The 144179-nt window shown below is 38.6% G+C and overlaps 7 protein-coding genes and 1 long non-coding RNA gene across 9 annotated transcripts; 3 read left to right on the forward strand and 5 right to left on the reverse strand.

The window, feature by feature from the left end:
• Positions 1-14341: 14341 nt before the first annotated feature.
• LOC117292499 (extracellular serine/threonine protein kinase FAM20C-like) lies at positions 14342-43338 on the forward strand. Its single transcript, XM_033774565.1, has 10 exons — positions 14342-16045; positions 31828-31952; positions 32440-32518; positions 33331-33423; positions 35516-35628; positions 36152-36332; positions 37147-37259; positions 39829-39910; positions 40674-40733; positions 41490-43338. The coding sequence occupies exons 1-10, from the start codon at positions 15474-15476 to the stop codon at positions 41770-41772; spliced, it is 1701 nt and encodes a 566-aa protein (XP_033630456.1). The 5' UTR covers positions 14342-15473; the 3' UTR covers positions 41773-43338.
• An 8250-nt stretch (positions 43339-51588) lies between these two features.
• On the forward strand, positions 51589-93087 carry LOC117292502 (serine/threonine-protein phosphatase 6 regulatory ankyrin repeat subunit B-like). Of its 2 annotated transcripts, none has more exons than XM_033774567.1 (20): positions 51589-51714; positions 53028-53213; positions 54295-54402; positions 55290-55385; positions 56578-56682; positions 57494-57589; positions 74483-74584; positions 75215-75319; positions 76704-76817; positions 77615-77731; positions 83070-83165; positions 84011-84109; positions 86500-86598; positions 87181-87276; positions 87724-87819; positions 88441-88536; positions 89137-89232; positions 89879-89977; positions 91845-91940; positions 92796-93087. In XM_033774567.1, exons 2-20 carry the CDS (start codon positions 53058-53060, stop codon positions 92952-92954), a joined length of 2031 nt encoding a protein of 676 aa, XP_033630458.1. In that variant the 5' UTR covers positions 51589-51714; positions 53028-53057; the 3' UTR covers positions 92955-93087. The 2 variants fall into 2 exon arrangements, with proteins under 2 accessions (XP_033630458.1, XP_033630459.1); XM_033774568.1 differs by having other exon boundaries at positions 51589-51711; positions 53026-53213.
• Positions 57995-67674, forward strand: LOC117292500. The gene is made up of 8 exons (XM_033774566.1): positions 57995-58102; positions 59460-59557; positions 60296-60443; positions 61144-61327; positions 62273-62443; positions 62764-64798; positions 65893-65979; positions 67073-67674. Exons 5-8 carry the CDS (start codon positions 62333-62335, stop codon positions 67324-67326), a joined length of 2487 nt encoding a protein of 828 aa, XP_033630457.1. The 5' UTR covers positions 57995-58102; positions 59460-59557; positions 60296-60443; positions 61144-61327; positions 62273-62332; the 3' UTR covers positions 67327-67674.
• LOC117292503 lies at positions 80653-82694 on the reverse strand. The gene is made up of 3 exons (XR_004519293.1): positions 82075-82694; positions 81229-81341; positions 80653-80782 (listed from the first exon to the last, which is right to left on the reverse strand). It is a non-coding gene; the product is annotated as an uncharacterized LOC117292503 (long non-coding RNA).
• A 5085-nt stretch (positions 93088-98172) lies between the features above and the next one.
• LOC117292709 (fibrinogen-like protein A) lies at positions 98173-100093 on the reverse strand. Its single transcript, XM_033774852.1, has one exon. The coding sequence runs from the start codon at positions 99762-99764 to the stop codon at positions 98856-98858; it is 909 nt and encodes a 302-aa protein (XP_033630743.1). The 5' UTR covers positions 99765-100093; the 3' UTR covers positions 98173-98855.
• Positions 100094-104493: 4400 nt separating this feature from the next.
• Positions 104494-106294, reverse strand: LOC117292965 (ficolin-2-like). The gene has a single exon (XM_033775145.1). The coding sequence runs from the start codon at positions 105993-105995 to the stop codon at positions 104958-104960; it is 1038 nt and encodes a 345-aa protein (XP_033631036.1). The 5' UTR covers positions 105996-106294; the 3' UTR covers positions 104494-104957.
• Positions 106295-110300: 4006 nt separating this feature from the next.
• LOC117292431 (ficolin-2-like) lies at positions 110301-111387 on the reverse strand. Its single transcript, XM_033774463.1, has one exon. It carries the CDS (start codon positions 111336-111338, stop codon positions 110301-110303), a length of 1038 nt encoding a protein of 345 aa, XP_033630354.1. The 5' UTR covers positions 111339-111387.
• A 7019-nt stretch (positions 111388-118406) lies between these two features.
• LOC117292914 (fibrinogen-like protein A) lies at positions 118407-119861 on the reverse strand. Its single transcript, XM_033775089.1, has one exon. The coding sequence runs from the start codon at positions 119747-119749 to the stop codon at positions 118742-118744; it is 1008 nt and encodes a 335-aa protein (XP_033630980.1). The 5' UTR covers positions 119750-119861; the 3' UTR covers positions 118407-118741.
• Positions 119862-144179: the final 24318 nt, after the last annotated feature.

The following is a 144179-nucleotide window of genomic DNA, read 5'->3' on the forward strand; positions in this document are numbered from 1 at the left end:
TTTTATGCCGTCAACCTCTCCCCATTACTCGTTACCAAGAAAGGTTTTACGCTATAATTATTTTGAGTAATTACCAATAGTGTCCACTGCCTTTAAGATCCGCAAACATCCAAAACTGAAATCGAGAGGGTATCCAACACACAATAATGCTTAATAATTACTTGACACTTCTGGTTTAGTTGTTGTAGTTGGTGTTCTTGCTGCTGTTGTTGTTGAAATTTTGTTGTTGTTCTTGTTGTTGTTGTTTTTGTTGTTGTTGTTCTTGCTGTTGTAGATGCTGGATTATTGAATGAAATATTTTGAGTTACATTCTTACTAGACATGATATTGATGCATTTAACACAAACACATCTCTGACGTACGCCCACTTTATATATACAAACACACTGCTAGTTATTGATAGGGACAGCCTACGTCGAATCATTCCGTTAAGTGCTTTGCTTCTCGTCAAAAACTGTTGCTCGATACGGACACCACGGCGCCTCATTCAATTCAATTCAATTAATCTTTATTATAATCCCCAAAAGAATAACTAAAATGATCGCATACAACAAACATTAAAAACAGTTCTAGGTTATATACAAACACAAGAAACCCACTAAAAAGCGAGTTTTAATGCATCGTTGCAAACAGGAACTTTGTAGACGTGACTCTTGAAACTCCCGGGTCATGAATTGATCCGAACCGGAAAATGGTGGGAACCTTTACCATATCAAAGTAAGGCCTTTTCACACGAAGCAATTTACAGGTAAATAGTTACATTTGCTCAGAAAAATTCATTCACATTTCAGTTTTCTCATTATTTTCTTTTGGTTATTATAGTGAGTTAGAATTTGAAGAATGTCTATTGTGTTGCTGAGGTTCGCACTTGCAGATTGTTTGCCTCGTTGTTGCCTAGAAATTGTCATTTGTGACATTACAATACGCATGGGATAATGTTCCCCAGGCATGAAGTAGATATCCCATAATGTACACCACCGAACTATAAATATAAGTGACCGAGTAAAATTGATTATCCGATAGAGGCAATTTTTAAAATACCTATTCGTTTTTTATAATAATATGTATTCTAATCTAACATGTAATTCATATAAATAAATAAAAAAAATTAAAAAAGGGTGACACAGATATGCCTTTAATCCCTTAGACCATACACACCAATTTATTGTGGATCAAGCTGTCTTTTAATTATTTTAATAAAGCAGCTACAAAAACTCAAAATCGATCATCAACAGAACCATAGCTCTCCAGTGAGACTGGTTAATTTAATAATTTGTTATAAAACGCACTGAACAGTGTGCGATGTCTTCGTGATACATCGGCACCCCAGTCGCATAAACAGCATCCCAACTGTTGCTGAAATTGTCTAGAGTTGCTCGTCCGTGCGTGCGGTAAACGAAGCCTAACGCGCGTGCACTTTCTTCAATCCAGGCAGTTATTCTGCCTCTATTACTTGCGGCTATATCGAGTCAAAAAGCCTTGTTGGTTTTAAAGGGTTGATGCAAACATGGTTTTCAATATCTATTTTTATATGCAGTTTTAAAGACGTGTAGATTTAGATTGGGGTTGGGCTTGGTGGGTGGGGTGGGGTGGGGGATGCGGGCTGCATCAAGGTGGTCAAACATAGGGCTGGTGTTAATCAATGTGTGGACAGATTAATGCTCAAAGTGAATCAATATTGACCCAGATTCTATGCCAGTTTGACCGGAGTCATGTCAACCGAATGTTGACAGTGAAACGGGTCACGTTGACCGTGGGAAATGTGTCACTTAAGCGTGAAATGGGGCTTGTTGACAAGGAAATGATCATGCTGACCCGAAATGGGTCATGTTGACATGAAATGGGACATGGTAAATATGAAAGGGGAACATGTTGATCCGGTTTGGTCATGTTGTCAAGGAAATTGTCGCGTTGGCCTGAAATTGGTCATGTTGACCAAGATGGGTCAAGGTAAACAAGAAATGGATTAAAGGGAGATATGTTGATACCGGAATTGGTTGAGGTTGTAAATCCTGGTTATCCGACTCTTTAGAGCGGTCCAAACTAAAACAAATATGAAGATGAATAATCGTTTTCTACGAAAAGGTTTCACGCACGGTCGTCTCTCTCGTTAATTGCTATAATAGTTACCCTTCACATATTGCAAAAAGATTTACATGGAAGCGATTTGCAGTTTGCATCTGACGTGCTTGATCGATATTATAAGAGAGCTTCCCACAGATTTTCCAGTAAGCCACGTTGTTGTTGTTGCTGCTGCAAAGAGTTAATCTCAAGCCTACACATTTAAATTGCCAATCGTAGACTCGTTAAGACCGATTAGGGCCTATAGCGTCTCTTCATTTAAATACCATATAGCGAGAGACAATCGTCAGTTAATTGCAAGTCCCTTTGACAATTTTCTCTATCGCCAGTCTGCTGAGAGTAATTCTCGCCGATTCTTGTCTGATGTTTATTGCTCGCTCACTCAGAAATATGGAACGTTGTCTCCGGGCTGCTCGCTTCAGTCGATGTGTTCTATCATTTCCAATTTGTCAATTTAGCCGAACCTTAACAAGTTTTTGATGAAATGTTTGTTTCTAAAATGAAAGAGCGAGAGGGGGAAGGAAGGAGTAGAGTCTTGGAACCTTGAAGCGCCAAGAGTCTCCCCTGTGGTGGTGACTGAAGATTGGTCAAGCACGAAAGACGGAGATGGTGTGGTTGAGGTTGGGGGGTGGGGGTAGGGAGGAGGGGTTATGTGGGGGGTAACCGAGCGTGGAAGTCAAGGGAGCATTCAGCAAGCATCCTCAACAACAGTGTTCTCTCTCTCATCAGGAAACAAGCTAAGATGCCAGATGTTTTTTGAAGAGGAAAATAAACAGAAGATCTACAAAACTATGGCCTGTGCCGCCTGTGTTAATGAGTTTGCTGATTACTGATGACGCGACTGTACTCATATAGTTCGGCATCGACTGTTTTGAAGTACCATTGCTGTATTGACACTCACTGATCTTGAATTGCCTGTTAGATTCACAGGGGCTTCAGATTGCTTTACCAATTTCCACATTTTTCTCTTGGCTGAACTGTTCATATATATTTATTATTTCATGCATCCTGTAAAGCTACTCCACTTCGAACGATGACCACAATGTTTTCAAAGATGATTTCTTAAGAATGTTCCCCTGTCTTGGTATTCTTATCGGACCAGTTGTGTTCGAAATATGACTCCTGTGCTACCCAAGTGGTCCTGTAGCATGCACTGCAATTGGTTGCCTCCAAGTTGCCTGTAATAGTTGCCTCGTGTGACAAGGCCTTAACATTACAGAATTGATACGAAAAAAATCGTCTAAGATAACAGATTTACATATTACACAATCTAATGATGATGATAGTAGAAAACGTCCCTTGAAATATTTCTGGAATTTCATATTTGATGAGAAATAAATATTTGGAGTTTATGGCTCAGCTCAGTGAGCGTTTTATTCATTTTTTTTTTAAATCGATGTTATGCATAATGTGTAGTCAGGTATTCACTATTTTCTCGTGACCCAGATGGCCGATTAATCTCAAACTTCTACAGGTTTGTCAGTTTATGTACATGGTGATTACATGAAGTGCTTACACTGCCAGCAACTGTTTTGTTAGCAAAGGGGGGAAGAATGCAGCCAATGCGCCTAAATTCACTCTGCACTAACGGTCAATCATAATCAGAGCTATATATCGACAATCAATTGAAACACGGACCGTCTTTGTCTTAAGACAAGACCCAGCCCCAGAGCCAGGATCCGGGGCTAACCCCATCGACCTGACCTGCCTCATTTTGCGATTAGACACGTAGCACTGTTTGATCAGCTGAGGAATGAAAAACACTAACCATCACGTCCATACACAAACCAACGGAAGCTAGCGTCAAAATCATTGCTCCTCTTCGATACTTTCAATAAAAGGAAAGTTGTGTCGCTCGCTGAGGAATGAAAAACACTAACCATCACGTCCATACACAAACCAACGGAAGCTAGCGTCAAAATCATTGCTCCTCTTCGATACTTTCAATAAAAGGAAAGTTGTGTCGCTCAGTATTTAAAGAGGCTAGAATCTTTTTAAAGTGGACACGTTGGAGTGGAGTGGAGCGAAACGAAGTGTTGTGGAAAATATGTAGACCCGCTGTCTGATATTGTTTGAAGTATAGGGCTGTGGTAAAAAAGTTCGATAAGTCTTATTGGAGATTGGGAAAAAAGTTATGACGTAGTCTGTTTGTGGTTGACTTTGGGTCTTCTCTCATCCCTTCCCACAGTCATGATACATCATAGAGGCAACGAAGGCGATCGCCTCCGTGTCCCATGGCCATTGCCTTGGTGCCCTTGAAGCCCTTCACGAACGAGAAAATGCCTTGGTGCCCTTGCCCTTCCAAAAACGAACCATATACTGGCCTGCCTTTCCACCTGTCTGCTATTTCCCCGTATCCTTACCAGATTTGTGTGAGTGCCTCAGTGGAAGGGAAGGGAAAGTTTTGTTTTCTGATCTGGTTGGCTCCCCCATCCCACCCCCTTCTTGTACATTACCCGAGCTGAACAATATGTAATGAATTACTTACACCTTCGGCATGTGCCCCTATTGTGTGTTTTATTTGTTTATTCCTATTGTTCAATCCAGTTTCTACCGCCTGCACTGGATGCACTCCTCTGCGTTTTATTAAAAAGTATACGAAAAAAGTTGCACTTGATTGACTATCGCTTTTCTGGGGCAGGGTACGTGTAGGGTGTTTATGATCACACATAAGGCTATGTTTGCGGCAAAACAAACTATTATTATTGGGCCTGCCCAAAATCTTATGAGCAAATTTACTTTTCATTCCGTCGTTCAAATCCTAAGCCTCTCTGCAAAGGTTAAGGGACCCTAGTTTTAGCGTGGAAAAAACCCCCACACAAAAACAAAAAAACATTAGCCAACTTCTGTACACAATCATATAGTGTTCGTATAGCCTACGTGCTCAGAGACTAGCCTTATAGTTCTCCCTTGTTCAAGTTTGAGTTATAGAGCCGTTAACCAAATGGTTGTAAATCCATGGTTTCAGGGGGAACTTGGTGAGTATACTGTTATACTCCCAGGAGATGTTCGGGCTCATTAATCCAGTGTCTCTACAAAGGTATAGGCTTGCAAATGGATTCAGTATTTATTTAAGTGCATCACCCAACTGCTTTTTCATGCTTATTTCTTCTTTTTATTTCAATGCGGTCCATCTCGAATGGGTGATGGTGGACTGCTTTCATAAAGTGAACCGGTAAATATGATGTTTTTCACCCGAAAACGTATTAATTTTTGGCCAAGTTTCATGGAACAAAAGGTAGCTAAGCACAGCATTATATGCCCACCAGAACAGGGAAAAATACTAGTGTCATTGCAACTGGTATCATGCTCATAAGCTTATAAAGCCATGTGTTATGCTTAAGGAACTCAATGAAATTGGGCTCTGCTGTCGTGCTCCATGGTGTGTGTAAGATTTTCAATTTGAGCACATATCTTGGCAACCTACATGGCAGATATTTTGTGAATATTTGTAAGGTACACATGGAACAGCAGTCGGGCCCTAATAGGTGTGAAATTGGCGCGTAAATTTTCCCACGTTTAAGGGCAGTGCCAAGGAGCAAGAAAGCCGATGCAGGAAAAAGTCTTTGGAGGTGAGAATTGTGAGGTGAGAGTTGAAAGCCAGGATCGTGTGTCTGCTCCGAGTGCTCCTTCGTATTGTCCCAGCTGAGCAAATCGTCTCGGCCGAGTCGCCAACCTGTTTTTATAGTTCACAAATCTTGCCATGAACTCCAAGAGGGTGATGGTTACGTTACCATGCGGTTTATATACGTAAATCGAATGTTGTGCGTGATTTCAAGGAGGAACGGTCGATTGATTTCATTTTTTTTAATATGGAGTGGAACGAAGGGTGTGACAAGAGTTATGTCAAGGAACGTAATCTTTATTTGAGAAATGATTGATTAAGACAAATCTTGCCATGAAATTGAACCAAAGAGGGCGACGGTTTGCTTATACCACGGTGACACGTAAATAATATGGTGTTGCTGGTGCATGTTGTGAGTGATTTGATTCAATTCAGTTTTTTTTAAATATGGATTGGATTGAAGGGTGGCAGGAGAGTTATGTCATCTTCATTTGAACAATGATTGAACAAGACAAATCTTGCCATGAACTCAAGAGGCCGGTGACGGTTTAGTTCTACCATCCATGGTTATATTATGGGTACAGTACGGACATCGAATGTTGTTGATGGCGAATGTTGTGCGCGGTTTTAAGGAGGAATTGTCTATTGATTTGATATTTGTTAATATGGAGTGCAACTGAGGGTGTCACGAGAGTTATGTAATCTTTAGCTTTGCCCCGCGGTTGTTTTAAAAATTGCGCGTGCTTTGCGTACGCTCGCATGACTTCAGAGGAGAGGACAGTTTAGCGCAACATTATTCTCTCGAAACAGGTGTATTTTTTCCCTGTGGGCGTTACAGTGTAGAGTTCAGTGCTAAATCTAACGCCCTGCGAAATTGAAGCAGGACGTCTGTCGTCGTGCTGTCTGTTAGATCGGATCCGTGTAGTCGTAACTCAGGCTGGACGGGGTAGAAAAAATGCTATTCTTTGGGGTTTGGTTACAGCAACAGTCGAGAAATTAATGTTAATAAAGTGGTCACCATTGGTTCTTGAAGAGATTGAAGCAAATTTGTTCCTATCATCTGGGCAGTTTTCGGAAAAAACACCATTTATACAAACCTGTGAAAGGTTAATCAAGTCACTTTTTGATGTCTCATATTTTGCGCGTTCTAAGTTGCTTACTTCGAGTTCTCCAACGATAAATTACAATAAATCTGATGGGAAGTGGTCTTTGAGCGTCAGTGACTGTATTTCAGATTATTTTTCTGGGCACCGTTGTTTGAAAACAGCGAACAGTGGGGTTCCCCACCATTTTCTCCACAGACCAATTTGTTCTTAAAAACTGGTTAAAACTTAGAATTTTGACTCGCACTTTAGTCAGTTTGGCACATTTTCGGGTCAGTTTTGTTTTAAACATATCATAATGGTTCATACGACCCAGAAAAAAACTCGACCCGACTAAATTCTGATTTGAATAAATCAAACTATGCGATTAAAATAAAATGCCAAAGTGTATTTTTTAAATACACAATAAATTTGCATTTTGTTGTTAAAGTAATTTTCAAGTTAGCTCTGTGTCATGAATGGACTCCAATATTATTTGATTGCTTTTATTGATAAAAAAAAACCATGTGAATATGATCAGTACCCGATAGAGTGTTCGCAAAACCGTAATTAATTATATTTCCCGCGGCTGTTGCTTCATGGGGATACAAGTTTACAATCGACACGTGGTCTGAATTTGTCATACAATCCACGCTCGGTTCTGTGTAACATTTTGAAAGTTGGAGACGAGAGATAGCTCTTTGCTCCTGATTAGTTAGACTTGACTCAAGTCCCATCCCCAGGAAACTACTGTTTTGTGATGCAATCGTGCATTCCAAAACCTGTTGACGGCGAGCGCGCACTGTACTGTATGCTACGGGTTGTTTCATAGTAAGTTGAGGTAATAGCTTAGGGACCTCTCACACGAGAATGAGACTTGAATCAAGTCTACTTATTAGTCGGCTGACACCGCCACGACGTAGCCAGTAGGTTTTTTTTTAAAATTCCTCCCCGATGAATATTTAAATCGGGGATTGGACCCTCTTACGGCTGTTCGCCGATCGACTCTTTCCCTTTAACGGAAGTTGCCGAATGGAAAGGGTTTTAGTGGCGGGTGAAACACCGTGGCTCTTTGCATTATTACAACCTAAGGAGTTGAGTGAGCTAATGCGCGGTGGCTGTAAGAAGCTGGCATAAGAGGTAGTGTTTTACGTGAATTAATTATGATGGAAGTAAAAAGTGAAGATTATATAAAGGTTTATCACTGTCTGGAGTAGGATTATGTTAGGAATACTGGCTTTATTATTTTAAAGGCGTTCGCTTGAAATGTCACAGTAGACTTCAAGTACGGTCGTCGTTCAAGCGTATACACAAGCATTATCTGAACGGTGCATTTGGCGGACATTAAAGACCGTTTAATCACCATAATATTCATAAAGGCAACGGGGGAGTGGAATCAGCATTCAGCCAAAATGTGATTATCTTAAAGCTCACTGATCGCAGATTTTTAACCAGTGTCAAATCCTCCAGAACACTGCCCAAATTTTAAAAAAGAATTTAAAGACCCCAAGAGATTTCACAGGTTTGCACATGACTTAGGCCTACAATACATTTTAAATGGAAAACTTCCCTTGAAATATTGTTTTGCTTGAAATGATATTGTTTGCGAGGAGTAAAACAACAAATAGAATTTGATTCACCTTAAAGCCAAAATCACCATGTTTAAAATCAGACAAAAACATTTATGTTTAAACCATAAAGCAATTCTCTCGTGAATCATTGCCAATTGAGCTTAAAGTTTTATACAGGTTTGTTATTTCGTGATTCAAGTGCGATTACCGGTCTCTGAAAATGACCATACCAATGTTGCTCATGTGCTTTAACAGAGAACTGCTGCACCGTTTACTTGTCTACACCGATGTATCATTTTGAACAGTTTCTTCATTAAGGTTTTTTAATGAGCCTCCCGGGGCCCAAGAAGACTCTTTCCACTTTAAATTAGCCACACGTGTGTGCCCTTTTCCTCGTATTTCCCGCCCATTAAAAATTCACCTTTATCGTATAGCAGCCAATTTGCGCAGTTCTATCCTGCATCCGACCTGGGACTTGATTTCATGATCAGTTCGTGAAGGGAAAAAAAATGCTGAGCGCGGGACAGTTGTTCTCGTTAGAACTGGAACACAAGCCAAAAATACAATAAAATAAACATCAGTTGCTATTGATACCCTGATCATGTTTGCTTAGCAGTAGGGACTATTAGCCGATATATACACAGATAAAGCTTTAAAGGCACTGGGCACCTTTGGTAATTGTTTAAGGCCAGTATTCTCACTTTGTGTATCCCAACATAATTGCATACAGTTACAAATCTGTGAAAGTTTGGGCTAAAATTTGTTCATCAAATTTGCGAGACAATTTGTGTGCTTTCAGAAGCCTAAAAAGGCTTTATACCTGATGTCTTTTATCATATTCAAATATTTCAGTGAGAAGCTACCTCTTTCTCAAAAACTACGTTACTTCAGAGCGAGTCGTTTCTCACAATGTATGACAATAACTATTTTGAGTAATTACCAATAGTGCCTTTAAGAAATGAAACCAATGGTTTTGATAGAGCAACTGTTGATTGTTGAGTCGTTACTCCAGGTAATGATGTACTATTAAAGTTATGAACTTGTGATGTTTATTTATGAACTTGTGATGTTTATAAATAAACGTATAACTGATTGCATCAGTAGTGTTGAGACTCATGTAATTAAACATGACTTAATGTGCTTTGGTTCGTTATATGGAATTCAATTGAATGTGAAATAACCGTGACAGTGTTTAGGCTCACACTGTCCAACTATTCTTGCTTGTTTGACGTAAGAAGCGAAGCCCGGAGGTTCATACTTCATGCAAAGGCGGAGCGAGTTTTTGACGTCATGACTCTACATTCAGAGGGACTGTTTGGCAAGAGAATGAGCACATTTCAAAGTGAGGAAATTGCTCGTACAAGTTTCGTCTATGCATTCACATTCGAATGCGAGGAAATCTATGAAATAGAGATTGTTTTAAAAACATCAGGGCCAAATTTCATGAGTCTGCTTACCGCCGAACTTTGCGCTTACTATCACGATTCCCCGCTTACGTGAAAGCGTCGAACGGTTGAGTACGCACGCGCAGAAGCCAAAATTCGCCGGTAACCCGTGTAATACGCTTGCCGTTAGCACAGAATGTTCTGCTTCCGTAAGCGCCGATTCTGTGCACACGGTAAGCAGCCAGTTCTGGCAAACCGGATGGTGTAAAAACACAAGTTGCAGGTTGGGAACATCAATCACTACGGGGCAATATAGCTGTTGCTGTTGCTGTAAAGCCAGCCAATGCAGGCCTTCAGCAATTAATGTAAACGGGAACATTTTACGGTAATTTACCTGGCGGCATTTGTTGCTAATCACTTTCAGTCGAGTTTGCATGTATTGTGATGTTTAATTTATGTATATGTTTAAATAGAAGATAATTATATGAGAATGAACTGGAACTAAGAATAACAATGACCTTTCTTGAGAATGCATTCGTACAAATTTGAAGGTAGGGTATACTTATGAATTAGCAGAATATTTTCACTTGGTGCATCCCAACAATATGCATTAAATAACAAACCTGTGACCATTTAGGCTTAAAGGCAGTGGACACTATTGGTAATTACTCAAAATAATTATTAGCATAAAACCTTACTTGGTATAGTATAACGAGTAATGGGAAGAGGTTAATACTATAAAACATTTTGAGAAACGGCTCCCTCTGAACTGACGTAGCTTTCGAGAAAGAAGTAATTTTCCACGAATTTGATCTCGAGACCTCAGATTTAGAATTTGAGGTCACGAAATCAAGCATCTGAAAGCACACAACTTCGTGTGACAAGGGTGGTGTTTTTTTTCATTATCATCTCGCAACTTCGATTTTCACAGGTTTGCATATTTGTGTATTATGTTTAGATACAGCAAGTGAGAAGACTGGTCTGTATACAAAGTGTACTGGATAGCCAGTAACAATATATTCTGTGGATAAGCATAACTTAAAATGTCATTGCATCGTATACAACGTGAATGCTCTTGAGTAAACTGGTAGCGATATCTTCTGTGTGAAAGACAATAAGTGAGTATGTAATCATTTCATCTACACTCAGTCAGTCGGTAAGCTAGTCGTGGCAATATCCTCTTCTACACAGCACTATCTTCCTCGCTCAATCACCCCCCCCTTCCTCCTGCCGAGCCCCCGGGGCAGGAACGTCTTCCATCGGCACATAAATACGTACACACACTGCGATGTATACAAATAAATGTTGTACACGCTTTATGCATCATCAATGTTTATGAGACGTGGATGAAACAACGGGGTTAATTCACCCCCCAACACCTGCTCCTAGCGTCAAGCTCCGGTGTTTGGAGGCTACGGTTACCATGGGGATGGATTTGTATAAAGCTGGTATTTTGTTTCTAAGGTTGAAGTATATGACTCGGGGGACTACCTTTCAAAAAGTATCAACAAATGTAACATTTTTGATCGTTAATTTTAAAGAATCTAGGTCTATGCCCTAGATCAGAGTGAACCTCAACTTAATGGTGGCATGTAGGATACAAACTAGAAAGTGTGGCACAGATAGATTATATATTTGTGTTTGACAAAATACGCAAACAAACGTACTGGATTGCGAAGGTTTGATACAGTACCGCTGTGTTGTTGTTTTTTGTGTTTTTCAAAATGTCTAATTTCTTTTTCATTGGTGCCCAAAAGGCGCCCATGTTCGCCCCGCAATATTCAACGATGCAGTGACGAAAATAGGCTGGTGCTCATAAAATAAAATAAAATGTGAATCAGAACCACTGTAGCTGGGTTAGTGTCTATTCTTGTATCTGGGAACCTGACATGGCCAATGTGAGACGCACTCTTGTAGTTGACAATCGTCATGGGAGAATTAAAGAGTATTACAATTATAGTATTGAAAATACACTCGGCCATTCAACCCATCTTAGCTTATGACATCTGCCTGCCTTCCCTATATTCCCTCTGGTGTGATGGTTAAGAGAATTGCATTGCTTATGTTAAAGGTATCGCTTGTACAACAGCCCAATAGCAGGGACGGTTCAACTTACTTTATTTCTTTCTTTTTAGGCGTATAGTTATATTAATAAGAGTTGACATTTATCAATAACAGTGAAGGAAAATCTCTAACACTGAAGCTAGATTTATTCACCTAAGTTTTAAAGGCAAGGTATAGCTTTATTTATTTATTTATTTATTTTAGATTTTTAGACATACACAATAGTTACAAGTTAAACAGGGGCTGTCAAGGTTAAAACAAAAGTATAACAACTGTCATCAAAAGATGTGTATAAAACCAGACCCCTGCCAACGATAAAAATATAATTATACAATAAAAAAAGGAGATTGCACTGAAACATTTAAAAATCAAACACAAGCAAATCCAGATTATTGAAGAAACAAAAAAAAGCACCCACAACAAAACACTGTTTGTTTTGGTGACCATTCGATTGTCTTTATATGTAGATAGATACAATAAAACTAACACGAGGACACTTCATTTTAAAAGGTGGTCACGTTTTGGAGTGTCGTCAAAAAATCCGGAGCGAATAATATGTCATCGCAGGAAGAACAAGTCCTATTACGGGAATACAAGCTGAGAAGCGTTACAATAGGAACCCTATTCTCAGATTTATATTTTGAGGCAAAACAACTGTTTACACAACCACATTACTTCGAAGTTAAATGTATATTTTTAAAATGCTTTGTACACTCGAAACCTGCTGTATAGGCTTCTTACCTATAGTTTTTGTTATTACCATTAATTTTATGAGTGATAACCAAACGTATACCGTCCCTGGCACTGGACACTTTGGGTAATTACTCAAAACAATTATTAGCATAAAACCGTACTTGGTAACGAGTAATGGGGAGAGGTTGATCGTATAAAACATTGTGAGAAACGGCTCCCTTTGAAACAACGTAGTTTTTTAAAAAGAAGTAATTTTCCACGAGTTTGATTTCGAGACTTCAGATTAAGAGCTTGAGGTCTCGAAATCAAGCATCTGAAAGCACACAACTTCGTGTGACACGGGTGTTTCTTTTTAATATTATCTCGCAACTCAAATTTCTTTTGACAATTACCAATAGTGTCCAGTGTCTTAATTTTGAGTGATTACCAAACGTATACCTTCACTTTAAGGATACACTCAATGATCTGAGTTTTTCATTAGGCCTATCTAATAAAACGCAATATCACGGGAGTTCTTTTCTGTTTGCACTTGGCATTATGGGCCTTTTGAGTAAACAATTTGAATGTGCCTATATATAAATACAGTTTCCTTTGTAAAATATTCTCTTATTTAGCGCAAAAACAAATTACCTTGTGCCGCAAGATGCATTCAGGAGTGCAGTTAATTTATACGCTATATCACAGTAGTTCTTTCCTCTGTTTGTGTTCTGGCATTATATACCTTTTAGGTTAACAATTCTCTTATTTAGTACCCAAACAAATTAACAGACACAAGATGCGTTTTCACAAATTCAGAGGTGCATTTAATTCATTTAATCATTTTTTATCTCCATTCCTGATTGAATACATTCATGGATACATGAGTAGACCTCTCTATACGTTTTAATCTGGCAATCGAGTGGGCTACTGCTACACTCAGACGGAGATCTTGCGTGCCATGTCCTGAACTCACAGGGGAGTTTTCTCACCATCCCAACGGAGGACTATAAAGATCATTGACGGTGCACAGAGCACGTCTGTTAGTCTAGCAGCCACACAAACAAATGCTCCAAGAACACGTATAAAGTCAATCCATTATAAGTCCACCCTTCAACAAACGATCCGAAACGAAAGGAGTGGTTGGGTGTTACGTGTTTTATGAGTTTGCATGAGATAAAACATGATAAGTATCGGTAAAATGGAAGGATAGTTTGCATCTGTTTGGTTTGACCGTACCATGGTTTAATTAAATTATCCCAAAGTCTGTCTCCCTTGGTCCTTTTTTATGAGAGATAAAAGCGAAAGGGAAGGCCATACCGTATGTTTGATATAACTCTTATAATCAATGGCAATAACATTTTCTATGAGCCTGCTGTGACTGTCGACAGTACTTTTGAGAAGTATTTATCTTCAAAGTAAGGTGGTTTATGTAAAAAGATATAAATTGTTATGCTCCAATATATGAATCTGACGCTTCTCACGAGTGGTCCTTTAGCATATTATAAGGGTTATAAAGATCTCATTGTGATTTGGAAAAAAATCGTAGTTATGTAGTTTTGGGGATGGGACAAATCTAGAACAGAGTTATTAGACCTTCGGTTAGGTTTAACAACCACTACATATCCCAAGAGAGCTTACCACTATATGATACACACGACACCTTTCGAAACCAAAATTACAACTGAATTATACTAGTGTTTGACGCGCTAAGTAAGTACCCAGGTGAAATAAGCCTATGTTGGCTTGTGGAGCAATCCTTATTATAGTCAACAATCAATCAATGCTGATCGCATCACAACCTTTACGTCCTGAGAGTTTGAGCATAGAGCTATGAGACACCGAGACTGTTGGGGTCTCAGTGAGGGCAGTGTGTATTGCCACTAGCGGGATCGAAGAAGCTTGCACGTGCTGTAGTGCTCAGTTCTAAAATAACCGTCGCTCTGCACACACATAGCACCTTGACAAGCACACACACGTACAAACCCCGAGACATGCCTCTTGCGTCTTTATGAATTCGCTATGAATTATTACTCTACTATTGTAATGAAAGATACATCAGGGGCAGGCAGTAGTTAGTAACGTGTGTGGTGACCGTCTATGACAGCTGGCTTTTGGGTTACCGTTGTTGTTACATGCTTCAGTAATCGAACAGTGTATGGCAATAGCGCGGTGCCTGTGTAGGGGAAACATTGTGGGAATGCATGTACCATCAAGTTCTATTATTACTCCAAAACTGTGTGTACATGCTAGATAGCTGTGTGCGCACAGATCACTGTCGACCGTCACTGACTACTAAAGGAAATATCTGATTTAGAATGGTGCAGTACATTCCGTCCATGAACAACCCCCATTTGGAATATCGCAGCAGCATACGGACTGCACGTACATGAAAACACACTTGAGATCTTCAACTCGACATGGATGGTGTATTGTTATCGTCGATTGTTATCAGGAGAACAATAAGCGCTGCTCCCTCTGCACCTCTTCACGTCAACATTGCCGAGGTGAGCCAGTGATATAATCGACGACCGTGTGTTTGCTTGCTGAAGATAAAACCGCTGTATATGTGTGACGTCGACTAAAGACCACTGCTGCTATTACCATGCAAATCACTGTTGGTTGGTCACCCCCAGTTGTGTACTCATTGATTGGTAGTGGGTCCTGCCTGTGATGATGATATTAATAACACGTTGAATGCTATGGGGCCTGGCAGCAAGAGAGATTGGATATTATACCAGTATCATCCAGAGCAGCGTGGTGATCACTTGATAGAGAAGTTCTTGCCATAAAAACTCCCGTTAACAAATGCCTGCCTTGACACTTGAACGCGAGCTTGGAAACCATGTGCGTTGTCGTTCTGCGTGATACACACACACCCCTTCGCATTAGACTTAGGTGGAACAGCAACCCATGTGCACCCATCCCATGTTCTTCTGTGGAGAAGGAGTTTAAGTCTTCGGTTAGTGTATTATGACATCTGGAACGACAACCTCCAATGACTAAGAATTGGTTGGATTAAATTGTTGATAAGTGACGCGGCCGGTCAGTTAAAATGAAGCTCAAACAGAGGGCCCTTATGGCCATGGTGGGTACTAGCGTAGCTACAGCTGTTTTCATCATGGTCATGATACTAGACCTGAGCCCTGTTTCCATGTACCATCACGGTGCGCAAGCAGAGTCGCCCCAGGGTGGTCCGGTCGGGGCCTATCCCCCGAGGGGAGACGACCATCCTGCCGTACACCTACGGAGACAATTGGGTAAGAGTGCCTCACGCTCCGGGGTTGTCGTCATCAACTCGACCGTGGTGCGACACCCGCACGATCTGGACCCTCTATCAAACCCGGGTAATCCTATCGAGAGACATGAACACATTATACAAAGCAACTCAAGAAGTACCCGTGGACCACCACCCCAACAACCAGACAGCTCAAGACCAAAACGACCCGATGGTTTCCCAGATGAGGGCAATTTCTACAACTCTCACCATAAGTGGTTGAAGACACAACCGTCGAAACTGAAACAAAACACTGGGAAATACGAAAGACTTATGGCCATGCCTTCGTCTACTAAAGTACCATCAGACGCGGATCCACTATTACATATACAAGGGAAAAAATATGTTGGGTAAGCAGAGATATTCATTTGTTATTGAGGGAAACTGATAAGAATGTGTAAAATTGATGTGTCACTAAAACTTTTCTTTGGGCCCACCCACTATTTGGCCATGTGCCTACAACGCTTTGGTCCCCTTCCACGCTCGAGACGGTCTATTTAATATTCATTATTGATCGACAAAGGTGTTTGTATTAAACCACCATAAAATCTCATCTCAGATATTATTCACCCGGTTTTTACGCAAATGTCATCAATTTCTTATATGTTTTCCCCATATACAAGAAACCTTAACAAAACACAAAACACAAAACACTTTCATTTAAATCCATGTTAAAATAAACTGTTCCGTTTTGTTGAAGAATCCAGAACGCAATCTGGATTCTTATCTGTATTAGTATTACAGCTACACAACGCTGACATTTATTTAGAAAAAGCTGTAATACAGATATCAATAGCTTTCTCCACTTTATGAACAGTGAGTGAATGCGTTTCACTCCCCTCGGGGGATTGGAAACGAGGGCTGTAGAAAATCTTGTAATAACGTCTTTATTTCCAAGTGCTCTGTATATTTTAAGTGCTCTACATTTTGAGTTCATGTTGTGTGTAGTACTGTAGCTACCGCTGTGACCTTGTTTTAAACGGCTTGGGATAAGTCGTCTTGACAATGCGACCTTAGTATGTTTACTCATCCGTGTTGTTCTAATTCATCCTTGTTTATTTTGATCGCCGCAATTGAAATAAACACAAAACGTGCACAATATCCCTTACAAAAAAAACCCAAACAAAACCTGTTTCTCGTCGTTTAAACGAGACCAAGTGATTTAATGACAACTTCATAATGTTGGTTCTATTGTGCGTTTATTGAAAGCTAAAAGATGTGCATTGATATTTATTCTTTCAAAGATCAAGGGTGTATTATACTTTTGAAATGGCGAACAATACCTTAATGGTTTCTGGTAGAATGCACTTCAATATCGCGACGTTTCGTGACCCTGTAGTTGTATATAATAATAGCCGATGCTTTTCGAACATCACAGTGTGTGGCCAGCATCCTATTCATATCTTGCGTCGCTGCCAATTTATCATTGCAAGACATTCAGTGTGTATAATTGACTGTGAGTTCCCACCACAACAACCCATGCCAACAACTATCATCCACAAGACCTATCTGGAGGTCAAATCGTTTATTGAAGTTCCGTCTTTCATTATTAGCGAGTTGATGAGACCGCTATTCGCCGTGTGTAACCCCCCTTCTCACCGTGCTGTGTGCCTAGTCATAATTACCCGCTCGTCACAGGCAGACGTCGACGCAGTATTATACTCCTAAATAATGCATGTATGAATTCGTGATCAAGCCACGAGGTTGTGGTGTGAAAATAATAGTAGGTAATAATGTAGAGAGTAAATTCATTGCTTTGGCCACCTCAGAGCACTTTAGCCCTGTGTTGATGCTGGTCACGTACACTACTAAAGGCATAGGCATTTACTTCTAGCCTTCCCCAAGCTAAACACAAATGGAGGTGTACCATAAAAAAATCATGTTGCAACTGGAAACGTTTCTCAAGTGTTGTTGTGACTCGACGGCAACTTTTGACTCGCACAAATTCCCATTGGTTGCTTTTTCAAAATGAAACCATAACTGCCAAACAATGGGAACGGTAATTAAATTTATCATTATTATAGCCTGCAGCAATGTTCACATAGATTGAAGTCACATACGTTTACTTTTAGTCTTCCCCAAGCTAAACAAAAATGGAGGTGTACCTCAAATATCACGGTACTGGTGCAACTGAAACCCGATCAAGCGTTGTTGGCGGCAACTTTTGACTCGCACAAATTCCCATTGATTGCTTTCCATATAGAAACCCATTACTGTCAAACAATGTGAATGATACTGGTAATCAGAGGCCTGCTACTTAACGGAGGCAATGAAGGTGATTGCCTCCCTGCCCTTTGGTCATTGCCTTAGTGCCCTTGAAATGCTCCAGTAGAAATTTACAATTTCCTCATAGTGTGCCCTTTTATACCAAGGAGAAAGTGCATTGGTGCCCGTGCCCTTTCAAAAACGAAGTTTTGGCCTGTAGTTTAGCATACAAACAACACTTGTCTGTGCAAGAGTGAAGCCATTCCCGTCGTCTATATTTCACTATACTAAACACAGCCTGTAGAAAAAAAGGTCACAAATTCCGGTGATGATTCAGTGAAAGCTTATGGTAAACGGTTTGTTATTGGAAGGGATTTTTTGTGCACGTTCACACCACCACTCCCTTGAGGATTTGCACTGGATTAAACTTTATATCCAGCGAGCTTCTCCAGATTATACTTCGATGATTGCGAATGGTTTTGCAATTTACAGAAATAGTAATACATCATAAATAGACCCTTCATAGTTTAAAAAAAGTGCAAAAGCAAACCGAAACCTCACTTCTGTTCAAAAACCGGACACTGAAGTACAACTAATTTTGCTTGCAAAACGATTTGCAACAGTTATGCTTTAAGCAATATATTTTATAGCCCTCTGTTGTTTCAATGGAAAGGAAAATTGTTTTGCAAAGAAAGTGTTTTTCAAAGAAAGTGTAGATCATTAGCTACGACAAGGTCTCCTGTCACTGAAAACTTTTACACATATACCTGTGTCATTAAGCAAGACACAGCAATGATGATCCCTCCTTCGGATGGGACGCAAAGCCGCTGATCCCGTGTGTTGTTTAACGTACGAAACTAACTGAGAAGCTACTGATAGTAACGTTTCTCAGATTGTTTATTCCAACGACGGACTACTCTTCATGCGCGGACATAACCGCTCCAGATATTTGTCGAATTCTGGACTTTCTGACTTTCTGCGTCATCAACGTAAAATACTTAATTGGTTTTGTAATCCTGGCTACTTGTGTACGGTCACAACAATCTAAATCTCAGCAATGCAAATCCTCTTTTGTTTTAGATTAAATATTGCAATTTGGTTTATTTATTTATGGGCAAGGATCGTTGTTTTCTATTCTAAAGAATAAAACTGCATAACGGGTATGGGTGTTGCTGAACACGACTACGTCATTGGTACCTCATTTTGAGTGTAGAGTTCCTCCCTAATTCCATCCCCATCCCCATCCCCATCCCCACCCCCTCCGTCCCAGTCCACTCCCATCCCCTCATATCCCCTCCATATCAATGTACCTTAGAAGCAGCAACCGTACATGAAGATCCCTGTTCTCTGATTTGATATAAAAACAACAACCACCGAAAGACGGATCTAAAACTCCGGGTGTCTGACTTTAGCACCCCAAGGTTATCCAAATGACCTCAACATTTGTTGTAAAACCTTCAACATGAGGTCTGTGCTGTCATCGTTTCCGGTTTGAATTTGCCGTAGTAAGTTAAACTACTTACACGATTGATGCACACTGGATAGCCTTCATGGCTAGTTACACTATGTACTACCTGTTGCGTACATTCAATATTGATGCTTAAAGTGCCGGAGCCATGTTTTTTATTTCGATTCTTGGTGTTTGCATGGAGGTACTTACACTAGGTGTGTGAAAGTCACTCATTATTGTCAGTTTTGTTTTGTACCTCCATTTTCTGACCATTTAACGTGACTTCATTGTTGGTGTACTCAAACACAGTATGTCGTATTTTGTGTAAATTGTGTAGACCTAAACTTAGTCGCGTGCACCTAATATATCTAACATAATTTTTTCTGTACATATTGTTCAGGTGAAAGGTCAACAAACCACACTGATCATTTCTGTTTTATGTCCTTAATTTGACTCATCAAACCACACTCGTCATATCAGTAGGGGATTTATGGCAGTTTTGTAGTTCGCTCGAGATCAAGAGCATAACTTCCGTGGGTGTTTGGTTTATCATGGACGGTCAGACATGTCCCTGCGACTCACTACATGGTATATAAACCAACTCGACCTATACCCTTTAGAATGTTAGCCGGATGTTACTCTCCCAGGACCCGGTCTAGTCGAGTAGAGAGTGTGACTCATGTTGACGTAAACCCGGTCCCCACTTTTCCTTTTGGCAGTTGACATTGGATGATCTAGTTTAGAATAAATGCACAACTTGAGGGAATTTTGTTTTCAATACGACTCAAAGGGGTTGGTTCAATATTTTGTGTAGCTGATGACGTCACAATTTGTTTAATTTAATGTAATTTCATTTATAAATTACACGTAAAAATATTACAATTGCATTGCAAAAATCACTTTCGAAGAAAGAAACCTTTGTGTCTCTGTCGGAAATTATTCGGTTACATCACTCTATCAAAACAGTAACCAAACGATGACGTCATCGGTTCAGGGTTCTTTTGGCCTCAACAAGTTGTCATCTAGTGCTCATTCGATACGCTATATAATACACCACACTTCAAATGCCATAAGATCAAACGAACAAGCTCCTTTAAAAGAATTACCGTATTAAAGACAGTGGACACTATTTGTAATTGTCAAAGACCAGTCTTCTCACTTGCTGTATCTCAACATACATGCATGAAATAACAAACCTGTGAAAATTTGAGCTCAATTGGTCGTCGAAGTTGCGAGATAATAATGAAAGAAAAACACCCTTGTCACACGAAGTTGTGTGCGTTTAGATGGTTGATTTCGAGACCTCAAGTTCTAAACCTGAGAAATTCGTAGAAAATTACTTCTTTCTCGAAAACTACGTCACTTCAGAGGGAGCCGTTTCTCACTATGTTTTATACTATCAACCTCTCCCCATTACTCGTTACCAAGTAAGGTTTTATGGTAATAAATATTTTGAGTAATTACCAATAGTGTCCACTGCCTTTAAGGACGATGTTTCCGGCAAACTATAGAGGATTGTAAGTATAGGCCTACTCATAAAACCCCTTAATATTATTTTGCAATCCCTTTATAAATATGGAATGTGTCTGCCTGTCTCTGCCACCTGGATGACTGGAATGCATGCTCTTACATAAAAAAAATGAAATATACAAGTTTGATGTGCCATCCCTTTTTACCCTCTCGTGCAAGTTTGCAAGCTAGAGGAATTCAAGTGAGGGTCCTTTGGAAATTAATCCAAAAATAAAAACCATCAAATCTTGGTATGAAGCACTGCAGCTGTTGATAATGTGTACTCCATTTTGATAAACTAATCCCGATTCCCGAATATTGTTTAAGTTAAAGGGATTCAAAAACATTTCAATCTGAGAACCGTTCCATGCAGAAAAAAGGTTCTCGAATTGTGTATTCAAATTACGGATTATTCTCAACTGCTCCAGACTTTTAGGTTTATTTCAAATTATGCTACCACCTTAAAACAAAAACCCTTATTATGAGGACAAAATTATCTTGCTCTTTTTAACGAAAAAAACCCAACCCGAAATATCACGTCTTCTTCAGAGCTATCAGTTCTACCGTTACATCAACGTATTTTGAAAGATGTATTCATTTCGCTGGTGCTCGGGTATGTCACTTTCTACCTTGGAGCTATGTGGTTAGCGTCTAATCTTGAACTTCATTGGTAATGCATCACGTTCGGTGAAGCGTTTAGTGGTGACGTCTCTCTATTGTAAATCATTGTACTGCTACTTCCGATGTGACATTTAAAGGCAGTGGACACTATTGGTAGTTACTCAAACTAATTGTTAGCATAAAAACTTACTTGATAACGAGCAATTGAGAGCTGTTGATAGTTATAACCATAGAGTAAGAACAGAGATCTGTCCTTACTCTATGTTATAACACATTGTGAGTTCCTCTGAACAGCTACGTAGTTTTTGAAAGAGGTAATTCCTCACTCAAATAATAAAAGACTTCAGGCCTGAAGCCTTTTTTAATGCATCTGAAAGCACACAAATTGTGTTATCTTTCGTTATTCTCCTGTAGCTGCATTGACCAATTTAATTATTGCAAATGCTGTGATATACACCAAGTGAGCATACTTGACGTTGACAATTACCAAAGGTGTGCAGTGCCTTTAATAGGGAGATGCGCCCGGGTCATCATTAAAAGAGTCATATCATTTCCTTCCTGTGGCTTTAAACAAACACACCAAAGTGAAACACGTAGAAAGAAAACAACGACGAGTAACGGTTCGTGTTTTGTCTTCAGTTAAGTATAAGGTTCATTTGTGGTAATTTCGGTTTCGGAGAATAACGGAACTAATCGTTTAAACGTAAATATATTTCAGAATAATTGCCCTTTTTGTCACAAGGGACACGAAATGCAACCTAACTCGTATCACAACCTTGTGATTATGAACTTGCTAAAAGTACGGTCAATAGCTTAGAAAAGTTCACAATTTAAAACTTGGGACGTGTGGAAATGCACCGAGACATTTCGAAGGTTTGAAATCGATAATTTTTCGAAGCTGCACCATGCCTGTTATAGAAATTGGTAATAACACCCAAGGCTGTGGTGGGAGTTTAGGCAAATGTGGTGTCCCTGCCAATGTGGACTCCACAGTTCAAGTCAGTTGTTGAACTTGACGTAACATTTACATACAATCCAACGTTGAACTCTGATGTATTTTGCACTTCAAGGTCCCTATACGTTTTCTCACTGCGCCTGTATGTGTGAAAAGTGCGCAAGTAGGCGACTGATGAAGGATTTTGTGACATTTGAAAAAAGAAAAAACTCTTTTGAAGAACTTCATCGAAGACAGTACAACGCCGCAACCCCAATAAATGAACTAACAAGTTGAGTAATGTCAAGTTGTTAAGACCCGTCCTATATAAGTTACGATCGGGGGCAATATTTGGAAACCACTTTTTTCTTGGAAACGTAAGGAGTAGGTCTCGGGTGTTATTATGCTCTTAAAATGCTCTTTTACAACCCATTTACGTTTTTAAAATTCCTTTCACACGAGAGAGATTTAGCAAGGGTCCCTTGCGAAATTGTATAGCAAGGTTGTAAAACTTTACAAAATGTACATCGTGTAAATTTATGTTGGATAGCGTTCATGCCATATAGGTCCTTGTAAAAAACTGTCCAACATTGCTAAAAAGTTTACAGGTTTGTTTCTGGCAGTGGCTGCTGAATGCGCCACATCACATTGTAAACCTTTAGAAGGAGCTGCATAAGTGGGTCTCCTAACTCACCTTTTGCTTATCCTGTTTTGATAGGTTTTCCTTTGAATATGAACAAAATGGCATAACCAACAAGAGTGTTCCAACCCATCTCAAAGATAAAACGCGGTGCGATGCGACGTTTCGTGACATCTTCCTTATTCATTTTACATAAAATTGAGTATACATTCAAAGCTTCAAATTATACACGATCGGTCTAATAAAAATACGATACACCCCGAGCGGAGGGGGGCATTGCCACTGGGAACGCCGTCTTTTTAATCAAATTTGCCCGCAGACATCTGCCCGAATCCCCCGCCAAATGTCGATAGATCAATAACAAAATGTGCAAGAAAGAAAAACCGACGAAGGAATCGCTGGTTGGACACGTTCTGCGGAGCCGCGGCTTCTCCCGGGCGAAAACGACCGTTGTGAAAAATCGTAGAAGAGGTTGTCAAAAAAAACTAATGGTCCCATAGCGCCCGTGTGTACGGAAACGCAGCGCTGACAACAATGGTGGAAAGGTGATTTATTTTGTAGCGTGGTCCCCATGAGGTCATTGAAGGGGATATACTGAAGCGGAAAAATTGTTTAATTATGGCCGTGACTATGAGGTATTCATGTAAATGCTACCAATATCATATATTAAGTATTGACATTTCTATAATGAGAAAACCTCCATTAAAAGTAAGAGTACATTTCACAGGTCATATATTATGGTGACATTTGTATTGACACTTTGGTATGCGTGAATCTTGCAGTATGTGTGTCTCAACTGTAGCCAGTTACTCATGCATTGCTTTGCCAAATACAGACACTAACTTTATACGACTCTGCCAGTTTAGATTTTGAAGTTGTGAGAACATTGTCTCTCTGTTAGACGACTGAGTGTGTGAAAAAAATTGAGGTATAATGGTTACTTTAATCACAAATTAATGTAACATCTCTTTTATTATGAAAAAGGAGAGGTGGCCATATTTTGAATTCCAAACTTTCAAAAACTGATCTTAAATGAAGTGGTCACCTTTAGTATAACTTTCAAAGAGAAGTATTCTTACTTGGTCTATCTCAATAACAAACTTGTGAACATTTTGACTCATTAATGGGTCGCCAAAATTACAATAAAACACATGAAGAAAAAAAACCTTTTCGCACAAGTTGTGTGCTTTCAGATGCATTGAATTCGAGCTTAATCAATTTAAATATTTTAGTGAAAATAACATCTTTCTAAAAAAATTAAGTTACTTCAAAAGGAGCCGTTTCTTACAATGTTTTACACTATCAACAGCTCTCCTTACCAAGTCAGTTGTTATGCTAACTCTTATTTTGAGTAATTACCGATAGTGTCCATTGTCTTAACGTTGGCAGTGGACACTATTGGTAAATGTCAAAATCCAGTATCTCAACATGTACATAAAACAACAAACATGTGAAAATTTGAGCTCGATTGGTAGTTGGAGTTGCGAGATACTATGAAAGAAAAAACACCCCTTGTCACACGAAGTTGTGTTCTTCTTTTAGATACTTGATTTCGAGACCTCAAGTTCTAAACTTAAAGGGCCCCGAATTCAAATTCGTGGAAAATTACTTCTTTATCGAAAACTACATCACTTCAGAGAGAGCCGTTTCTCACGAGGTTTTATACTATAAACCTCTCCCTATTACTAGTTACCAATTAAGGTTTTATATAATGCTAATAATTATTTTGAGTAATTACCAATAGTGTCCACTGCCGTTAAATGCGACTTGTGTTACTGTAACCACGGAGGTAAAAAATACAAGGTGTAAGCATAGAACAAAGTGCTTACGTGGTGTAACACGCCATTCGTCTCCACAGAGTAATGTTCAGTATATGCACCTGAGTATTTACACAACGGTAAAAGCATTATTTAGTGGGTCACAATTGACATTTAAGTGTGTTGACCAAACCAATTTGCACAAGTCGTTGAAAGCGGAATTAACTCCATTCCGATGATGCCTTGTGTGGTGCGGTATAGTGTTTAGCAATAGGAAGTGAAAACACGGTGTAGTGTGTTCACCCAACTATACTTAACCTTGCAAACAACGAAACCAAAAATCTTCACTTCTGGTTTCTGAACGGCTTATTGTGGAGAACCTTATCCAAATTTGTTTGTTATTGAGCTATTATAGCTAAACAATTAGATTTATTTTCATTTTATTTTTCGATTCATACATGTAGGCTATCACAGCCATGACGTTCTTCTCACAGACGTAGACCTAGTTTGTCTGTTACTTCCGCGATATATGCTTTCCCTTTGAACCAATCTCGACATTTGTGGTTAAATAGTCTGAAACGTATATTAAAGCCCATGTCGTAGGTTTTTGTTTTAGGTCAGCCCTTGATTTTGTTAAAATGTTTCTGCCCTTTTCAAGGTGCCAGTATCAAGGCTGGGTTTCCTTTAAAGCTAAATTGCCATTTTGAAGAAATGTTTGCTGTCAGCAATATTAACAAAAAAATCAAGCAGTTAACATTTGTTAAGCGCAATCTCAATTCTCACTAATTCATGTACTTTCCCTCAAATGGACATGCGAAATCACACGCACATTCCAATGCACGCATGGAGATTAATGGATTGAATTGGAAGGTCGAACAGGTTGAACAAATGTCGTTCAACGAGTTCATTGTAAAAACGGTACGGGCATAAAATCAATATTGCACTAAAATAAACATAACTTTCATGTCAACGCCACACGTGTATGACGTCACGTCACACTATCCCCTTCGCTATTGTTGTTTCTTAAAGTAGAACAATAGCAAAGGATTGTCATTGTTTTGGGTGAACAACATCTGTTTTGTGTTTCAACATGTGTTCATGCTGACCATTGTTATCAAGCCATACGGTATGTTGAAACTACGCACTTATAAATTATTTAATCAATAATACACCCGTCATAAAATACACAATGAAGCATAAGTGGTTTCCGATAGAGACAATCCTTTCTAAATAGGTTATCTAACAATCCGTCTGCAAAGAATTCCCGAAAATATTTCATTCAGCTTGATTTCTTAATGTTCAAGTAAAATGGTGGCATCTGTTGATCTTTTGTCAAGCATAAAGAGCAAGGTCTGTTCCTCTCTCTATGGTCGGATATAGAAAGTTCTGTACAATAATGTGAAACGTGGCATGACGATGTAATGGAGTGGCGTTTATCGTACTGCCACCATTTTGGTCACGTCTTGCTCTGCAACATTTATCATAAGTTAGCCTTATTGACGGTGGGGTTGTGATCAACGTCACAACTTCTTTCTCACAGCCGGGCCCATTTCCATAGAGCTGCTAAGCACACAACTTGCTTAGCTAAAACAGGATTACCATCCAATTTTCAGTTTGTTGCGTATTGCTTCTTGATCGTATTCAGCAGTTGCTTGCTTATCCTGAAATGATCACGTGGAAATTTGTTTGGTATTCCTGTTTAAATCAAGGAAGACATTCCATGCTAAGCAAATGTTTGTGCTTAGCTGCTCCATGAAATTGGGCCCTGGTCTGTTTATGTTGTTTTTATACAGAGAAACTATCAAGATGTTAGAGCGTGAAACTAGTATTTCTGCTTGTTCTCACCCATTCTCGCTTTTAAAAAGTCACCCCAACAGCTTATTTCTGCATCTCTTTGGAACTCCTTGCCTGGTGCATGTTTCATTCCGTCCGTAATCTATACTGTTTTAAAGACAAGGGTGTCTTTTCTTTCATTATTACCTCGCAATTTCGACGACCAATTGAGTTAAATTTTTCACAGGTTTGTTATGTTGTGCATATGTTGAGATACACCAAGTGAGAAGAATGGACTTTGACAATTACCAAAGGTGTCCAGTGTCTTCAAGGGGAATAGTAATTTCTGCATTCAGCTCCTCTATAAATAGTTGTTTTCATCTTAACTGTTTCCTTCTTGTAAAGCCCCCCCCCTCCCCGGGGAGTGGCTTTTACTTGTTTTTGGTGGAACTGCACACAAAAATCCAGTGTGGAACAAAACAAATGGCAAGATTGGAGTATCGTGCAGGTTAGCTTTGGTTACAATTTTATTGTAATTATACGAGTAATTAAAGTGCAGTTAACCTTTTCCTGACATTTTTTTTAATGAAAGGGCACTTTATCTTTCAGACTCTGATCGGCGTCTTTCTTGCATTGCCCCCAAAGAACACGTCGAAATGTTGGATTGCAAACAGCTGAAAATTATTCCACATTTAAGTTTAAATCTATTGAATTAGTTCACGGTTTATATTCCCTATACGTTTCATCCAATGGCCTGAAATGGAAACCCGATTTTATTTTCTCTGGGAATGGACCTCATTCACATTTTTTCAATGCGTTTATTGAATGTTTTGTTATAAGATTTGGGTGGGAGGGAAAACCGAAATGAATAGCCGTACAGAGTTGTTTCGCCAAACCTCCGGTTATGTGTTCGTTCAAAGGCCGCCTTTGAATCACGGAAGAAGAATGGATTTCGAAAACATCTGTGTCTCTGTCATGGTTTCGTGTGTTTGAAATAAAGTCGTCTCCAACAGTGTGGGGCTTTTACTTGTGGAAATTGAAACTGACTACTACGTGTTTCGATCCGGATCCAGAATAATGCATCAATCTACAAGGGATTGGTTTAGCTGGGTCCTTTCTCTACGGTTTAGCCGCGGCTGTATATACAATATATTGAATTGAGGTTTCTTTTTCTTTGGTTAGCCGTGGCTGTAAATACAATTTAGGTCGACGCGTTTGTTGTATCGATCAGGGAGGGAGGACGACTTGCATATAAGTTTTTTTTTAAACTGCACGTTCTTCTTTCGGTGAAGTTAACGTCACCCGAGATGCAAGTGATCTTCGCTTCCGTTTTATTACCAATTTTTAAGACCATCTTTACGTTGTGCTGCTGAATGTGGTTGGAAAGCTTTTTGCTTGCGTAAGTTTTTCTTCAATATGATACGCCTACTACATATTGTACACCAAACAAAAGTTAGGCAGAACTCAATTGGAGAGTTAGATCTATATACATTTACAGTCAGATACTAAAAATTACCATGCAACTCCATTTCTTCTAAACACTCCTTCTAAATTGCACTGTTAATTCATTTTCAGATCACCCAAACAAACAACTTTTTGGTATAAATGTTGATTTTTGTCCGATCACATTTTTACATGTCACACTTATAGGACAACAGTTAATCGTGTTTTTATTGGTCTTTCTTTGTTCTCGTGAAAACGGTGTACGGTCGGGTGGGGAGGGGCACTAATGCTTGTCATTGCAAGAGTAAAGAAAAGTGTGTGCACGGATTGCAATTTGTTTTGTGGCACTACGAAATTTTCACTGTCGTAGTGCTTTTCAATGGGGAATATTTTGCTCTAAGCAGACAGCAGGCAGTCGTAGCCTAATGCTTCTTTCTTTATTCAGCATAGTTTTGTTTATACGTCCACCCAAGCTGTACTCTGTAACTGTGTACTGGTCAAGGTACCAGACCAGTTGCTGTATTGATCTCTTCAGCACGCCACAACCAATAGTTGGGCTCTGAGATTTTACGCTTCATTACACCACAGCTTATTGCAGACGTAGTTCTATAGTGATGCTCAATGCATCTACACAATGCACGACAGACTTGGCAATTATTGTTACAAAAGATGAATGGTTGATAACAACAACGCATCCATCACAAGGGCAACAGAGTGTTGTCATAGTAACCCAATCTTTACAATATAATCTTTATGATATCGTTGAAGAATAATAAGTGTTGGATTCAACCGGAGCGCAGTTTCCGTTTGGTATTGGATTACTTTAATGTAAAGCTCCCGGTTTCTAGAGAGATGCTGACATCCCACGATCGCTCCAATGCGTAAACTCGTTGTTTTGCTTTTTCTTGTTTCTTTTTAATTCACATTCTTAATGGTATTGTGACTGTTGGTTGATTGTAAGTTGTTTTGACTGTTTATAATTACTTGCTTGTGACAAATTTTTAAAGACATTTTATAATAATAATAATAATAAGACTTGTAATGCGCACATATCCACCCTGCTGGGTGTTCATGGGTTCTCTGTAAAAGTCTCTGTTAAATCAATCTATCGGCTGCCATACATTAATGCTAATGTTGTTGTATGACATAAATCAATCAATATAAAACATATTCCAAAGAACAATGACTATTGACTGATGGACGTTGCACTCTGCAAGGACATTGCAAAATTATGATTAAGCTACTCCATTTACAGAGAACCCAAAGATAACGGTTTGTGGTTCCGCACACAACAAATATTTTTGACAAGTAAACAAGACTTTAGGCCTTTGATAATGTGGTTTATAAATCGTGCATTGTTTCGTCGTCTGAACCACGCTCCTGCGTGACCGTTTCCAACAAAACATATATATACACTGTCTCATTTTCATTGTCTGTTCTTTGAAGGAAACTAACCGATTAGGCCTCCGAGACCTGTGACAAATTGAAGCAATTTGTGAAATTGGTTCATGGGTTCTCTCAACATTGAGCACACTGTACATATACAAAGACTCATTGTCCGTCAACATGGTCGCAAGGCTGTTTTAATCAAACTGCCAACAACATTTCCGAGGAACCTGAATATTATTGGCAGTTTTAATAAAGAAATGTGTCACCTTCTCACGTCATCTTTACTTTCGGTATTTCTTTCACATCTTCAACAAAAACAATTTTTTTTTTTAGCTGTGTGACAATATTTTAAGAGCCAGACGATCTGCTCGTGAGTGCAGTATATGTTGCATCGTTCAGTGATACCATTTTACGCAAGAGACAAGACAAGTCGACCGTTTGACTAGATCGCTTCGAAAAGATTAACCCCGTATTTCCATTATTTGTGGTTAATATATCGACATTTCGGTTCAAGTTTTAGCAGAATGTCACCCCCCCCCCCCATCTCACCCCCCCCCCCCCCTCTATTCTTCAACATTGTAAAAATCACTGCGTGGACGTGAGTAAGTCCACATAGCGTCTCAACTCCATACATTATGTGGAGGTTTTTTGTTCCAAGATCCACACTTCGTATGTAGCGTTAAAACGCACACAAAAAACACCGTTATTTTTGTTAGGGGGGGGGGGTACCTATTAATTACGGGGCACCGTAAGTGCCATCAGGCATTTTGTAAAGATGATTCGTTGATTATTTGCCACGATACTAATATAGCTTGACCTCACTAGGAATATGTGTCGCCAGAGGCTGAAGAAACTGTCTCTTGTGTCCCTATATAAGACTGTGCACCACATTTGGTGAATAAATGTATTTTCTGCTTTTAATAATAACATTCTACGCAGTTTCTCTAAAATAATTAATAAATTTCTACAAATTAAATATCTTTACACACGTAGGCTGAATTGGAAAATCCATGAATACAAATGAGTCATCAAACTGACATAAACAGTTAAGGAACACTGGCAATTTCAATTAAGTTAGATTGATCTCCTGAAAATATATCTAAAATTGCCGTTTGATCGGCGACTGACGGTCGTCCATGATGTTATTGCGGTCACATTCATGCATTAAAGGAACACGTTGCCTTGGATCGGTCGAGTTGGTCTTTGAAAAAGGGTTTGTAACCGTTTGTTATCAAATGCATATGGTTAGAAAGATGTTGTACAAGTAGAATACAATGATCCACACAAACATGCCTCAAAATTGCACCGGATAACACGGTCCGCCAAGGCAACGTGTTCCTTTAAACAAATGTATTTTGTGGGTAATTTATCACAACACCACCATATATTGTATTGGTCATTGTTTTAATAACCCCGAGTATGTATTGTACAAGAGGCTGATTAAAAGCACTGGACACTATTGGTTATTACTAAAAGAAAGTCGTCATAAAAACTTACTTGTTTTTACGAGCAATGCTGACTTCAGACCTGAAGCCTGTTTATTTGGGCATCTGCTGGAGGTACAAATCTTTGCAACAAGGCTGTTTTTCTTTCATTATTCTCTTGCAATTTCGATGACCAACATTGAGTCCAAATGTTCACAGTTTTGTTATTGTATGCATTCGTTGGGATATACCAAGTGAGAATACTAACTTGTCCAGTGCCTTTAATAACATTTTGAATAACACATTTTAACTCAGTTTATGGTCTGCTTCTCCTAACCTCACTCTGGGAGAACTGTACGCCCTTCTCATGATAGCGAAACTTTCCAGGCAATTGAATCGCCGTTATAATCATAAGCTCCTTCAATAACATGAAGACATTCTCAGCGGTTGATGTTTATCACATTATACGCTGAACACTTCAATACAAATCCGATTGAGTGTGTGCGATAAACTGATCGCTTCTGTTGCGACTTGACCAACAGAGGTCGCTCTTCATGAAATGTGGCTCTCGATGGTAAGGATGGTAACTGATCAGCGCGGGGTTATTTAAAAAGTGACTATTACACATAGAGAGGACGCTTCCTATATTTCATTCTAGTTGCTGTTTTAGCCCGGGACACGAATCAAATAAATGAACTGTTTTTTATTTATGAAAAATTTACAGTCTAAGTGGGGGGGGGGGGGCTTATAATCCTAAGGATTTTAGAAAGGGACCAGTACATTTTAAGATTTAAAAATAAATCCCATAAGCATTTCAAATTCAAATCTAAAAGACTTTAATTTTAAATCTAAAAATGGATTGGTCCCTAACTACAATCCTGTTTTAATTACTCCCATTTAGAGAGATAAACCTTGGTTTTGTTTGGGACAATGGTTTATTCATCTCTTTGTTTTATGAATCTTTATTTTACTTTCATTTCTCAACAGAGCGCACGATCTGAAAATTTGGGAGGCATTCCAGCATAAAATCAACAGATACGAAGTTTACTCAAATTTTTCGGAGGTCGATGAACTTTTAGACTACATCGTGACGGAAGCAATATACGGAGTTGGTAAGAATTGGTTTAGGCCCCCTATATGTCAACTTTTTTTAATGGTTTTGACCCAAATGTTTATCGGCACTGGACACTGTTGGTAATTACTCACAATAATCGTTAGCATAAAAACTTTCTTAGATACGAGCAATGGAGAGCTGTTGATAGTATAAAACATTGTGAAGTAAGGCAGTTTTTTGAGAAAGAGGTAAGTTCTCCCTCAAATATTAAAAGACTTCAGACATAAAGCCCTTTTTTAGGAAGATCTGAAATCACACAAATTTCTTGCAACAAGGGCATGTTTTCTTTCATTATTCTCTTGCTACTTCTTTGTCCAAATTTTGAGCCTGGTCATACAATGTTGGTGTTATTGACGCAGATTTGAAATCTTAAATATGTAGTTGTTTTTAAATGCCGTTCATACTGTATCACAACAGTATTAGTTCCCACGTGTATAATTTTTGTAAAACATATTCTTTTTATGTGTTTTTCTTTCGTGTACTAGATGAGAAATCTGGAGGTACCCAAGTGAAACTTATTATTACATATGATGACGGAGGTCATTCACTCTTCAAGCCTTGGAGGTAAGTGTTCCTTAAAGACACTGGACACTATTGGTAAATATCAAAAACCAGTCTTCTCTCTTGGTGTAACATTACGCAAAATAACAAACCTGTGAAAATTTGAACTCAATTGGTCGTCGAAGTTGTGATTAATAATGGAAGAAAAAAACACCCTTGTCACACGAAGTTATGTGCTTTCAGATGCTTGATTTCAGGACCTCAGAATCTAATTCTGAGGTTTCGAAAGCAAATTCAAATATTTTAGTGGAAAATTGCTTCTTCCTTGAAAACTACGTTACTTAAGAGGGAGCCTTTTCTCACAATGTTTTATACTATCAACAGCTCTTCATTGCTTGTTACCAAGTAACTTTTCATGCGAACAATTATTTTGAGTAATGACAAATAGTGTACATAGCCTTAAAGCTCCCCCTTTCTGCCACTGCTATTAGGTCAATATTTGCCGGTAACAAAAGAGTATTGCTGTTTATAATAAGTCATGGCTCTAAATTGCAATACCCTGGATAGTCAAAGTCCTTGATATCCTAGAATGGGATATTCCACATCTGTACAGGGGTATCAGTTTCTTTAGTTGTGTATTAAAAAACACTCACTCATGTACTTTGTACATACAATTTTACAGACATACAGATTTACCCATATCTGGACCCTCTAATAAAGTGGTCCCTTCTACTCAAACTTGTTGGCTCTTTGGGGCACAGTGTCTAGTGCAAACCTTCCAACATTTTGTGTTTTTCCTGGGGTACTCCTTCGCTTACGATAATGAGCACAGCGGCCACAAGAATTTTATTTATTTTTTCTCTTGTTAATGGCAGGGTACCACGAGAATATGAAACATTACCGAATCATTTCTACTTCTCGGATATCGAGCGCCACAACGCTGAAATAGCAGCATTTCACCTTGATAGGTAAGCACACCACAGACTGAGAAGGTATTATAGACCTTATGCACATGACGTCATTTCAGTAGGGCGCCCTCACCTAGAGGTCAAAAGGAGGTTGTACATTGGCCAATCCTGTGCGCCGCGCGTACACATCTGTGCGTTTCGATTCTTTCGTCACCGTTTTTCCACTAAGATGGCCGCTGGATGACGTCAATGCATAAGGTCTATAGAGATATCATTATTATGCAGAGCAAGTATTAGTAGATCAGAGAAACATATCCACCATTTTGTATTATTCCCTGTAGACCAGGGGTTCGTTTTGGCGGTCGTAACCAATACCTGTTTCGGTCGAGTTTGCCATTGGTCAATCACTGGCCATTGACCGAAACAGTTTTTGGTTACGGCCGCCAAAACGCACTCTAGTACTGTATCCAGATTTGCAAAAATGGTTCCATACTATTTGATCTCTGTATCCTCGATTTCTTTTGACCTTTTCAAAAGTACGAAGTCTGTTTCACCTTTAGCCGGCTCCGGCTTAGGCTCCGTCTGCCTGTTGAAATTACAGGCCACGAGAGCACACGTTTTCAAAATACACGACGGACTCTCAGCCTGGGTCATAAGCCGAAACCGTGGTTACGAAAATGCTCATCGGTTCGATCAGGGAACGGTGCTGCAACATTGTATGGTTTCATAATACACCCTTCAGTGCTTCCCCTCCTTGACACAAGTTTAACGCATTTGAATGTATATATTTATGTCATTTTATGTACTATACTCGGGTGAGGTTTGCGGCAGCACCATGTGTATATATTTTGAGCAGTGGTGCTTCTGAGAAAAACCGGTGGTTGAAAACTCAACGTTTCGATCAGTATGTGCTCTGATCGTCATTAGGAACAATCACTACATAAAAGAAATTTACACATGGTGCTACCGCAGACCTCTGCACCATGCAAAGTTTCAAATTCTACATTAAACTATACTTTCCTCCAAAACTAATTGTTAATGTGCCATACCTATGCATTGATGTTTCGTAACAGTAATCTTCCGTTTGACTATTGACATGTACTATTTTGTGTGCGTTATGGAATGTTGATCAATATACAGTGAACTTTGTTTGACTTCTATCAGAGAGTAGATTCGGTTGCATTGATAGGCGACCAACAAACTTTTGTTTCGGTCAGGCATAGAGTTATATGGATGTAATCAATTAAAGTAATTTATATATATATTCTTTTTTGTTTGTTTGAAGTAAACAACCACCTATAAGTGCACCACTAATGGTATGACCTTTTGTAACTTAACTTCCTTCAATCACCCTGTTTATTTTTGTCTCCTTTCTTTGCTGCCAGGCTTAAACTTAACAAAAGAAGTCAATGAAACGATTCTAATATTAGTCGAGACCATTAAGGCGAGGAACAGTCAAACAAATAGCTGAATAGACTTATGGACAAGATAACTGAAGTAATCTGTAGTTTAAAGGGAAGGTATACACGTTTGGTAATTGTCAAAGACCAGTCTTCTCACTTGGTGTATCCAAACATAAGCATAAAGTAACAAGCCTGTGAAAATTTGGGCTCAATTGGTCATCGAAGTTGCGAGATAATGATGAAAGAAAAAACACCCTTGTTGGACGAATTTGTGTGCTTTCAGATAAGAATACAAGACTTCTAGCTAGAAGTCTTTTATTACTATAGTGAGAAATAACCCCTTTCTCAAAAACTACGTTACTTCAGAGGGAGTCGTTTTCCACAATGGTTTATACTATCAACAGCTCTCCAATGCTCGTTACCAAGTCAGTTTTTAAGTTAATATTAATGTTATGAGTCATTACCAAACGTGTACCTTCCCTTTAATAACACAACTCTATAGTTAGCAAACTAGAATGACAAAATGCAAAGTTAAAATTGCAAAATACGATCGGTATACACAATTGTTTATTGTTAGTAAGCCTTTGTGTAAGTAATTCGTCATTAACCCAGGTTTGTTTTTGGAACCCAAACTCACTTTGTTGCTCTAAAGAAAAAATAAACGTCTAATGTGTAAATATTAAACCGCATCAAATTAAACCCATATCGTCTTTGCATGACCTTTGATATTATGTTATGTTTTCCTACAGAGTTTTAGATTTTCGGAGGGCGCCACCTGTTGCTGGCCGCTGGTTCAATTTGACATCAGATATCTACGATTTGGCCGATTCGGGACTCCGTAAAACTTTTTTTCGTTCACCTGGTAGGTCTCAAAGTAACTCGGTATGAAACATTTTCCCCTCAAATGATCACCTTTGATTCATTAATTTTGATCAGTAAAACATCCCCTGACCGTTATGCCATGAAACAGTTTGCACACACAAGCACTTTGCTGATTGGTTGTTGAGATCCTGCTAATTATGAACATCATTGTATCTCTCAACCAATGGGACAACGTAACCGATTGCATAAATAAAGGACGGTCATTTTTATGCACAATGGACAAGTTCATTACTTTTATACTTTAATTTTAGAATTCCAAGAAATCAGAAGAACAATTGGTATCTTTAGAATTCACTGGTACCTTTATATTTCTTGGTAGTTTTCTTTTCAAGTTATTATTATTGGATGTAAAAAAAAACATCAAAAGTGCCATCAGCAGCTTTCGTTTAACAAAAAGGAATCCGGCACGAGTTTCAGTTGTAGTATCACATTATTGTGTAAATACTTTAGAATAATTTGAAAGGTTTCAAACTAATCTAGTTTCTGTCCTGCTTTATTTCCAGCTAATAATATATGTTTCGTGGGTCATTGTTCCTACTATTGCGAAACTGAGACGGCTGTTTGCGGCCAGCCAGATATGATCGAGGGCTCCATAGCTGCCTACCTGCCTTCATTCAAGTCAGCGCCTCGTAAAACGTGGCGGCATCCATGGCGAAGATCATACAGTAAACATAGAACAGCCGTGTAAGTTTAGTTAACAACGAAAACATCCATTAGCCTTTTTGTAGTATGGTGGACACTTTATCATGCTGCCTCCATCTTGGTCATGTTCCTCGTATCGAATTACAATAATGAATGCTAGTAATCATTTTGCAAATAGGAACCATACTATTTTGTTCTTCCAGCCTCGGTTTGGTAACATTGATATAAATGTGAGAATTTCAAGATGGCTGCTCCATGATTAAGGTCTATAGGAATGCACGATGTGTGGTTTGGGTGTATACAGACAGATTCACCCAAACCTTACAGTGTTATTGTTTTGGGTCCACCATATCTCAAAATGGCTTATAGTTAAAATATGCAAAACATCTTTCTGATTGAGGCAGTAAAAGTCTGAAAAACGGTTACAGAGGGGAACGAGTTTGAAGGGGTGAGTCATTTAGTTTGAGACACTTCTTGAGGCATTTCTTCGCTTACTATTTGCTAACCATTGAAAAATAGTTTGCCGACTTTTTATAAGCTTTGGTGCGTCTTTGGTTCATTGAAATATTCATTTTATTAGCATTAATTTAATTAAGCTTAACTTTCAGTTTAAAGTGACTTTTTAACAGGAATGACAAGACTCGTTTTTAAAAACCCTATACTCAAAACACAAGTCCTCCTCACATTCAGTTACGTAACGCCTATATACCTGCCTTGCCATGCGGCTATGCCGTGTACACGAGTCAGCCAGCATGTCATTATGTTCAATCTACCATTATCAATTTAACATACAACATAAAAACATTTGTGCATTCCTTGACTGAATTTCAATTTGATATCGATGTATGGTTTGCAGATGGGAGCAGGATCCGGCGTACTGTGAGCGGGTTGTCATGAATAAACACCCGTACAAAACTGGACGGAGACTACTCGACCTTATGGACATGTGCGTCTTTGACTTTTTAATAGGTACGTTGATTTTAGTGCTGAAAGTGAAATAAAGGATAATCGAAGACAGGCATTGGTTAAATTTAATCCCACTGAGTAAGAAGTACTAGTGCAGATTCTAAAGATGGAAGTTTCTGTCTGGATTAAAGACCACAGAATTCACACCCGAATGCAGCAATTTAAATAATTGAATTCGCAAGAATCTTTTGCAATTCAAAAACAGTTTCAAATTGTTTATACTTAACCACCCAACTTGACGAAATGTTCACAGGGAGGTGTGGTGTGTGTGTATTGAAAACTAAAGAATGCAATGGAATTTACGTTTCCCAAACACAAATTATGTGTCAATCCCTTTAAGGAACATCTGATGTCGTACAGTGAGGCATCATTATCGCTGGCGGTCTGCTTCTAATGGTTGTTTTAAATGGATATGAAAGAAGTGATTGCAAACTAATTGAATAAATATTCAGAACCTTGGAATCGGTTTTATGCTCGATTTAATTTTGGATGGCGCTGTTGAGACTATAAGGTTGAGTTTACCAGAACATCAACTAACAAGTCTAGAAGTAAGAGCAGCTGCTAAACTAACTGACCACTTGCTTTGGCTGATCATTTGTTTCTGTTGAGATGAATTTTGTGTGTGCGAAGCAAACATGATTACATCGTAACGAAATCTGGGCCCCGGTCTGCTGGCTCCTATTATCGTGGGCTGTTGTCTGTGAATTCCCGCCAAATTGTTTTATCCGCAAATGTGACCCTCTCTTATTCTTGGAATCTTATTAAAGATAGACGCTTCGGCGGTTTGTTCTCTTTTTATAGAATGACCTTTTATTTCAGTAAGAGATGAACAAATAAACATGTGGTGATGTCTTTGTTGAATTGCAGTATTAGTTTACTTATGACGTTACTTATGACGTCATCAAAGAGCAATGTTTATACACGGACTGTAATGAAGGACATCGTGAGTGGCTAACTACAGCTTTGTCTTTGTGCATGACGGCCTATCGCCATCTTGGATTATCGTTACAACTACAAAATGCAATAAAACTTACCCGATGCGCGTGATTGGAAATGTTCTAAAGAAGAAACAAATACTTATTGTCAAAGAAATCTAGGAAATGAGTTCAAAATAATAGTTAATGAACTTGAACTGTATGTCAATGATATCAAAATTAATATAAAAATAGCATAAAGAGATATTGAAGATATACATAAATTTGCAATACTGAACTTCATAATGATAAACTGAAATATTATTACCTGTAAAATAGAAGACTTAATCGTGTGGTGAGGTCGTCGTTGAAATATGGAGAATGTAGGTGAAGCGCGCGAAAATTATTTATTTGTCAAAAGGGGGCGCTTCTCTTGATTGAATAGTAATATTGAACACTTTATACAGGTTAAGGAAATGCTACATAATAAATAAAAGATAAATAGTATAAGCTGTTACAAACTTCTTAGTACCAACCAAAAATACCCATTGTATTTATGCGAAAGAAATATTTAGTTCACTTGTTTAGAAAGTATTGCAACTAACGGTGGTGACACATTTTCTATGACGGTCAAGCTGTCACACATTAAGTGTGTATACGCACTTCTGCCTCTAGTCTAGTTCCTGCAGAGGGACGGTTCAATTAATTATTTTGACATGAGATGAAATGAAAAATATCATATACAGCTATATATGTAAGACATTGAATATCATATAGTTATAAGACACAGTGTGGCGTTAATAATGCGTTCATCATAACTATGATTTGAGAATGGAGAATGGGGGGAAATCGATACCGGGCAAGGAAGGCAGGTGGACTCCAGCCTCTTCCTTGTTACCGCAGTGGCGAGAATCAATTGGAAACTGGGGGAGTATTAGGAAATAGTGCGGTGTAGTGGCAGGTAATGCAAAGACAGGTGGGCTCCTCGCTCAAACAGGAAGAAGTGTCGCCGAAATAGATTGGACGAGTTGGTCATTTTATTTGGCCCAAGAACCTCATACCGGACGTTCTAACTGCGACCTTTCATCAAAAAATTCAGTCTTTATTAACTAATACCCTGGATGAAAATGTGGAGGAAAGTATTGTTGGATATTACATTTTTATTTTTTTTTGGTGCCGTGGTAACAATTTGTGCAGGCAGCATGGAGGCAACCAACTGCACTACATGCAAGTCCTATATCTTTAAGAAGATTCTTGAAAACTAGAAACTGGATAATATTTCTTGTAATTCGTGGCGGTTCCCATGTATGGTAAAGTTGCCCGGTGCCTGCCGTCCTAAAGAGTAGATTCATGTTGTTTTCAATTTGAAACACAGCAAACAGCAAAATGTGAACGGTTTCATCTGCGCTCAAGTTTTTTAGTGAAAAATTATTTATGATTTTGTCAGTGACTTGTTCTCGTGTATACCGGGCTTAATTCGACTGCAAAATATGCATATGTGATGTGGATGTATCGTAATGTTATTTCACGGACAGAAGGTTGTATGCACAGTTGTATGTTGGTTCAGTAGTAAAGCTCTGATTGATTGGTGCTATGGAAAGTTGAAGTGTAAACGTAAATCTATTTTAAAATTGTTTTCTTTTCTCTTCCTCTCCCAGGTAACATGGACCGCCATCATTACGAGACATTTGAGGCCTTTGGAAACTTTACATTCCCGATTCATTTAGATCACGGAAGATCGTAAGTACAACGCATAATTTCCCCTATAATTATGTAGATGTTAACATGCCACTCGGTAAACTCTTGCTCCCCATCAGCCCAATTTTATTCTCTGCTCACCATAATTCTGCTCATTATGGTGCCCCTTAAAGCACAGAACCCAATGGGCGATAAGGTGCCCCCTTAACGCACGTAATACAATTGGTCAACTTCGCAACTACATCAACAACAATGACAAAGTCAGCGACAGTGAAAACAGCACCAACATAAACACCATCATGAAACAGTGACAGGGAAGCAATCAAAACCAGCACCAACACCAAAACCGGCACCCCAAACCAACACCAAAACTAACGATTCAACAGCAACAGCACCAACCCTTCCCTGGAATTAATTGTAATGCTAGACTGCTTTGTTTTCTCACACCAGTTTTCTGTTTTGACAGGAGCCAATCGCAATAAGGACATTATAAACGTGACCAAAATTTATGACAAAACAAAAATGTCAGTTGGTAGTTTTTCTCACAAAGTACCATCAAACGGACTGATCACTTTAGTTGTACGGTAATTTTTATTTGAAAAGGAGGAATGAATGAATTTGACCTTTTAAAATACCACTGATGCCTTATACACATTAAACATAACATGAGTTTTCTTCAGATTGTCTTCGTTATCAGTGAAATTGTTATTTTACCTATTATTTAGTTTCATACAACTTTTATTTTAACTGTTACTTATTTTCACTAAATTTTTGTTTCTCTTTTATTCATTTGTCGTTCAACTAGGTTTGGTAAACATCATCATGACGAGTTATCCATTCTCGCACCACTATTCCAATGTTGCCTGTAAGTGTATGCAAACACATCCGTGTCACATAATGCTGGGGATTTGCAATGTTATAGTGCGCCACCAATAGCTTTCCTTTGGAGAGGTCGTTTTTCAAAGACAACACCCAATGTAGAAGACCCGCCATGCGTGCGGAGCTTTTCATCTGCTGGTTTAATAATTTTGAAGCCTCCCATACAAACATCATAGTTACCCACACGAACAGTTGTCACAATAAAAACTTCAATGTGAAGGTGACCTCCAGTTGGCAAATGAGAACTACGTTTGTTCGACTAAAATAGGAAGTTGTGTCCGTTCTCGACCAAGTTCCATGATGTTTGGAAAAAGGAAAAACTTTACAAACAAGGACAAATAAAACCTCTCTTAGATAACGTCTTGTTGTTGCACTGTATTGTAATTCACCCAAATTATCTTGTTTATGTAAACTTACAAACCTATTTGAAATGAATTACGATAATGTAGCCGTTAGTTGAATACCTAAACAGAACAAACTCATGCTTTAAAGGTCTAATGTAACATTATTTAAATTCATGTGAATTTTCACGTTCAAACAAAAGAGATGCAGTTTATGTGACAAACCGAGGACGTCTGGTATTGATTGTTGTGCCCCCCCCCCCCACAAATTAATGGTTAGACTTTGTCGCGCTCATATATTTTACGCATGCTCCCATTTTACTTTGTTAGCAAATCAGCGGCAAAGTCTGAGCTTCTCGTCTTTTTAATACAAATCAATTTGAAACCTTTATGTTTATCAGTTTACGAGAGACGACCTACAACCGGCTGGAGCTGCTGGCCACGGAGAAGTTTAAACTGAGTGACGTCATGCGCGAATCACTCTCACGTGACTTGTTATTTCCGGTGGTGATAGAAGCCCACTTGGAGGCGATGGACAGACGGCTTCAGACAATCCTGGGCCAGGTGGAGAAATGCTTCCAGAGGAAGAACAAATCGAAGGTTCTGAAACCCGAACCTCGGTTGAAGGACTACATAGAACCCGAACAGTTAACAAAAGTCGAAGACTTTGAGGACGAGTACTGACCACTCTAGAAAAAAAACTACACACAAATGTTGCTGCTTTGTGTTAACTCCAAATTATTTAAAGCAAGCAAGTTTTGTTTAATTGACTGAAGTCACAATTGAACAAGGGTATGTGTGCTTTTACTTTTGGCAAAAAAGCTCTTAAGTCTGTTGGAAATGAGGTAAGCTTTTTGCGTTTACATCGACTTCTAGAACGCGTGGCCGTTTTTTTTTTAAAGAAAAAATAAAAGAAGTTTTTGTCTGAGTTTTTGATGTAAGGGATATTTTTTATATGGATACCAAAGAGTTCCAGAGGAAAGTGTGTATCACAAAGGTACAGGAGATCTATTTTTTCTTGTGTGAAGGTCCAAGGTACTCCGCAAATTCCAGAAAATTCAGTCTGAAAGGGAAATTTAAGAAAAATGCTTTGTTTTCCAAAGTTGGTGGATTGAAGAAAAACACAAATCTAATTGAATCTACAAAATAATTGAAATGTTATTCGATTTGTTTTAAATCAGTTAATCTGTCCATCTTCCGTTGAAGAAATATTTCTTTACTGAAACCAGCTGATTTTCTTTTTATTTCTCAGCTGGTTTTTATTTTACTTGCATTAACACAAACGAATCACACAGATGTGTGTGATGGTGATTTTCTGCTTATTGAGTAGAAGTATATAATATTCTGTCTTTGTTTTCTTTAAAAAGTTGCTAATTTTTATGCTGTTAAAAACAATATGTTTTGTTTCTACTGAGTTGTTGATAACAATCAAATTACCATTCATGTAAATTGTTTCAATTTGTGTGTGACAAAAATGCTGTAAGACAGCAGTCAATCACAAATTCGTGGATGAGCGAATAGTAAAACCACTTACAAACTTTACGTTTTATTTGTCTTAAAAATAATTGACAATTTCAAGAAAAGTTGAAAAGATCAACTTTGATGGTGTCATCTACCTATTTTGCCCCAGTTTTGGTAGCTTTTTTCTATTTTTTTTTGTGCGCCAAGGGTCACGTGCCTACGAGTGACTTAGTTTTTATAAACACATCATCTCATAATGATTTAGTGGGGCTTTAATGTTACGTCATTGATGCTCGCTATTGGCACACAAAGATGGAGACATAAGCATCGGCGTGGCCATGTTGCCACTCCTTACAGGACACTGACAAGAAGAAACGCCCTACATAAGTATCGACGCTGTCATGTCGCCACTCCCTGACAGGAAAAAGCATTGGTTACCACAAGAAACGCCCTCTCGTGTGTTTCTTCTCTTTTCTCATTTCCTGTTAGACTTCTTGGCCCCTGTCTTTGACTGCTTATCTCTCTGTATGTGAAATGAATGTAGGTCAAAGTTGCATATACATTCCGGCTGGAGGCTGGTCTCTGGCGTTATTCACGAGCCTCGAAGTGTGACGTCAAAATGTGCAGGCTAGTTTCCTGTGAAATAAGAATTCCCGCATGGTGGCTGGCGTCATTGTATGTCGTTGCAGGCATTCCTTGGAAAATGTTAGACTTTGTGGGTGCGTTCGTTTAGCTTCCCTGGGTCGACCCCGGTCTGCCCCCGGTGCATTTGAATAGCTTTGACGTCATTCCAGGGGCTCACCCGGGTCAGTCCCCATCCAGTGCCCTGCTTGTAGAGTGGGTCACTTTGGGGCTGCCCCCAGGTACATGACGTCACTACGAGAGCGGTGAGTGATCGTTCGTTAAGCTCTTGTCAGGGGCTCACCCGAGTGAGCACCGCGGGGTAGACCCAGGGAAGCTAATCGAACGCAACCTGTATAAGGCATTCATTTTCTTGCTCTTTTTGAGATCTGGAATCTGTGGGTTGTCAAACTAGAACAAGTTCGACTGTGCACCATGGTTAACTATATAAGGTTGACTATTTTGACTCGAACCCAGGCTGGTCAACCATTAGTAATTGACTATACGTGGTCGACCATTAATGGAACCAGCCTCGTGAGCATGGTTTCTTCCGTGGTCCCGATGGTCTGTTCCATGCTAACATGTATGAAGTTTTGAGGGAAACCAGTGACACTATACCGAAACGGCAATGGAGTGATTTCCTGATGGTTGACTTGACTTTTAAACGAGTTGTTCAAGTGAGTGCGTCACTGCGCACATTCGTTGCTGCCCAGTAGTCGACTAAAATGTGCGCACTCGAACTTGCTCTTAGACTTATGCTAGAACTATGGCTGGAACTAAATTCGAAAACAACTCGTTCAAATTTTTAACAACGAAATAAGCGCTAATAACAGGTGCACTGCTTTTATTTCTGTTCTCATTTAAATTATATGAATTTTAGCTTCTCACTTCGCACTTTAAAAAACCCAAATGAGTTTTAAATTTTGTTGGAATGGATGTGTTTTAGAGAAATCTGTTTTAGTTCAGCTGCTTTTATAACACCGTCTATTTGTTTCAGTTAAATAGTAATGCGCAACTCTCTTCTTCGTATTGAAAGCGTGCCTTTTATATTATAATATAAATCTTGTTGGCGGATAAATTTACGTCACAATCTCAAGATTTGTTTTTTTTTGTCTAACCAAGACATGAGGGTCGCTCATGTGTTGAAGTTTCGATTATTTTTTATTATAATTTAATTAATTGATCGGTTAAAACCAATTTTGTTTTGGAGATTTGTTTCGTTTTGTTTTTATTTTCTGGAAATTTGGGTTCCTGTCTGTACCTTTTTATGTGCAATTAGTAGTGCTAATCGATTAGTAACGTTAATCGATTAGTAGTGATAATCGATTAGTAATGTTAATCGATTACTTATGTTAATCGATTAGTAACGACAATCGAGATTTTTGCTTTATCTAATTTCTATTAGCTCTGATTTTCTTTGAAATCATTTATTCGGTATTATACAATTATCGAAAACTCTCTGTATAATGAAAATGATTGCTTTATTTTAAGGTATAATTTTGAGAATATATTGATAATAAATTGTATCAACTTTATATAAAAAGAACATAAATAAAGAGAGTGAGTGTTCCTTGTGATTGTTAATTACTAATGTCCCTCTTTCGGGCGCAATCGTTAATTAAAGCCTTTTATATAACACCCAAGCAGATCCTTGCCATTTGATTGGAGGATTGTCCGTCACGTGATAGCAAATAAAAGTACCATTGCACGCTGAGTCACTCGCCGTGCTTTTTCGTTCCATCCGAAAAGTACCATTGCACGCTGGCACGCTGCCAGCGTGCAATGGTACTTTTCGGATGGAACGAAAAAGCTGAGTAAAAACATCACTGCGTGCGCGTGTCTTTGGTAACGCAGCAGGTGTGTTACTGCAAGAAGGCATAGTAAAATTACTAGCATTCGGCTTCTACAGTTGAAATTGTTTGTTTTGAAAGTTGTTTCTTTCAATCAAAATGACAAAGTTCTACTTGGATGTTATATAAAACAAATAATGAATGTTTTTCATTCGTGCAATGGTGCGAATATGTTCATTCGTTGAAAGCTGGAATGTTCCATTCAACTCGGCTCCGCCTCGTTGAATAGAACATTCCATCTTTCAACTCATGAACATATTCGCACCATTGCACTCATAAACATTCATTATGTGTATAATATGAACCACATTGTCGCTTCACCACACTGTACGAAAATAGCAAGTCGTGATCAGTGCTAAATTTCATTTAAAATAATATCAATCAATAATGAAATTGAGTCTTATGAGTGTGTGACAATCATTTCGAATACCCTTATCAAGTGCTTTCCTAAAAGATTCCCAAAAAGCTCCGTTTTATCACTCGTAAGGTCATAAATTATGTGGGAGCTCCAACTTGATAGCCGCTTTGTTGCAACGTGGAGGTATAACAAAGCAAACTCCCACACATGACGTCAAGGTATTGTCATTTTGACGCATGCCGTCAACGACAGAAGTGTTTCTAGCTTTAAAAAAGAAAATAATTGAGGTTCCTTGAAATTCAGAAGTGTACAAATATCAAAATAACATTTAAAGACACTGGACACTATTTGAAATTGTGAAAGACCAGTCTTCTCACTTGGTTTATCTCAACAAATGCATGAAATAACAAACCTGTCAAAATTTGAGCTTAATTGGTCGTCGAAGTTGCGAGATAATAATGAAAGAAAAAAAAACACCCTTGTCACACGAAGTTGTGTGCTTTGGGATGGTTGATTTCGAGACTTCAAATTCTATATCTGAGGTCTCGAAATCAAATGCGTGGAAAATAACTTCTTTCTCGAAAACTATGTCACTTCCAGAGGGAGCCGTTTCTTACAATGTTTTATACCATCAACCTCTCCCCATTACTCGTCACCAAGTAAGGTTTTATGCTAATAATTATTTTGAGTAATTACCAAAAATGTCCAATGCCTCTAAATGGGTTACAAACACGTACAAACAAGTTTAGTAGCATTCCCGTCAAAAACGAATTCGCTCAAGTACAATACTTGACCTGATTTTTAATTGAAAAAAAATATAATTTGCTGTTGCAAACTGCTAACCAAAATGACAAAATATAGAAATGCAAAAACGATTGATTCAGGTCAATTTATTTATGCAAAACGTGTCGCAATTTCAAGTGAATTCATTAAATGACTGCTTAGTATCTCGTGAAATTTTATTGATAAAATTAATTTAGGTCATTTTGTGTATGTAAGAGTGGCGCAATTTCAAGTCACTTCACACGAAATTTTATTGTCAAAATTAGCTGAGCCAAATGCTTATTTTTAAGGTCAATTTTTGAACGCAAGAATGGCGTTGGATGTTGGAAACGAATCGTTCGTTAGAGTAACATTATCTGGGAATTTACACTGGAACCAACTCACGCAACGTAAACTGGTTTAGACTGACGGAAGTTGCCACAATTTCATACCAGAAAATAAATGAAATGCAATTCGCAATCATCTTCATTTTTGCGGGGTTTTTTTTCAACATAAAAAAAAGATGTCACTATCTTGTGAATCTATCCCATGTTCACCCTTACGACACATGTATCTTTCGAGAGTGAAAGTCAATCTGCGTCATTCTTTTTTAGTGAAACTGGAACGAACTTCACTCTAAATTGAGTCTACCCGTCTTTCACTCTCAAAATAGTTGTCCGCCATATGGTTCTTTGCAAGAGTGGTATGGCGGACAAAACGAGTGGCTTTCGCTATTTTGCATTAAGAGAGGATGGAAATGCCTAAGCTTTAGGTGCAGACAGTTTCCCATCAGTAACCGGACGCAAGTAACCCACTTAGCCATGAGTTGATGTTTTACATGGAGCCAGATTGAAGTCAGCTTATTACCATGAATTTGAGTCAGGTATAGACAATGTTTCGACTATTCGAGGGGTTATGACGTTTGACGTGTAAGTCACATCTTGCATAAGTATGATTCACCGAAAATAATATCTTGTAGGAGCCACCTATATGAAATTAAAGGACATATACATTTAAGGACAGTTTACCTAATGTTAACTGGTATCCAAGAAGAAAACATGAATATTCAGGTTTTATCAATGAAACTGCGAGAGTGACTGCAATATCACGCAGTTCACAAAGTATATATAGCTAATAATCTGAAGAAAAAAATCACAGAATACAGTTGCCAGCAAAAATACCATCTGTGATTGGTTTCATGTTCATTTGTGGTTTATAGCTGAAAATTGGTAAGGCAGTGGACACTGTTGGTAATTACTCAAAATAATTATTAGCATAAAACCTTACTTGGTATAATATAACGAGTACTGGGAAGAGGTTGATACTATAAAACATTTTTAGAAACGGCTCCCTCTGAACTGACGTAGATATCAAGAAAGAAGTAGATTTCCGCAAATTTTATTTCGAGACCTCAAGTTTAGAATTTGAGGTCTCGAAATCAAGCATCTGAAAGCACACAACTTTGTGTGACGAGGGTGTTTTTTCTTTCATAGTTATCTCGCAACTCCAACGACCAATCGAGCTCAAATTTTCACAGTTTTTTGTTATGCATATGTTGAGATGGTCTCTGACAATTACCAATAGTGTCCAGTGTCTTTAAGCAATGATTTCTGCTTAAAACAGCTCTGAATATGGGCACAGTATTAAATGTTATCACCACTGAGAATTTAACCTTTTGGAAGTCCTGGCAAAGAAAAACGACTATGCACTGCATGTGACATGTGAATAAAACAAACCTCCAGTTTGGCCGCCTTTAAATGATTCGTGCATCGTCTTATTCTTGTCGTCTGAGGAAGTTAGTAGAGGGAGCGAGGGTGCATATATTGTGGGACGTTTTTGTTGTTTGTATTGCTCTTTTATTTATGTCGTCTGAGGAAGTTTAGTAGGCACACATGTCTCTTTACATTTTGAGTAAAAAATATGCAAGGTTTATACCCTTGTGCTCAAAGCCTTGCAATTGTTGACCAAAATTCAAATGGTTAGCCTGACATTTTCTACTAAAAAGCGAGCTTTGCAATTTGCTATCACAATATAGGGCAAAATTAATACATATGAACACGTCGTTCTTTTTGTAGGGGGTGGTAGGCCTATGTGTAATTCGTGACGCAAATTTTGGTGAGGAAATGTCAATAATGAAATTAAAATGTCACTTTTTAAATAATATACAAGTCATTTATTCCTACAAATAATAAATAATAAGTTGAGGAATGGATCACAAAAATAGACCCATTGTTCTTTCATCGTTGCGCTAAATTATTTAAACAAATGTTGGGCTAGGTTGGTTTAAAAACCACATTAATTACGTTGTGATGTGGTGTTCATTAATTTATCACTTTTAATATGATTTTCGCCTTCTCGATTCTCGCATTTAGGTTCATTTCGCGAGATCTTGCGGCTGCCAGTTGCGTAACCATGTATGTGGTCTTGGACAAGCACCAGTGATTGGAACCAGCCAAGGCAAGCGACAGGTACCCGATTACCGCTTGGCACCAGATAAACACACAGTAGAGGTATCCGGTACTCGACGGTTTATGCCGTGTGACGCGATATTCAAAATGGCCACCAACCATGCTTGATTTTGTCAACACCGTGGATATTTACGATGTTGCGATGTAAGGTTTAAGTAAGTTTTATCATGTATTTTATTCAAGTTCACTTGCAGAAAGGAAATATGTCTCGTGGAAGACTCGGACGTGTAAACACCTAGCTAGATTGTCATAAAACAGGTAATTTTGTCGCATTTTTATTTCACCTAAATGACATTGCTTAGGCCTATATAAACAACGCGTTACGGCCCGCCACCGAAAGTAGGCGTAAACGTTGATCATTGCACCTTCAGCTGTTATCCCTGTCTCGCAATGGCGACCGTGACGAGACCGATGTTAAAAGAGAGCATTTTGTAACAGCTCAACAAGGTGGGTACGTGCCGTCAAACAGAACAATCGACTTTTCTGTGTTATAGACTAGTTTTCAGATTCCTATTATATTTCTTCTACTTCAGTTCGTCGTGGATAGTAAGTTGACGACGTATCATTGTGTAGGCCAGGCCTACATAGGGCCCCTATTGTTTTTAAAATGTTGTTTTTTACATGATGTAGGCCCTAACACTGAACTGTTATAAAAGCCTGCCAAAATAATGTTGCGCACTAAAGCTAAGCAATCACAACAACCATCTGCCCTCGCATTTACCCATGGATGGTGGAGAGGAGCAATCGTCTTGTTCAAGGACACGTGGCTCGTCGCTGAAAATGAACAGAAACACACGAGCTTGAGTTCGGTTCTCTCTAAACCTTACTCGCTCGACAACACACCCACCTCAATCCTTCCCCCTCAACTGTCCATTGTAACAATTTTACTTGTTATAGTTTGAATGACGGTGTCAGATGCAATGCAATACTGTCCGCTCCGGACACTTTTGCATATGCAATCGTGTCCGGGGCTATGCAAAAACCGTATGGCGGACATGTACATGACTGTGCGCGCGTAAGCGAGCGCGTGCATGCACTGAACCTACGTATATATGCAGCATGAATATTCCTGTATTTTATTATTGCAGAATACCCAACGGCCGACTCATTTCCCAATGTCATTCATAGCATGCACTTAGCTTGCAAAAAAAATAGCGAACGTGTTCCATCGACCAAGGGCGTTTAATTTACTGCAAGGACGGTTTTACACGGAGGCGGACACAACTGCATATGCAAATGTGTCCGGGCGGACACAATTGCATTATGCAGAAGCGTCCGGGCGGACATGATTGCATATTCAAAAAACCGTCCGGCGGACATTATTGCATATGTAATACGCCTCTCTTAATTTTTATGCATGAGGTACGTCACAGTGCAAGTGATGGGGGACGTGCGCCTATAGCCTCATTTTTGGTAAGAATTATGAAGTCATGCATAAATATTAAGAGAGGCGTATAAGGACATAATTACATGCGACACCGGCGCTGTTTATTTTTCTCAAAATCAACCGAAGACGTATCATTCCCAATCGCCTGACATTTTACGCAGTGGTTTGAAGGATGACCAAGGAGCAGACAAATCTTGGTTGAGTCGTCTAGCTTAGCAAACTTTTTGAGATTTTGTCATTTAGCGGTGCTTCAAAGTCGAGAAAATGGGAATATTTGAGACCCATCCAGGCAACATGTAGCTTGGAGACACTGAGTCTTGTACTCATAAGGGACTTCCTTTAAGGCAAATCTGAGAAACGTTTTCGAGGTTTTCGAGTTTTCATTTGTTTTAAATGTAACAAAAGGAGGTGGGAGACGGTATGAGACATTTTGAATCATCTTGATTCTAAGAACATCGTTATATCAAAGACTAGGCAATATCTAAAGTTAGTTGCCAGGCACATTATCGCTCTCCAACACACATTTATATGACAAAATTAATGTAATGTTGAAGTTTGATGTCAAATACCGTTTATGACCGTCACTGACGTTCGTTGACGAGTAATTTCAACTGGTGCCTACACTCAGTCTGGCACTAAAAACTAACCTCTACAGCGGTTCGGAACTTTTCGTGTGCTCTCGGAACATTCCGGCACGGTTCGCGACGATCCCCCACGCAGCAGGTTTGGGGAGTTGTTACATAAGAGTGGACTAACCACTAGGACCTGGTTGTTGTTAATGATTTCATGTCTAAAAGATGCAAGCACTGCTTCAGACCTCTTTATTCAAGTACATTTGTAGCAGCAGGTTTGGGGAGTTGTTACATAAGAGTAGACTAACCCCTGGGACCTGGTTGTTTATATTTTCATGTTTAAAAGATGCAAGTACTGCTTCAGACCTCTTTATTCAAGTACATTTGTAGCAGCAGGTTTGGGGAGTTGTTACATAAGAGTGGACTAACCACTAGGACCTGGTTGTTAATATTTCCATGTCTAAAAGATCAGTACTGTTTCAGACCTCTATATTAAAGTACATTTGTAGCAGCAGGTTTGGGGAGTTGTTACATAAGAGTGGACTAACCACTGGGACCTGGTTGTTTATATTTTCATGTTTAAAAGATGCAAGCACTGCTTCAGACCTCTTTATTCAAGTACATTTGTAGCAGCAGGTTTGGGGAGTTGTTACATAAGAGTGGACTAACCACTAGGACCTGGTTGTTAATATTTTCATGTCTAAAATATGCAAGCATATGCAAAATGACGTCATAAGGTCATTCTCGCTCGGGTATTCTCCGATGGGCCGAACCGCTGTGGAGTTTAGTATTTAGTGCCTTCCCACGCCCCCCCCCCCCCCCCAATCTGTTATCCTCGTTCTCGCGTTTTCCCTCAACCTGAAAATGACCTGACTTAACACGTTCAGGGGATCGTACGAGGTTGTAAGTTCCCGTATTATTGTTGTTTTTTTTAGCCACATGTGTAGTGCATGAGTGCAAGTGCAAGACACAACTTGTCCTGCAGATCGGCGTGCTGAGGGTTATAGTTCATGCAGTTTCATGGGTATATTATAACTATAAGCAGTGTGAATAGCCAGCATTTACTATAGTTCGCACGGACTTCAGGAGCACTGCAACTCTTCTTGGAATTGATCCGCACCAGCTGAAGTTTCAGACAAAAAAAAAGGTATGGAACCCAAAGGTATTTTGATCACCAACAGCCTATAATAATGTAATGTTAATTAATAAAAAATATAGCCCAGGTTGGATTCCTCCGTTGCACATGTTGGATGCGGATTGGCACTGACACTGACAGTGACATGCACCACTGACTGACGTCTTACCACTACCCTACTCCTAGAACTATTTCGGTTTCGTCCGGCTATCGTCTCCCGTATTAGACGATAGCCGGACGAAACCGAAATAGTTCTAGGAGTACCACTACCTCTACCAGGTCCAGGGCAATGTTATGCATTTTGTACAGACTGTTGAATAGAAGTGTGTTTGTATTAAAGTCTCGAATCAAGTTTTTGCTGCTTGGTGATGATTCTTCAAAAAGGGTTTTCGAAGATTGATCATTTCATCGCAATAATGCATGCTCTAATAATAATAATAATAATAATACAGCATTTTTAAACCGCACTAAATCTGTAGAACATTCAAAGGCGCTAGTTAGGTAACGCAGGAAAACGCAACTAACAAAATAATACAAATTACTCCCCTCCCTACTCCCAGTCGATGAGGTTCGTTCAGCCCACCTTGTTTAGCTGTAAATGGCTCTCTTTTAACATGTGTACCATTACATTTATGGCGACTGTGAGACCAAAAAAGAGCTAGCCATTTACAGCTCAGTTATAAGGTGGGCTAAGAAAAGGTTCTTTCCGCTATGATGGCCGAGCGAACCTCATCCTACATTCCGCTATTGATCTGTCTTTGGGAGTGGAGCAAACCTTACTTTTAGTACCTACTCCCCATCAATCATTTTGCTTGGGTGTTACCTTCGCGTTAGTTGTGACAGCAAAACCCTCCTTCTGACGGCAATGCACAGAGCCAAAGCTCTGCCCACTCATGTTCAAAATCTAGACTAGGGAAATTTGTGACCAATTTGCTCAGTGCTTTGGTCAGGTTTTGTCCTTTTTCTTCAAAATATTTCCTCAATGGTGTTTTGAGTGTTATTAAAGGAGTCATTAGTTATTGAGGATCAAGTTTGTGTTCTTAGAATTTGTGCCATTACTTTCGAAAGTGGTAAAAATGGGGCAATCTGGTGGCTAGCTGTCGAAATTGTATGTGTTGATCCATTTCACCCTGTTGTTAGTGTCGAACTTAGCTCGTAACCCTCCTCGGCGTTGCTGCCGTCGGGAGGAGGGTTTTATCGCAACCACGGAGGAAGGAAATACTACGCGTGACCTGACTGCATCTGCTATGATTGTCAGCAGGATCTGGAGTTACAATTATTTCAATTATTACTTTTTGCTCATACTTTCCTGTTTTTATCAACAGATTAATTGATTACTTGTTGTTGCCAACAAGATGGCATCCAGGAAAGACATTAAACGGAGGTTTGACGCATTATCCGAAGAGGACAAACTTCCTTATAGACTGTTAGTCGCGATCAATCAGGATGAGGTAGAAACAGGCACAGAGCTCCTGGTGTCTAATGACATTGACGTCAACTTTAGGAGTGAGGTAGTGAAGATCTAAGCCTACTGTCAATAATCAGTGTCGTTACTGTTAAGATTTAAAGGCACTGGAAACTATTGGTACTTGGTAAAATAATTGTTAGCATAAAACCTTACTTGGTAACGAGCAATGGAGAGCTGTTGATAGTATAAAACATGGTAAGAAACTGCTCCCTCTGAAGTAATGTAGTTTGTGAGAAAGAAGTAACTTCTCAGTAAAATATTTGAATTGATTTCAAATCCTCATGCTTGACGTCTCAAAATCAAGCATCTGAAAGACAGAACTTAGTTTGACAAGGATGTTTTTTCTTCCACTATTATCTTGCAACTTCAATGACCAATTGAGCTCAATTTTTCACAGGTACTTTGTTATTTTGTGGATATGTCTTGTTCCAGTGTCTTTAATGATTAAATTGTGTATGATCTAGTTTAATAGATGTTAAATTTGCACCAGGGATAAAGAATATTATTTGGTTTTAGCCTTTCTCACCAATGTGTGTCTGTAAGCACTGAATACTCAGTCCAAAAACAAATCGTATGCATAATAGATTGACAAAGGTCGTAGATTTGCATCCCATCTTAGTAGAATAAATAGACAATTTACTATCGATCACTGACGTATTGGGCCAAGACTAATCGCTGTTCAAGTATTTGTAATTAGTGCTTTAGTTCTGTCTCTTTATGACTATGATTATAGTCTGAAAAACTGAATCATATTCAGTAAATACACAGGTCCTGTTTACTCAAAATGTATGCATATGATAACACATGTATTGACCCCTTGCACGTGCGTCACACGCGGCGACTGATCTGCGCTCACCATGTTGGTAGGCAAATTAGATTTAGGTGTATTAATGCTGTGTCGCCTAAAACGTGCACTTTCACTGCATAACGCACATCATAGAGTTATATATAAAAACATACTGTGAAATTGCTCACCAGTATGGCGCATTCAAGATTCTTTTGATGATGACATCAGGTGAAATGGGTCAATTGTTAACATTATTATAATCATTCCTTAGTGTGATTTATATGTATTTTGTTAAGTTTTAATTTCTTTCTTCTGTTTTACTTTTGTTATCTTACAGTTGTTTTTTAAAGGACATACTCTGCTGACACGAGCCGCTTTTCAAAGTCCAAGAATGTGTAAACTTCTTTTAGATCGAGGCGCAGACATTAACTTGGGAGAATCTAAGGTGACTTTAAGAATTCAAAGACATTTTAAGGCATCATTTAAGCTTAACATCGTTTGAATGTTTTCAACTGAAGTATTGACGAAGTCAGAAATATGGCAGTTTAAAGGCCGGGTCACACTGCAGCGATAACGAAACAATAACGATAACGACACAAAGGGAACGCATTCTATTGGTTGAATTGCTCCCCACAGAATATGCCCATGCTTAATCAACCAATCCAGGGCGTGCATTTTTAACATTATCGTTTTCGTTCTCGTTGTCGAGGCCTGTGTGACCGGGCCTTGACACCCTTTAATTTTGTTTACTAAAATTTTGAATAAATATTAAGATGAATCACACAATAAAAGCAAAAACAGATCGACCATTTTTTTTACATGTCTGACCAGGGTAAGACTTATAAACCAACTTAATTTAAAAGTAATTCAATTTGAATATTCCAAATGACAAATCAAGGTTATTATTATTCTTCCATTATGAGAGGGTGCTAGTCAACTTCTGTAGGTGTGTCGTGTAAACACAAAGTTGCACCTGTTTCACACAGGCGCGCCTGAGTCGCATCTTACCAAATTGATTAAAAGCGACTCTAGGTCGACCAAAATAAGTTTACGGTTTCTGACAGGGGAACTTATAACGTTTACATTAGCTGGGCTCATGAAAAGATCAATGTCTGAAACTAAGGTGCTTCAGAGTAATTCCAAACGACTGCAACAGTCGATCTTTCAACTTCTAGCTGCCTCAGACATCAAACCTTTCATGTACTACATGTTAGTTCAGAATTTGGTTTGGCGCGACTCTGGAGCACGATAACACATGATCTTGACTCGCTTTTCAAAGAGAATGATCCCTCTATCACCGTTTAACTTTTGACATTTTGTTCATTAATGCAGCACAATGCAGCACCTTTAATCTGTGCAGCGGAGCATAACGCGGACTCCTGTAGAGTTCTACTGGAGGCTGGAGCTGATCCCAACTTGCCTGATAATGTAAGTTCAAATACAGGGCTAAACATTGGGTACATCAAGCCTGAAATTCTTTCTACTTCTGATTTCTAATTAATTGATTGCCCTCAGTGAAATCATGAAAATGGTGATTAAAGGCAGTGGACACTTTTGGTAATTACTCAAAATAATTATTAGCATAAAACCTTACTTGGTAACGAGTAATGGGGAGAGGTTGATAGTATAAACATTGTGTGAAACAGCTCCCTCTGAAGTGACGTAGTTTTCGAGAAAGAAATAATTTTCTGCGAATTTGATTTTGAGACCTCGGATTTAGAATTTGAGGTCTCAAAATCAAGCATCTGAAAGCACACAATTTTGTGTGACAAGGTGTTTTTTTGTTTTCATTATTATCTCGCAACTTCGACGACCAATTGAGCTCAAACTTTCACAGGTTTGTTAATTTATGTATATGTTGAGATACACCAAATGAGAAGACTGGTCTTTTGACAATTACCAATAGTGTCCAGGGTCTTTGAATAGCTGGGGAAAAAAATATATTATACCATACACCATGAAAAAGTATTGTTTCAGCCCTTGTGCTCCAAAAATGTTGTCCTACTTTATTCCAAGGACCAAATACCATACCTGGTACATGTGAAATACTTGTCACACCTGGTACATGTGAAATACTTGTCACACGAGGGTTTTTAACAGGCAACTTGGAGGTAATTATACTGCACTGAACTGCGGGCAAAAGGAGTCTATCTTGTAGACAGTGTTTTCTTTGCAATGAAAGTGTTTGCCTGTAAATTGTCTTGTGTGTACAAAAATGACTTGAGGATGAGGAGAATGTTTAACCAAAAAATATTGAAAATTCAAATTTATTCATAATTGTGATGAGGACCATCACAGAAACACCTCCTTTTCTGTCGAGTCCCATTATTAACATCAGATTAAAAACCATTGAAAAATAAAACATGTCGCTAATATTGATCAAAGTTGCCCTTTTCCAGCAAAGAGTTAACCCAGTTTAATGAGTTTGTCAGATATATAATCTGTGAAGAGAACTTGGGTATCTTTGTGTATTTGAGGTGGTGTTAGGTTGTTCGCCTTCTACTTTTTCGCCAAAGCCCTGAACACTTTTGTCAAATGGAGGACAGAACTTTAACTTTCTGTCAACCATTTTTAGCACCAATGAGATGAGTCATGTTGTGTTTTTATATTTGCATAATAGTCTGGTTCCAGACCGCTGCATGCTGCTGCTCAATCCAACCTGTCCGCTATACCACTCCTGTTGGCTGCAGGAGCTGACGTCCATGTTAGAGAACTGAGGGACATTGTGAGTATCCTAAAAAATAGACTGTTTTTTGTTAGTACAAATATCATTATTATCATTTTGTGATACCTTACTGATAATAAAACAAGGATCAGTCCTCAAAAGTGCCTTGCACAATAATTCTCAGGCCTTGGCCAAATTCTAAAAGAGCTAATAAGCACAAAAAATAGCTACTCTCGAAAGAGCCTTAACAGGATAGAGTTTTTATGCCCATCCAAAATGCTATGTTGCACCATCTCTGACTGGTTTCCTGCTTTAAGTTTTGCTAGACACGAGATGAAGTTGTGGGAGCAATAACAAAACAATTGGAGGGAAAAACCCTTGCACAAGGTATATGCATTGAAACCCAATCCAAGTGCAAGGCTACAGGCTAAGGCAGGAGCCAATTTCATAGAGCTGCTTAAGCAAAACAAAAGCTTAAGCACGAAAATAGCTCGCTTATTTTATACATGTTACTGGCTAAAATTTCATGTTGTGTACATTGCTTGTGACTGGTATTTAGCTGTTGTTTACTTAGCATAACAATTGAGTGGAGTCTTGGCCGGTGATCTGATTTTACTAAGCAATGATTTGTTTGCTTAAGCAAAATTTAGTGCTTAAGCAGCTCTATGAAATTGGGCCCAGGTCTCAAACTGGGACCTACAGAGGTGACAGGCTGAGAAGAAAACCAATGTGAGCCAACCTTACATTCATTACACATGTTAATTGCAAATCATGTATCGTTTCAATAGTGATCCACTCAATTTTTAAATTTTCATAACATGTAGCTCACTCTGAATTTCTCTTTTTGTGTGTTTCTCTCGATTCAACACAGGGAGGGAGACAGCCTCTTCATTACGCAGCTCAGAATGATCCAGAGGCATGTAAGCTGCTGCTTGATGCAGGTGCTGATGTCAATGCCCCTCTTGATGTGAGTTGTGTGTGTGCGTTTGTGTTTGCCGGCAACCGGGGACAGTCGTAAGAATACACACCTTCAAATCGGGGACGCATCGGAATCGGGGACGTCCCCGGTTGAAATAATACTATTTTTGCAACAAAAACATATCATTGAGGGCGCTGTTGCAGTCATTTGTCAATCTAACGGTGGTCCACAATTTGATACTGATGCGGCAAACACACAAGGAGAACATACACGAGCGGGTGACAATCCACGGAATAATGAATAAATGAGTTTCGATAGCCCCCTCTAGAGGCTACCCTTTCCAAGTGGTATTTACGCATGCGCAATTGTCGTGTGATGCGCTCTCGCGCGCCTCTGTCGAGGATCGATCAGGGAGAATTTGCTCGGTAAACCGTGGACTTTTCCGGAAAAGTCCACGGTTTACCGAGCAAATTCTCACGCACATGTCCACAATTCGTCGAGAGAATTCTGACACCGAGACAGTGACAACCGACCGGGGACAAAACGGGGAATGAAAATATGGTAAGATTTTGTACTTAATAGCTAGTGTTGATTTTTTTACCGACGTCTAGACATAAAAATGGATCGTACTCCAACCATTTTGTGGATTGAAGTTATGCAAGAGTACGTTCGACGTTTAATAATTACTGTGTTTCTTCTTTGCATCTGGATTTTTATTTTGACAGCCTTTTGCATCACTCTGGCATTTCATACATTTAGATATGTAGGCATACAACGTGTGCCGAACAATTTGACGGATTTTGCTCACGATGACTAGAAATCAAATAGAACTTTGAAAGTGTGATTTGTTTGTTTACGTTGTTGTGCCGGCCCTCCCTCCCTTGTCACGCTGGTCCTCCTGGTTTGTTTTGGCCATCATCAATCAATCATTCAATGAACACTTATCAGTTTATTATGGCAATGCCAATATGGTGAGTTGTAATTATTTTATTTGTTATCCTTAGTTTAAAGCCATTGGGCACTTTCGGTCGGAACAGAATTTTTGTTTAAAGTTCACAGATTTACAAATAACTTACATATAATACATGGTTTACAGAAGGTATTAATTATCAATTCTCGATATTGAGATTAACAGATTTATTTTAATAAACACATGTCATGACACGGCGAAACGTGCAGAAACAAGGGTGGGTTTTCCCGTTATTTTCTCCTGACTCCCATGACCGATTGAGCGTTAATTTTCACAGGTTTGTTATTTTATATAGGCCTAAGTTGTGATACTAGTCAATCTAGTCTAGAACTGGGGTGCTATGCTGTACTTAAAAAAAAAAAAAACATTTTGACATCTGTGGTCGTACTATAGGCCTACTGTACTAAGTCCAACTACTTAATTTTTTACAACCGTAGACTGAGGTAGGTAGATGTCAATTCCCAGGGAGACTTTGATTTCTACTCTAGACTGTGCATGCATTGTGAGTTGTCTATTTGCTATGATTTTCCCAATACTAAGCCACCAAAAAATGCATGACTGGTTTCTCAAAGATGCATCACTAGGCATTGTAACCACAATAATTTTTCAGGGCTACCGCAGTGTTTATAATTTAAGTCCACATTTGGGGAAACGATGTCGATGACAAGTTTTTTATTTGACTCCCGAATTAGACAGGTCCCTACCGACCCTTACGCCATAGATCAGGTGGTCATTTGTCCGATTTGCTGCTGAAGCATTATGGGATGTGGAAGTGTCGTTTGTTTGCATCATAAATCTCCATCACCAGTCAATGTTAATGGTGGTTAATATTTTAATTTAAAATTTGTTGTTGCCTCTGCAACATTTACTATAAATTAAAACAAAAGTAAACATCTTCAATTTACATGTATTGCTTTGTTTGAAAAGAATGTATTGTTTTCTACACAGAGGTCTCGGGGTTTCTCCAATACAGGATGCAGAAAAGTGGTGCAGAATTTGTGAAGACCAAGATGGCTTTCAAAAAAGATTTATCAGTGCGTACATAGGTAAGAAAGTCATCTAAAATCACAAGTGCCTTACAATTTCTTATTCTGTTTTGATCTCCAATTTTGGATACTTACAGGCTTCCACTACCCATGCTTTAAAGGGGCACTTTAATCGTGTTAACAGTGAGTCTGTTGTCAGACATTAAATTCTGCACATGTGCGTGTGATTTTAATGACGATGCCCTGTAAAGCCTTTGTTTGTAATGTCACGGTTAATGCGTGCATGTGTAGTAACTGGGTGAGAATTCATGTTTCCATGTCCAGTCACAAGCAGACAATGATCACGACGACGGTGTCCCTTAAGTTTAATCTTTGATAAGCTCAGGTTAGGTGTACTCCAAAACTAGTAACAAGAATAATCACTACTAATACCATGGCTGTACACAACGAGCCTCAGTTTTCATCAGTTTGATAAAGAAAGAAACAGCCTCATACTTCACATTCTGAATGACTGCATTTTTCTCACATTGGCTGGTGCTTGCATGGTTTCTATTATAACTTCCAACAAATTCCAACAATTAAGTACAAGTGTAAACCAGTGAAGTGTCAGACATAATATTACAAGGGCCATAGACCAGTCAATTGCTTTGTATGCATTCTCAACGGTTTTGTATTTCAGGTATTGTGCTAAACGCATGTTTTGTCGATGGAGTGAATTTTTATGAACTGGGTAATGCGTCATTTTTTTCCCATTTCACCTAAAATCTGATGAGAAAATTTTGCTATTTCAATTTTTAGGTTATGGGTTATATTGCACAAAACCATTTGAGAAAGGGAAGTTCCTATTGGAGTATAGAGGAAGGTTGTCGGAGGAAGAAAATACAACAGGGGAAGACGATGTAAATGTATACACCTTCCTGTTCAAAACGAACAACATTAACTACAGGTAAGTAGTTTACATTTAAAATAACCACTTGGAGAGTTATGCACTCTGACTACATGGTGGTGTATTAACATGTGATATAAAAACCAGCTCCTTTTAGTAAGAACCAGATGGTGCCGCATGTATGAACATACCGCGTGCAGAGGCGTGAACGCACATACAATGTACCAATTCAGGGTAACTTGTACGCCCATGAAACCAACAAATGCATAAAGCTGAGCTCCATACAAAGTATTTCTATTTATGGTGCTGTTGATTTTCAAAGCTCATAGTCTGGTTCTTGAAAAAATGCAAATAGTTAATTTTGTGTTAAGAGATTAGGTTTAGGGATTTCCCTTGAGCATCAGTAGAACATTTGTAAGAATAACGGTGAAAGGAAAATCACAAATTTTGATGATTTTTTTTATGTTTGTTTGTTTAAAGTGTTTTTTAATGAGAGTAACACTAACAGTATGTGGAGCCTAGGGGTCTTTACTGCATATTAATGACCTTGCCTGGTAGCTGGCTGCTGTTAATACTAATAGACCTTGCCTTCGGATTGGTCCATTAACAGTGGCTCGCCACCCAACCTGTTTTTACCACAGTGTGAAGACAGTTACTCACACTGATAGAGTCAGTATTAGGCCTAACTGCCAGATCAAATCTTTCCCAGATGAGGAAGGAATTCTTATTCAAACAATCGCTTTGTTAATCCCATGAACAGCATTGATGCAGCTAACACCGACTGCCTTGCTAAATGGATAAATGACGACAAAAGAGCCAACTGTGTCATCAAGAAGCTAATGATTGATAGAAGTCCTCACCTCTGTAAATTTGCGCTATAAGACTTAAGTGTGGATGAAGAGTTGAGATATGATTATGGGACAGCTGGTTTGCCGTGGCGAAAGGTATGTTGAAAAACATTTAATGTGCTTGTATACAGTTGGGCCATTTTAAGAGAATGGGACATTGTGTAACATTTGTCCTTATTATCCAAAATATTTTGACTATTTGACTCATTTAAAATTCATTCAAAATGTGCCTTTCAGTATGAAAGTATGTGTCGCTTTTTAGAGGATGTGTGCCATACTGCCTTGTCCATATGCCATGTGAAAGTTTACAATAACAAAATAATTAATCAGCTGAAAATACACCTGTTGCGACCCCCGTTTTTTCTCTCTTGGAACAACCCTGGCTCATGATGTGTAAATGGTAGAATGAAATTCAAACATTTTGGTTTACCCTTGTTCAACCAGTGACGACATCACCATCGCAAGTAGGCCATAGGAAACCAACGTTGATTGCCATCCTTATCATTCACTTGTAGATGCCATCTAATACTCTCTCTTGTTTTGGCTGTCATAGTCCACGTCTGGACTCCATACTGGAGTTCAGACTCAACTGTAGCCACAAACAGATGTCTCTTAGTGTCATTGGTCAGTAACCATCCACACTCCCTTCATGCAATGCAGGGCCTTCCATTTCAAAGCTTTCCTCAATTTCATCTCGCTCGCAGTTGGTCCTATGAGGGCGACAAGGTATTTGAATTCATCAGCAACCTCTAGGGTAGCACCATCTTGGGTCTCGATGTTGAAAAGGTACATTTTGTAAGGTTTCAGCTGATTCATTATTTATTAATTTACAAACTTTTACAAGGCAGTATGTACAAGGTAATACGCACACATAAAATGTGTAATTTAGACGTAATAGACATTGTGTCAGTGATACTTACCCTCTTTGATTTTGAAAAAATGTTTGTCCTGTAAAAAACTTTCTGACCATCCCTCAAGTTGTTGGTGACACTAGGCCATGTACCAGTACTTTCATGTTTTTTTATTGACATTTATTTGAAGTTGGAGAAATTAAGAGATTCATCTGTGACACAGACATTCTCTGCTTCCAGTGCACTGGGCATGCTTGGGAATCCTCAAGATTGCTTTGGATCAACAGTTCCTGGAGGGAGTTCAGAATCATCTTCACTTACCCATCAGGCTGGACATGCATGTAGCTCATCTGAAATACAGGTATTAATGCACCAGTGTAATGAGAAAGTTTTGAATATTACTTGTTTGTTATGTTCCAAGCAGTTTGCAAAAGATTTTTTTTACTGAACATACGAGCCTCCTGTGAGTGAATTCATTTGGGTGAAGAACTGTTAGATGGTTTGAGATAGAGAACAATAGTTTATCGACTGTACATGTGAAATCAGCCAAAAGCATTGATTTTTACATACTATAAAAGGGTTTAAAATAAAGCTTCTCTGTCTTTCAGATTTCTCTTCTTCCTCAAATAAATTTATTCTGTTGAAAAATGAAGACATGTTGTTGAACACTTGATTTCTCAGGCGTACACCACTTTGGATTATCCTATTAGTGATCCTGAAGTGTCAGATGAAGCAAGTGACTCAGATGTCTCCTTCAAACCCTCAGATGATGAGGAGACCAATGATGAGTTTGTGCCCGAGTCCTCAGATGAGTTGTCTTCTTCACGACCAGTGAGCCCAATTTTTTTTCCCAGAAGGAGAAATCCTAATGGTGGCGCTGAAACTGAAGGTGCTGGAAGTCAGAGTTCTGTGCAAGCGAGTCGCAACTCACAGCCAACTACAAGTACCCTTCAGGATGGAGATGTTTCATCAAGTGCAGGCAGCTCAATGGAAATTCAAGTATTCACCACTTCCAATAATGATGGTCGTAGTTACGATAAACCTCAGTACTGTTCGTTTTGTTCAATGCCCCAGAAGAAACTACCTCGACACTTGAAAACTCCCCAGCATAAAGATGAATCCGATGTACAGAAATGGCTTGCAACAGATGACAAGAAAGAAAAGGACAGACAGTTATCACTAATGCGAAACTATGGTAACTATCAGCACAACTGTGCAGTTCTAAAAGAAGGAAAAGGTATCCTCATTGTTGTTTATCGGCCAGCTTATCAGGTTAACCCTCATGATTACCTGCCTTGTCAAGATTGCTACGGCTACTATGCCAAACATGACTTGTGGAAGCATAGGTGTAGCCAGCGAAGAGAAGAAGAATCGGGTGACAATGATAATAGCAAAACAAAGAAGCGCTTTGGTCTGTGCAAGGCAAGCAGAATGATGCTTCCAACAACGCCTGGTGTGTCACAAAGAACACATGAAATTCTTACGAGAATGAACAATGACAGCATAGCTCGAATAGCCAAGTCAGATCCTCTGATTAAAAGATTTGCTGATAAATTGACCATGAAGCACGGCCATAGTACAGATCAGGAAACCTACATCAGACAGCGAGTTAGGGAGATTTCAAGATTAGTTATTGAATACAGAACAATAACTGATAAGAGAAGTGCAGAACTGGAAGACCTTATCTGCCCTGCTAATTTCACAGATGTGACAAGAGCAACTAGAAGCACAGCAGGATTTAATGAAGAGACTCATCTGTATACCACACCGAGCTTGGCTCTGAAGATTGGTCACACCCTCAAAGTATGTGCAGAAATCCTTAGGGGAGAAGCCCTAATGAATGGAGATGAAGTCTCTGAAAAGCAGTGTAGAAGCTTCATTTCACTTTACTCCCTACATTGGGAGGAAAGTGTTAGTCATCACGCCTTGCGCAGCCTAAATGATGCCAAAAGAAATAACCCTAAACTGCTCCCTCTAACAGAAGATGTTGTCAAGCTTTCCAAGTATCTGAAGGAAGAAGTTAAATCATCAGAAAAACAGCTGTTGAAAGCAGATGGCCCAGAAGGTGGAAAATGTTGGAAGAGGCTTGCTGAAGCACTATTGGCACAAATAGTTGTGTTCAATAGGAAGCGCCCAGGTGAAGTATCTAAGATGTCTCTGAACGACTTCAGTAAGTGTTCTAATGGAGAAGACTGTATAATGGAAGGTGCCCTAACTGAATGGGAAAAAGCGTTGTGCCGGGTGTTGTGGAGGATAGAGATCGTAGGGAAACGGTCCAGAACAGTTGCTGTTCTCCTGACAGAAGACATGAAAAATGCATTGACTTCGCTGACAAACAAGCGAGCTGAAGCATCCATCTCTGTTGACAACTCGTACTTATTCGCCCATTCTGGAGATGGTCACATCAGAGCTTGCGATTGTCTGCGTGAGTATTCCATAAAGTGTGGAGCAAAGCATCCGGAGTACTTAAGAGCTACTCGCTTAAGGAAGCAAATTGCTACTGTTTCTCAAATAATGAATCTGAAGGAAAACGAGCTTGACGTCTTGGCTAACTTCCTCGGCCATGATATCCGCACCCATCGCCAATACTACAGGCTGCCAGATTCAACACTGCAGATAGCCAAAGTCTCAAAGGTGCTTATGAAAATGGAAAAGGGAGATTTGCGTGGTCTGGCTGGTAAAAGTCTTGCGGATGTCGAAGTGGATCCAAACGAAGGTACTTGTGTAAAAACAAAACTTTTTTATTTCTTTTTTACGGCTAATTGATTACTAACTTGAAATACAAGATCCCATCTGAAATACTGTCAAAGTTAAACAGCGGCTACAGAATGCTCAGAAATATATAGTTGTTACATTTTTGTAATAGATGCAGTCCACGGGAAACAGAAAAAAATATATAACCAGTATCGTACCTCACGTTAAAACATGGTAAAAATGGTTTGTCCCTGAAACACTCCAAGCCAAAATTCTGAAAAACGTGAGGTCAAACAAACCCGCGCATCAAAGGAATCGCGATGTCATTGGCGGCTATTTGATGTGGAAAATAGTGCCCTCAGTTTGCCAAAGCTGGAGAACTGTGTGCAAACCCAATTAAGGGAAAATCGCCACTGACATCAAGGGGTCATTATAATAGATAAGCTGTTTTTGACTCTCGGCTGAAAAAGCCGCGCGGAGAGGTGCATTTTTTATTTGAATTATTTATTACCAAATGCAATTTTTAAGCGTAAAATGGTTATAAATCGGTATCTACGATGTCTGTTTGGCCAAAAAAGGGTAATATTTGAAATATTGAGATTATCCTGTAGCTGCTGTTTAAGGAAAGAGCATTGTAGGACCTGACGCATCACTGTTGCCAATTTCAATAGCAGCGTTCAAAAGAAGCCGAACAGTTTTGAAGTTGTAAAACAATCCATGACACTTTTGCTGTTTTCCATTTCTAAATGCTTTGTGTGACACAACAGTAGCGACTGCGTCACTCAATAGTTTCATCATATTCCTTGCTAATTGGTCCTTAAACCACTTTGATGTGCAACAAAATTAAAACGCTTGACCTGGTTGAAAGCAAAAGCCCCAAGTTGTCCTTTCAGATGGCATGTATCAGGAACTATCTATTGTGGTTGAATTTGGGAAAGTTGCACTTTGTGCCATTTGAGTAAAGTAGTGTGGCACTGGTTGATTGATTGCATCATCATCATCATTTATAACAATTGAAAAAGCATCGTTTGTATTATTTGTTCATGTTGGTTTGCAGATTTATTGCTAAAATGTTAAACATTTGTACAATTATTTCTGATTGTTTCCCCTCTAAAGAGTACAACACTGATGCAGAGTCGGATCAGTCAGAATCGGAAGGTACAGATGATCACGATGATTTGCTGCCATCTAAAGTGAGAAAAGGTTGGTTTTAAAGGATCAGTCGGGTTGGTCCATGAAAGCATGAAACTGAAATGGTTAGAAAGATGTTTTAAAAGTAGATTACAATGATCCACACAAACATGTCTCGCCTCGAAAGTATGTAGTTTTTCTTTTACTTTGCGAACTAACAGAGTGGGCCATTTTATGGAGTCAAATTCTTGACTCCACAAAATGGCGTGCCGTGTTAGTTCACGACGTATTAAGAAAACCATGCGTTTTCTAGGCATATTTTTGACGACCATATATACTATACTATACATATATACTACTTTTAATATTTAATACTTATTCTTATTCTTATTTATTGACCAAACCAACAGCGGACAAGCCGCCAATTACAGGAAAGGATAATACACAATTAAAAGTATTCATATAGCCTATATACATGTAATATGTATGTACATAGTTAACAATAAAAATAGAAACATCTTTGGAAAGAAAATTCAAGCAAACATTACAAATTAAATAAATTACAATTGGAAAAAGAAACAAAAAGCATCAATGACTGTAAAATATATTATAAATATATTTTAAAAGCATAGGCCTACATTAAATTATGAAATAAAATAATTAATAAAAAACAAAGAAAATAAATTTAAAATCAAATTACAAATATATTAAAGACTGAAGGTAAAAATAACAAAGGAAAAAAAAAGAAGAAAAAAAAGTTGTTGATGTTGTTAATAAAACAAACAATTTCAAAAAAGATAAAACAACAAAACTTACTTTCGCGCTCTGTTTGATAACCAAGTTGACTTTCATGGCTGTTGAAGCTTACTTCAAGTTTACATCAACTTAAGGAAAACTCTATTGGGAATTATAAAAAATATATATAAACCATGTTTTTTATGTTTTGTGAAGCGCGATGATAATTTTTGGGGAATTGTGCTTTATAAGATCTGTGACTTGTTATTATTATGCAAGTATACAAGTTATATGTACATGTTCATTCAGCACTGTTTAGACAAGTCCTGTCCAAGTTAATACCAAGTATTATGAGCTCTTTCTCCATGTATGCAATTTTTTGTTTTTTTTTATATACTCATGTCTCATACAAACTTCACTTGACATGCAGGTAAAGGAGCTGATGCTGCCAGGACTCAGAAAGTACCTACAATTAAGAAGCCGTGGAGCAACAAAGAAAAGGCCGCGGTGGCAGATCATTTGGGTTTCTTCATTAGAGCCCGCACTGTTCCAACAAAGGCACCGATAGTGGCACTTCTAAAGCGAGAACCAGAAGCCTTCGCCGCAAGAACATGGAGAAATGTAAAAGATTTCGTAAGAAATCAAACAAGGAAAGTTGACCCAATGGGATTCATGAAGCATTAACAGTCTTTTGTCATAGACACAAATTGTCATTATACATGCCATGATACAAAGACGCCACTTTTATTTTATTTTTACTCTTTAAGAAGATCTCCCAGTTGTCATGGAATAATTTAAAATTACTAAGCTACCTATAGTCCACAGTTGCTCGTGCAATAAACACCACACTTGGGTTAGGTAGCTTAGTATTCAACTGTGGACAATCCATGTTTGAATTAAATACAGTTTGAAATTTCTCCCCGAATGTGGGGTTTATTACACCAGCAACTGTGGACCATGGGTAGCTTAGTATTCAATTGTGGACAATCCATGTTTGAATTAAATACAGGTTGAAATTTCTCCCCAATTGTGGAGTTTATTACGCAAGCAACTGTGGACCATATGTAGCTTAGTATTCAACTGTGGACAATTCATGTTTGAATTAAATACAGTTTGAAATTTCTCCCCAAATGTGGAGTTTATAAACCAGCAATTGTGGACCATGGGTAGCTTAGTATTCAACTGTGGACAATCCATGTTTGAATTAAATACAGTTTTAAATTTCTCCCCAATTGTGGAGTTTATTACACCAGCAATAATTGTGGACCATAGGTAGCTTAGTATTCAACTGTGGACAATCCACGTTTGAATTAACAATGGATTGTCCACAGTTGAATACTAAGCTTCCCATGGTCCACAGTTGCTGGTGTAATAAACTCCACAATTGGGGAGAAATTTAAAACTATTTAATTCAAACATGGATTTTCCACAGTTGAATACTAAGCTACCCATGGTCCACGTTGCTGGTGTAATAAACTCTACAATTAGGGAGAAATTTTAAACTCTGTGTATTTAATTCATTTAAAACATGAATTAAGTATTCAAAGTACAAGTATTTTGGGCTTGGACTTTTTGAGAAACTTTTATCGTTCAAATGAAAGACAGGGAGACAGAAACTTTGTCTTAAGTATTCAGAAGCCCTGTGCCAAGATGGGTCTAGTGAGGCATTTTTTTTATAGATTCAAGCCAAATCTTTGTAAAAAAAAATGAAAGAAGTTTGAAAAACAGTCCTTATTTTAAATTACTTTTGTGGGAGAGTTAAATCAAAATACTATTGTAAGACTTTGATTTTATTAAAAAATTGATTTCCTGCAAGTTTTTTGGGTCCAAAGGAAATATGTCATGGATTTTCAGTTTTTATTAGTTTTTCAGAAGATGCTGAATCACGTGTTTCTAGAACCTTGCCAAATTTGTTCACGAGAGTTGAGAGCTCTTTGAGATCTTTGTATTTTATTCTTTAGATTGCTATCAAAGCCAAGTCGGATCTTTGGAAAATTTTTTGAATTATGCAAAATGCTGAAATGAATGTTTATGAAACCTAACTTTTTTTCAAATCCTAGGAGAAATTTATTTAAAATTCAGATTTCTGTAAAATTTGTCATAGACATTTTTGTTATTTTGTTATCAGAGCCAAGTCTTGGAACTTTGAGAGAATTTTATGTATTATGAAAGATGCTAAAAGAATTGTTTCCGAAACCTTGCCAAATTTGTTTTATCCAAATCTCAGGACATGTGAGACCTTGTTGTTTCTTTTATTTGTATCAGAACCATGTAAGAACTTAGGAGAAATGTATGAATTTAGGAAAATGCTGAAAGAAGTCTTTCTTAAACCATGTCAATTTTGTTTTGTTTCATTCAAAATTGAGATATTTGTATATACAATTTTTGTATTGCTACCAGATCCAAGTCTTATTAGATCTTTGGAGAATGTGATGTACTATGGAAAATGGTGGATGAAATGTTTGTGGAACATTGCAAACTTTTGTTTTTATTCTAAATTTGAGAGATCTGTGAAATGCTTTTTTTTATATATATTTGTTTTAAATGTTATCAGGGCCAAGTCAGAACTTGAGAAGAATTTTATGTATATTATGGAAGATGCTGAAACAAGTGTTTCTGAAATGTTGCATTTTTTTTAAATCCAAATTTCAGGATCTGTGACGCTTTGTTGTTTCTTTTATTTTGATCAGAGCAGATTCAAAACTTGGGAGAAATTGATCTGTTATGCCAACTACTAACCTTGCCAATATATTTTTTCATTCAAATTGAAAGCTGTGTGAGTTATTTACAATTTTTTGTTTTATCTTGTTATCACAGCCCAGTTTTAGACCTTGGGAGAATTTTATGTATATTGTGGAAGATGATGAAACAAGTACATGTAATTATAAAATTTTCCAAAATTTCCTTAAATCCAAATCTCAGTACCCGAGAGATTTGTATGAGAGATTTGTATGAAAATTGTTCATTTTGCCACATGCTAGAATAAGTCCTTCTAAAACATTGCCAATATGTGTTTGTTTTATTTGAAATAAAAAGCTCAGTATGATCTTTTTATTCGGAAAATACTTGAAGTCTTTCTAAAACCTTGTCAATATATTTTGGATTTATTCAAAATTGAGAGATCTTTGAGATTTTTTTTTTTTTTTATTGTTATCAGGGCTTAGTTATGATTTTAGGAAATGCTGAAAGAAGTCATTCTAAACCATGTCAATTTTGTTTGGTTTTATTCAAAATTGAGAGCTCTCTGGGTTCTTTTTATATACATTTTTGTATTGCTATCAGAGCCAAGTCTTAGATCTTTGGAGACTGTGATGTACATGTACTATGGAAAATGGTGAATGTAATGTTTTTGAAACATTGCAACTTTTGTTTTTAGTCTTAATTTGAGAGATCTGTGAGATGCTTTTATTTTTATTTTTGTTTAAATTGTTATCAGGGCCAAGTCAGAACATGGGAAAAATTTTAACTATAATGTACTATGGAAGACGCTGAAACAAGTGTTTCTGAAATGTTGCATTTTTTTTAAATCCAAATTTCAGGATCTGTGATATTTTGTTGTTTCTCTTATTTTGATCATAGCAAATTCAAAACTTGGGAGAAATTCATCTGTTATGCCAATTACTAACCTTGCCAATATATTTTTTTATTCAGAATTGAAAGCTCTGTGAGTCATTAAACAAAAATTGTTTTATCTTGTTATCACAGCCCAGTCTTAGACCTTGGGAGAATTTTATGTATTATGGAAGATGATGATACAAGTAATTCTGAAATTTCCCCAAATTTGCTTTGATCCAAATCTCAAGACCTGAGAGATTTGTATGAATTTTTTTCATTTTGCAACATGCTAGAACATTACCAATATGTGTTTACTTTATTTAAAATTAAAACCTCCGTGAGATCTTTTTATTTGGAGATTACTTGAAATCTTTCTAAAATATTGTCAACATATTTTTGTTTTATTCAAAATTGAGAGATCTGTGAGATGCTTTTATTTATTTTTTTAATTGTTATCAGGGCCAAGTTAGAACTTGGGATTTTATTGTATGTATTATGGAAGATGCTGAAACAAGTGTTTCTGATGGTGCAAATTATTTTAATCAAAATCTCGGGACCTGTGAGATTTTGTTGTTTCTTTAATTGTTATTAGAGCCAATATTTATTTGTTTATTCAAAATTAAGAGCTCAGTGACATCTCTTTATTATATATTTTTTAAATTGTAAGAGCCAAGTCGGAACTTGTGAGAAATTTATATATTCTTTTATTAGACTGATTTTTATTGTTTTACTCGGGTAAGGTAAGGTTCATTTTATTTGCTATGGTTGGATTCATTATAAAAAAATACATTAAAACTTACAAAATACATCACAAAAACTTAACAATCATTAATCTACCTGTGAAAATTGAATATTTCTGAAATGTGAGTTTAGCCCTGTTAGATGTTGGGCAAGGATGTTGTGTATATATGTTACTTTATCTTCAGGCAAACTTTAATAATCCTTGATTCTGATTAGGTGATTCATGTTAGAAATAGTGTGATACAAACCTTATATACCGCACACTTAGATCCTTGTCATTTGATTGATGGAACACATGTCATACGTTATTTTGCATTTTATTTTTTCTCTCTTGAGATATTATTGATGCTTCAAATTTTAATAAAGCAGTTTATATATTGATAGGGGGGCACTTCGAAGTGAAGCTTCGCAGTGCACTTCGCAGTGTTCTTCCAAAATAAAGTTCCCTTTTCATTTGTCCAAACAAGGCAAGACAAGGTTAGTGTCTTCGTGGAGTCGTCCACATTGCTTAGAAGGGGTTTTTAGAATTTTCTGGGTGTAGGTGGACGAGTTTCAATGTCTTTTTTGTTGTTAAAATGACAAGGATTATGTTTGAGTTATATAAAACAAATATTGAATGCATCTCAATTGGAGAAGGTCACAGAATATTATCACTCGGTGAAATCTGGCTTTTTTCATTTCAAGAGGCAAGAATAGGCTAGATTTATTTTTGTGGTTATACGCTACGACAATGCACTTGAATGCATCCAATTTGTAAACAAATTGCATGACCAATATCAAACTCTGTTTGTATGCACTGTTCTCTGCATATTGTGTTATTTTAGGATATGTATCAAGTTTGCATGAAGGTGAATTACTAACCTCTCTTGCACTCGTAGAAAATAGAAAATATAGCTTGTCCATTTTGGTATTTTTGCCTTGCTAGATGTGGGATGCAGAAGCACTATATTTTTTCTTATTCCACATGCGCTTTTGTGCTAACTAACGGTATATCTTGTTCAAGTTGTCAGCATGGATTGTGACCATTTTTCATATTAACTGAAGCCTTTAAGATATTTGACTGTTTTCATTGTTAAACATGTTATAGTTTTTCCTACTCCTGTCTAACAACCAACCTGTGAAAAATTACAAAGTGAGATGGTCAAAGAATCTGAGAAGTTGAGCCAAAGTTTGTTGGATCATCTCTGTTACATGTATGTATCTGTAAAACGCTTGACATAGGCATGGCCTAAATAAACCTGTCGGGTTTAAAATAAGTTGTGAACAATGTATTCCACTGTAAAAACAAATTACAGGATAGTTAATTAAAAATAAAAAAGAACCAATCATCTACAGAAAACAATCCAGGGAAAAGGTGTTTTATCCCTCACCTTGAAATGAAAAACTATCAATCCTCTCTGGTTTGTCGTTTTCACTAAAACATAACCACCGGATATTAGGAGTAATTGAAATAAGACTTGTTTCCCAAAATTGATGTACGCTCCTGTTAAAGTTTGTAGACTGTGAATTACACTGGAACATGGTGGGAAATCAAATTCACACAGAAGTTTTGTGTTCTTGTTGAAAATTATTGTTGAAGATTTTACACGTTTTTGAAAAATAAAGTTGTTTTTGAAGATTGAAGAAAATAATTTGTTGATGTTTCTTACTTGTTATTGATTACACCATGATGTTGAGTTTTATTGAGTTAAAAAATGTTACGCTTTGGTTAGCCACTTGAGCCTCTAAAACTCTTTTAATTGGAACCGAAATGATGTAAGGACAAAAATGAAAGAGAAAAATTACATGCCTAAGGTAATTTTCTTATTGTCTGCAACCTATATATCAATGGTTTACCCAACAGCCCATGTTTTGGGTTAACATTTCAGACAGTATTTCAAACGTTGATACTCGACAGTTAAACGTGGTCCACAGTTGCAGGTGGAAGGGTGTGTAATTGGGGAGGAATTTTAATTGTCCACAGTTAAATACTAAGCTACCTTTGGTCCACAGTTGCTGTTGTAATAAACTCCACAATTGGGAAAAAGTGTTAAACTACATTGTAACTGGGGGGACAGGTCCTTTGCGCACGCTGGACCATTCCTATGGAATCTGTTGCCAAAACACATTCGGGATAGTGGCACCGTGGACACTTTTAAAGACAAATTGAAATTTCATTTGTTTCAAACAGCTTTTCAGTAGTTTATTTATTTTGTTTTCCCGATGTTCCCTCATCCTTCTGTTGATTTGTTTCTGTTTTCTTCTTTTCATGCGCTTTGAGCACCTTATTAGGTGGATACATGCGCAATATAAATTTTCCTTATTATTATTATTATTGTTATTATTATTTAATTCAAACATTGATTGTCCACAGTTGAATACTTAATAAACTCCACAATTGGGGAGAAATTTCAAATTGTATTTAATTCAAACATGGATTGTCCCCAGTTGAATACTAAGCTACCTAAGGTCCACAGTTGCTGGTGGAACATTTTGATCCCCGTTTTGATATTGAATGAACGAAGTCCACACTTGAAGCCTAAAATTCAAAGTCCCCGGTTGGAGGTAACCTGACCGGTGATCAAAACTAGCTGTACAAAACAGTAATCTTTAAAATTTTGTAATTTTTTTTCTTAGTGACATTATTATTAAATAGTAATTATGGTGAAATTGCAAAATTCCTCTAAATAAAGAAGTCCACATTTGTATAGTATCACAAACAGGTCCCCACTTGCAGGCCTTTACGAGTATGTGTGTGTGTGTGTGTGTTTGTCACAGGATGGTCGCTAATGAAAGGGTAATATGTGGTCTTTCAGCAGTCATTGAAGGTTATTTTCATATTGCGCAGAGCAAGGGCATTGGAAAATCTTAAAGTGTATGAGAATAGTTTCTCAATGTCAAGTCAAAGGGTACCAAGGATTTGACCAGGCGCCACTGAGGTTATTACAAGGGGGCTTTGAGACAACGACCAAAGGGCATCAAGGCAGTAACCAGGGGGACCAATTATGATAAGGCCATGGGCCAGGAGCCCCACCACCAGGAGGCAACTGAGGCCAAAACAGGTGCACCTAGTAGTCCTAGATCATATGGCCACTGGGCAAAGACAGCTGGGGCATCAAGTTCAAGACTAGGGCCATTGAAGGCAAGACCAGGGGTCCATGATCATGAGGCCCAAACCAGGGCCATAAAGTCCAAAACTGGACCCACTGATGCCAAGACTAGGGGTCCACTGAGACCAAGAGTAGTTGTCCACTGTGGATAAGTGGATCATTGAGGGGTGACATGTGGGCACTGAGGCCATCAACCAGGGCCACTGAGACCAAGAAGTGTGGGTCACTGGGGTTAAGACCAGAGGGGCCACTATACAATACAGATAATCCACACCTCTCATCCAAAAGAAGTGTTATACTCAAAATATTTTACTCAAAATATGTTTTATTTGAATGATTTCTTGCCATTCCTCTCAATTAGATGCAAAACACTTCTCACCACTAAAGTCTTCAAGGAATCAGCAATTTGTCCAATTTTGATATTTTGTTCTAATTTCTTCCGTCACCTTTACCAGAGTGAAGAGGCAGAGACGGCGATACTTGTCGCGGCTTCCAATAAACCAACATGCTGTCAAGTTCTGATTGATGCTGGTGCTGATGTCAATGTAGCATTCAATGTATGTACTGTTCATTTGGTCCATCTCACTATGACTACTTGGGTTCTTGTTTGACCTTTTGAAGCTGCTGTTCATGATTTACAGAATTGGTTTTTGCCAACAAAACAGTTCTGGCAGTGTAAACACTTTATGTAATCCATCATAAGAAGACATAAGACATAAGAAAACTTTATTGATCTTCAAAAGAAGAAATTGCATTGCTCACACAAGTTTTTTAAAACACACCAAATGTGAAAATGTAACAACAGGCAGATACAAAAAAAGCATAAGATACACGCACAAGGATTTAAACCCAGTAGTATACTGGTATACATAAACATAAACTGACAACCTGTACAAGTTTGGGATTGATCGACCATCTAGTGAAAAATGTGACAACCTGATAAAACATTTTGCATGACATTGATTACAAAAAATGAATAAAACGCTCACCGAGCGATAAAATTCCAAACGGGAAATTATTTTTATTTATTTCTCATCGAAATATGACATTTCAAACAGAAATATTACAATTATGCTTTCTACTATCATCATCATTATACCGTGTAAGTTTTATGTAAATCTGTGATCTTAGACTAGTTTTCAATTCATCATTAAGAGCATATTTTTGTTGTTGATCTTTCTTTCCAGTCAACGGGCTGTACTCCTTTACACGAGGTCAGCCATCCTGATAATGATGCCAGTGTGGCCAAGGCTTTACTTAAGGCTGGGGCTCGTACAGATATCAGAGATAAGGTTGGTGAGTTTGGGACTGGTATGAACTTTTTTCAGCCAGGGAGCTTTCTGATTGAAACTTTAAGACTATTTGTTCTCTACGGTGATTGCCAATTCTGCTAACTGTACTCAAAGTAAACATTTACCCTCCTATTCTACAAAGCGTGAGTGAATATTTTTCTGATTTTCCGTGACATGGAAAGCGGAAAAGCAAAGTAATTATTCATTTTCACAGTATGCTCTATCCCAACCTCTTTCCCAGGGGTGATCGATCTCACTGTGCCATTTTTTTCCCAGCATGCCTTGCTTGATCATAACCCCTGGAATTGGCCAATTTAAATGTGCTATATGCTAGCACATTTAAATGAGCCATTAATGAGCGTACGTATTCAATCTTTTCTACGCGTGCACGCATGTCTTTCGTCTTACAGAATGTTTTTCTTTTTGTTTTTAAAAAGCTTGTTCATGTCATAAAAACGCGGGCGTGAGCATCAACAAGCAAATCTTAAAACTATACGCGCGCACGCACTTGACATCTAATGCATGAGCCAATCAGCGTTGTTTCCCAGTACATAAACTACCAGGGGTTAGTGACGAGAGGTATCGATACGGCGCGCTGCCCATGGTAGCGAGGCTGGCTCTATCCCTGATCTATTCAATGGATCCTTCTGTTCACTCTGAGTAAACCTTCCATTAGGTAAATTAAGGATCTATTCTGAAGTCTTGCAGTGAATGTAGGGATCTATTCTGCAGTATTGCAGTTAACAGAATGATACATTCTGCAGTCTTGCAGTGAATAGAGTAACTATTCTGCAGTATTGCAGTTAACAGAATGATACATTTTGCAGTCTTGCAGTGAATAGAGTAACTATTCTGCAGTATTGCAGTTAACAGAATGATACATTCTGCAGTCTTGCAGTGAATAGAGTAACTATTCTGCAGTATTGCAGTTAACAGAATGATACATTTTGCAGTCTTGCAGTGAATAGAGTAACTATTCTGCAGTATTGCAGTTAACAGAATGATACATTTTGCAGTCCTGCAGTTTCAGAATGATACATTCTGCAGTAGTGCAGTTAACCGAATGATCTATTCTGCAGTCTTGCATTGAACAGAAGGATCTATACTGCACTATTGCGATGAACAGAAGTATCTTTGCTGCAGTCTTGCAGTGCACAGGGGGATCCATGAATGCAGTCTTGCAGTTAACAGAAAGATCCATTCTGCAATCTTCAAGTTAACAGAAGGATCTATTATGAAATATGTAAACAGGAGGATCCATTCTGCAGTCTTGTAGTTAATAGAAGGATGTATTCTGCAGTCTTGCAGTTAATCTTGTCTGTAGACCTGTAGAAGTAAAAGCCATGCCCTTTTTTGAGTCTCTTATCATTGTTGTTACAAACAGACGGGTATAGCACCACTTCACTTTGCGGCTAAGGGTAATGCTGAGGTGTGTCAAGCATTGCTGGATGCTGGAGCTGATGTTAACATTACAACAGAAGGACCTGAACCAGCACTAGTAAGTCACTCATACTGCCATCTGTCATAGGGGTTAATATAATGACATCATTGAAGGTATGCAAAGTAAATGGTTCTTTTACATCTTACATAGCACACATTCCTAATAGCTGGATCAAGGTGGCACGTTGTTTTCCAAACTGCCTAGTCTGTGTGCGGGTATGAAGGGGTTTGATACCTTTTGTAGATCAAGTTGTTTATAGTTCTTTAGTTTTTGAGAAAAAAAGTGAAAATCACAAAGCAATGTTTTCTGGAGACTAGCGTAAATGTGTTGTACCTGCTGAAATAATTTTTATCTCCTGAGACGAACATCAACAAAATTCCTAATTGTTTCAACCTAAAACGTCCTCAAAAGGAACTTGTGAAGTACCTGTCACCCAAGTTTTCTTCACAAATCATGTATCTGACAAACTTGTTAAAGACATTGGGCACTATTGGTAGTTGTCAAAGACCAGTCTTCATAAGATATTCATAAAATAACAAACCTGTGAAAATTTGAACTCGATTGGTCGTCAAAATTGTGATAACACGCTTGTCACACACGTTGTTTGCGCGCTTTTAGACGCCTTGAATCCGATACCTCAGCAGAGGTCTGGAATTCAATTCAAATGTTTTAGTGAGAAATTACTTCTTTCTCAAAAAGTATGTATTAACACCATTTCTCACAATGTTTTATACAATCAACCTCTCCCCATTACTTGTTACCAAGTAAGTTTTTATGTCAATAATTATTTTGAGTTATCACCAATAGTGTCCGGTGCCTTATAACTGATCATTACTGAATGACCTTTTTGGCAGGTGGGTTGGACCCCGCTTCGCATCACAGCTAGCATGGATGAAGAGGATGATGTTGATGGCTGTGCCAAGATCCTGCTGGACCACGGAGCTGATCTCGAAGCAAAACTTGAAGGAGATGCAAGTATTCTTAAGATCTTAGCCTGCCTGTGTCCAACTAAAGCTAGGTTCTCTTGTCTGTGCTAAGCAAGTTTTTGTGCTTACAGTCTTTTTGAAATAGGTCCATGGGCCCAAATTCCATTGAGTTTCTTAAACATGGACTATAACGGATTATTGATATAGCCAATATTACTATTTTTGTACAAGAAATGTAAAATAAGGACTGATATTTTAGTAGTATTCAATAAAACCTTTTCCTTCATGCAAAAAAAACACAAATTCGCGCGGCGTACTCCGACCCAGAAAACTCAGTTTCGGCAAAAGCCGGTGACACACGAACCATTCATACACAGTGTGTGACGTCACACCACGTACCGAAGCTCTGTACACAGTGTGTCAGGTCGATCGTGTGCGTGCATTTTACATGTACATTGAATGTGGAATAACATCGGACACAATAGGCTGCATTTTTTTGACACAAAAAACAGCGAAAATGTCCGATGGCAGCGGGTCTTGGGAAAACCACAGTATAGATGAGGAAAAGGCATTTCAGGGAGGCACTTCAGAGGAAAGTGAGGGCTCTAGCGATAAGGGGATCTCACCGGACGAGAGAGAAGCCGAAGACGTGTTATGAGTACATGTAGTTAACCAGCCCGGAGACGATGATCGTCAGGCCGAAGACAATGAGCCAAACCCTGATGATCGACGGCTAAAGACAGACTGGTAAGGCCACAAAACGTTTCATGAATTATACTGAATGATGCTTCGTTTGATCAGTTTATTTCTGCTCCCAAAAATAGTTGAAGGCTATCCTTGACTAAATTAAAACATGAACGAACATGATGGACAAGGTTTATTGTTTACCTCCATTCACGTTATAATACATGTACGTGAACAACACATGCACTGACTTAGGCAGTAGAAATGTGAGGGGAGGGGTAATTTTTGTCTTGCGTTTTATACTTTGTTGGCAAAATTCATACATTATCAATTTAAACTGATATTGTAGATTACCTATGTTGTTGTTTTTCTCCACCAAGTAACTGCGTGGTGGTTGACATATTATGTGCATCTACACAAAATATCTCATGTACATGTATGTAACTGTTACTTTGGATTATGATTGCCTTCTGGCATGGGTATAGGTTTAAAGCAATTCAGGTACACACATGCAATATTAACACTTCACCATGCAAACCACAAATCTGTTGTTAATAATTTTGTATGAATTCTTTTGTTAATAATTTTGTATGAATTCTTTTGTTAATAATTTTGTATGAATTCTTTTGTTTTGTTTTACAGAAAACACTGCAATGTTGAATATCAGCAAGTGGTGAGCTTAGGACTATCTTGGCCGTTCAACTGCTGCCACTGACATCATGTTTGGTGGCAGCAACACGAAGGACATTTCCAAACCCTAGTGTACAGTACAGTGGAAGGATTTTCGTATCCACCAACGGATTAGGCAGCTTTGCTTTGGTTTATTTGTCTTCAGTCGTAACAATTTTCCAAGTTATAATGATCCGGAGAGAGTGAGAAATAATTTTATAAGCCATAATAATTTACGTATAAATGTACATGTATATTATTTCATTTTGTTTCTTTCAGAGGGGTGGGTGGTTCAAATTGATTAATTTAATTTGAACCACCCACTCCTCTGAAAGACACAAAATGTAAATTACTCTGGCTTATAAAATTAGGTGTGTGGTTCAAATTGATTAATTTAGCACTTATGTGCAATAAACTTGTCCCCTGTTGTCAACAATACACTATGATTAACATGGTAACAACATTCAACTTGGTTAGCAGAAATATAAAAACAAAACAAAAAAAGAGAAGCCTACATGTACACCTCTAAAATAACGACAACACTAAAACTGTATGTATTTGCAAACGACAATAGTTTATTTTTCAGTTTTAACTATCAAAATTGAAAAAAGGTTGCCTAGTGATAGCGAAATCATCTGAACATTCCGTCATCAAAAAAAGTTAACTATACAACCCTGTCAACGCCCCTCCCCCTAAAAAAGAAAACCTAAGCCATGTTATGTACCTAGTTAGCTGTGGTTCTCTTTGTAAATTGTAAATTAAGTTGTACATTAAAAGAATATAATAAAATCATTGTGTACAGACCATGTTATTCTGTTTTTAAACAAAGTTGATTGTACTACCCTGGTTACCCCCCCCCAAAAAAAAAATATATATAAAAAATAAAATAAAAACCCACATCAATGTGTACAAGCTAGGGCCCAATTTCATGGATCTGCTTACTGTAAACAAAGAATCGACACTTGCGGAAGCAGGAAATTCTGTGCTTACGTCAAGCGTGTTTCACAGGTTACCAGCAAATTTTGGCTTTTGCGGGTCATGGGTGCATACTTGGTTTATACCAGGCATTCTACGCTTACAAATGTAAGCGCAGAAATTTAGCCTTTGGACGTAAGCAGAGAACGGTGATCATAGCACACAATTTGGTGGTGAACAGATCCATGAAATTGGGCACAGGTCATTCTTTCTTCAAAGTTGATTCTACTACCATGGAACCCCCCCCCCCCCCCCCACCAAAAGAAACACCAAAAAATCAATGTGTACAGGCTAGGGCCCAATTTCATGGATCTGCATACTGTAAACAAAGAATCGACACTTGCGGAAGCAGGAAATTCTGTGCTTACATCAAGCGCGTTTCACAGGTTACCAGCGAATTTTGGCTTTTGCGGGTCATAGGTGCATTCTTGGTTTATACCAGGCATTCTACGCTTACAAAGTAAGCGCAGAAATTTAGCGTTTGGACGTAAGCAGAGAACGGTGATCATAAGCGCAGAATTTGGTGGTGAACAGATCCATGAAACTGGGCACAGGTCATTCTTTCTTCAAACAAAGTTGAACCCACTGCCTTTGAACCCCCACCCCCCCCCCCCCCAAAAAAAAAAAAGCTGCTGCATCCTTTTCCGGCTGGTGAAGGTTGATGTCAATGACACGGGGGTTACACATCAGCTGCGGATGGAGTTGTTTTCATGTCTTGTCACCCTGCTGACAACGAACAAGTGCATTGTGCATGCATTCTTTGCGTATCTGTTTAATGAAAAATAAAAAACAAAACCAAATAATCGTTATGTGGGATTTCTTGAAAATTTACAAGGCAGAAATACAATCTCGGAAGGTTTGACGTAACACCACAGACTGACAATCTCTCTTTGAGTTGGCGTAGTTTTGAAAAGAACCTTACAGAAGTTAACGCAAAACCAGAACAAAAGGAGTCCACATGCAACAAAACCAAGGGGGCAGGTTTTCTTTATGTCTGATAGAAAACATGACCTCCAACCACCCCCCTCCCCCAGATCTACACCTAGTACAAAACTGTTCAGGTACAGATCGGGGTGGGGGGGGGTTCTTGCGATTCAACACCCCATCCCCTCCCCCCCTCCACCGTGAACAGTTTTCAAAGGGGCAGCTGAAAAACTAAAATGAAGAAATCATCTGATCCTCTGAAAATTTGCATGCATAGGCCTACTACTTACCTAAAGTGCTATTGAGAATCTTAGGTCTCCATTTCTAGTTCTGGCTAGCATGTCTCCGTCCTGCATTGTCTTCGTCCTGCATTCTCATTGTAGTGTAGAGCTGCGAGTTATTTCTGTGCAAAAAAAATATTTAAAAAAAAATAAATAAATAAATTAAAAAATTAAAAAACTAGTGCTGAAAAAGAACGGGCCTTATTTTACAAATGCAAATATAGTAAACACTCCATGTAATTAACCGTGCCAAGCCAATAAACACAGCTATAGGAAAACTTCACACTAAACTTCTCTGGAATTGGTAATTCCTGAATTAGGAGAGAAAAAAATCTGAATGACCATGGATGGGCAATTATATGGATGGGAGTTTGAACATATTTTTGAGCTGTGCCTTAAAACAAAAAGCGTACAATTCTTAGGCAGCTTTGGCAAAAACAATGTCCAGCAATCCAGTATAGACCAATATAAATACATGTCGGCGAGGCCAATAAACTGTTAACTGTAACAATCAACTTTTTAAATGGATTAATATAGTGTTCACACATGGTTGAGCATGAACATGCCAGAAAGTGTAAACCAGGGCATAAACATGCCAAAAGCACTTGGGTGGCTACATGGATTCATCACTCAACAGAGTCAATACACTATGTAGCTATTTTATGGTAGTCGGGTCAGATTCAGAGCATGCACATCGTGTCATTTGACAACAAGATGATTGTTCCTTGCATGAAAAGGGTAGAGATTGTTTACTATTTTTCTTATTACAAATACATGTACATGTATTGGGCCTGAATTAATAATGGAGATAGTTTCTCAGTAGTAGATTTTTAAAAATTATCAACAAGTACTTACCAGGCTTTTCTCCCTCTCTTTTCTGTAATGCCACTTGATTCTTTTGCTGTTCCACGGCCACTTGCGACCAGGGCCACGGCAGAGGGACCCCGTCGTCGTCGTACTCGTAGCATGCACAAGCAGCACTGGCTGGGGCCTGGTGGTAGAAGATCCCCCTGAATTCTCTCGATGTTTAGAGGTTTAAATTTCGGAATCGATCCAGGCTTCTTACACAAACTTTGAAACTTCTAGTGCATCCACAAACAACCAAATAGTCGGCAGTATTTATAGCTGATACACTAGAAACAAAAAGCTTCGTAGCACACACGCACGCCTGTAGTGTGGATGAAAACGCATACACAACACAGAGTAACATGGCGTAATCTTTGTTTACTCTCGTTGCTTCATGGGTGTGACGTCACCATTTTTTGACCGCGTTCATGACGTCCGCTGGTTTACAAATCCGCTTGGATTTCAGTGTTGGTTTAATAGCCGGGAACCAGTACAGGGCGGGAAATTTCAAAATCGAAGAATCAAGGTCAAATTTTTTCGGTCAAATTGTAGCAAAATTATTTGGAGAAAAACATGACCACAACAATGAATTGATAGCTGAACACAACATAAACAAGTTCTGATAGTGATTTTAATGTAGGAGTACCGTTATAGTCCATGTTTAAGCACAAAAAGAACTATAAGCACAGCAATAATTTGCTTACCAGAATAAGTTTACCAGCCAGTTTCTGCAACTGGTATCATACTTTTGCTAAATATTTTTGCTAAATAGGCAGCTCTAAGAAATTGGGTCCTGTATTATACATGTAATGCATGCACAAAAATGTAGGTCATGGTTTTTACCTTTCCTATCAAAGTCTTTATCTTTGGCCAATAAAAAGGGATTTAGGATTGTTTTATTGTAAGGCATGGTGCATTAATTGAGAATTTGAGCACTTTATGCATTTGTTCTCAACTACAGTGTGTGATTGTTTCAGCTCTTATATTTTGTGTGTGCTTTTCAGAAAAACAGAACAGCACTGCATATAGCCGCTCAGGGGAATGCCGGCGTATGTAAGTTACTTGTTGAGGCTGGTGCCAACTTGGAGATCACAGACGATGTAAGTGCACAGAACTATTTTCTTCTTTTTGTTCTATACTGGGCCACGATAATGTATATCAAGTTATTGTTCCCCTCCCAAATTCTTGTGAGCTGCCATCTTGAATTATTAATAACATGGCAGTACTCTATAAAAGGTCAACTTAATTATAGGGCAGATTCTACAGACACAATATTCTGAACTTCTTTTTGATACATAAAGTTACACTGATAAACTTAGACAACATTTTAAAGGAACACGTTGCCTAGGATCTGACGAGTTGGTCTATAAAATAGCGTTTGTAACCGTTTTTTTTTTATATAAAATGCATATTGGTAGAAAGATGTTTGAAAAGTAGAATACAATGATCAACACAAATCTCTTGAAATGGCACGGCTAAACACGGTTGGCCATTATTGGGAGTCAAAAATAGTGGCCGACTGTGTTAGTCGATAGTAAAAAGGAAAACCATGCATTTTCGAGGCATGTTTGTGTGGATCATTGTATCCTACTTTTAAAACATCTTTCTAACCATGCATTTTATAACAAACGATTACAAACCGATCCAAGGCAACGTGTTCCTTTTAAGGCAAGGGATATCTTTGGTTTTTGGAACGTTCAATGGTTTTCACTCTATAAATCTAGATGCAAACAATAAAACTTAACATATGAAAGCCGTATTTCAACTCGGAGTGAATATGTTCATGCAGTAAGATAAATCCCTAATAAGAAGACACAATCTGGCTGCTCACCAACCAATGGATCTGTCTTAAAAATGCCCCAAATAGTTAATGGCCTGACATTTCAACCTTTGATTCCTCTCTTTTTTTTCTTCTTTTTTTTCTTCCTTTTTTTTAACTTTAAAGGAAGGTGATACCGCAATGCATCTGGCTGCCATGGGAAACACTGTTGAGTCTATGGAGCATTTGGTCGCCCATGGTGCATCGGTTAATGTGGCCAATAAGGTAAGGCTGATATGTGACCTATTGTGGGGCGTCGTGGCCGAGCAGATAAAGAGCACCGAACTCGAGCTCTGGGCCCAATTTCATAGAGCTGCTAAGCACAAAAAATTGCTTAGCATGGAATTTTGGCCTTCATAAAAACAGGATTTCTAACAAAATTTCCATGGATTTTCAGGATAAGCAAACAACAGCTGAATATCAGTACAAGCAATAATTTTTTACGCATCAAATGGAAATTTTGTTGGGTATCAGGTTTTTTTTTCAAGGAAGAAATTTCATGCTAATCAAATTTTTGTGATTAGCAGCTCTATGAAATTGGGCCCTGGTGTTTCTGTTCAGCAGAGTGTAGGTTCGAGTCCCAGTCATGAACCTGTGTCCCTGAGCAAGACACTTGAAGGCAGTGGACACTATTGGTAATTGTCAAAGACAAGCCTTCACAGTTAGTGTATCTCAACATATGCATAAAATTACAAACCTGTGAAAATTTGAGCTCAATCGGTCATCGAAGTTGCAAGATAATGATGAAAGAAAAGTAACCCTTGTCACACGAACTTGAGACCTCAAGTTCTAAATCTGAGGTCTCGAAATCAAATGCGTGGAAAATCACTGCTTTCTCGAAAACTATGGCACTTTAGAGGGAGCCGTTTCTCACAATGTTTTATACCATCAATCTCTCCCCATTACTCGTCACCAAGAAAGGTTTTATGCCAATAATTATTTTGAGTAATTACCAATAGTGTCCACTGCCTTTAACTATAATTGCTTCTCTCCACCCAGGGGTAAATGGGTACCTGTGAGGGGCAGAGTTGGTTCTTGTGATTGATTTAGCTGAGTAGCGCATATTTGTTGCACAAGTCCGTGTGAGCAACGATATTCTCTCTGCAATGGACAATGGTAACCTTACAGCACTAGTCCTGCTAGACTTGAGTGCTGCTTTTGACACTGTCGATCACAACATCCTTCTCTCTCGGCTCCAGAATCACCTTGGCATAGAGGACACAGCCCTAGCATGGTGCAAATCGTATCTCTACAATAGAACTCAGCATGTATGTATTGGCACCGCGATATCCGACCCTGTTGTTTTGAACTACTCTGTGCCACAGGGGTCGGTACTCGGCCCGCAGTGGTTTACGCTATACACTTTACCGATTCGTGACATCATCCTGAAATTTAATCTGAATTACCATGTGTACGCAGACGACACTCAGCTATACATCACGTTTAAATCTTCTCAAGAAAACGCCAATGCATCTATTGCAAGACTTGAGAAATGCATCCAAGAGATTCGACGTTGGACACAACAAAACTTCCTGAAGTTAAATGATGATAAGACAGAGTTCCTTCTATTTGGGTCACGTCAACAGTTAACTAAGGTTTCAGTGCCATACATCTCCATCGGTGATGCTCGGATAGCTCCCTCGCTGAAAGCTCGGAACTTAGGGGTTATTTTTGATTCATCAATGACATTTCAGCCACACATCAACAACATTGTTCGTTTATCATCATATCACATCAGGAATATAGGTAAGATTTTCAAGTACTTGGACAAAAGTGCCACTGAAAAGGTCATTCACGCATTTGTTACTTCTCGTCTTGACAACGGCAATGCTCTTCTCTACAGTCTTCCTAACAACCAGATTTCCAGACTTCAACGGCTCCAAAATACTGCTGCCCGCATTGTGACACTGTCTAGAAAATCGTGTTCTATCACCCCCATTCTGAAACAACTACACTGGCTCCCTATCTCTCAACGAATCATCTTCAAGCTGATGCTCATTGTCCACAAAGCTCTTAATGGCAAGGCTCCCCACTATATTTATGAACTGCTTCAAGTTTACACTCCATCAAGGAATCTTCGATCAAGTTCTATGCTTCTCCTCATTGAACCCAAGTCTCGACACTCATGGGGTGACAGGTCTTTTTCTTCAGCCGCGCCACGCATCTGGAACTCTCTACCACTTAATCTTCGATCTTGTCTTTGTACTGCAAAATTCAAGTCTCTTCTCAAAACTTATCTTATGTCACAGGTTTTCAATGACTAATTTTGTTGTGTCTGTTTTTCTTTGTGTTGTGTTTTGTTTTTGTTTTGTTTTTGTTTTACTGCGCCTTGAACACCCAGCAGGGTGGATATGTGCGCATTACAAGTCTTATTATTATTATTATTATTAAGGCTGTATACTCCCCAGGGAGCTGAGACGGTTTAAGGAATGAGTTAAGGCCCGTGACCAGGGGTAATAATGTGACGCGCTTTCGGATGCACTACCAGCGTGTAAAGGTGCTATATGAAAACTAACTAATATTATTATTGTTTTCGTAACGGATTCAGAAATTATTAATGTTATGAGAGTTAATCAGGATGGATATTGATGTTTAATTATTTTTCTACTTTATAGTCCATGGAAAGCCCCCTTAATACTGCAGTTCTCAGGAACAGTACGGACGCAATTTCATTTCTTGTTGACAAAGGAGCCGACATGAAGTCAAGGAACAAGGTAGATAAATACTGTTGTCAGTTCCCTTATTATCACTTCATTCCATTTATTCATTCTGGTTGTTATAAGCCAAGGATTCTCAGAAAGTGAGCTAAATCACTGCATTATTCAAGAAACCTATGGAGAGACGACAAGGACGCGTTTCATGTGGTGCGATAAGCCACGTCCTCAGACGACTCACGAGGCGGTCGAGCTCAGCGTTCTCAAGGCTTCCATGGTTTCTTGAGTTTGTAAAGCTGGTATTGTGTGGAAACTCCATTGCTTGTGTACTGAGGTCTTAATCTTCACTGTCTAGTATGGGCAAGTTTGTTTGAAGAGCCCAACGATAGTAATATGGTTTCCTTGGAGGGATAGTGGTCCAGGGTTTGATTCACAAAGAGTTATGACTTGTCTTAACTAAGGGATAGTCCTAGGAGATATTCAAAACTTAATGCTAGTCCTAAGTTAGGGCGAGCAACTCGTCCTAACTTAAATCTTTGTGAAATCTACCCTAGGAAAGTAACAACTTCTATTCTGATATGAAAGTTATCAACTCCCCCATAAAGATGGTGAAAATGTTAATTTGTTTTTGCCTCTGGGCAGGATGGTTGGACACCCCTCCATTTTGCTGCTATGATACGACCCGAGGCAACCAAAACTCTCATAGACAAAGGCGCTGATGTTGAATCTAAGATGTCGGTAAGATACAAACATTTAGGAACAGATTGTTTTCGTGCTTGTTTTTTTTTCCTTTCTATTTGTGTCCATGCAACTATCATTTTCTTTCATGAGCATGCGAGTAGAATATTCAGGGGTGAGAGTCATTACTAACGAAAAAGTCTGAAACTTGGATACAAATTCAAAGGTATGTTGAAATGATGCCATTTCTACCGTTTGGTAAACCCCTGGGGTTATAGATTCCAAAGAGCTTTTGGAAACAGTATCCAAAGCACTAGAGAAGTAGACCAATGAGCAGGATTTCTTTATTTGTGGAAAAAAAGTGTTGTCTGACTTTTTTCACCCGGTCAACATAAAAAGTCTGAATTCAGCCAAAAGTCTGAACAAACTCATCCCTGAACATTTTGCCTTTCAGACATGTCCACACCTCATCATCCATTTCTGCCGGTTTATTCTTTTCCAATCTAGAATGGAATGACTGCCCTGTTCACAGCAGCCAACGGAAACCCAGAATCCTTGAAGATATTGATAGAAGCCGGTGCCAACATTAACGCCCAGTCAGATGTGAGTTAAAGAGTAGATGCTTTATAAAGACAGAAAAATAATAGGCCCAGTGTGTCTTTGTTTGAATAGGCCCAATGTATCAATTTTGATGTAACAGGTGCGTGTGTATAAACTCGTTTGTCCATATATGGTCTTGTTTACAGCGACATGCTACATGGACGCTGAGCTCATACGCACGATTTAATGCACAAACAGCTATCGTCATATCATTTACCTCCTTTGACCCCAGTGAAGGCGCTGAACAGACCATTCTTTCAGTGGTCTCAAAGTATCAGTAATGTGATTAACGCACGAAAGAGACGGGAACCATCTAAAGCTAAAATATGGCCCCTGAACATGTCTGGAAGTATCGCAAGGAGAAAAAGTAACAATTATGACAATTTTAGCCTTTTATTTCGTTAAAAAGGTATTTATTAATGGGAATAACAGTGTTCGGACCCCGGTCTTCACTGCATGGTAATGACCTTGGTTGGTGACCGGGTCCTCGCACTGTTATTCCCTTATTAAAAACCATGTGGATGACAATAGATAGTCCGACAGTAGGAGTGATACTACATGTTTCCTAACATTGTCGGTGCGTATGTTAGGGTATTTATTTATTTGGTTAATTGTTTTTGGTAGGATGGTTCCACACCTATATTTACAGCTGCTGAAAAACACGTCTCTGCCACCAGGACTTTGATCGAGGCAGGATGTCTTCTGGATATACAGGATGCGGTAACAATTTATCTATTTATTTATAAATTTATCAATATATTTATCTGTTTATTTATTTATCTATCTTTTTATTTATTTATAATGTGTTTTTTATTTATCTGTTCACTTATTTATTGATTTGTTTATTTGTTTAACAATTTATTTATTTTTGTGTCTTTTATTTACTTATTTACCTTTGGAACAATCTCCCTCCTTGTATCGGATAGTCTTCTTCACTTTTGTATTTAAATCGAAGTTAAAAACCCATTTGTTTACTTTACCCAATTCGTTCATTCTTGCTCTATTTGTGTATTTGTTTTTTCATTATTCTCTGCATTTTTTGTATGTCTTGTTCGAACCTGTTTTATATTCCCACCATATAATGTTTTAAATCCCACTCATTAGAGATATGTCCATGGTGCTATAACAAGGCCATCTTGATTGCATTTCCACCAGGTAGAGTTTCAAATCCTGCCCATGAGATAGTTATATTGTAACAGCACACAGACCTGTTTTGAATTTCCACCATGTAAAAACCTGAATGTATTGCCTCTATAGGTAAATACTTCAGTTAAATAAAATATATACATTTCTGCATTATTCTTGTGTTAAATTGTTCAGAAGGGTCTGACAGCTTTACACACGGCTGCAGGGGATAACCATACAATCTGCAAGATGCTTCTCGATGCAGGAGCAAAGTTTGATATTGCATCTAAGGTAATACACTAAAGACTCCAACAAATGTTGACAATCACTCTGTTACCTTGACTCCTGTTATTATGAAACCCCTCTTTTGCCCCTCCACTCAGTGACGCTCATGGAGCTCCAATATTATTACTCCTGGTCACTGTGCCATTTATTTCATTCCCTAAACAACCTCAGCTCCCTGGGGAGCATACAGCCTGTGCTGCCAAGTGTAGCGCACTAAGCTAAATCATTCACAAGAACCATCTCTGCCCTCACAGGTACCCATTTACTCCTCGGTGAAGAGAAGGGTTTACAGTTAAGTGTCTTGCGCAAGGACACAAGTGTCATGACCGGGATTCGAAGCCATACCCTGATGACTTAGCCACCAGAACTTGAATTTGATGCTCTTATATCATTACCATTTTCAATTTTGAATAAATAAAAAAATAATATTTGATGCCCTCAGGCAAATGTTCTCCTTTTATAAAGTATGTTCTACTAATCTTTTATTTTGTGTGATTCGAATGTCTTTTAAAATAGAAATTCATAATACAATTTGGTCGTTTGACTGTGAATTTTTGATCGTTTTCAAATAAACTATAAACCCAAACAATTTTAACCACTGAGCCATGACACCCCATAACTAAATATAAGTTGTATGACTCTTTATGTGCAGGATGGAACTTTACCATTACACTGTGCTGCCAAAGAGAGCAATGCTAAATCAATACAACATCTGATCGACAAAGGGGCTGAAGTTGATGCTGTTGACAATGTAAGTTTGAAGTCACTGAAATGCTTGTATTGTGTAAACTGACAAAAATGATTGCTACAATTCTAAATATCTGAATATTTCTGTGGTGAAATTCTGATGTGTCACAGTTTGCTGCATTAAAGTTATGTTGTTTGTTATATTATTTGTTATATTTTGTGTAAACTGTCAAAAATGGTGGCTATACATTTCTGAATATCTGAGTATTTCTGTGATCAATGTTGAAGTTCTGATGTGTCACAGATGTGTTTTGCTGCATTTAATGTTATGTTATTGGTTATATTTGTTATATTTTATGTCAACTGTCAAAAATGGTGGCTATACATTTCTGATATCTGAGTATTTCTGTGATGAAGTTCTGATGTGTCACAGTTTTGCTGCTTTAAAGTTATGTTGTTTGTTATATTATCTGTTTTATTTTGTGTAGATTGTCAATAATGGTTGCTATACATTTTTGATATCTGAGTATTTCTGTGATGAAGTTCTGATGTGTCACAGTTTTGCTGCTTTAAAGTTATGTGCTTTGATTATTTGCTTTGATTATATTTTGTGTAGACTTTCAAAAATGGTTGCTATACATTTTTGATATCTGACTCCCTGCTTATTTTATGTGATGAAGTTCTGATGTGTCACAGTTTTGCTGCTTTAAAATAATGTTGTTTGTTTGTAGCCCCTGACCTTGCTATATATTTTAATGATTCTTTTATTTTGTTCTCATTTGTAAGTTATTTTGTGTATTTGAAGGCCTTGAACATTGTGTGCTCATCATTGCAATCTAAACTCAGTATTCTTTCCTTGTTCATTTATAGAAGCTGATTAAGTCGTTCTTTGAATGTTCTTTTGCAGAACTTTGCATTTTCTATGTTAACGTTTTTGTTACTGAAGAGTCAGATGGCACTTAATCTGAAGGTTATTTTGTTATACAAACTGATTTTATTATCTATATTCTTCTTCCTTACTCAATGCAGTCACAATATGAATGAGGATATACCAAACTGTGACCTGTTAAAGTGCACAAGTTTGTTTTTTCTTCATACACTAATCGATGTATGCGGGAATGAAGTGGTCCCAGCTTTGTTTTAGTACATACAAGACCTGCACTGTATATTAAAATAGGGTTGGTTCCCGAGGTCAGGTCCAGAGTGTAGCTTATGGTTGAACTATTTTAATGTTTGATAATTTTGCAATTTTAATTTCTATCGTGTTTTGTCTGTAATTGTATTTATTTAAATCATTTTATTGGGTTTTCTTTTTAAATGTTATTAAATGTTTTAGTCCATCCTGTAATTGGTGCTTGCACTATTGGATGCGGCCGAAATAAAACTAAATAAATCAAAGTAACTTGCTCGACGTGACAGGTGTCACGACCGGGACTCAGAACTTGAAAATCGATATGTGAAACTGTTTGGCCATGAAATTCTATTTTGCCAAACTTGGTCTTTGGGAAAAAAAAACGACAAATTTAATTTAGTACAACCTCTGACCTACTCGTACATATGGCGTAAGCTTTGATAGACTTTTCAGGCTATTTAATTATAATTTTACTGATTTTTCCAAGGGTAAACAAATCAGAAATCACTCTACAAGTAGTTGGAATTAAAATGGTTTATTGATAAAAACATCATCGCAGCCAGAGGCCCTTTTAGAAAATTTTCATTTATATCAATATTTACAATATAGGCCTAGATACTCATATATTAAATATAATCAAATATAGATAGATAGGCCTACAGACTATGGTAATACAACAATAGCACCAAATAATCCATGTTTGAATATGACAGAATTAGTAAACCAAAACAGAATAGTAGGAAGAATATCATTAAACCCAACTTAAATGTTTTCCCCAATATCTCAATGTGTTGTGCAGAATGGCTGGACTGCTCTCCACCATGCTGTGTTAAGAAGTGCCGAATGTGTCAGGGTACTGCTCTTAGCAGGGGCCATAGCGGAGAAAAAGACAGATGTAAGTCGCTCTCTTATCAAGTAAATGAACCACAAGGGAAACTGACTAAATTTGGAATTAATGCAGATAACAATACTGGTCTTTGAAAATTGCCAAAGGTGTCCATTACCTTTTAAGGTATTGGACACTATTTGTAATTTTTCAAAATAATTGTTAGCATAAAAACGTACTTGGTAATGAGTAATGGGGAGAGGTTGATGGTATAAAACATCGTGAAAACGGCTCCCTCTGAAGTGACGTAGTTTTCGAGAAAGAAGTAATTTTCCACGAATTTGATTTTGAGACCTCGGAATTAGAATTTTAGGTCTCAAAATCAACCATCTAAAAGCACAAAACTTTGTGCGACCAATTGGGCTCAAATTGTCACAGGTTTGTTATGTTATGCATATGTTGAGATACACCAAGTGAGAAGACTGGACTTTGACAATTAGCAATAGTGTCCACTGCCTTTAAAGACACTGTACATCTTGTTGTCTTTGGTCTTTGTCAAAGACCAGTCTTCTCACTTTGTGTAACTCAGCATATGCACAAAATAACAAACCTTTGAAAATATTGGTCGTTGAAGTTGGAGATAATAATGGGGAAAAAAACCCACCCTTGTCACGAGGAGTTGTGTGCTCAGATGCTTAAGACCTTTAAATCAAATTCTGAGGTCTCAAAGTAAAATTCAAATATTTTAGTTAAACATAATTTCTTTCTCGAAAACTACGTTACTTCAGAGGGAGCCGTTTCTCACAATGTTTTATACCATCAACAGCCAAGTAAGTTTTTATGCTGACAACTATTTTGAGTAATTACCAATAGTGTCCATGCCTTTAAATCTCCCTGCTTTTTTTCTTCTTTTCTTTGTTGTAGCTTGGTCTTTCAGCACATGGTCTGTGTATGCAAATTGGTAAAGATGCAGACGTCTTGGCTACTCTCCTGAGCAGAGGAAGTTACAATGCTGCCGAGGAGAAGAAGAGGAAGAGGGAGGCGGGAGAATCCGGAGGGTCATCGTCTGAGGATGAAGACTAGACCAAAGAAGGATTGCCTGAAATACTGAGTGGTAGCAAAAATTGCGAACCAGTCTTCTTCATCTTAAAGATGCTATGTCAGATTTTTGGCCCCAAACATTAAAAAATAGATTTTTTTTTGAGTGAATGGTATTTCAAAGAGTATCACCCGCTCTAACGAAAACAAGTTTAACTTTTACTTTTAATGGTCAGGAACCATGACAAAAATTTAAAACGTTTCTTATAAAACACATAAGAATTGGTCACGTGATATATTGTCTGGATCCCGACAAAAACTAGTTTTGAACACTTTATTTCACTGCTACTAATAATTGGCAGACCTTTCGAGCAATGGCTCAAATGAAAGCTTGTAACTTGCTCGACCCCCATCAAAATACCTATTGAATTTTAAATCAACATTTTTGGGTCAAATAGGCTAAAAATCTGACATAGCATCTTTAAAATATTTCTGCCTAAAATATCATATTTGATGAGAAACAAATAATGTAACTTTGCGTTTGGAGTTTAGCGCTCAGTGAGCGTTTTATTACTTTTTTTGTTTGCATCAATGTCATGCAAAATGTGTAATCGTTTTTTTCACTATTTTCTCGTGACCCAGATGGCCGATCGATCTCAAAGCTCTACAGGTTTGTCAGTTTATGTATATGATGGATAACATAAAGTGCTTACACTGCCAGCAACTTTTTTGTTAGCAAAACCAAATTCCATACCTTTGGTGGTTACTTTAAAAACGTACTAGTGAAGAAGCACTGTAGTAGCTGTTTATAATGTATAACATTTTGAGAAGCGAAACCCTTCAAAGGAGTGTGGTTTCAGAGATAGTGATTCAAAAACAGATTGTATATTCCAAATTTGAATACTATTCTTCCTATTTTGGACATAACTGCTCCAGATATCTCAAATATGCTACCACCTTGAGAAATAAAATTTGGATAGGTTGGTTTTATTGTATATATCTACATTTATACAGAATTATAACAATCAAATCTTTCATTATTATCTTGCAACTTCGACGACCGATTGAGCTCAAATTTTCACAGGTTTGTTATTTTATGCTATGGCCCCTTAAAATTTAGTGAAAGTTGAGGGACATACTAAGAGAGACTTGGATTTGGAGCGGAGTTTACGAACTGGGTGATATTTATATTCGGGTAGGATTCGAACTCGAGACCTTTGGCAATCTAGAGCAGATGTCTTACCAACTAGACCACCGAGATTGCTCGGCAACCTTTTTTCAGCAGCGGGTATCGCAACGCTTTTAATGGATGCTTCATTTGCATTGAGGATAAAGAATATTATTTGGTTTTACCTTGACACCAATGTGTAAGATACCAATAAAAAACCAAGGTTGTGATGAAAACGAACTTTTATAACTTTTTGATTCGGAGTGGAAGTTGGGGAGGAGGGTCTGTTAATATGGGATGGGGGTACTAAATGGTTGGTAGAGGATGCGTTGGTAGGCATGGGATAGGTAGGACTTTTGTGGTGTACTGTTTGGTGGTATGACCGTTGGTAGTGTTGGGTGGGGAAGGGTGGGTGAATGCGGTGGTGGACAAGGGGTAGGACGGAGGTGGTGGTGGTAATGTTTGGGTGGGGTGGGAGGAGGGTGTTGGTTGCGTTGGTGGGCAATGGATAGGTGGGACTTCGGTGGTGGTAATGTTGGGTGGTACTGTGACCGTTGGTAGTGTCGGGTGGTGGAGGGCAATGGTGGAGGGTGGGCAAGAGGTAGGACGGAGGTGTTGGTAGTGTTGTTGGTTGGGCTGGGAGGAGGGTGGGCAAGGCATGGACCTTCATCATGGGGCAGCCATCGTGAATTTCTCCCATTGATACCAATGTAACCAAACCGAGGCTGGAAGAACAATATAGTCTGGCTCCTATTTGCAAAATGATCATTCGCACCCAGTATTGTTATTTGATATGGGGAACATTACCAAGATGGAGGCAGCATGATAATGGCCTATTAGGACGGAGGTGGTGGTGGTACTGTTGGGTGGGGTGGGAGGAGGGTTCTTGGTGCAGTCTTCAGACTGTGCCATAGTCATGTTGAAATGCCACATCGATCTGTTCACATCAGTCACATCAGAAATCACACAGACCTTGGTTTTAATAATTTATTTTAATATGAGCGAAAATTGTTTAACAAAACGGTATTAAGACGATTTGTTCACAAATGCTGCAAATAGTATTTGAGTCTTTAGAAAGAGTTGAGCATTCTCAAAGAGTTGATTTTCCATTACTCGATCCAAAAACTAATTTTGAATTCGACTCCAAAATGGGACTCGAGCTTCCAAATCACATGCAGTGTTCGCAAACCATCTTGTCTTTCCGACTTATCAATAAAATTTCCAACAACATTCCAAGAATTGTAACTGAAATATTACATTTTTAATTTTCAAAAGACAAATTCGACCATTAAAACCACTTCCAGCCTATCCTAAGAACAAATGTTTACAAAACACTTGGATCTATTCATATTTGTTTACGTGATTTTTATTTATTTTATTATTGTTATTGTTATTTATTTATTTTATTATTGTTATTGTAATTGAACTGCAAATTAATGTTAACACTTTTCAATTATTGTCAATTTAATTACAAATTGTAAGAAGTGTAACTAAAATGACATTTTCACATTTTAAAAGATAAATTCCACCACTAAAACAACTTCCAGCCTATCACCAATAAGATTGTATACCAAACACTAAGATCTATTCATAATATTTTTCGTTATTTTGTTTTGTTTTGTTTTTGATTTTTTTCCTTTTTTTTTTTTGCACTAAACAGCAAATTTTCCAATGACTTCTACATTATTCACAAAAACACAAATGCAATAGTAAACATAGTTTATATAAATATTAGTGTAAATAAAAGGAATCAACAATACTAATTGAGTTCAGAACATCAACACGTGAAATATAAATAATTGTTCAAATGGGGAGAATTGTGAGTCTAAAATTCATTGCGCATTTTAGATGCGAATTTACATCAGATCAAAAAACGAACACGTCCAATACATGGATAAATTCCAGCGGGGCTCTATCTTTCAATGCACATGCACTGTATTGACAAACCATCTTGATATCCAGACACAATCGGGCTGTGCAAAATGCAGAGTGGATACATTTCATACAAACATGGCAGTGGACACCATTGGTAATTACTCAAAATAATTAATAGCATAAAACCTTTCTTGATTACGAGTAATGAGGAGAGGTTGATAGTATAAAACATGCTGAGAAACGGCTCCCTCTGAAGTGACGTAGTTTTCGAGAAAGAAGTAATTTTCCACGAATTTGATTTCGAGACCTCAGATTTAGAACTTGAGGTCTCGAAATCAAGCATCTGGAAAGCACACAACTTTTTGTGACAATGGTGTTTTTTCTTTCATGGTTATCTTGCAACTCCGACGACCAATTGAGCTCAAATTTTCACAGGTTTGTTATTTTATGCAAATGTTGAGATACATTAAGTAAAAAGACTGGTCTTTGACAAATTACCAATAATGTCCAGTTTTTTTTAAAGTAACCGTATTGTATAGGTGTCAATAACATTGTCCAGAAACTAATTATAAAAAAAGCATAATTTAAAAAAATGACATTTTCACATTTCAACATTCGAAAAGATAATAAATTCTACCACTTGAATAACCTAATACAGCCTGTCCTATAATAACGATTTCTTTCACCTTAAAAGGAAAATATTGACGTAATGCATACTGGTAATTATTTTGTTTCATTGTTATTTTTTAAATATCAAACAGCAATTTTTTTTTCTAAAGACAAGTTCTTCTATTCGATTCATACAATCGCTTTAACTAAAAAACACTTATTCATATCAACAAATGGTTATAAATTCGACTCCACAAAAGGACTCAATCTATCACATGCATAATGACCTGCACATTATTTGCAAATCATTCAAGTCCATTCGCTGAACGTAAACTCATCCAAAATCCCGTAAATGCCTTTCAACCAAAATATAACAGTGGCCGATGCAGTCTTTACTGTGTGGTAATGACCGGGTTGGTGTCCGGCCGCCGTTAACGGACCGAGCCATGAACGAGGTCCATTAATTAGCGGCCAAGCAGCCATCAGCTCGGTCATGCCGACGCAGTAAAGACCAGCTTCACACTGTTATTCTCATTAATAAATGTATTTAACGAAATGGTAAAAACATCAAAGTTTATGATTTTCCTTCCGCCTTCGTTTTTTAAAATGTCCCTTTGCGTGACCAATAGGCCTATTTATTTTTTCGATGTTAAATTTTCTTTATTTTTAACATTAAGCAACAGAACTTTATAAATATAAGTTCTTGTGCGCAATTCTCAACAAAAGATAAATCATGAATAACCATGATGATTATGTTGAGGCGTATTTTTTCGAAAAGGGAATTTGAATTCTTTGGCTTTTTTTGTAAGCTGTCAGGATTTATATAAAGGAAATAATGTCGACATGTTTTGTATGAAACTTTGGTCAAGATCCGACGACTAAACCCAAAGATAACTTACAGGAGCTACGTTTTAATATAACGAACATAAATCGTTTTTGATATATATTGGGACTCAAAATGTGTGATGAGGATTTAAACTATTACACACACTGAGACTTGGTTGTTGATAACTTTACCAATGGTGGAGGCTTGTAACGTATAGACTTTGGTTTTGAGTATTTATTATAACCTTGCAAGTTACATATCTTCCTTGTTTTATGTGTTGGTAAAATTTGATTGAAAGAAATAACTTCTTATTGAGTGTATTCCTATGAAGTTATTCTGTGAAAAAGAGGCCAATGTCCAACAGTTAAACCACAAACGGCGTCAGTTGACGGGAGTCTTGGAAAGGGCACAATGGCTATGTTTGGATTACCTTGGATTACCTTTTAAGTGAGATTAATAACTGTAAATATTATTGCTTTAACTGATTTAATTTAATTGATTTTCATGCTGCATTTTGAGAGAGAATTACTAGATCGCCAACTATTCCACTTGACACCTCTGCCGTCGAAATTGGGACCAGCTCGGTAATATTTACCATTCATAAATACCTCAGACAGTTTCGCTATTCCTATTGGTGGAGAGCGCGTCACGTGGGTGTGTATAAACCTTTGTTAATGACAGTAAAAAGTGTAAACATGGGCGTTACACGCGAGCTTGCACCTATTCGTATAAGACAGTTTCTTCATTCCTATTGGTCGAGAGCAACGGCCGGAGACAGTTGTGCCACATCACGCAATACGCGCGACGCGCACAGCATTCCCTTATAAGGAGTTGTTTACCCCAGGGCCTTACCGTTGTTCCAATGAAGAGAGTCACCAGCAGTACTGCTTGTATCGGATGCGCTAAACTCAAGAGTGTACTGTTCACCAACATGGGGCTACATTTAGGTAAAGCGACATTTAGGGCTCGGGCTACATTTAGGGGCCGCACAGACGTTAAAGTCAGCAAGATATCATTACCCAGCCAGAACTCACATGTAAAAAAAAAATATAATAAAAAAAAATGTATAAAAAAAATACCTTTTTAAAATGATTGTCAACGGCTCTACTACACAACCAAATTACGTAATTTGTAAATCAGGACAAAGCTCCTAAAAGTGAGAATCAATTCATGTAATACTGAGCAGAAATCTTAGTGTTCTCTTTGATTTGACGAGTTTTATGGGCTAAGGGCAAACTAGTATGTAGGCCTACGCATTTCTTACGATAATGACTTTGAATATTGCTTATCCATATTTGATGTTAGAATTTTTTTAAATATCATTCAGACGTCAGTTTGACGGATTTTCATGCTGCTTTTTGAGAATTTATAATACGTATTTCGCCAACTATACCACTGGAGCCCATAACCGTATTTATTAAGACCAGCAATTGGGTAATATTTACCGTTTAAGTGACATACAGGATTATTAGGAAACCACCAGGCCCCCTACAAAAAGTTCAGCACAATTACTGTAGTATACATCATTGTCATTATCCATCGTAGAAAAGGGCAGTCCGTTGTTCCAATAAAGACAGTCGCCAGCAGTACTGCTTGCATCGTATGCGCCAAACTCAAGGGTGTACTTTTCACCAACAATCTTGAAATCTTCATACTTCGCAAATGCCGTTTCATTATTGTCGTAACGATCCACCATTAGCTCCCATGGTCCCTGTGAGTCATCAGACGTTAAAGTCATCAAGTTATCATTACCCAGCCAGAACTCACCAGAAAGATTACCAAAGCCAGACTTGTACTCAGCCCAGGTGCGGTAGAAGTCCACACTGCCGTCCTGTCGTCTCTGAAATACAATCCATCCCCCTCCATCGGTCTCCATGTCACAGTAGACTTCCAGACCATCAGATAACCCTTCTGGGTAGATTACGTATACATCGCTCTTGGAGTAACATGCCTCTAATAACTCCTTACAACTTTTGTAGTGATGAACAGAACTATCTGGCAAAGAGAAGAGAACTGTGTCCTCATCTGAATCAAAGTAAACACTCCTTTGATCTTCAAGGAAATCTTCAGGATGCAGAGCTCTCGTACCGTTGTTTAACTCACACAGTTTATTGCATTTGTCGAAGTTGAAAGACTTACAGTTCTTATCAATGTAGCAGTCCCGTCCACATATGACATGATTGGATATAGTTTTCTTCATGAATGTGGAGTGTTTCAGAGCTCTGTTTTCTGCACTGATCATTTGATTATGAAATCCGCCACATTGACTGTCGAGGCATTCCACCTGGCCACTCAACAGAAGAGCTACATGTATCATCGTCAAACAGGCAACACACTGCGAAACACCCATCTTTTTAACCATCCAAATAGTAACCATTGCGATGTTTCTTCAAGCCACGGTTTTAACTGAAGTTTCCAGAAAATGTCTTGCAATGCATGCAGTAATTGGTGTAATCTTAGAGAAGATGGTGACGCAGTCTGCCTGCCGCTGGGTTTATACTCGGTATCTTACACTCCGATGTGTGTAATGCCCTGATTGGTCAACAGCAGAGGCGGCATCAGACTCTGCGAAATTGGGCCTTAATTGGTACAGAGTTATGACGTTAAACGGGCGTCCAGAAAGTTAACGCTCTTATATTATGCCATTGGAAGCCAAACATCTCAGTTAACTTAGCAATAATTACTTTAATGTAACTTTTTAGTTTAACGAACTTCTGAGTGATTTCGAGAATTGAGTCTTTATTGAACAAACAATTGCAACAGTAATCATGTCTTTTTAAACAACAGAGGGCGTCACTATCCTTGGTTGGATTCACAGACATAAGTACCTTTTAGTTCTTTATGTCTCTGGTTGAATTACAGTCGTCAACAGATATTAATTCAAGAAAAAATATGCGCCCTCTCTGTTGAGTAATCACTTTACGAAACTGAGTTTGCGTGGATTAGGAACACAGACTGATGCCAAATCTGGGCCCAATTTCATGGCTCTGCTTACCGCCGAATTATGCGCTTACGATCACGATTCCCCGCTTACGTGTAAGCGCCGAATTTCTGAGCTACCCTTGTAAGCGTAGAATGCCTAGTAACGTTGAGTACGCACGCGCACAAGCCAAAATTTGCCCCCAACCCGTGAAATACGCTTGCCGTAAGCGCCGATTCTGTGCTAACGGTAAGCAGAGCCATGAAATTGGGCCCAGGTTCGTTGACTTTGAACCTCATGATCAATGGAGCGGAGCGCCAACAGCAGTGCCTCTGCAGTATACAGTTTGCATTTAGTATTATCGCCAAAGTTTGAGAAGGCTTATACAACCTAATGTAAAATGTTAGGCTCCAGTACTAGTAGTTCTTGAGATATGAGAATATTTCCCTGGAATATATATAAACGACATCATTGACATTGTCTAAAACGATTGTAGTTGAACTGCTCAGCAACAAAGGCTCAATTTCATCATGTTGTTAAAGGCAGGTGACACTATTGGTAATTTCAAAGACTAGCCTTCACAGTTGATGTATCTCAACATATGCACACAAAAATCAAACCTGTGAAAATTTGAGCTCAATCGGTCGTCGAAGTTGCGAGATAATAATGAAAGGAAAAAACGCACTTGTGACACGAAGTTGTGTGCGTTTAGATGGTTGATTTCGAGACCTCAAGTTCTAAATCTCAGGTCTCAGTGAAATCAAATTCATGGAAAATTACTTCTTTCTCGAAAACTATGGCACTTCAGAGGGAGCCGTTTCTCACAATGTTTTATACCATCAACCTCTCCCCATTACTAATAATTATTTTGAGTAATTACCAATAGTGTCCACTGCCTTTAAGCAAACGCACCGATTTCAACTTCTTGATAAACTTCAATAAAAACTGCAAAGATCTTTGGTTTTAATCATGCGTTTTTTAATATGAGCGACAATTTGTTAAATAACACAATAAAATATACAAGCACTAAGATGGTTCGTTTATACATAATTCAGGTAGTATTTGGGTTTTTTAAAAAGAGTCCAGCATTCTCAAAAAGTGGATTTCATTAATCAGATTTCTACTCACTTCAAAATTCATTTTGAATTCGACTTAAAATTGTGACTCAAGCTTCCAAATCTGATGCACTATATTCGCAAACCATCTAATTGTCTTTCCGACTTATCAATAAAATGTTAAACCATGGTTAAACAAACAAATTATAAGAGGCGTATAACTAAAATGACATCTTCAAATTTGAAAAGATAATTTCTACCATTCAAATTACTTCCTAAATACAAATTGTTTACAAAACACTTAGGTCTATTCATATTATTTTACGTAATTTTGTGTGTTTTTGACTGAAAAGCAAATTTTCAGATTTAAGCATATTTTTTGCTTAATAAACATCGAGTACAATATTATGAGTAGATTAAAAAATCTATTCATAATATTTTACGTGATTTTTTGTTCTTTTCTTATGTACTAAACAGCAAATTTTTCGACTCATCAATAAAATTGTCAACATACAATATCTAAGAAGCGTAGTTAAAATGACATCTTCAAATCTTATAATATAAATTACAAATCACTTCTAGCCTATCCTAAATACAAATGTTTACCAATGTGATTTTTGTTTGTTTGTACGAAACAACAATTATTTCTAAAGAAAAGCTTTAAATTCGATTCACATACAAAAAATACATTTGCTTTAGAAAACATTTATCTCTAAAAACAGCATACCTTTTAAATCAGAAAATCAAGTGGATAAATAATGAATACTTGTTCAAAATGGGGATAACCGAGAGCCTAAAGTTCATTGTGCAGTTAAGTTACGAATTATTTTATATCAAAACAAAAAATAAACACGTTCAATATTTCAAAGAAATTCTTACTGGATGATCTTCCAATTCACATGCACTGTATTTGCAAACTGTTTTGACATCCATCTTTTCGTATCTTAGGAACATGTCGCAATTTAAGTTTCAAAGTTGGGTACACAATCGGGCTGTTAATGCAGAGTGGATACATTTCTTACAAACATGGTTTAAAGTAACCGTGTTGTAGGTATCAATAACATTGTCCAGAAACTAATTCTAAAAAGTCGTAATTAGAAATATTCAAAAAGATAATAAATTCTACCACTTGATTCGCTTACAGCCTGTTCTAAACACAAATGTTATCGAACAACTTAGACCTAATACTTTAATAGGAAAATATTTTACGAACCGGTAATAATTTTTACATAGTATTGGCTATATACATTTTTATATAAGTGTTAAACAGCTACTTTTTCTCAATGCGACTCTTGACTAAAACACACTTATTCATATCAACAAATGGTTGTAAATTCGATTCCACAATATGACTCAATCTATCACATCACATGTATAATGAACTGTAAATTATTTGCAAATCATTAAAGTCAATTCGTTTAGGTTAAACTCATAAGAAATTCCCGTAATTGCTTAGCCACAAAATGGTTTCTAAAATGGTAACTTTGTTTTAATAGTGACCCAGTCTTTACTGACATATTGTGTAGTAAAGACCCGTGTCGCATGCAATTAATTATTATATGCCTTTTCACACTACAAAAAATCTCCGTGTTGGACACGGATACGATCCGGATAATGTGCACTGACCTTTTCACACTACAAAAAATACGACTTTTCAACACGGTATCGATCCGGATATGGCGCATTATCCGTGTCGAAACCAACCGTGCCCGGGAGGTGGGTTGATAAATCTCTATCCGTGTCGAATATTCCAACAACACGGATCGAAAGCCGTAGTGTGAACACCTCCGGGTTAATAGACCCTTCCCATGAAATGTAAATTGCACATAGCGCGTGCGCACTAACGTTTTGGTTGGCAAAATGAGGGAAAATCGCGCTGTTTTGTACACGGCTAATGGGTGCGTGACGCACACGCGATTGCGCGTCTGCTTAGTGCACAACTCTCTATAGACCTTTTCGCAAATACCGGGGCGCGCGCGTAAAGCTTGGAATTAGGTGCATTGTGGTATTGCTAGACTTGTGGACAAGTCGTTAAATCGGCCCCACGCGCTGAGATAGTGGTCTCACGAGATCACTGCTCTCGCGCGAACTGATGGCTCCCCGATTTCGACTCCTCATTAACGACAAGTCTATGGTCTTGCTGGTATCCAAATTTGATCCATAAATATCCCACAATGCACCTCAGTCGACAGTCTGCGCTTACGCATTGGTATTTGCGATAAGGTCTATGGTGTTTGCCAACCAACAGGGTCTGTACGCATGCGTGAATGTAATTAGCATATTTCATGGGAAGGGTCCATTTTCGATCCGTGTTGAGTGTGCGTGGCGTGATCCGCGCACACACACTACAGTTGTCCAGCGCGTACGGAAAAACCGCGTACAAAAAAAAATTAACATAAAATATTTAAATTTTTTCCCCATATTGGCACACCATAGAATCCCAAATAGTAACCACCTCACGTGATCCATCTAGTGACTAAAGCAGAATGAAACTCAATCTAGCAGATAGTAATTTTGTTTTGAAATTCGAGGTTGGATGATGTTTCTTTGACTCATTTGAATGTTGGCATAGTGATTTGTACCAAAAATCAATCATTTTATAAATATTTGAGCATTACCAACGACAGGAAACTTTATTCTCAGCATGATTAAGCCTGATGAAAATACCGTGAATCCAACACAGGCTGCCGACCCAAAGAGAAACGGGTGTAATTTCACAATTAAAAATTGTAGGCCTACGCTTTGTTTGTTTTGAAAGTTGTATCTTCCAATCAAAATGACAAAGATCTACTTGGATGTTATATAAAACAAATAACTAATGTTTTTCATTCGTGCAATGGTGCGAATATGTTCATTCGTTGAAAGCTGGAATGTTCCATTCAACTCGGCTCCGCCTCGTTGAATAGAACATTCCATCTTTCAATTCATGAACATATTCGCACCATTGCACTCATAAACATTCATTATGTGAATAATAACAGTACAGTGATGGCCCAGTCTTGAGTCTTTTACTGTGTGGTAATGACCGGGTTGGTGTCCGGCCGCCATTATGGACCGAGCCGAGGGCGGGGTCCTTTAAACAGCGGCCAAGCCACCAACTCAGTCATGCACGCAGTAAAGACCAGCCCCACACTATTATTCCCATAATAAATATCTTCATTGTAAAAGGGTTAAAAAAAAACATTAACAATTTAGATTTTTCTTCTGCCTTAATTTGTTGATGTTGTACTCAAAAGTAAATATTTGACGTGTTTAACTTAGTCTTTATTTTAATTATTAAATAGGTAAACTTTCTAAATATATAAGTTCTTCTGTGCAACTGTCCACAAATCTGTTAAAAGAGAGTTCATGATTAATAATAATGATGATTATGTGGATGCGTATATTTGCGATAACAGAATTGAAACTTTTTCCCCTTTTTTTTGTAAGCTGCCAGGATTCTATTTTCGCGAGAATTCAATGATGGACCTTAAATATAAAGGAAAATTACGAAATGTTATGCATAAAACTGTGGCAAAGATCCGATGACTAAACCCAATGGTAACTAGCAAGCGACAACGTTTAAATATACTTGTAAAGCTTTAACTTATTTAATTTAACGGATTTTCATGCTGCATTTTGAGAGTGAATACCCAGATCGCCAACTATTCCACTTGATACCTTTGCCGTATAAATAAGGACCAGCTTGGTAATATTTACCATTTAGGTGAGATGCAGGACTTGTAGGAAACCACCAGGCTCCTTCATGACGTTCAGCCATGTTATCTTCCCACTTATCATTGTCATTATCCATCGTAGAAAAGGGCAGTCCGTTGTTCTCATCAAGAGAGTCACCAGCAGTACTGCTTGCATCGTATGCGCCAAACTCAAGGGTGTACTTTTCACCAACAATCTTGAAATCTTCATACTTCGCAAATGCCGTTTCAGTATTGTCGTAAAGATCCACTCTAAGCTCCAATGGTCCCTGTGAGTCATCAGACGTTAAAGTCATCAAGTTATCATTACCCAGCCAGAACTCACCAGAAAGATTACCAAAGCCAGACTTGTACTCAGCCCAGGTGCGGTAGAAGTCCACACTGCCGTTCTGCCGTCTCTGAAATACAATCCATCCCCCTCCATCAGTCTCCATGTCACAGTAGACTTCCAGACCATCAGATAACCCTTCTGGGTAGATTACGTATACATTGCTCTTGGAGTAACTCGCCTCTAATAACTCCTTACAACTTTTGTAGTGATGAAGAGAACTATCTGGCAAAGAGAAGAGAACTGTGTCCTCATCTGAATCAAAGTAAACACTCCCTTGATCTTCAAGGAAATCTTCAGGATGCAGAGCTCTCGTACCGTTGTTTAACTCACACAGTTTATTGCATTTGTCGAAGTTGAAAGACTTACAGTTCTTATCAATGTAGCAGTCCCGTCCACATATGACATGATTGGATACATTTTTCTTCATGAATGTGGAGTGTTTCAGAGCTCTGTTTTCTGCACTGAACATTTGATGATAAAATCCACCACATTGACTGTCAAGACATTCCACCTGATGGCCACTCAACAGAAGAGCTACATGTATCATCGCCATACAGGCAACACATGCCGAAACACCCATCTTGTGTACCATCCAAATAGTAACCATTGCGATTTTTCTTCAAAAGCCACAAGCCACAGTTTTATTTGAAAGTTTCCAGAGATTACTGTGCAATGAATGAACCGGTCGATGCGTTGTTTACGAAACCAACTCGTTCATAGTCGGAGAGAAGATGACGCAGTCTGCCTGCTGTATCATCGCCATACAGGCAACACATGCCGAAACACCCATCTTGTGTACCATCCAAATAGTAACCATTGCGATTTTTCTTCAAAAGCCACAAGCCACAGTTTTATTTGAAAGTTTCCAGAGATTACTGTGCAATGAATGAACCGGTCGATGCGTTGTTTACGAAACCAACTCGTTCATAGTCGGAGAGAAGATGACGCAGTCTGCCTGCTACGGTAATCAAGTATCTCACATTGCGATGTGTGTAACGCCCTGATTGGCCAGCAGACCAAAGCATAGACAAGCTTACGCTTAACACTAATTGGTTAAAACAATTGTTTTAACGAGTACAACACAAAGTGACGTGCGATTGGTCAGTTTCCTCTTACCACCAGTGACGCGAATTCCTCTGATTGGTTGCTGAGCTGAACCGCCATGCGTGCCTAATGGAGCCATCTGTGACGTCTTTAGAGTTTTTATATTAATATCAGAATGTGAATAACACTGCAGACCAAGAATAACAAAAGCTGACAATTTAACTCCAAACACGACCTACTAGCTATCGAGCCTGCGCCTACAACCTTGTGGAGTTTGTGTTTTCGTAAAATCTTGTTTAAAGCCATTGGACCCTTTCGGTACAGACAAATGAAAGTTCACAGATTTACAAATAACTTACAGGGTTTACAGAAGGTAGTGGTGAAAGACTTCTCTTGAAATATGTTTTGAAATGCTTTACTTTTTGAGAAAACACTAAAAACAATACCAATTCTCGTTAGCGAGAATTACGGATTTATTTTAAACACATGTCATGACACGGCGAAACGCGCGGATACAAGGGTGGGTTTTCCGGTTGTTTTCTCCCGACTCCGATGACCAATTGAGCCTAATTTTTCACAGGTTTGTTATTTGATATATAAGTTCTGATACACGAAGTGTGGGCCTTGGAAAATACTGTTTACCGAAAGGGTCCAATGGCTGCATAGATTCAAAACAGAGTTTACATGAGGAGACATGTCTAATAGTAACACACAAACACTATTGCGTACTTGATTCTATTCCTTTAGAACATTTTTATGATGGAGCATAAGCATAATCTGTTTTCATCTATCAAATTGTCTTGAGAGATATTTCCATCTGAAGTACTGCGATGTGCAAGGAAATGGTTGGTTTCTTATTTTGGTTCCAGTCCCCTGGCGATGACTAAAGCCAGCTCGTCGAAATGTTGAGACCAATTTAAGAACTTCACTCCGCGGTAGTGTATTAATAACGATCTGAGCTAAAGTAGTAGAATATAGAAAGACAGTACTCTAAAGCAAAAACTCTACCTGGCAAGTAGATACACACATGGTAATACCTCAAACTAAATATATATTATTTTGATTTGCTATAACGAAGTAAGAACAGAAAGAACGGAATTTTATTTACGAATCGTGAAATTTCACCCAGGTACTAACTCGAAAATGTCTATATTATATTATTTGGTATTTCATTTTCATTTTGTATGGCGTTTGAGTTGATAATAAGAAACTGCTATCGATATTGCTTGTTGCGAAACCCTCCTTTAACTTTAACAATCGATCTGTGGTCTATTTTTGCTCCGTATCGTATAACGAGTTAATTGAAAGCCTGACGACCAGTTTATCTTAGGGGAGAGATGATGTCAAAGTCGTCCTTCACTTTGGAAAACGACTCTGAAATTAATATTCTTAGATATAATAGCCGTAAAGGCGGGAAGTGAAAAGCACGCAACGATGGTACAGAGTTTTAGAAATACAGCCAGCATGTTGACGATCAATGTAATATCCGACAGTATGAAACAGACTGTTGTATAAGATGATGAAAATGACACCCTAATGTTTTGATGATTAAATATTGTAAATCCCAACCCATTTGATTGTTTAGTGGATGATGTTTGCACGTGTTATAGGCCTTTTCCTTTTCCGATCTTTGGTGCCGTCTTGGAAATTCATCACATTCGACATTTTATTAAAAAACATAAGCTCACTTTGACCTTTCATACTTCCCGTCCAAAGAGTAAGTTAAAAATACAAATAATGAACCAGTTATCACATATGCATGTTAGAGTAAAATCTGAAAACAAAAACTTCACATTACAGACGCATCTTAAATTTGTAGGCCTACCGTGTACAGCGCCTGTCTGTTTGTGGTACCCTCTGTTTACTCCATGGCTTTCCCCAACTGTCTTTATTTTACATCTTAAAACTAACATAAGGTAATTAATTTTTGTCAGTGTGTTCATTTTGTTTTGATTTCACATATAGTTTGTAGTTTAAAATGGCATCATTATGTTATCATTTTCGTCCAGCAACCAAAACCGATCTGTGTTTGTTTTTTACGAACTCTTAGATTAAAATCTTTAGTTCAAACTTGTTGCTTTGTCTTGTAAGGTTTGTTTGATTTGAGATACAATGCCTGGTAAAGCATATTATACGCTGACGACTTTATTATCCTGTTTTGTTTTGGAAATTTCTCAATGTATTCAAGTGACATTTTATGATGTTCTAAAAACAATTAATGACCGTCTCAAATTATTGTTGGAAATTTGAATTTGCTGTAGCAAACTGCGAACCAAAAGCACTGAATGCAAACAAATGGTTAAAATTGCCTGACGATTCGACCTGTCTTTATCTAGGCTATTATGACAACGCGAACAATTAAAGTCACCTGTGGAAATCATTTTTTTAAATCTTCAAAGGATAGAATATATGTTTCTGAACAATAAAATAATTGTTTGAGTCATTGTTTTTAACGATTTATATGTTTAAAAAAATAAATAAAGTTGTGTGGGGGTGACTCCGCCTACCCCTTTTGTGACGTCAATCGAGGCAGACTTTGCCTCGATCGCTGCCTCGATCGAGCATCGTGCACTCGTACGTGCAAGTACATTCAAGTCCTAGTCGTGAGTTTTACGTTTCGAAAAAGGTTTTGCCTTGCATTTTGACATGAAAAGAAAAGTTCTTTTTTAAAACATGACGCCATCCCAACAACTTTTCCAGCTAGTGGGGAAGTCGAAGAAGGTACCTGAAAGACGTAAAAGGAGCATTTGCCTAACGTGAAAAAAAATCAGGTATTGTTTCAACTTTGAGTGCATGTTTTAGCCTGCGCCAAGCGTCACTATCTTTTGTTGGCACTGCATGCGATTCATCGCGCCTCGATTGACGTCACGAACAGCGCCCTCTCGGGTCGGGCTTATTTTCCAAAAAAACATGGAAACTAATTTTTTGTTTTAACCTTAGTTAATTGTTTATTCGTATTCCACTCATCAAAACACATATTTTAGTGACAAAAGCTTTATTTTGACAAAATACCACTTCCATGTGACTTTAAGTAAATACAATTATGTCTGTTTATACACAATTAAACGATAAACTGATATACGCTTTTATCATTAGATAAGTTCATCTAGATTGAAGACAGACTTAAAGGCACCGGACACTATTGGTAATTACTTAAAATAATTATTAGCATAAAACCTTACTTGTTAACGAGTAACGGGGAGAGGTTGATAGTATAAAACATTGTGAGAAACGGCTCCCTCTGAAGTGAGACTTCGAGACCGCAGATTTAGAATTTGAGGTCTCGAAATCAAGCATCTGAAAGCACACCTTCGTGTAACAAGGTGTTTTTCTTTCATTATTATCTCGCAACTTCGACGACCAATTGAGTTCAAATTTTCACCGGTTTGTTATTATTTGCATAAATTAAGATACATTAAGTGAGAAGACTGGTCTTCGACACGTACCAATAGTGTCCAGTGTCTTTAAAGAATTCGTTTTTACAAATCCAAAATTATGTAGATTTTACTTACATATGTATTAGTTACGTTCGCTCCTAAGCTAGGCAGTTCAGCATTGGACGTGGTCACCAGTCTGACGAAGCTCCTAGCTTAGGAATGAAACGTAACTACTAAACTACGTAACGTAACTACATAATTGTTGAGTTGTAAAAACGAATATTTTAAGTCATGATATACGCTCTTTTGAGTGAGAACCAAAACATGCAACAGAGCAAAAATCTATTCTCCATCTATTCTCCATTAACTGATGAGTTTAAAAGGATTTGGAGCGTATTTTATTTGCATTTCTCATTGTTGTAACTTTTAATATTATTGTTAACCCCGATTTGATTGAAAATATTCTATACAAAAATCATTCAGATGTCAGTTTAACGGACTTCCATGCTGCTTGTTGAGAATGTATAATAAGTATTTCGCCAACTATACCACTGGATCCCGTTACCGTATACATTAGGCCCAGTTGGGTAATATTTACCATTTAAGTGGGATGAAACACTTGCAGGAAACCACCAGGCTCCTTCATGACGTTCAGCCATGTTATCTTCCCACTTATCATTGTCGTTATCCATCGTTGAAAAGGGCATTCCATTATTCCAATGAAGAGAGTCACCAGCAGTACTGCTTGCATCGTATGCGCCAAACTCAAGAGTGTAGTTTTCACCAACAATCTTGAAATCTTCATACTTCGCAAATGCCGTTTCATTATTGTCGTAAAGATCCACCCTTAGCTCCCATGGTCCCTGTGAGTCATCAGACGTTAAAGTCATCAAGTTATCATTACCCAGCCAGAACTCACCAGAAAGATTACCAAAGCCAGACTTGTACTCAGCCCAGGTGCAGTAGAAGTCCACACTGCCGTCCTGCCGTCTCTGAAATACAATCCATCCCCCTCCATCGGTCTCCATGTCACAGTAGACTTCCAGACCATCAGATAACCCTTCTGGGTAGATTACGTATACATCGCTCTTGGAGTGACCTGCCTCTAACAACTCCTTACAACTTTTGTAGTGATGAACAGAACTATCTGGCAAAGAGAAGAGAGCTGTGTCCTCATCTGAATCAAAGTAAACACTCCTTTGATCTTCAAGGAAATCTTCAGGATGCAGAGCTCTCGTACCGTTGTTTAACTCACACAGTTTATTGCATTTGTCGAAGTTGAAAGACTTACAGTTCTTATCAATGTAGCAGTCCCGTCCACATATGACATGATTGGATATAGTTTTCTTCATGAATGTGGAGTGTTTCAGAGCTCTGTTTTCTGCACTGAACATTTGATTATGAAATCCGCCACATTGACTGTCGAGGCATTCCACCTGGCCACTCAACAGAAGAGCTACATGTATCATCGTCAAACAGGCAACACACTGCGAAACACCCATCTTTTTAACCATCCAAATAGTAACCATTGCGATGTTTCTTCAAGCCACGGTTTTAACTGAAGTTTCCAGAAAATGTCTTGCAATGCATGCAGGAATTGGTGTAATCTTAGAGAAGATGGTGACGCAGTCTGCCTGCCGCTGGGTTTATACTCGGTATCTTACACTCCGATGTGTGTAATGCCCTGATTGGTCAACAGCAGAGGCGGCATCAGACTCTGCGAAATTGGGCCTTAATTGGTACAGAGTTATGACGTTAAACGGGCGTCCAGAAAGTTAACGCTCTTATATTATGCCATTGGAAGCCAAACATCTCAGTTAACTTAGCAATAATTACTTTAATGTAACTTTTTAGTTTAACGGTGCCAAGTGCATTAGTGGTGTTAATTATTTTGAATGTGCTGAGACACGCCACGATATATTCATAATTTTGTTTAAACCTCTTCCTTTTTCCCGTATAATATGGTTGATATCATACGTACTGCGGCATTGAATGGAGTTATTACCGGTAATTTTTACGCTGTCTATGGTATTTTTTAAAAGGTGTTTGGTTCCATGGTTAATAAACATTTTCACGGTTATATTTGGCAAATGGGCAGCTAAAATAACCATTTATATCGAGAGAAATCGAAGGCCACTGAAAAGGGTCATTCGATTTCCTTTAAAGCCACTGGACATTTTTAGCAATTTTGGCAAAGACTAGTCTTCACAGTTGGTGTATCTCAACATAATGCATAAAATAACAAATCTGTGAAAATTTGAGCTCAATCGGTCGTTGAAGTTGCGACATAATAATGAAAGAAAACAACACCCTTGTCACACGAAGTTGTGTGCTTTCAGATGCTTGATTTCGAGACCTCAAATTCTAAATCTGAAGGTCTCGAAATCCAACTCGTGGAAAATTACTTCTTTCTCGAAAACTAGGTCACTTCAGAGGGAGCCGTTTCTCACAATGTTTTATACTACCAAACTCTCCCCATTACTCGTTACCATGTAAGGTTTTATGCTCATAAATATTTTGAGTATAGTTACCAATAGTGTCCACAGCCTTTAAAGACCAAAAACGTTGACCTCGGCCCTTATTATTTTTTTTTTGCAGAACTGAATTTAGGGTTCCACAATAAAACAATTATGAAGTCGACGCATCAAGGCTAGCAGTTATTAAGGGTTATTAACAATTTGGAAGCCGAAGAATCGAGGCGAGTCAGATACGGGAGTCTAGATTAGGTTTTCTCTGTCAATTTTGGCAATAATGAGCAGTCGATTTAATTTTCGGGCATTATTTCCTCTCCAGTTGTATTACGTATCAAATTCAGAATTTAGTTTTTCAATTTCGTTTTGCGGCATTCAAATTTCTTGAGGCATTAAAAACAAATTCAGTACAGACTTTACATGGGGCCACATGGGGTTCATTTCTTCCTCTCTGTTTTTAAATGATTTTTTATTTACTTATTTATTTATTTATTTATTTATTTATTTTTTATTTTTATTTTTTCAACTGTTGTTCATATGCAACGCTTTCAAGATCTGGTTAGGGACTGTTCTGTGATTTGTATTTTTGTGTGTGCAATTCTGGGTCTTTTGCCTTGTTACTTTTGGGGTCTTATGTCGTTTGTGCATTTTAATGTTTTCTGCTTTTTAATCGTATTACATGTAACTATCTTTTTATTGTGAATTAAGACCGCAATTCAGTTTTTATTACTGTCAGTGTCTTTTTTAAATATTGTTGAATAAATAAACCATTAATAATAATAATAACTGAGCAAGACCTATATCTTTTTTCCAGCATGTTGTTTGTGTTCAATGATACATTACTATATATTTGCCTATACCATCAATCTGTTGGCTAGCCAGACATCTTGGCATATGTTGAAGTGCAAAAAGATAAATCGTATTTACGCCTCTGACATTCTCAAGAAAAAAAAAGTTAACCAAGCGTTTTTTATAGATTGTACAAGTTCCAAAAGTGACTGCCCCAAAAATTAAAATGAACTTACGTAACAAACGCCTCAAAAACAACCTGCGGGTTTGAATGCTGCTTTTTGGGATGTTAAACTGAATGAATACTTTGTTAAATCAAATCACGCAAGAGTAGGCCTACTTTGACTTAAGCCCTTAAGAGCAGTGGACACGTGAAGTCTCCGATTCATAGCTGACAGCTACCCCTACTAATCAAATGATTTGAGGGTGGATGAAGGGACTTGTAGCTTCTTCGGGAGATTCGTTTTGAAAATATTAGCAGCAAAATTATTACAATGACGGCAATGTAAAACCACACTTTCCGTGCACAAACACCATTGTGTGAACGTTCTCGTGGAATAGACGATGTTACCTATGTTTACATTCAAACCGCCCTCTGTTGACAAAACACTGTATACGTCATGTTTCGCCAGGCACTGAGTTGCGTAGTCATAGTAAGATTGCGTACACTTTCTAGCTGGTTGCCAAAACACAAAGGTTTTGCCCGGCGGTATGCGCGCGAATCATGTTATGGTTTTCGTGTGACGTCAGAGGTCACATCGTCGTTAGGCTTACCCATTACTGGCAATTGTTCAGCCACAGGTAAGGTCTTATCATCATGTTACAAACTCCGGAATATTCTTCTGAGTGATTTCGAGAATTGAGTCTTTATTGAACAAACAATTGCAACAGTAATCATGTCTTTTTAAACAACAGAGGGCGTCACTATCCTTGGTTGGATTCACAGACATAAGTACCTTTTAGTTCTTTATGTCTCTGGTTGAATTACAGTCGTCAACAGATATTAATTCAAGAAAAAATATGCGCCCTCTCTATTGAGTAATCACTTTACGAAACTGAGTTTGCGTGGATTAGGAACACAGACTGATGCCAAATCTGGGCCCAATTTCATGGCTCTGCTTACCGCCGAATTTTGCGCTTACGATCACGATTCCCCGCTTACGTGTAAGCGCCGAATTTCTGAGCTACCCTTGTAAGCGTAGAATGCCTAGTAACGTTGAGTACGCACGCGCACAAGCCAAAATTCGCCGCCAACCCGTGAAATACGCTTGCCGTAAGCGCCGATTTCGTGCTTACGATAAGCAGAGCCATGAAATTGGGCCCAGGTTCGTTGACTTTGAACCTCATGATCAATGGAGCGGAACGCCAACAGCAGTGCCTCTGCAGTATACAGTTTGCATTTGGTGTTATCGCCAAAGTTTGAGAAGGCTTATACAACCTAATGTAAAATGTTAGGTTCCAGTATAAGTAGATCTTGAGATCTGAGAATATTGCCCTGGAATATATATAAACGACAGCAGTGACATTGTCTAAAACGATTGTAGTTAAAGTGCTCAGCAACAAAGGCTCAATTTCATCATGTTGTTAAAGGCAAGTGACACTATTGGTAACTTCAAAGACTAGCCTTCACAGTTGATGTATCTTAACATATACAAAACAAATCCAACCTGTGAAAATTTGAGCTCAATCGGTCGTCGAAGTTGCGAGATAATAATGAAAGGAAAAACGCACTTGTGACACGAAGTTGTGTTTAGATGGTTGATTTCGAGACCTCAAGTTCTAAATCTCATGTCTTGAAATCAAATTCATGGAAAATTACTTCTTTCTCGAAAACTATGGCACTTCAGAGGGAGCCGTTTCTCACAATGTGTTAAACCATCAACCTCTCCCCATTACTCGTCACCAAGAAAGGTTTTATGCTAATAATTATTTTGAGTAATTACCAATAGTGTCCACTGCCTTTAAGCACTGCTTGATAAACTTCAATCAAAACTGCAAAGATCTTTGGTTTTAATCATGCGTTTTTTAATATGAGCGATAATTTGTTAAATAACACAATAAAATATACAAGCACTAAGATGGTTCGTTTATACATGTTTCAGGTAGTATTTGGGTTTTTTAAAAAGAGTCCAGCATTCTCAAAAAGTGGATTTCATTAATCAGATTTCTACTCACTTCAAAATTCATTTTGAATTCGACTTCAAGTTGTGACTCAAGCTTCCAAATCTGATGCACTGTATTCGCAAACCATCTAATTGTCTTTCCGACTTATCAATAAAATGTTAAACCATGGTTAAACAAACAAATTATAAGAAGCGTATAACTAAAACGACATCTTCAAATTTGAAAAGATAATTTCTACCATTCAAATTACTTCCTAAATACAAACTGTTTACAAAACACTTAGGTCTATTCATATTATTTTACGTTATTTTGTGTGTTTTTGACTGAAAAGCAAATTTTCAGATTTAAGCATATTTTTTGCTTGATAAATATCGAGTAAAAATATTATGAGTAGATTAAAAACTCTATTCATAATATTTTACGTGATTTTTTGTTCTTTTCTTGTGTACTAAACAGCAAATTTTTCGACTCATCAATAAAATTTTCAACATACAATATCTAAGAAGCGTAATTAAAATGACATCTTCAAATCTGATAATATAAATTACAAATCACTATAGCCTATCCTAAATACAAATGTTTACCAAACACCTAGATCTGTTATTTGACGTGAATTTTGTTTGTTTGTACTAAACAGCAATTATTTCTAAAGACAAGCTTTATATTCGATTCACATTCAAAAAATACATTTGCTTTAGAAAACATTTATCTCTAAATGCAGCATACCTTTTAAATCAGAAAATCAACTGGTGAAAATAAAAAATAATTAATACTTGTTCAAAATGGGGATAATCGTGAGCTTAAAGTTCATTGTGCAGTTAAGTTACGAATTATTTTATATCTGAACAAAAAATAAACACGTTCAATATTTCAAAGAAATTCTTACATGGATGGTCTTCCAATTCACATGCACTGTATTTGCAAACTATTTTGACATCCATCTTTTCGTATATTAGGAACATGTCGCAATATAAGTTTCAAAGTTGGGTACACAATCGGGCTGTTAATGCAGAGTGGATACATTTCTTTCAAACAAAGTTATATTATATTATTATATGAGCGAAAACTTGTTAAACTACATAATGAATTAATCGGAACGGTATTAAGACGCTGCTGCAAATAGTATTTGAGTCTTTAGAAAGAGTTGAGCATTCTCAGCAAAGAGTGGATTGTCATTACTCGGTCCAAAAATTAATTTTGAATTCGACTCCAAAATGGGACTCATGCACATGCAGTGTTCGCAAACCATCTTGTCTTTCCGACTTAACAATACAATTTCCAACAACAAAATTCCAAGAATTGTAACTGAAATATTACATTTTCAATTTTGAAAAGACAAATACGACCATTAAAATCACTTCCAGCCTATCCTAATAACAATTCTTTACAAAACAAACACTTAGATCTATTCATATTTGTTTACGTGTTTATTATTTATTTTATTAATTTTTATTGTAACTGAACTGCAAATTTATGTTCAGACTTTTCAATGATTGTCAAATTACAAATTGTAAGAAGCGTAACTAAAATGACATTTTCACATTTGAAAAGATAAATTCCAACATTAAAATCACTTCCAGCCTATCCTAAATAAAATTGTTTACCAAGCACTAAGATCTATATTCAGATTGTTTTTCGTTATTTTATCTTTTTTTGTCTTGTTTTTGATTTTTCTCTTTTTTTTGGGTGGGGGGGGGGGGGTACTAAACAGCAAATTTTTCAATGACTTCTATTCGATTCACAAATACATTAGTAAACATTTATTTATATAAATAACTAGTTTAAATGAAAGGAAACAACAATACAATATTGAGTTCAGAAAATCAACATGTGAAATGTAAATACTTGTTCAAATGGGGAGAATTGTGAGTCTAAAATTCATTGCGCAGTTTTAGGCGCGAATTTATAACAGAACAAAAAATGAACACGTTCAATACTGGTGAGAAATTCTAATGGGGCTCAATCTTCCAATTCACATGCACTGTATTTGCAAACCATCTTGACATCCAGACTTTCGTATTATGCAAAATGTAGCACTTACAAGTTCTAAACTTTGGAACACAATCGGGCCATGCAAAATGGATACATTTCTTACAAACATGGTTAAAAGTAACCGTGTTGTTACATTGTTGTTAAATATCAAAAAGCAATTTTTTTCTAAAGACAAGTTCTTCCATTCGATTCATACAATCGCTTTAACTATTATTCATATCAACAAATTGCTGTAAATTATCATATCACATGCATAATGACCTGCAAATTATTTGCAAATCATTCAAGTCAATTCGCTAAACTTACACTCATCCAAAATCTCGTAAAGGCCTTTCAACCAAAATATAACAGTGTGATGGCCCAGTCTTTACTATGTGGTAATGACCGGGTTGGTGTCCGGCCACCGTTATGGACCGAGCCTAAGGCGGAGGGCGGGGGTCCTTTAAATAGCGGCCAAGCAGCCACCAACTCGGTCATGCACGCAGTAAAGACCAGCCCAAACTGTTATTACCATTAATACATATCTTCAACGAAAAACGGTACGAAAACATAAAAAAACAAAAAATGATTTCTCTTCTGCTTCATGTTGTACTCCAATTCATGTCCCAAAAACAAAATATTTGACGTGATCTTCATTCTTTACTTTAAATATTAAATAGCAAAACTTTCTAAATATAAGTTCTTCGGCGCAACTCTCCACAACTGTGTTCAAGAGAATTCTTGAATAATTATGATAATTATGTGGATGCGTATTTTTGCGATAACGGAATTGCAACTTTTTTTCGTTTTTTGTAAGCTGTCAGGATCCAATTTTCGCGAGAATTAAATGATGGACCTTAAATATTAAGGAAATAATTAGAAATGTTTTACATTCAACTTTGGCCAAGATCCGACGACTAAACCCAACGGTAATTAACAGGCGATACGTTTCAATATGAAGTTCATAGGCCTAGTCTTCGAACATAAATCGTTTCTGGTTTTGAGTATTTATTATAATGTTGTCATTGAACTCAAGTCTCGACACTCATGGGGTGACAGGTCTTTTTCTTCAGCTGCGCCACGCTGGAACTTAATCATAGATCTTGTCTTTGTACCACAACATTCAAATCTCTTCTCAAAACTTACCTTATGTCACAGGTTTTCAAGGACTAATTTTGTTGTGTCTGTTTTTCTTTGTTTTGTTTGTTTTTGGTTTGGGTTTTACTGCGCCTTGAACACACAGCAGGGTGGATACGTGCGCATTACAAGTCTTATTATTATTTATTATTATTATGTGTAGCCTACATTCCTTTTTTATGTTGTAGCAAAATTTGATTGAATTTAAAACTTCATAGGAATGTAAGAAGCCACACAATCAAATGGTTTTCTTACAGCTAACTATTGCCCATGCGCTGCGTAAGTAATTTGGCGCCAGGTGACGGTAATCAGAGGGACACAATGGTTACGAATGTATAAACTTGGATTATAAATACCGTTTTAGTGAGATTAATAACTGTAAATATTGCTTTCATTAATTTAATCTGAACAAGATTAAAACGAATCATTCAGAAGTGATTTTAACGGATTTTCATGCTGCATTTTGAGAGTGAATATTGAAATCGCCAAGTATGCCACTGGATACCGTTATCATGTTCATGAGGACCAGTTGGGTAATATTTACCATTTAAGTGAGATAGAGGACTTTCAGAAAACCACCAGGCTCCTTCATGACGTGCAGCCATGTTATATTCCCACTCATCATTGTCATTATCCATCGTTGAAAAGGGCAGTCCGTTGTACCAATCAAGAGAGTCACCAGCAGTACTGCTTGCATCGTATGCACCAAACTCAAGAGTGTAGTTTGCACCAACAATCTTGAAATCTTCATACTTCGCAAATGCCGTTTCGTTATTGTCGTAAAGATCCACCCTAAGCTCCCATGGTCCCTGTGAGTCATCAGACGTTAACGTCATTAAGTTATCATTACCCAGCCAGAACTCACCAGAAAGATTACCAAAGCCAGACTTGTACTCAGCCCAGGTGCGGTAGAAGTCCACACTGCCGTCCTGCCGTCTCTGAAACACAATCCATCCCCCTCCATCAGTCTCCATGTCACAGAAGACTTCCAGACCATCAGATAACCATTCTGGGTAGATTACGTATACATCGCTCCTGGAGTAACATGCCTCTAACATCTCCTTACAACTTTTGTAGTGATGAAGAGAACTATCTGGCAAAGAGAAGAGAACTGTGTCCTCATCTGTATCAAAGTAAACACTCCCTTGATCTTCAAGGAAATCTTCAGGATGCAGAGCTCTCGTACCGTTGTTTAACTCACACAGTTTTTTGCATTTGTTGAAGTTGAAAGACTTACAGTTCTTATCAATGTAGCAGTCTCGTCCACATATGACATGATTTGATACAGTTTTCTTCATGAATGTGGAGTGTTTCAGAGCTCTGTTTTCTGCGCTGAACATTTGATGATGATATCCATCACATTGACTGTCAAGGCATTCCACCTGGCCACTCAACAGAAGAGCTACATGTATCATCGCCAAACAGGCAACACAAACTGAAACCCACATTGTGTTATCTGAAAATATCGTTGCGATGTTTTTTCAAGCCACAATTTTAATTGAAAGTTTCCAGAGAATATCTTGCAGTGGATGCAGGAATTGGTGGAAAGTGGCTGAAACTAGCTCGTGAGGTAATCTTAGAGAAGATGATGACGCAGTCTGTCTGCCGCTGGGGTTACACTCGGTATCTTACACTCCGATGTGTGTAATGCCCTGATTGGTCAACTGTAGGGGCGGAGTTAGACTCTTACAGAGCTATGACTAACGGTTGGTAGCTGCATGTCTATACAAAACAAAAATGGCAATTTTTAATTTGAAAGACTAACTTTGTTAACTTGATATTTGTGTAATTCCACGCTCTTCAAAATCATATTATTATTTCCCCTTAAATAACATTAAAAAAAAAAAAAAAAAAAAAAAAAAATCGTTGAAAGTGGGTCATCCTTCGACACACCATGTTTAACCAATATGTAGTCAACGAAAGCCTGCCCATAATCGGCGATCTTTATGCCGTTTCAAAACAGACTGATTGCTACGGGCTTGATACCCATCAAATCTGTACAGGATAGCTTTTAAATCAAGAACCCACAATGTCAATTTACTTTGATCATCTTCAACCAACCAACCTTTATTGTTTGAAATAGAAAGAGAGACTATCGCAAACAACCCCCTTCCCAGGCGGTTGTACAGCATGAACGTAGTATGCAAAACACACATTCATTATTGACTAAGAACCATGTTGCGATATTATCAGTGCATATAGCGGGATGAACACGATTTGCTTTTCTACCTTTTTAAAGAATTTTGAACCATTCAATGTATTGCAAACCATCAGACATACATAATAATTGACAAAAATAACAACAAGAAAATTGGAGTAAAACAAAAAACAGTTCAATAAGTTATTTGAAAATTACAGAACAATCATAATGAAACAATTTAAAATTTAAACACAAGAGACTCATTCTGAACATGGCCTTGTTTTGTGTATTTTTTCCTCGACGGTTTTTTCACGATAGTACAGCACGATCGTGTGCAAAACACACATTTATTATTGACTAAGAACCATGGTGCGATATCATCAGTGCATATAGCGGGATGAACACGATCTTATGAACTGATTGTTACTGCAAATGATGTTGAACCAGTGACAACAGTTTGTGTGTCGGTGTCATTTGCGAAAGGTTAAAGGCAGTGGACACTATTGGTAATTGTCAAAGACTAGCCTTCACAATTGGTGTATCTCAACATATGCATAAAATAACAAACCTGTGAACATTTAAGCTCAATCGGTCATCGAACTTGCGAGATAACAATGAAATAAAAATAACGTTTAGATGGTTGATTTCGAGACCTCAAGTTCTAAACTTGAGGTCTCGAAATCAAATTTTTTTGGAAAATTACTTCTGTCTCAAAAACTATGGCACTTCAGAGGGAGCCGTTTCTCACAATGTTTTATACTATCAACCTCTCCCCATTACTCGTCACCAAGAAAGGTTTTATGCCAATCATTATTTTGAGTAATTACCAATAGTGTCCACTGCCTTTAACATACATTCGAGTAGATGGAACATCTTTATGGTGGGGGAACGAGTTTTGGAGACACCTTAGCTTGTGACATGTTGTAGATGACAATGTTGTAACAGGTACTTATTTTATCAATACAAACAACAAGGTACTTATTTTGTCTTATGCAATACCTAAGCTGGTCCATAAGAGTGAGACGCTATACCGTTCACTAAATTCAGACTGGGTTAATTTAAGTTTTTCTTCGGCAGAGTAACATGACATGTATAGTCTAGTGAGGTTTGCAGAGACATGTAGGCCTACATACAACTATCTATGTGAGTTGTGGTGGTTCTGAAAAAAGCGTTGTATAACATCTCGACGTTTCAATCAGTAGGCCTATATTCTGATTGTCTTGGAGAATACTAGACTTTGTTGCTGTATTTCGCTTAGTGTGACCATGGAAGAATAAGAATCCTCCATGTTGAGACGCTACCCTTCCCCAAATTTATGTTTTTCTTTATGATCTAGTGAGAGGTTTGCGAGAATATACATATAACACCTTATGAGTTGTGGTGGTTCTGAAAAGAACCGGTCATCTCGACGTTTTCAATCGGTATTCTGATTGTCTTCGAGAGAACGCTGGACTTTGTTGCTGTATTCCGTTGTAAGTACTGCCAATGAGGTTTGTAGGCTTAGCTCAATGGTACGTGTGAAGGTGGGACGCTGGAACATGATAAGCTGGGCTTAAGTCAGTGATGCGCGTATATAGGCCTGGGCTTAGCTCAGTGATGCGCGTATAGGCTGGAGCTTATGATTGGAGTTGGATGAAGATGGCAGTTTTGACATGAAGAAAGGGCACGTTTGAAACCTTCATCGGTTGTACTGTTATTTGGACTTATTACGAACCTTCCATTTTATGTGGAAATTAACATGTGACCAACTTTATAGAACATTGCATGCAAGGAAAGTCCCGAAATACTCATTAGTTTTTGCAAACAATGTAGGCCGAGCCTGGTCCAGCTTTAGTTTGATGAATTATTTACTTAGTTTTACTTTGGAACTTCAAAAGTATCCATGAGTATACAAACATGGTACAGACAGTAAGGTCGTCGCTTGAAATCTATGTGCTCAGTTTGATTATGTGTTCCATACCTCTGTGGGTATTGCCTTAGTAAAACCTTTAAGTCGCCGCCATGGGCTTCAATCAAGAAGTGTAGTTAAACTTGTCAAATGCGCGACTTCCAAGACACAGATTCAGCTTTACGTTCCACGACGAAAAGCTCAAGGTACGCGCCTAGCTGTCTTGATATAAACGAAAACAAACACGGTTGACTTCATTCATCTGCGTCTAAATCCCGAAGTTAAAGTAAAAGTACCCTTGCAGCAAACGAATGTGATGTTTGTTTCCAGGGCATAATCCTACCGTAGAGCCGGTGTTTGATTCAACACAATCACACAGCAAGTCACATGTAAATCCTCTATCGTGCCCCGGGGGGAAGAGCCCAAAGAAAGGGTTATAGAGACACCAACGGGAAACGCACGTTTGTCTACGTTGGTGTTAACCGAGGACTCTATTTGGTAACTGGTCACGGTTTCTACAAAGCAAATTACAATGTCCAGTCTCCTGACGATGACTAGAGGATAGAGCAAGCTATAGTCGAAACGTTGAGACCAATTATTAGAGTAGTGAAATTACAAAAACGAGAAGTCCCCACCCCCCCCCATCCACTAAGCAAAAATAGCAGCCTAGCCAATTTCCCACCTTCCATGTAGGTAGTTAATAAGCAGGACAGTTCTTTTCAGATCTGTATGAGAAGTCTCCCGAATTCTCAACCAACTCTGTGGTAGTAGAATTAAAAGCAAGACATGTTCGCAAAAGACCAAATTCTACCTGGCAAGTAGATACACACATGGTGTTACCGCAAGCTAAATATATTTTGATACCTCTCCATGCATGCCTCAAATCCTATATCCTTTCACATTGTTTTGTTTCTATATGACAAACCAAAATAAGAAACTAATCAGGGAAGTGTTCTTGTTTTCCGCACATCTCAGAATTTTGATAGAAATATTTCAAGTATCAAGGTAAAAGTTAAGCTTTGAGATTAAAATTCAATCATCATCTTTCTCGATCATCGCCGTATACCGTAACCTTTAAATATTTGGAATAATTTTCAGCGCATTGAGATGAAGTGACAAATAATGATGTCAGCTGGACCATCATTATTTCATTGACATTGAGAATTAGACTTGTGCTGTCAAAGGGTGATATAAATTTAAGCATCGCAGTCGCGTCATCTTTGGAAGAATCCGGGAATCTGTTGGGGAGTCTGTTTTCCCCGTGTATAGGAACCCATTGACAATGAACTATACAGAGACGAAACTTAAAGGCGCAAGACATATTTGATAATTGTCAAAGACCAGTGTTCTTGCTTTCTGTCCGAACATAATGCAAAATATTACAGATGTGAAATTCTGGACTCAATTAGTCATCGAAGTTGCAAGAGAACAGTAAAAGAAGAAAAACACCTTTGTTGCATAATACTTCGGGTGCTTTCATATGCATAATAATAGTCTTTTAGTATTTGAGTGAATACCTCTTTCTCAAAAACTATGTTACTTCAAAGGGAGTCGTGTCTCACAATGTTTTATACTATCAACAGCTCCCCATTGCTTGTTCCTAAGTAAGATTATATGCAAAAAATTGTTTTTAAATAATTATGAATAGTTTCCAATGCTTTTATCTGAGAGTGTATGGACTGTTTCAGACCTCGGTAATGACCTTTCCGTCATCCCAATATTACGTAGGCTTATGCTTTATGCCGGAAGTAAAAATTGTTGCGCTGTGAAGTTGCAATCTGGCGTCCTTTCGGTACGTGTCAATACCTCAGCAAACTCCAACTTGAACTCTGACCCTGATGTTTCCAGCTAAACATTGTAGACCTTTCTATTTTAACGTTCACATCCGGAGTTGTTGGCAGCTAAGGTTGGAAAACTAAAGCAACTTTATGTGCAAATCGAAAACAGATAGCCATGAGTTTGTAGAAAGGTTACACAAACATTTCAAAAATATGTTGAAATTGTCATAAACAAATTCAACCTAACATAAGCGATATATCAGCTCATTTTTTTACAAATTTTTTTTAATTTTGTCACAATATTTTTCAGCACGATTGAAAGTTTGCTATCATTCGGCCGTCCATGCCAAAAGTGCGGTTTGTTAGACAACAAAGGAAATGTATATTTTCCCTCACTCGGATTTGCTCAACAATGATAGATGCGAAACTAGTCCGAATTATGACCCCGGAACTTCTAGGCAACTTAGCACTATAATTACACGTTGGGATCGATGATCTTTCGTGCCAACGTTAAAAACATGATTTACTGATGACATGGGTTTATAATTTAATAGCATTATTGTATTAAATGATCAATAATGCTGTACGTTTTGCAGAGAAGGCCATCCTTACATGTTGTTAACCACACATACCCTTTTCGAATCCACGGCTTCGGCTTTGGATTCGGCTTCGGGCTCTGTCTTCTCGTCTGAAGCCCTGAGCGCGTACGCAAAGCACGCGCAAATTGTCAAATCAACCGCGGGGCCAAGCTAGCATGAGCCGAATCTTGAGCCGAAGCCGTGGTTTCGAAAAGCACCTAAGTCTCAACACTCGCGGCTGAGACATCGCAAAAAACTACATAAGGCCAGGTTCGAATGGGCGGCTTCGGCTACAGCTACGGCTAGATTGTTGCGTCATCGTGTGTTGAAGTAAAGCACACTCTAAAACACCCGGGTCAGAATATTGATCCGGATCTGTGTCCCATGTGGCCTGACCCATTTCGGGGTGCAAATAAACCAGGATCTGTCTCAAAATAACACTGTTTTAATTGGTAAGGTGACTCTTTAATCTGGGTTAAAATCCCCTTATTAACCCTTTTTGGGTCAGCCTGATCCGTAAATGGGTCAGGTCCATGCTGGGACCCGCAATCCGGTTCAATTCTGATCCGGGAGTTCTTTATGCAGTAACACCCTTTGCAATAGTCGTAGCCTTAGCAGTTGCCGCCAATTCGGATACGTTCTCACTCGTCTTGCTGTTTGTTGTATGGTGTCACTATTTTTGTCGAATTCCCTTCATACTTGCAATGGTGGGTATCGATTTCCAATGATCCTGTACCAAAAATAGACCCTGTGCTATTATCTGCATACCCCTTTTCCTGCTTATTATTCTGCTGGAGCAGATATAACGTGCTATATTCTTCACTATATCATGATTGATGAGGTGCTATGTGAATCAAAAACAATGCATCACTTTGAGAGTGCACAGCTTAGAGAAATGATTGATTTGCGACTGTGCGCTTAAATAAACAGGTTTCAGTTCAAGCTATAGAACATTGATCAAGACTTTTTTTTTTCTCGAGCCCGCCTCCATCAGTAATTTTTTTTTATAAATCCTCTGTCATCTTATACACCGAGTATTGATGATACAAAGAAAAAGAAGAAGACAAATACCATAGTTTTAATTATTGAAACAAAATTTACACTAAGTCTAAGTGGTGGGTAGCCGTGTTTGTGAAATAATTGCAGACAGGAAAATAAATACATTGCAGCAATTTAATAATTAAATGGTAAGATATTTGCATAAGATTTTTGTTTAAACCTGTACTAAACCGATACCAAATTGAACTTCACACTGTTTAAAGGCAGTGGACACTATTGGTAATTACTCAAAATAATAATCAGCATAAAACCTCACTTGCTAAAGAGTAATGGAGAGCTGTTGATAGTATAAAACATTGTGAGAAACGGCTCCCTCTGAAGTAACATAGTTTTCGAGAAAGAAGCAATTCTCCACGAATTTGATTTCGAGACCTCAGATTTAGAATTTGAGGTCTCGAAATCAAGCATCTGAAAGCACACAACTTCGTGTGACAAGGGTGTTTTTTCTTTCATTATTATCTCGCAACTTCGACGACCGATTGAGCTCAAATTTTCACAGGGTTTGTTATTTTATGCATATGTTGAGATACACCAAGTGAGTAGACTGGTCTTTGACAATTACCAATAGTGTCCAGTGTCTTTAAAGGACATAGTCTTCTCTAACGACTCATGTGAGTTTGAGTAATCACTGTTTCAATTTACAATCTTTGAAATTAACTATTAAAAGAAAAAGTACACTACCCAACTAATGTTTAAGCAACAAACTACATGTATGTTTCACAGTCACAAATCAATCATTTCTCTAAGCTGTCACACGAAAATGTGTGCGTTTAGATAGTTGATTGCGAGACCTCAAGTTCTAAACTTGAGGTCTCGAAATCAAATTCGTGGAAAATTACTTCTTTCTAGAAAACTATGGCACTTCAGAGGGAGCCGTTTCTCACAATGTTTTATACCATCAACCTCTCCCCATTACTCGTCACCAAGAAAGGTTTTACGCTATAATTATTTTGAGTAATTACCAATAGTGTCCACTGCCTTTAAGATCCGCAAACATCCAAAACTGAAATCGAGAGGGTATCCAACACACAATAATGCTTAATAATTACTTGACACTTCTGGTTTAGTTGTTGTAATTGGTGTTCTTGCTGCTGTTGTTGTTGAAATTTTGTTGTTGTTCTTGTTGTTGTTGTTTTTGTTGTTGTTGTTCTTGCTGTTGTAGATGCTGGATTATTGAATGAAACATTTTGAGTTACATTCTTACTAGACATGATATTGATGCATTTAACACAAAAACATCTCTGACGTACGCCCGCTTTATATACAAACACACTGCTAGTTATTGATAGGGACAGCCTACGTCGAATCATTCCGTTAAGTGCTTTGCTTCTCGTCAAAAACTGTTGCTCGACACGGACACCACGGCGCCTCATTCAATTCAATTCAATTAATCTTTATTGTAATCCCCAAAGGAATAACTAAAATGATCGCATACAACAAACATTAAAAACAGTTCTAGGTTATATACAAACACAAGAAACCCACTAAAAAGCGAGTTTTAATGCATCGTTGCAAACAGGAACTTTGTAGACGTGACTCTTGAAACTCCCGGGTCATGAATTGATCCGAACCGGAAAATGGTGGGAACCTTTACCATATCAAAGTAACACTGACCCTAAAAGGCCTTTTCACACGAAGCAATTTACAGGTAAATAGTTACATTTGCTCAGAAAAATTCATTCACATTTCAGTTTTCTCATTATTTTCTTTTGGTTATTATAGTGAGTTAGAATTTGAAGAATGTCTATTGTGTTGCTGAGGTTCGCACTTGCAGATTGTTTGCCTCGTTGTTGCCTAGAAATTGTCATTTGTGACATTACAATACGCATGGGATAATGTTCCCCAGGCATGAAGTAGATATCCCATAATGTACACCACCGAACTATAAATATAAGTGACCGAGTAAAATTGATTATCCGATAGAGGCAATTTTTAAAATACCTATTCGTTTTTTATAATAATATGTATTCTAATCTAACATGTAATTCATATAAATAAATAAAAAAAATTAAAAAAGGGTGACACAGATATGCCTTTAATCCCTTAGACCATACACACCAATTTATTGTGGATCAAGCTGTCTTTTAATTATTTTAATAAAGCAGCTACAAAAACTCAAAATCGATCATCAACAGAACCATAGCTCTCCAGTGAGACTGGTTAATTTAATAATTTGTTTTAAAACGCACTGAACAGTGTGCGATGTCTTCGTGATACATCGGCACCTCAGTCGCATAAACAGCATCCCAACTGTTGCTGAAATTGTCTAGAGTTGCTCGTCCGTGCGTGCGGAAAACGAAGCCTAACGCGCGTGCACTTTCTTCAATCCAGGCAGTTATTCTGCCTCTATTACTTGCGGCTATCGAGTCAAAAAGCCTTGTTGGTTTTAAAGGGTTGATGCAAACATGGTTTTCAATATCTATTTTTATATGCAGTTTTAAAGACGTGTAGATTTAGATTGGGGTTGGGCTTGGTGGGTGGGGTGGGGTGGGGGATGCGGGCTGCATCAAGGTGGTCAAACATAGGGTTGGTGTTAATCAATGTGAGAACAGATTAATGCTCAAAGTGGATCAATATTGACCCAGATTCTATGTAAGTTTGACCGGAGTCATGTCAACCGAATGTTGACAGGGAAACGGGTCACGTTGACCGTGGGAAATGTGTCACTTAAGCGTGAAATGGGGCTTGTTGACAAGGAAATGATCATGCTGACCCGAAATGGGTCATGTTGACATGAAATGGGACATGGTAAATATGAAAGGGGAACATGTTGATCCGGTTTGGTCATGTTGTCAAGGAAATTGTCGCGTTGGCCTGAAATTGGTCATGTTGACCAAGATGGGTCAAGGTAAACAAGAAATGGATCAAAGGGAGATATGTTGATTCCGGAATTGGTTGAGGTTGTAAATCCTGGTTATCCGACTCTTTAGAGCGGTCCAAACTAAAACAAATATGAAGATGAATAATCGTTTTCTACGAAAAGGTTTCACGCACGGTCGTCTCTCTCGTTAATTGCTATAAGAGTTACCCTTCACATATTGCAAAAAGATTTACATGGAAGCGATTTGCAGTTTGCATCTGACGTGCTTGATCGATATTATAAGAGAGCTTCCCACAGATTTTCCAGTAAGCCACGTTGTTGTTGTTGCTGCTGCAAAGAGTTAATCACAAGCCTACACATTTAAATTGCCAATCGTAGACTCGTTAAGACCGATTATAGCGTCTCTTCATTTAAATACCATATAGCGAGAGACAATCGTCAGTTAATTGCAAGTCCCTTTGACAATTTTCTCTATCGCCAGTCTGCTGAGAGTAATTCTCGCCGATTCTTGTCTGATGTTTATTGCTATGGAACGTTGTCTCCGGGCTGCTCGCTTCAGTCGATGTGTTCTATCATTTCCAATTTGTCAATTTAGCCGAACCTTAACAAGTTTTTGATGAAATGTTTGTTTCTAAAATGAAAGAGCGAGAGGGGGAAGGAAGGAGCAGAGTCTTGGAACCTTGAAGCGCCAAGAGTCTCCCCTGTGGTAGTGACTGAAGATTGGTCAAGCACGAAAGACGGAGATGGTGTGGTTGAGGTTGGGGGGTGGGGGTAGGGAGGAGGGGGTTATGTGGGGGGTAACCGAGCGTGGAAGTCAAGGGAGCATTCAGCAAGCATCCTCAACAACAGTGTTCTCTCTCTCATCAGGAAACAAGCTAAGATGCCAGATGTTTTTTGAAGAGGAAAATAAACAGAAGATCTACAAAACTATGGCCTGTGCCGCCTGTGTTAATGAGTTTGCTGATTACTGATGACGCGACTGTACTCATATAGTTCGGCATCGACTGTTTTGAAGTACCATTGCTGTATTGACACTCACTGATCTTGAATTGCCTGTTAGATTCACAGGGGCTTCAGATTGCTTTACCAATTTCCACATTTTTCTCTTGGCTGAACTGTTCATATATATTTATTATTTCATGCATCCTGTAAAGCTACTCCACTTCGAACGATGACCACAATGTTTTCAGAGATGATTTCTTAAGAATGTTCCCCTGTCTTGGTATTCTTATCGGACCAGTTGTGTTCGAAATATGACTCCTGTGCGTACCCAAGTGGTCCTGTAGCATGCACTGCAATTGGTTGCCTCCAAGTTGCCTGTAATAGTTGCCTCGTGTGACAAGGCCTTAACATTACAGAATTGATACGAAAAAATCGTCTAAGATAACAGATTTACATATTACACAGTCTAATGATGATGATAGTAAAAAACGTCCCTTGAAATATTTCTGGAATTTCATATTTGATGAGAAATAAATATTTGGAGTTTATGGCTCAGCTCAGTGAGCGTTTTATTCATTTTTTTTTAAATCGATGTTATGCATAATGTGTAGTCAGGTATTCACTATTTTCTCGTGACCCAGATGACCGATTAATCTCAAACTTCTACAGGTTTGTCAGTTTATGTATATAGTGATTACATGACGTGCTTACACTGCCAGCAACTGTTTTGTTAGCAAAGGGGGAAGAATGCAGCCAATGCGCCTAAATTCACTCTGCACTAACGGTCAATCATAATCAGAGCTATATATCGACAATCAATTGAAACACGGACCGTCTTTGTCTTAAGACAAGACCCAGCCCCAGAGCCAGGATCCGGGGCTAACCCCATCGACCTGACAGCCTCATTTTGCGATTAGACACGTAGCACTGTTTGATCAGCGGAGGAATGAAAAACACTATCCATCACGTCCATATACACAAACCAACGGAAGCCAGCGTCAAAATCATTGCTCCTCTTCGATACTTTCAATAAAAGGAAAGTTGTGTCGCTCGCTGAGGAATGAAAAACACTAACCATCACGTCCATACACAAACCAACGGAAGCTAGCGTCAAAATCATTGCTCCTCTTCGATACTTTCAATAAAAGGAAAGTTGTGTCGCTCAGTATTTAAAGAGGCTAGAATCTTTTTAAAGTGGACACGTTGGAGTGGAGTGGAGCGAAACGAAGTGTTGTGGAAAATATGTAGACCCGCTGTCTGATATTGTTTGAAGTATAGGGCTGTGGTAAAAAAGTTCGATAAGTCTTATTGGAGATTGGGAAACAAGTTATGACGTAGTCTGTTTGTGGTTGACTTGGGGTCTTCTCTCATCCCTTCCCACAGTCATGATACATCATAGAGGCAACGAAGGCGATCGCCTCCGTGTCCTTGGTCATTGCCTTGGTGCCCTTGAAGCCCTTCACGAACGAGAAAATGCCTTGGTGCCCTTGCCCTTCCAAAAACGAACCATTATACAGGCCTGCCTTTCCACCTGTCTGCTATTTCCCCGTATCCTTACCAGATTTGTGTGAGTGCCTCAGTGGAAGGGAAGGGAAAGTTTTGTTTTCTGATCTGGTTGGCTCCCCCATCCCACCCCCTTCTTGTACATTACCCGAGCTGAACAATATGTAATGAATTACTTACACCTTCGGCATGTGCCCCTATTGTGTGTTTTATTTGTTTATTCCTATTGTTCAATCCAGTTTCTACCGCCTGCACTGGATGCACTCTTCTGCGTTTTATTAAAAAGTATACGAAAAAAGTTGCACTTGATTGACTATCGCTTTTCTGGGGCAGGGTACGTGTAGAGTGTTTATGATCACACATAAGGCTATGTTTGCGGCAAAACAAACTATTATTATTGGGCCTGCCCAAAATCTTATGAGCAAATTTACTTTTCATTCCGTCGTTCAAATCCTAAGCCTCTCTGCAAAGGTTAAGGGACCCTAGTTTTAGCGTGGAAAAAAACCCCACACAAAAACAAAAAAACATTAGCCAACTTCTGTACACAATCATATAGTGTTCGTATAGCCTACGTGCTCAGAGACTAGCCTTATAGTTCTCCCTTGTTCAAGTTTGAGTTATAGAGCCGTTAACCAAATGGTTGTAAATCCATGGTTTCATGGGGAACTTGGTGAGTATAGACCTTATTGCAGATAGCAAAAATCCGACGTCCCGCAAAGGATTGTGGGAGATATTTGGCACCTCCAGTTATATTATACGGTCGTCACGTAACGTGTTCATCTACAAAGTTTTTTGTAAACAATAAGTTTGTAAACATTAACATTGTTTGTGGTGGACGGTCATGCTTCTGTGGCGGAAGACAGTTTCACCCACGAATGGGTGTACATGTACCTCCATGCTTTATTTAGCCATGTCAGATGTGTATTATTAATATAAAAAACTACGACAATAATGCCATCGGACCAGTGTGTGTGCTTTGCGACTCAACGGAAGAACGAGGGACTGTACATGTACGTACATACGTAGGTAGGTCCATGCATGTTCTTTTGACTTTGAATGAACACAAAAATAGTTTAATAAAATATCAATAAAGCTTGTTGATGATTTAATCATGACCGGGTCATGATTAAATCATCAAGCATGTCAAACCCAACAAGCTGTAGGCTACAAGGATAACTTTCCGTATGGCGCCACCACTTTTTCACTAATTTTTACAAAAAGGTATATATCAATCAGGTAAATTAGATTATTACTATATAGTATATTATTATTTTATTTCGAATGAAAAAGTGGTGGCGCCATACGGAAACTTTTCCGGCTACAATTTGAGTATTGTATAGGCTAGATTTATGTGTGATTTGTGGTAGAAACTAAAAAAGTAACATACATAGGCCTATTCAATTATATATTCCTCAACATTTTTTAGAGATAACAGATATTGATATTATATTCAGAATATAATATCAATATTCTGATAATGATACTGCTGATTAATTAGCTCATAGTCATATTAGTCATGACTGACTTTCAGGGCAGAGTGTTTGGTTATGATTTACAAGGCAAAAGATCATTCATAAATGCCTCAATCAGTTTCGCTATCTGCATTCCTGTTGTGGTGGAGAGCGCTTCACGTGGGGTCAGGGTGTTTAAAGTTAACGAGTGATAAAGACCAGCTGGAGCTGTTTATAATCGGTTGTTTTCGGATATGTTTAGATGCATAATATGTGCTGGTCTTGGTGCTAGATGTTTCACCGATACGGGCGATGTTTGTGAGTTGGCCGCGCTGGGTGTGAAAGCAAAACAAGAAACGTCTTGCCCCAAGACTAACTACGCACACACCACACAATGCATCCGAAAACTGTCTCAGTCATTAAAATGCAACACATGTCAGGTCATCAAATAAGATACGTAAAAGAGGAAACAAGGGCTGAACGACCACGACCCTGCCTGTTTAAAACGCCTTTTTAAGAACTTGTAACCACTCATTTATTCCCTTAGTTTTTGTCTGCTTTATCTTTCAGATAATAACTTGTGCATCAACATGCTTCGTGACAGGACTCATATTGGAAGCAGTTATTCTCCCAGTTCTGTGTTCACTCCAAAGATGTGATCTGTACTGTTGTTTTGTGGACTCGACCAACCACATCCTACTTCTTTTGCTGCAGGAGAGCTCATTGACCATCTTCTGAATTTACTAAAGGCTGTGTGTGTGTATGTGTGTCTTCATGCTCTTGAGGCCATTTTTGACTGATGACACGTAAATTGGCGATGAAAAGATAAATGTTAATTGCAGAGTGAACTGTGACGCAAGCGTTCTGTCGGCTGTTGGGCTTTGAAAACACCTAAAGGTATCGCAAGTGCTTCTTAATATGCCTGTGCGTGGCGTCCTGCGGTTGTAGGCTACAATTCTCAGAGAAAGTAGAATAATACAATACAATACAAACAATAACACTGTCCAAACGTCCATTTCCACTGTCTTGAAGAGTTTAAAGCTTCATTTATTCTGGTTACTTAAATCATACAATAATACTTCATAATGCAAAAATTTAAATAATACCAAGGGTTGCAATTGCAAAGATCTAGAGGGTTGTAGTTAACCGCCTCATTACAGTCAACATGAACAATACCTGAGGCAAACAAGGGTAGTTAATAATTGAGTGAAGCAATGTAAGTGTTTTTAAGGGGCCATGAAAATACCAAGTGTGCTATAAAGTTAATATTACCAATTTAAATATATTTGAAGAAAAAAATTTAAGGATGGAAATTATAAAATAAAAAAGTGTTTGTAAACAAATATATTGAACAAAAAGTGTGACAGGTTTGAATTTATTTTCAGCAAGAGTTAAATTATGTGTACCCACAGTTATCAATGAAACCTTTAAACTCTCACCATAAAATGGGTCAAATAATTACAGATGCTGGTTAGATTGTGAACAATTGTTTTCACACCAACCCCGGGAGTTAAACTCACAACATGCATGATAAAGCATTCACAAACAAGAATTTTTCACAGGTTTTATACATAGCTGCAGTTTTATCATGGCACAGTCATCTTTAGATTCCATTCCAACCTGTGGGTGTAGCAGATAGTCTGACCCCTCTTCTAGAGTCTTTTTGTGAACAAGGACTCTGACATGCATGACGTGTTTGCCAAAGGTAGCTGCAGCTTAATAAATATCAATTGTTTTAATGTTGGCTTTGTGAAGTCATGAGACAGCTTAATACATTACAATTTGCCTCTGGCAGTACTGAACCCATTATTAGTGGGCCCTGAACCACCTGACCACAGTGCCAGTCAACTTGCTTGTTAATTTAAATCCAAATTTTTAAGATGCAGAGTTTGCAGAGAATCACATTTAAGTGCTCACAATACTTCTTTTTTTATGGCAAGGTTTGAAATGACTTTTCACCCACTTAAACTACAAAATGAGACCTATCAGTATAATTAGTTTAGAATCAGGTTTAACAGATGTACAAATATAGCCTATTATTTATAAAGATAATATAATGAATAGGGTAGATGGCCTTAGCTTTCGATCCAATCCGGACCTTCTTCAGAGGCATCAGACAAGTACAAACAAATACATATCCATTTATAGAAAAAGAGAGGGGGAAAGGGATTAAGGAAAGGATCCAGAAAGAAGCGGGAAAATAACAGCCAATCAAAGTTCCTATTTCAGAAACTTTATTTATAAAGAATATAAAAGCGAGTTACTGTACAAATAGTCCTCTCAATATGGCTTTTTATTAGTCTATCATAACCAAAAATGTATTAATTGGGATAGTTGCCCCCAAAATAATAAAGTTAAATGGTAACAATTTCCAAGTAAAACCAAAAGGATTTATTTTTTGAGGATGCCCAATGCAGAATCTATTTTTTTTATTGAATAAATCAAACTTATTTGAAAACAAAAATTTAAAAGAAATTATATTCTTTTTTCAAATTCCTGCCTTAAGAAGGGTTTCGCTCATGTGACCTAGTCCTTGCTTTTCGAATTACAAACCTACAAAAACTCATAGTCTCATATCATATGATAAAATTATAGGCATAACAAACATACCATTATTACAGTACCAGTAGGGTCTAACAAAGCTTCAACTTGATGCTTTATGGTACAGTGTACTAAAAGTATCATTTTTGTAATACATGTACAAAACAAAGCACAAAGTATGTAATTATATTATGCACAGAATCATGTTCGTACAATACGTGTACATCAAACTTGTATAAACTGAACCCTTGATAATAACATGTTTATGCTAGGACTACTTCTAAGTTCTAGAAACTAGAAGTATGCTAGGACCTACACCAGAACCTTGTCGTACTTGTCATGTCATGATCTACGGTATATATAACCATGGAGGTAGAAATAGATTTATATTAATAAATATAAACATAAACCACAATTACTTAGTCACTTTTGGTCACTTTAATTTTGAACCATATCAGTGGTAGACCTAAAAAGTTGATGGTGTGAGAAATAAGGAAAAAGTATCATCTGCCACATAAAGTTTTAAAAATGTACAACTACCATGATTGAAAGCTATTCTATTTACGTCCACGTCATTGCTGATTAGTGGCATACAATTACAGATACAATCGAATCAAGACACCGTTGATGGGCTTTATCCATAGAGCTATATCTAGACTCTATCTAGACCAGGAATAAGAAATGTTTTTATTTTTTTTGTAAAACAGTCATGACAGTCCTCGATCACCATGACCTTGGCAATGTTTCTCTGTTTTGTAACAGAAAAAATGTCTTACTTTTGTCATGGAGGTCGTCCATGCTTTTGTCGAAGTATTTATCAGCACAAATCGGAGTCACTGGTGGGAAGTTTTGGTTGTTATTTCCGATCCTTCGAGGGTGACTGATGGTTGCGGGAGGGTCACTGATCCGTGTTGCAACTTCTCGCCATTGACCTTGTCAATGTCAGTCTTCCGACGCCCTACAGACGTAGACGGGCAAACCTAAAAACAGCGAAAAAATGTCGCCTTTGGAGTTTGTCTTTAACTACTGTGTCTTGGCACATTCACTTAAGCTAAAGATTACCTTAGTTCGTCTATGCCATAACTAGTTATTCTATCAATCAGCTCTTTCTCGGTCACTCCTGCCACATCCATTTTGCAAACCGATCGATCGTGTACGATCCGAACGTTGAACGTTGTTTACTTTTTTGAGCGAGGTGCCAAATTTTTCCCACAGTCCTTTGCGCGCACATGCGCAGTTGTTCAAAATTGCTATCTGCAATAAGGTCTATACTGTTATACTCCCAGGAGATGTTCGGGCTCACTATTTGCACCGCTGTGGGCGTTGAGGGCGACTGACTCTTTGTCAGTCGCGATTCTGGTGTCCACCGGATGGACGTTTTGGGCGGAAGGTCCCAAAGTTTTAAAAAGATTTATTCCTCGTGCCCGAATTACCATTGGGAAATCTGGAGTGGACGGCAATGGTGAAACCACTGGGTGGGTGTCGATGGCTTAGGACCAAGGTAGTATCTATAGTATATGCTTTTGGGAAGGAAAGGTAAATTTTCTTATTTTCGACTATTTAGACCCATGTGAGGGAACATGTGTTTCACTTGCCGGGCACAATGGCGGCCAGTCCTTTTGCGCTTGGGTGCATTTGTATGGGACATAATGGCACCCTTTGTAAAATCGTTGAGAGGTTAACAATGGCACGTTTCTTGGTGGTATCAAGGGTCCATGGTGGTCGGTGGATTGCTTGCGGGCCCATGGGTGTCGCATGAGTGGGTACATGAGTGTAAGTGCAAGTGCCAGCGCGCACACAGACATACAAGATTGATTTTATCGGGGTAGAGAGGACCATCGAGGATGGTGGTGTGTTGAGATAACTTTATGAACCATTGAGGGTCGTGCTAGTTAGTTAAAAAATTCCGTGCTTGGCGCCAGGTTTTGTTCTTTGCCGTAGCTTGTTGGGGTTAAACTGCAGAGCTTTTGAGATCCGAAATATTTGGCGCGTCGGATCGGTACCCTAGATAATGGTCCGGAGTTCAGTGCTCCAATGGGGAGAGCCCCCCTTTTATTTGGTTAGCTTTGCATCCATGTTTTAGATAAACCCGGAAAAAATAGAGTGCCTATCCTTGGTGAGCCTTGCATAAGGCATGGGTAGTGCCCCATAGTAATGAACATGGTAAGTGGGTGTTTTAAATTGGTAGTGCCCATTTTGTTTAGCTTTACATCGGGGAGTGCCCCAGTAATGAACCCGAAACAATGGCCGTTTTAAAAGGGGGAGTGCCCATCTTTGGTTAGCTTTCCTTCGGGGAGTGCACCAAGTATAATTAACCCGGGAAAATCGGGTGTAAATATGGGGAGTGCCCATTTTTGTTTGCTTTATGCATGTACCGGGAAGTGCCCCAAGTATAAACCCAGAAAATGGGTGTTTTAAACGGGGAGTGCCCATCGTTGGTTAGCTTTACATCGGGGAGTGCCCCAAAGTAACGAACCCGAAAGAAAAGAAAAAATGGGTAGGGCCCATCTCTGGTTAGCTTTAGATCCGGAAATACCCCGAGTATGAACCCAAAATGTGTGTGTTTTAAAGGGGGAGTGCCCATCTTTGGTTTAGCTTTCCTTCGGGGAACGCCCCAAGTAATGAACCCGAAAAATCGGGTGTTTTAAATGGGGAGTGTAGTGTTCACGTGATCACACTCGGTTATGCAAATGAGTTGACCTCGTGTAAAGTCACACGGAGGCAGAATGGAAAACTGAGGAACAGAGAATAAAGCACATGTTGATGCAGAGAATGAATTCGTATATTATTGCTTTTAATAGTGTTGATTTAATTCGTTAGTCTATTAAGACATTACAGGAGTGCCTATGTTTGTTTAGTTTTATGTTCGGAAATGCCCCAAGTATGAACCCGGAAAATGGGTGTTTGAAATGGGGAGTGCCCATTTCTTCGGGGAGTGCCCCAAGTATTGAACCCTGAAGATTGTGTGTTTTAAATGGGGAGTGCCCATCTTTGGTTAGCTTTCCTTTTGGGAGTGCCCCAAGGATTGAACCCGGAAAATTGGGTGTTTAAGATGGGAAGTGCCCATCCTTGGTTTTCCTTCGGGGAGTGCCCCAAGTATGAACACGGAAAATGGGTGTTTGAAATGGGGAGTGCCCATCTTGTTCGGGGAGTGCCCCAAGTTTTGAGACCGGAAAATCGTGTGTTTTAAATGGGGAGTGTCCATCTTTGATATGCTTTCCTTCTGGGAGTGCCCCAAGGATTGAACCCGACAAAATCGGTTATGTAATGGGGAGTGCCCATCTTTGGTTAGTTTTATATCCGGAAGTGCCCCAAGTATACACCCGAAAAATGGGTGTTTTAAATGGGGAGTTCCCATCTTTGGTTAGCTCCTTCGGGGAGTGCCCCAAGTATTGAACCCGAAAAATCGGGTGTTTTTAATTGGGAGTGTTCATCTTTGTTTAGCTTTCTTTCGGGGAGTGCCCCAGTAACGAACCCAGAAAAATTTGTGTTTTAATTGGGGACGGAATAGCCCATCTTCTTGTTTTGCTTTTCATCGGGGAGAGCCCCAAGTAATAAACCCGGAAAAAAAAAGAAAAAAAAAAAAAAAAAAAAAAAGGGTGTTTGAAATGGGGAGTGACCATCTTTGGTTTTTCATCGGGGAGTGATCCCATTAATAATAATAATAATAAAAAAAAAAAAAAAAAAACGCTTTGGATGGCGAGTGCCCCACTTGGGTAGGCCTTGCGTAATGAGGGAGTGCCCTGAGTAATGAGCCCTGAAAATGGGTGTTTCTAAACGGGGAGTGCCCCTCTCTTTTGGTCTTGGCCGGCACTGGGGCGTCCCCCTTGCTTGGGCCTTGGAAGTTAGGGAAAAACGGGGAGTGCCCCCTTAAGTTTAGGCGTATTTTGGTTTAATCGGCCAATGGACGCTGGAAAATCTCTACAGGCAAAATGAGGTCTAGTATTTGGAGAGTGCCTACATCCAGAGATCATGATTTGAAGCTTTTAGACGTACAAAATAAGTTTATATACTTGTGTAGAGCCAGTAGGGGAGATGACCTTAGCTTTTATCCACACCGGGTCTTCGTCAGATGTATAAGCAAACACAAGCAACATAGCAGAAGGAGGGCAAAGAACTATGGGAAGGCTCCGAAAAAGCGGAAATTATACCCATTCAAAGTTGTTATCTTACAGACATGGGGTGGCTACGATCCCTTAAGAGTAACGCAGTGAGGACAGAATGATGGTCAATGGAAGGGTGGATTACCGGCCAAAAAGGCTAGCTAGTAGGGGAGCAGGACTTTCGTATCTTATAAAGTTAGAAATAAAAGGAAAGGCAACGGGGAATGCCACACTTCCGGTTTTGGCGGGCAGCAGGGGAAGGCCCTAGGAAATGGACTTGGAGGTGTGCACTCTGAAAGTTTGGTGCCTCTGTTGGTTTGGCCTTTGGCCTTAGTTAGCCTTGGTAGGAGGGCGGTATTTATAGGTACGGCCCAGGGGGAGTACCCCCTAAGTTACCCCTTAGTCTGAATGGCGTTGCGTTTATGCATTGAGTATGGTCTGAGAGAGTTCTAAATGGGGAGTGCCTTTATAGCGGTTTTGGCACCATAATATACGAAACTGGCCCGGTTAATGGGGTTCCTATAAGACTAGAGCTCAATAAAAGAAGCTTCTTAAAGGAGGTTTGGCAGATTGTTTGCACTTGTATCACGTTTGTTCAATACAGGCAAAGTCGGCTTTGAAAGTCCATAAGCCTGGCAGGCTTCAGTTGCTCAAGGCTTCCCGAGACCAGTTACGATCGTAACGTAGCTTATGTTATGGCTCTCCTTCGTAAGTACGTCTCCGAGTTCGCTCCTCTATCACCCGAGGACATCAAAGAGAAGCAGTTGTATGTGCCGAGAGACACGGATGTCTGTTTCCGTTGCCGAAAAAGGGGTAAATTTTTATCGAGACTGCAAGGAAATGCTCTAAGTTTTCTTGAGCCGGTTTGGCATGGTGGACTTTTAGTCAACGTACATCGGGGGAAGGGAGCCTCGGGATGATATTTGGGTTTTCTATGTGCATGTTCTAAAGTGGGGAATTATTAGATATTCAGGTTTGTTCGAGGAATGCCTCGCCCCCTACTTACTAAAAAAAAATAAAAAATAAAAAAAGTAAAATTGCACGTAGAACACAGTCGTTTGTAGTGTTGTGGTTTAGTGTGTCGAATAAAACAATTTGAGCGGTTGGCAGTTGGCGCTAAGAAATGGCATTTCTATGTGAAATGTATTCATTATTTATTGTCCGAGTTTTGTTTCCTTTTTATATATTTTATAGATCGGTCGTTGGCCGCTGGAAATGTTTTACAAGCTGTGCTTTGAACGGTTTCTCTCTTGATTAAACCTAGGAGTATAGGCGGTTCTTGAAGATATTGGGAACCCATGTGTGGGAGCGCTCATCTTGCTACCCCTTTGACTATGTTGCAGCTCAGGCTGCAAGGCGGCGCAGAGGTTCGTGTTTCTGGGTAGGTATATCATGAGTTGTTGCAGGGCCCCCCGATGGATCAGAGCCAAGTCCTGCTAAAGTTCTTTCAGGTGTTTGCCGGCCTAATTTTCAAGCCCTGCGGTTTCGAGACCCAGATTTATTTTGTAGCTGGAAGGTCTGCACGATCATCCCCAGGCGTGGATTGACATATTGACTGAGCGCCCTCACGCCGGCCAGCAGATAGGGCGATGGTTGCGTCAGGGCGTAGACCTGTTTGAGTTTTCCCAACCCTTTAGAGGGAAATACCGGGGTAGAACCTTTGACTCGGCTATCCTTCCACCCAGGTACTTTTCTAACGCCCCTATTTGCAAGGAATTCACCCCTTTCATTAATGAGGCAATTTCGAAGCGCCTTGTAGAAGGGTCAGTGGAGCTTTTGGGGCGGTAAAAAAGCACGAAACCGCCGAGGTGTGTCAATGCGCTCACCATCGAACCCCCCCCCCCCCCAAAAAAAAAAAAACAGACTAGTTTTGTCGATGAAGGGGCCGAACATCTGGTGTAAGGATACACCTTTCAAATAAGTTCCATTGGGGGATACTGTGGAATCGATTAGTCGAGGTGGAAAGTTCTCGGGAATCGACGACGCTCAGGGATACAAACAAATCCTTCTAAATGAGAGGTCTAGGACATTCTGTGGCTTCGAGTGGGCGGGATTCTATTTTGTGGACACTACTCTCCCGTTCGGTTTCAAAAAACAGTGCCTACATATATTCCTAACTTGGGTTTTGTCTCTCAACCTGGTTAAAAAACAGGGGCATTCACACAGAAGTTTGGATCGTCGAACGGTTCATTGGAGAGTGTGCTGGAGAGGGGAAGTCTTGTTCCTAAAGGCAGAATGTTTGTTTTTGTTTGTTTGCGATAAGCGACTCGAGTCAAAAGGCTGCTAGAGCGTTGTGTGTAGTCTGTTACATGCAGTCACTTGGATACTTCATCAACCTGAAGAAGAGCCAATTGCAGCCGGTTTCATGGATGATGCATTTGGGTCTAGGTTTTTTTTTTTTTTTTTTTTTTTTCAGACTCCCTATCTTTCTGGATCACGGATAAGAAGAAGTGCTCATTCGCCCATGTTAGGGAGGACATGTTGAAAGCAGGTTCGGTGCTTTTGAAAAAGATGCAGCACTTTGTCGGAAAATGCCAAGCTTCATTTTAGTGTTCATTGCTACTTCCCTTTTGTCCGGGAGTGTTGCTCCTTTATGGTCGAGTTGGATGAGGTCACACCTGTTCATTTAACTCAACCGGTGCGCGATGAAGTGCTCTTTTGGCGTTTTGTCGACTCATTTTCAGAGCCTATCCCATGGAGGAAAGAGCGGCACCAGTGACAGTAAGGTGGTGTCGGATGCCTCTGATCATAAATGGGGTGGGTATTTGTCGCTTCCCGGTCAAAACGCCATCACCTTCGGCGTTTATTGGTCATCTAATGTGCAATTTATAACAGACATCTGTTACAAAGAGGCACTGGCTTTGTATTTTGTTTTGCTGTCAGAAATATATACACTCTTGGACAGAAGAGTCGATGTGCAGGTAGATTCACAAAGTCTCTCCTAGAAGCTAATTTCGGCCTAAAGTTGGAGTGGGTCCCAAGTGGGGAGAACCAGGCAGATTTTCCATACAGGGAGCTTTCTAGAGCGGGCGCTCGTCTTACAGCGTCGATGTGGCACTTCCTGCAAAGGGAGCTCGGTGGAAGTTCGGGGTTTTCTTGGGGTCTCACGACACTGCTCTCCAATGTTCCGAAAGGAAGATTCCAAGTTCCAGGCTCGTCAGGGGTAAACGTGTTTGCACAGTCATGCCCTCAGGGTGAGCAGCTGTTTCTTTTCCCTCCCTTTGTGCTCATTCCAGCTCTGATCAAGCTTTTCATCGAATGGGGAGTGTGTCGGTGACAATAGTAGTGCCGAAGCACCACCATCCAAGGTCCTGTTGGCCGCGTTTAGTGTATTGTGCGACACGGTCTTTGCGCCTAGAGCGGAACTCGGTCAGACGGGCGTCCTGGTATTTCCGTCAAGGCGAGGATATGGAAAAAACTCAGAGGGCCTTCGATTCGAGCTTTGGGCATGCGAGTGTCGTTTTCCTGCGGATGGTTGGATTTCGAGGGAGGTTCGTTTGCCGCTCAACACCCAGTGCTTCTAGTATCTGATTTGATGTTCAAGGGTATGAGGGGATTTGGTTGGCCAGCGGTTGCCAGGTTGAGGGTAAATGGCGGAGCAAGATTGGGAGTCTTGTGCAGCGTTTTGGCAGAGCCCTGTCGAGCAAAGAAGCCGGAAGTGGCGGTTCTAGACGGAGGTGTAAACGACACCAGCAAGGCTGGCGGTGCAGGAGTAGAGGAGTTGCTGAGAGTTCTTGCCTCAGCGGGTAAACGTTTGTAAACCAAGTGTCAGGGGATAAAGTTTGTATTTTCTCTCCAATGATTGTATATCTCAGTCAGACCTAGTAGGTCAGGTTCATTTAACGGTTTGGGGGAGTATGAAATCACAGAGACGACTGCAAATATGACTCAGGTCAGTTTTGGTCTTGCGTACTGGAGTGCACGTGGATTTAGATATTTCGCTCAGGTTCCTTTTACCCCAAACAGGTTTTGGTAACCGTACTGTTTTCTTTCCTTTCCTTGTCTCTCAAGCTCGACCGGGTCAAGGAGAGTCTTAAAGAGTTGGACGATCGTTTTGACAAGTTTGACATTCAATACGCAGAAAAGGAGTTTGATAAGCAGTTTGTCGACCTTTCTTTGGAGCAATCATAGCTCAGGCTATTTCACTGACGGCGAGGGCTCGATTCAGCGACCCTAGAGGGTGTGGCTAAGTTTTTAGCGGATCGAGACTCAAAGGGTCGAACACAGGTTCATGCCTTGGGTTGCGGAAATTTTGGAAAAAGTGGACCTTTCGGCTGTGGGTGTGAGCGACATCTTTCAGCCGGAACAGTCGATTCATACATTGGTCAGCTCAGGGCCTATTTCAACACAGGTGGAAAGACACTTCCTTGGCGGCAGAACTCACAATGGGGCAACCCTTGTATTTCCTTTCGAGTGCGGAAATATTTAAAGGCAACGAGGCTTGAGCAAGCCCGGGTGACGCCCATACAAGCAGTCCCCATTTTCTCGGACAGGATCAGGTGGCTCGCAAACGAAATCAGGAAGTGAATAACAAAGCTTCAGGAGACCGACCATGTACACTTCGTGGGGCAGTTCATTTTGTACAAGGACTTGGCTTTCTTCTTGTGCCTATGGTGGGCAGGAGGTAGGTCGGAAGACCTAGGGTGAACGAAGACCAGTGACATCACTAAGATTTATGGCAGAGATCTTCTTCTCAGCCACACTATTGGCCAAACTGTGCGGCAAGGTGGCTCATCTCTCGTTGTAATCCCCAATTAGATAGTGAAATGGACCCGGCAGGGGCTTTGGAAGGCGTGGTCAGGTTTGCACGGGATGCGGACATCTACACCGGATCACAGGTCGTTGACTAACAAGCCGTTCACTGGAAACGGCCCCACGAATCGCCTCAAACTATACTTCTCAGCTTCGTCAGATCCGGGTGACCGCGTCTTAAGACCCTACGATGGAAGGGCGGGAGTAGCAGCCACTCTGCGGTTGCAGGGAGCCACGGACCAGGAAGTGATGGATCACTGCGGATGGGTGACACAGTGAGCGTACAGACACCACACTTGGATAGATGGATAGAGTAACCAGG

This window comes from Asterias rubens, chromosome 7 (genome assembly GCF_902459465.1).
Source record: "Asterias rubens chromosome 7, eAstRub1.3, whole genome shotgun sequence".
Lineage (NCBI taxonomy): Eukaryota > Metazoa > Echinodermata > Asteroidea > Forcipulatida > Asteriidae > Asterias > Asterias rubens.

Excerpts from the sequence above, each read along its gene's own strand:
- LOC117292499 (XM_033774565.1), top strand. The coding sequence starts at position 15,474 with ATGAAGCTCAAACAGAGGGCCCTTATGGCCATGGTGGGTACTAGCGTA. Across the intron at positions 36,333-37,146 it reads AGTAAACATAGAACAGCCGT|ATGGGAGCAGGATCCGGCGT; the intron begins GTAAGTTTAGTT and ends TATGGTTTGCAG. Across the intron at positions 40,734-41,489 it reads CCACTATTCCAATGTTGCCT|TTTACGAGAGACGACCTACA; the intron begins GTAAGTGTATGC and ends TATGTTTATCAG.
- LOC117292965 (XM_033775145.1), bottom strand. The coding sequence starts at position 105,995 with ATGGTTACTATTTGGATGGTACACAAGATGGGTGTTTCGGCATGTGTT.
- LOC117292914 (XM_033775089.1), bottom strand. The coding sequence starts at position 119,749 with ATGTGGGTTTCAGTTTGTGTTGCCTGTTTGGCGATGATACATGTAGCT.
- LOC117292431 (XM_033774463.1), bottom strand. The coding sequence starts at position 111,338 with ATGGTTACTATTTGGATGGTTAAAAAGATGGGTGTTTCGCAGTGTGTT.
- LOC117292709 (XM_033774852.1), bottom strand. The coding sequence starts at position 99,764 with ATGGTTACTATTTGGATGGTTAAAAAGATGGGTGTTTCGCAGTGTGTT.
- LOC117292500 (XM_033774566.1), top strand. The coding sequence starts at position 62,333 with ATGCTTGGGAATCCTCAAGATTGCTTTGGATCAACAGTTCCTGGAGGG. Across the intron at positions 64,799-65,892 it reads CGAAGTGGATCCAAACGAAG|AGTACAACACTGATGCAGAG; the intron begins GTACTTGTGTAA and ends TCCCCTCTAAAG. Across the intron at positions 65,980-67,072 it reads GCCATCTAAAGTGAGAAAAG|GTAAAGGAGCTGATGCTGCC; the intron begins GTTGGTTTTAAA and ends CTTGACATGCAG.
- LOC117292502 (XM_033774567.1), top strand. The coding sequence starts at position 53,058 with ATGGCATCCAGGAAAGACATTAAACGGAGGTTTGACGCATTATCCGAA. Across the intron at positions 84,110-86,499 it reads CGGTTAATGTGGCCAATAAG|TCCATGGAAAGCCCCCTTAA; the intron begins GTAAGGCTGATA and ends TCTACTTTATAG. Across the intron at positions 87,277-87,723 it reads ATGTTGAATCTAAGATGTCG|AATGGAATGACTGCCCTGTT; the intron begins GTAAGATACAAA and ends TTTCCAATCTAG.